The sequence below is a fragment of the Agelaius phoeniceus genome, chromosome 1 (assembly GCF_051311805.1).
Source record: "Agelaius phoeniceus isolate bAgePho1 chromosome 1, bAgePho1.hap1, whole genome shotgun sequence".
NCBI lineage: Eukaryota > Metazoa > Chordata > Aves > Passeriformes > Icteridae > Agelaius > Agelaius phoeniceus.
Window position 1 is genome coordinate 148,081,810 of NC_135265.1, and position 144,179 is coordinate 148,225,988.

At 38.2% G+C, this 144,179-nt stretch overlaps 1 protein-coding gene across 3 annotated transcripts; it reads left to right on the forward strand.

Moving 5' to 3' along the window:
• The first annotated feature begins 28,737 nt into the window (after positions 1–28,737).
• Positions 28,738–119,169, forward strand: KHDRBS3 (KH RNA binding domain containing, signal transduction associated 3). Of its 3 annotated transcripts, none has more exons than XM_054634983.2 (11): positions 28,738–29,259; positions 55,347–55,465; positions 64,629–64,745; positions 66,817–66,963; positions 73,190–73,329; positions 83,759–83,951; positions 96,090–96,172; positions 111,479–111,537; positions 114,822–115,932; positions 116,351–116,407; positions 118,427–119,169. In XM_054634983.2, the coding sequence occupies exons 1-9, from the start codon at positions 29,172–29,174 to the stop codon at positions 114,911–114,913; spliced, it is 1,038 nt and encodes a 345-aa protein (XP_054490958.1). In that variant the 5' UTR covers positions 28,738–29,171; the 3' UTR covers positions 114,914–115,932; positions 116,351–116,407; positions 118,427–119,169. The 3 variants fall into 3 exon arrangements, with proteins under 3 accessions (XP_054490958.1, XP_077045409.1, XP_077045412.1); XM_077189294.1 differs by having other exon boundaries at positions 114,822–114,971; XM_077189297.1 differs by having other exon boundaries at positions 114,822–114,915.
• Positions 119,170–144,179: the final 25,010 nt, after the last annotated feature.

The following is a 144,179-nucleotide window of genomic DNA, read 5'->3' on the forward strand; positions in this document are numbered from 1 at the left end:
CACTAATGCTGTCCATTGTAATTTCAGTTCACTTTCAAATCATGGACTTGATTGTCAATTGCTGGAGTTAATGGCTGTCTTGCCATTCATCCCACATGGGCAAGAGAGAGATGCATGCAAAGCATAACAGAGATTTATTTTGCATTATTTTATTGAGTATTCTGTAAGAGAACTAAGGAATAGTAGAACAAATTTTATACAAAAGTCATAAAATTAATTTGCCAATAGCATGGGGCTGCACTTCATGTTCAGCTCCCAGTGAGTCAGAAAAACTCATGGTAAGATTTGGTTAGGCTTTGCCCCAAGGTCAAGGATCCAGGTAAACAACAATGTATTCATTTACCAACAAAACAAAATTAAATAATTCTGTAATAATTAGTTGGATTATTCAGTAAAACTACCCATTAAAAAAATCACATAAAAATCAGATTAAAATCTGAAAAGAGATAAATATATAAAGAAATTTTTCCAGTGCTCACATATGGCCATGTTTCTGTGCCTAGAGACTAGATGGTGTTTTGGAGAGGGTCACATGAATTTCAAATATTTATCTCTAGGGTGTACAGTATTTCTAATAAGTATTTTTTAGGCAAAAATACAGAGTTGCACTGACGTTTCAGCAAGGGTAAGATCTGATGCACCACTGTTTCCCAGCTGATCTATGCAAACAGATCACACAGCAGTTCTGAAACTCCCCAAATGGGCTGACCACCCAATGAGTGCAGTCTGTGAGTGCCCCTGTGAATGAAGAGCCACTGAACACATTGTGGTTGCACAGAATTGCACAAAATCTTCTAGCTCCACTGAAACTGAAGTTTCATGCAAAAAAAAAAAGATGTGACACAGAAAATGCTGACATCTGGTAGCCATAAACCACTGTGCTCTGCAAAGCAGAGATATGAAGCAGAAGGAGAAAGGTAAATTAAATGTCTTGCATGATGTTACAAATGAAAAATAGTTCCATTAAAAGTTGAGCATTAAAGAAATCTCAGCGCTGAGGTGACAGTGTACTACTGTCAAGACCACTGCAAGTTCACAGCTCTCTATTTATTGTATTTTTGGAAGGATTTTGATCTTGAGAGATCTTCATCACTTATAAATGAACTAGTCATTAGTAGCCTTTTATGTATCTCCAGAGAGCTATCACAGCTCTCATTAACCGCTGTATCTAAACAACTGAAATCTCCTGTTGCAGTAGCACGTGTTCTCAAGTCTGAATCTTTACCCACTACCATGTCCTATCTCACAGAAGCAGAATAAAGCCTGAATAAATTAGGGTAAACCACAAAACTTTCAGCACTGCCTCAGTGAGTGTTTAGGATGTATACAAGATATATCGAACTTAACAGTTCAGGCTTAAGGATTCCTTCAAGAAAATAAAGCAAAAAGTAAAGGACCAACACAAATTTTTCTACTGAACTGACAGAACTGGGTTTTTTCACCAGTTGCTGGTGATCTAGTTTATATCAGTCATTTGCTAGCTATGAATGTGATCATTTAGGTCAGAAAAGTTTTATACAAAACTAGTGTGGACAACTATGGAATTCTATCAAAAAAATCAGCTGTGTTTCTTGTTTGCTCTTTGCCATGGTTTCCTAGATGAAAAAAAAAATCCAGAAACGAGTTTTCACCTAATTCTCATTTTCCACACTGCCCTTTGCATGATTCTTTGTCCTAGAGCATGTGAAAATACTATATTTGCTTAAACAATGAAATGATTTTGCTTCTCTCAGTCTTACCATTATCCTTTATTTTAGTTAGAAATTTAAACCATATCCACACTGAGTTAGAGAACAGATCCAGCCTGCTGAGTCCTGTCTGCAACAGTGGCCAGTAGCTGCTGTTTATAGAGAGGTATAAAATCAGACTAAGATCCAGCAGTGTTTTCCCTCACACACATTCCCAGTTTCCAGAAAAATATAATGTGTTGCTTCATACTCATCTTTTTGCCCAATTTCTTCCCTTCCTGCTAACTTGAAGGATTTTATGAAACCCTATAACTGCACAATCACTGTCCTCTTTTATGGGCACAGACAACATTTCCCCCCACCCCCCTCTTTTATTACATTTATAGTCTTTGCCTGCCAAGATACTTTTATGGTGGTGGAAATGATTGCCTCACTCTTGATAAAGCCTGGAGTGTCCCTTGGTGCTCCATATAACCTGTCACAGGCTCTCAACAGCAGCTCCTGCTGTGTTCCTGAGCCGCTGACTCTTGTCACAGCTGCCCTGATGTGCTTCCTGACGTGGCAGAGAATATTCTGCTTTACAGCATCTCCCACACAGGGCTCTGCACTGCTTCTTTCCAGGGTCTGCTCTTGCTTTCCTCACTTGTCTCAACTCCTGGGCTTTTGCCTTTGGAGACAATGAAAATTTATAGCTTTGCTTTGCACAGTAGCTACACAAACAATTTGAAGAAATACATTGCCTTTGCTGCCTCACATTTCTGTTGAGAGTGTTGTGTGCAGGGTATATCCCCAACCCTTTTATTTAATGTAACTGGAAACCAGGCAAGCTCACCTCACAGTATCTTGTACAGAGCAGCTTGCATTGTTGCAAACTCTTGGCTTTCCATCCAGCACAGCCTTGTTGCCTGGTTCATCTGCATTTCCAGCTCACAGAGGATTACAAGTGTACTTTCTGTACTGAAATGTGGGACCTAAAGGCAATAAAAGACCAGGCAATGGTATAAAATTGATTCTTCTTCAGAGATCTAAATGGGAAAGAATTATTGAAGATACTTTTAGGGCCCCTTGCTGAATCATCAAACTCTTTTGCAGTGGTAATTGAGACAGCATATAAATACTGCATAGATATCTCTTCAGGCCATCTTCATAGAGCAGTTGTATTCCATTAAAGTGCTTTTCTTGTACAGGTTAATCTCTCAAAATAAAAGTGGAAAATACAGCAACAAAACAAGATGATATTTTCACTACTCAATAAACCTCTCTTCCCTTGTCTGTAAATAAATGATTCCCAGAGGCACCCTCTCCAGGGCTCCTGAAAACTCAAAAGGGCAAGGAAAGGAATTAAAAAATATCACACACTGCTGCTCATAGTGTTTATTAAAACAAACAAACAAACCAACCAGCACATCAAAGGCTGTCCTGCTTTATCCTGCATTTACATGGTATGAAAGTTAAATCAGATTTGGATCCAGTCTGCCTGTGAGAGAGAGCTCCTTGTACCCCCATTGATTGACATAAAGGTGAAAACAAACTCCCCACTGATGTGAAGCAGGAAAGCTGAGGTTTTTTGCAAATGAGAATGACGAATCAGGCTTAATGATCAGGACAAATCCTAAGTGTGAAGAAGGCATAGAATAAGTGCATTATCACCCATTGTAATTTTTTGCACATCCCTAATTTTCTTTTTTTTCTTGTCCTGTGATTTTTTTTTCCCCAGTTCCAGAACTATATCTACAGCAACTGAACAGCATCTGATTTATTTTGGATACTAAGACAGTGTAACTACCAGTGACAAAAATACATTCTCATTGCAGCTGCACACATAGGAAAGTATTTCAACGCTCAGAGTTGGATTGATTTTACATTATATGTAAAAAAATACAAACGTCTCTCCTAAAGGAAGTGAAATCCTGAAGTTTAACAGCTAGATTCCAGTAACTGGGTGCTTAGACAAATTGCTTTTATTCATAATATATCTAATTATATATAATATCTGTCATTCTGTTTTGACATCTTTGTCCTTCTCTTCCTGTCCCAAACTGGTGTACTGCATATTTTTCCAGACAACTGTTTCCTGCTCAAGAAGTTCTCCATGGGCCTTGTATTTCCTCTCAAAAACGGTGTTTGAAGGAGTTCATAAAATACTTTGGGATATTTGAGGGATGAGAGGAACTATATAAATCTTAGTTCTTATTAAAAGAGCACTGAATGAGTTGTCTAGAGTATGTGGTTTGGATCTTTATTGTAAATCATAGAAACCTGCATTACTGGTCTGCTTTACTGTAGATGAAACAAGTGTTGGATGACACCTTGTATTTCACCAGCTGCTTTCCTGCAATTTTTAGAAGAAAGTAACACAATATATGGTCCACCTGCTGTGAGAACATCTGAAATACCACAGACAGTAAAAAGCCTCTGAGTAAAGCTCTTCAGAGAGTGTTTTGTTGACATGCTTTATGGCATATACATATACCTTACATATAACATATACATAACACATACCTTATTCAGTTTTCAGACAGTATGTCAAGTTTCCCATGAAAAAGAACTATGCTTATAACACTATTAATTTTTTTATGTGAATGAGAATTCAATGAGTATTATTTTTAAATGTTGTTTTCTTTTTTTAGGCTTCTGGATTTTTTAAAATTTTCTTTTAAGTTTCCACAAAGGATCAGTCAGACCATTATTAACTCATTGCTATCAAATACAAATTTAGATCCTGCAAGAGTCCTAACAAAGGACTAATTTTGTATCCTTGACCTATGTAAATAAATTTTCAGATGTTGGTGGAACTAATTACAAGAGCATTGCTTTCTGCTTTCATCAGGACTTCAAGGCCTGATTGAAGCATGGTCGATACACACCACTGTCTTCCAATAATATTCTTATTTCAGATCTTGATTTAAAAAGTAGTGTCCTCTTTGAAGAGTGTGAAGGAACTTTATAAGAATTAATTCCTGTAGTGACCTGGAAGGGGGCTGCAGCCAGTTGCAGCAAGGCTTGGTGACTCATCTGATAGATCCTCATCAGCCACATTTTTCATAACCCACACAATTCTCATCATTAAATTCAGCTCAATTCCCTACAAGCACTCTCTGCCTTTGATTTATACCCACAAAGCAGACACTAATTGTGCTGTATGTACACAGTGGAATGGGACTTTAAGGGATAGGTTTTTAGTAACTCTTATGACACCTTTCTAGTTAGTGCAGTGTAGCAGGATCCTTTTTAAGATTGCTTTGTTTAATTATTTAAGAGCCATTATGGTAACTGGATATATTCTAACTGTAATTTATTAACTCATACACTTGAATTATCCAAGTCTCTACATCCAGCTCACAGAATTACAGAGGAACTAGAATAAGATAATGGTATTGAAATGCTACAGAATATTCCCTCTGCTGAGAAGTAGAGAAGCTCTCTTATCTCTCATAGCAAAGGGGTTCATAAGCTTTTTCTAACTATGCACTAAGAGTAAAAGGATCATTTTATACTAGCAGCAGATGCTCGTATAGACGCTATTAAGAAACTGTATGCATTTTCAATATGTGTATGTGTATGTATAAGTAAATACACACATGAATGTATACATAGATAAGTCTTCAATCTAGTACTGTGATTAGCTTCCTTTTTTTGTGTAAAAATGATAGTATGTCAATCTGTTCATTCTCCTTTCTCTGCTCTTCTGAATATGCTTCTTCATGCTCTGATCCTTGTATTTTTCCACCTTTTGCTTTCTTCTTGTCTCCACATTTTATCTATGTTTGGATGTTGTGTTAGAAGTTTCCTTACTCACTGTAAGGTGAGTGGAATCACCATCCCTGGATATGTTAAAAAAAAAGCATTTGGTGCCATGGTTTAGTTGAGGTGTTGGGGCATGGGTTGGACTTGATGATCTTTAAGGTCTCTTCCGACCCAGTCATTCTGTGAATTCTATGAATTCTGTGTAAACACTGGCCATTCACCTGCAACTTCTTCACCACTATCCTCTGTCCACACTGCTTGTCTGCCTTCTGCCTGCCTGTGTGGGACATTTTCCTTTTCCTCTGGAAAATGACAGCTCTGGGAGCAGCACCTTGAGAGTTCTCCGATAGAGTGTCTGCTCTTGCCATCAGCAGCTGCATTCTCTTCCTGCCATTTGGGCACTTTTGAGCAGAGCTGTCATTTGCAGAAAGAATGGAGCACATGGAGCAGCAGCCCAAGGAAAGAACGTCTAGACTAAATCATGTTATCAACCAGCCCCTGAAAGCCATAGCAGCTACTCACAGACCAGCTCAGTGTCATAAATTCATTGGGAACTGCTTAGAAAGGAAAATTTTCAGCACTCTGGATTCTTATTTACATCAGTCTCTTCAACAGAATATTGCTTTAGTTTCAGCATGAATCTTTCCTAAGCTGAGATGTTTCCCACAATTCTGCTGTGCTCCAGACAACAGGTCATAAACATCAGGAATGTGAAGGAGAGCAATTATTAGCCCTGTATGCCGGGCTGCAGCATCCCTGCTGCTCAAATATACTGGCATAGGACAGAAAACTGATAGCAGTAATTCTACAGAGCTTTTGAGCCAGAGAAGAAGAGGATTGCGAACAATTACTGCCTTGGAGGCTCAGATGTTCTAAAGCAAAAAGGGGGAAAACTCATATTTTACCTGGACTGACCACTTTTGCAATAAAAAAGTAATTTTCTCTAAATGAAGAGCCTGCCAAAACAGAAAAGTTAAGACAAGCATGCCTGAGAAAGATGATTAACAGATACAGAATGCTTTCCTGTGTAATCACTAATACACAATATCCCTCTTACACTTAACCTTTATGTGCTACCAAAGGACAGCACCAAGATTGTCCTTCAAGCACATGCCTGTTACTGAAAGCTTTTAATATCCTCCTTCCATCTCCATCAAAGCCAAGATATCAGGAACATAGAAAGATTTAACCACTTATTAAACAGAGATACCATGTCAGGCAATATGTTCTTCTCTACAGGGCACTACTGAATTGAATGTGCAAGAGAGACAAAGTGTCTAACAAAGAGAAAGCTGCTGCAGGACAAAAATTTTCTCTCCTCTCCCAAGAAACTCAACTAGCAAGGAAATCTCACAGAGTACAAACCAGAGCAAGCCGATGACAGCAGATCAGGCAATGGAAAATCACAGAAATAAAAGTGTGGAAAGAGACTTGTGGACATGAACCATTTTGTTCTGGTTTTTGTTTGTTTGTTTAATTGCTTTTTTTTAGAGGGTTTTTTAAGGTTTTTTAAGGTTTTTTTTGGTTTTTTTTTTGTTTTGTTTTGTTTTTGTTTTTTTTTTGTTTTTTTCTAATATTACATCAATAGCAAACAAAAACTTCAAAGAATCATAGCTTCATAGAACAGTTTGGGTTGGAAGAGACCTTAAAGACCATCCACTTCCAACCCCTCTCCCATGGGTAGGGATGCCACACACTAAATCAGGTTGCTTAGGGCTCCATCCAAACAGGCTTGAACCTCATACAAAGTTGCTTGTTGGATCCAGCTTGGGATTTAATTGCTTTGATTACCTGGCTCAAGATGAAGTTGACTCTCCTTTCCTCTTTTTCTGCAATGTGGACTTGGAAACCCAGGTCTCACTGTCATGTTTCACACAACCATTACCCAAACACGGCGCACACCAGACCAGGTGCAGAGCACAGCTGGAAACACCAGACCAGGTGCAGAGCACAGCTGGAAACCAGGCCCTGAGGCAGTCTCTGCTATCACACAACCACAGAATATCCTGAGCTGGAGGGGACCAACAAGGATTATTGAGTCCAACTCCTGGCCTTGCACAGGACACTCCAAGAGTCACACCATGTGCTTGAGAACATTTTCCAAATGCTTCCTGAACTCTGTCAGGTTGGTGCTGTGACCACTTCCCTGGGGAGCCTGTTCCAGTGCCCTGCCACCCTTGGGGGAAGAACCTCTTCCTAATATCCAACCTAAACCTTCCCTGGCACAGCTTCAGGCCATTCCCTTGGCTTCTGTCACTGTTCACCTGAGAGATCTGTCTCTGCCCTTCCTTTTCCCCTCGTGAGGAATTTGTGACTGCAATGAGGTCTCCCCTCAGTCTCCTCAAGGCTGAACAAACCAAGTGACTTCAGTCACTGCTTGTATGGATTCCCCTCAAGGCCCTTTGCCATCTTTGCAGCTCTCCTCTGGACACTCTCCAACAGCTTTATATCCTTTTATTATGCTGAAGAAAATGAAATAAATATCATTCTATAACAACAGGTATTTAACACTGTGGGGAAGCTGCCATCAGGGATGGTTCCAGTGAAAGAAAACACAACAAAGAGCTCTCCCCTGGCAATATTCACACATCTTATTGCACAGCATAGATGCATCACACATACTGACACAGAGAGGTCAGAATGAGTCTGTATCCAGCTTAACTACCCCACAGCCTCAGCATATTGACACCTGCACTCTCTGGAAACACCAAACAGTGCAAACAGTTCAGGACTCCTACATTCCTATGCTGAAAACCTCTGAAACTGCTGCTGGTACAGATCCACACTACCTCACATTTGTTTCCTGTCTTTAAAGATGTGTCTAAATCTATAATTACCAGTTGATGCATAGTCATGAGTCATACAGACAAAAGCCACCAGCAATTCCAGGCTCTTCAGGTTCTGAAAACCAACCTGATACATGCTTCAGCCTACAACATATCTCCTCACCTCTGCAAACTTCTGCTAATTGGAGGACATAGGGGCTTGGCCATAATTTTGGACAGAGTTTGACTCAGAATAAAAAAAACAGCCAATAATGGATGGGTGCATGGCAGCCATGAGTTTTAGACTTCCATGTCCAAAATGATTACCTAAAATGTCTCCTGTAACTTTTATAGGGCCTGGAGCATTCAGAGGTACCTTCTCACAGTCATATGAGATCTCAGGTACAGTATTAAGGTGAGAAAGTAAACAACAAAGAAACCCCCAAAGCTACACCCCCAAAGTGAAATACAACTTCATTTCAATGGAAAACTACAATATTAATATAAAAAAAAAAATCAGAATAAATGATCTTGTTTGTTTCACTTTCAAAAAAAAGGGATTTTTTTTCAGTCAGCAAAACAGCCATTTAATTAGGCTTTGCAATTCACATGCAATTGAATAAAATCATGTAAAAAAAGGCATAACTGCCTCAACTCATTATACACTATTGTTTGAATGAATGCAGCTTGCCCCCATAGCCCCTTCACAGTGACTTTCCACGAATCATCTCTGAGGGCTGAGGGACTGAGTGGGCTTTGTGCAGACAGGTCAAGTGGACCTTTGTGCTCTTGGAGAGCCATAAACAACACAAAAATCTAGTGCATGTAATTAAGCTGAAGGATACAGACTCATTAAATCATTTCCACCAAATGATGAGAAGTTTCCAGCAATCAGATTGCTCAGGATGCTGCTAAAGGAATTGCTCTGGATGCAAATTTGACTTGAGGAATAGAATGCTTTGTGCATCTTCTTTCAGAATCTTGCCAAGAATGAGAAGAAAACAGTGTATTGAAGTTTCCAGTCTGAGCCTCAATTACTGCAACTGTAGTAAAATAATCCTATGAAAAATTCAGAAAAAAGCATCCTGCAAACGCAGGTAGGGAGGTGCCTGCACCTTGTTGAACACAATAAAAGGAGGATACTTGTGTGCATTTTGCATTCAAAATACAAAATACAAAAAAAAAAAAAAATTATAGCCGAAAATCGGCTGTAAAATGTAAAAGCATTGGGGATGAATGAGGGACGAAGCCACCGGGAGGCACTATTGCCACTCAGCAAGTGCGTGATCAGTGATCAGAGCCGCTCCGGCTGCCTCGGCAGCAGCGAAGCCGCCTCGTGTGCAGGTCACCGTAGGAACCACAGCACCGCTGCACTCAAAAGACACTTACTGAGAGCTGCATTTGTACCTACCTGGAACGGTGCTGACAATCTTTGCAATAAAAATGACGTGCGACTTCTGCTAGTTACCAGAGACTAAAGCGGTTGTGGGGTTTTTTTTTGTTTGTTTGTTTTATTTTACAGCATCATCTAACTTAATCCTGAATAAAAAAGAGGACTGTCATGAACAAGATGAAATCTCAAGGGATTATGAACGAACTTCCTTGTAAATTAGAAATCTAGGAATGTCTGCAGAATGAATGCTTACCTTTCAAAACTGCAAATTGCTATGGAAAAAAGGAAAATGAAAGTAATGATAACATGACTCTCCTTGCAGTTGAAAAAACCCTTTAATTTTGCATTTTATTAATTTTATACTGTATCAGCCACTTTGATTTTAATCTCAGAAGAAAAAAACAAATCCGAGTGCAGTGCAGATGAAAGAATCAAAAACCACAGAAGCCTGAGACATCCTGTTCTTATATTGACACTCATCAGAATAAAAGTCCACAAAATCCAACTTCTTTTTCCTTCCAGCTACAACTAAATAAAATCTTATTTTTCATGAAATTAACAATTCTTTGGCAATTTGAAGACTACTGCACATCTTTTAAAACTCTGCATTCAAATATTTTGAAGTAACTCAATAAAAAGATTTGACTCTCACTTATGACGCATCACAGTCAGAGAAGGGTTTACCTAGTATTCTTCTTATGCATTTACTGTACTTTTAAATGGTGCCATAATCTAGATAAATAAAGTTTATTTAGGATTTTTGTCATTTTATAATGAAAATAGCATATGAAAAATTCAATTTAAAACAACACTTTATGATCTCTATTGACTCATCTGCACAAGAGCTTAATTCCTGAGCAGATCACACATATAACATTTTCCTTTTCTGCTGTTATCCACAATAATTCAGATACAAGATATTTCCCCATTTTCATCTCAAGGAAGAAACACACCTTTAATTATTGATAAATGCGGTATCAGCTGCCTTGACCACCCAACAACAATTAACACAGAAAGATCAGCTGAAAGCATTAAGTATAGGAATACAATGCAAAGAACCCAAAATGAACAATTTTAAGGCACATTATACTTTGAATTATTTAATTCACCACACAGAACTCATTCAGAGAAACACAATGCACATCTCAATTGAAACTCCTCCTTAGTGCAGAAGTTTAATGTCAAAGTGAGTCTGGTAGGTTAATCCATGGCAATTTCAGATCTTGTCTGGCAAATTTGCCTGTACCAAGAGCGTGTGCTCAGGCAGATGGAAACAGCTGGTTTAAATTTGCTTCTACTCAAAGCTAGAAGAATGAAAATCAGCTCCAGGTTTGATAGCCGTGCCCCTGCAAGATTTTTCACCTGAGATGATGGTTGTAAGCAGAAACTGGAGTCAATGACCCTAAATGGTTTTGGTTTTATGGCACAGCCACACACCTGGCTTGTGCTCTGCTGTGTGACAACGCAGCAGAGTCAGCCCAGGTCAGACAATGATGGACACCAGAGGAAAGGGGTTTGCTCCATGGGTGCCAACCCAAAGCTGATTGCTGCTCTGTCATAGCTTACCTTTGGACAATTTTCTCTGCCTTGGATCTTCATCTCCAAAAGATTAATTCTGTCATTATCACAGTATTGTACAGATAATTCAATTTATGACTGCCATGCTCTTAAATACTGTTGTAATGAGGTTCGTATAAAAAACTTCAGAGAGGTCCTTCGAGCTATCCTCTACATAAGCTGGACAAGCAGAATTTACATGCCTCAGACTCAAGATAACCAGCAGCTTCAAGAAGAGCTAAAATATCTGCTTATTTCAGGTACTTATTTAGTTCTTATTGCTGGACAAAGGAAACAAAGAGTAATCATTTAGTTCTACTCCAGAGAGAGAGAAAGAAATTGCTCAGTTCAACAATGTATTCACTGAAGAATGGTCAGGCATTGGAACAGGCTGCCCAGGGAAATGGTGGAATCATCATCCCTGGAAGTGTTAAGAAAACATTTAGATGTGGCACCTGGGGACATGGTTTAGTGCTGGACCTGGCAGTGCTGGGTTAATTGTTGAACTTGATGATCTCAGAGGACTTTTCCAACCTTCAGAATTCTATGAATCTATGGTAATATTCTGCCTGTTTTCTTCTACCTTTATTAAAAAACTTGTGCAATTATAGTCAAGTTAAATGTGGGATTCAGACCCACTTGTCTTTATGGGAGATTTCAACTTCCCAGACAAAACTGAGAATATCATCCTGCTGTGACAAACTGACAGATCCTGAAAATTCTTGAAGTTTGCAGGAGGTAACTTCTTGTCACAGGTACTCAGTGAGCCAGCCAGGAAAGATGCCCTCCTAGATCTGCTGTTTGTGAAAAGAGAAGAATTCATGTGGGATGTGATGGTGAGTGGCTGCCTTGGCCACAGGGATGACAATGTGGTTGTGTTTAAAATTTTCAATGCAATGAGAAAAAGGAACAGGAGACTTGCTACCCTGGACTTCAGGAGAGCAAACTTAAAGCAATTCATGAGCTACTTAACCTGGGATTATCCTGGGAATCTGCTTTTGAGGACTTGGAAACCCTCAAGAACTGATCAGTCTTTAAGAAAACCTTTTGGAAGCAGAGGATCAGGCAATTCAACTGTGTCTTAAATGGGATAGAAATCAAGCTTGGCTGAACAGGGGACTCCTTGTGGGGCTCTGGAGGGAAAATAAACTGTATAACCTGGTGAGCTCAGGCTTTTCAGGAAGAATACACGGTTTGGATACTGTCCATCACAGCATCTTCTGGAGAAGTTGTCCAGCTATGGAAAGATCAGGCACACAGAGCACTGGGTGAAGAATTGGCTGAAGGACAGAGCTCCAAAGGTTGTCACCAATGGTGTTCCTCTGGGGTTATTTCTAGGGCCAGTCCTGTTCAATATATTTATCAACAATCTGGATGCAGGAGTTGGATGCACCATTAGCAATTTAGCTGAGGATACAAAAATGGGAGGTGTGGTTTGCTTTTTTGAGACACAAAAGGTCTTATAGAGGAAACTAGGCAGGTAGGGTAATTGAGTGATGATTAACTGGATGAAATTTAAAAGCTGAAACTGTGGATTCTGCACCTAGGATGGAGTAATGCCCAGCAAAAGCCTAAATAGGGAGAGCAGTGGCTGTAGATCAGCCCTGCAGACAAGGATCAGCTCTCCAGGAGCCAGCAGTGAGCCCTGGCAGCCCAGAGGGCAAATCCCATCCTGGGCTGCATTAAACCATTAAACACAGCATGAGCAGCAGGGAAAAGAGAGGATTGTCCTGCTGTGCTCAGGGCTGGGATCACCAGGTGAGGATGTGAAGGCTCATGACTGTGTCCAGAGGGTAACAAAGATGGTGGTGGGGCTGGGAGCCCTGTCCTGTGAGGGGCACCTGAGGGCTCTGGGCTTGTCTGGCTTGGAGGAGGCTCAGGGGTGACCTCATTGCTCTCTGACAGCTTCCTGAGGAGGGGAGGGGGAGAGGGAGGTGCTGAGCTCTTCTCCTTGGGATCCAGGGATGGAACTTGTTGGAATGGTTCAAAACTGTGCCTGGGAGGCTTAGACTGGACATTAGGAAGCATTTCTTACTGAGAGGGTGCTCAAGCAGTGGAAGAGGCTTAGATGTGGTCGTTGCTCCAGACCTGTCAGTGTTTAAGGGGTATTTGGGCAATGCCCTTAAAACACTTTAATTTTTGGTCATCTCTGAACTGGTCAGACAGTTGGATTAGATGGTCTTGTAAGTCACCTCCAACTGAATTAGTCTATTTTGTTTAGTTCTATTCTTGTGATTCACAGACAGTGATTAAAAATCAGCTCTGTCCCCTCATTGTGCTGAGAGTCCCCACGAGTTTGCTTAGGAACCTGTGATGACCTCTGTGTGTGTTTTCATTCCTGTGCTAATGAGAGTTAACAATATTACAGAATCCATTTTAAAAGCTGCCATTTCCAACACTGATGTCAGAGGTAACCTGCAGGTAGAAAATAGTTTCATTTGTTTTATTAAACAATTTATTTGTTCACTTAGCCTAAGCCTTCTGGGGTTAGAAGTAACCAGAACAGCAGCAGTTTCTTGAACCTGTTGCACCCAGAACATCATCAGAGGGCATTTAGAAGGTTATATTTCTAATGTTGTTATTACAAATCAAGCCATTCCAGGCAGATAGTTCCAGAAAAATCTGAAATTTGACCAAATGAAATTCACCTACCTTCATTATTTGGAAGATTAATTTGTACAGGACTGAGGATTCTTTGTCCTTTTTCTTTTTCCCTAAATGATAATATTGTTTCTACAAGCTGGTGGGAGTAGAAAGCTATAAACAGCTGCTGATGGGTTGTGAACTGAATAGAATAGTCATAATAATTAATAACTTAGTAATATCCACTACAATGTCATGACCTGGCAGAAACTTTCATCTATAATTAATTATAGTCCTCATTTTGGATAGGCTTTTTTTTTTTTTGGTAGAAAAAGGAATGACAGTATTTCTGCTTATCTATTTAACTGCTAACATGAGTCTAATTTCATTAACAGTAAAATTTTGGGTTTGATTTGCAACAATAAAAATACAGTTGCATAAGCCCTGAAAATTCCATTAAACTAAAGATTTTAAAGATTCCCTTAACTAAAGATTTTCTTGCTTTTACCAAGGTAGAAAATTAGAGTTTTTTCATATAAAAATAAGTTAGGAAAATATGCCCTTGCATACACTTATTGTCTGGAAATTGCTGTTGATTTTTTCCAAGTAGATAATGTAGCTGTTAGAGCTAAAAGACAGGCTAGGAGGACATTTGTTTTAAAATTTACTCCATGGAGACTTCCAGGATTTATATACTTTTATATGGGAAAGGGCAAAACAAAAACAATGTTGAAAACTAGGTTATATAAATAGAACATGCACCTAGTTATGTACTATAAATCATGCAGATGAGTATTTTTAACTGGGGGAAGGAGACACAAGAACAATGAAGAAATATAGATGTTCCTAAACTCTGAGGTGATGATTCTCTCTTCTGAACACACCAGAAATGCTCACAGACATTGAGCTTGCTTCTCAAAGAGAACTGATAAATAAGGGAAGGCCTCTCAAGGTGTTCCCTTAGGTTCCCTAAGTTTAACAAAATCAAAAGTACTCTTCAGTAAATGCTTTTTCCTCTCATCTTTCCTCAAATGATATGAATTATGCACGAAGATTGTTTATTTCAATTTGGATGCTTTGGAATTTCTGTTGTAATAAAGAGGGCTCTGAGGACTTTTCTGTAAATGCTTTTCCTGTTTATTTATGTCATTTTTATCAACAAAACCACTTCTCTCAACCCCAATATCTTATGTCCCCCCAAAAAAAACCCCACAAACCCAAATATTATTAGGTTGGAGACACTGAGATGTGTTTAAGTTGCTGCCTCTCTGCATCTTTCCATCCACAGAAAAATTGAACATGATAGTTTACCTTCCTGCAGGATTGATAGTGAGATTTTTTACATTCATTATATACTTAGAAAATGGATTCTCTAGCTGTTTAAGTTAATTTTATAACTAAATTAGCTGTTGGATTTAGGAATAATCATGCACAATTAAAGAGAAAAGTGCAAATAAAAAAAAACAATCTGGGGATATTTCTTTATGGTAAATATGGCTTTTTTTTTTTTTTTTTCAAACAGATGTAATCCTGTCTTCTTTCCCTCACAGCCCAAAGCATGAGCTCTGTCAGGATCCAGAAAATATGTAGAGTAGTGCCTAAGATTCAGACACCCAGTCTGGAAGATGTCTTCTGAGATCAGCCAGGAGACATACTCAGAAGGGACAAAAGCTGCCAATATAGACTTGTAACTTTTTTCTTTATAAAACCTGAGCTGCAGCAGTATCTGCCATTATATTAGCCCAGTAGCCACAATATTTACCCAGAAACTGTTGAGAACTAACTTGTATGCTTTGGGAAGATTTTCCTCTCTCGGAAAGCTACCCTAGTCAGCAATGCACTCTTTCACATCCATTCTCCCCTTGCCATAGGAATCTTTCCTCCTTTTCAACACAGGTAAACACTTTGAATGTACCCACAGGCTCCTGTGTTTTGCATTCAGTAGACATTGGATTTAAACAAGAAATAATCTTGAGGGCGAGTTGAGACTCCGGGACTCCACACTCTAAATTCAAGGCATTAAGCACTGGTGTCAAAGGATTTCTGATTGAGTGTTAAGCCCAGCAGGATATTTTGCACAAGAGCATCACAATGATTTTAGCACAATTTTTTTTTCCATTTTTTAGATTAGACATCATCCCTCGCAACTGGCTTTGACTCTGGACTCTCAGAAGGTTATCTAGGATGTCCTTAACAGAACTCTGTATGGTGCCTAAATTGCAAAAAGGACAGAAAAAATGACTTCTCCCACACTCAGAGTTTTCCACTGGAAACTGCTGAGGTACCAGCAGTGCCCTAGTGAATTTGATTGTCTCCTCAAGGGAAGTAGTTCTTCCTCGAGCATTGCAGAGGAGGCATATGGTAGGTTCTGGCTTCCATTTCTTGGGACCAGGCACCTAAAAAAAAAAAAACATTGCAAAAAATCCCAGCAGTCCTTTATCCATCTGTCTTTAGTGTGCTGGTGTGAGACAATTTCACTCCAAGTTCTTCATATTGATGGAGTCCTTAACTGAAGTACTGCCATAGAAAATAGCTGAGCAGATCAGCTCTTCCTGGATAACTTTGCTCACTGAAGCAGATGATAGTCATCCACAGACTTCCGCAATCTTGAGAAAAGCAGGAAGACACAGAAGGTTCATTTCAGCTAAAATTTTGGTGGCTCTCTGTTCCCATTATAACTGTGCTCATTAGAGTCCATCATAAGAGGCCATCAAATATGTTTGAAGTTAAACACCTACACAACCTTTTGCACAACAAGGTCATAGCTATAACCAGTTATGCTGGTATTTATTTTTTATCTGCTCTCATCCTAGTTTGTTTATAAGAGGCTACCAAAGAACTGTAATGTCCTTAAACACCATCCAGACATGAAAAGCTTGCTGGAGAACTTCAATCCCCAAAGAAAAAAGTATGGCTAAGCCATAGAGGAAGAAGTATTTACATTTTTTAAACATTTTTGAAATCACTAGCCTTACAGAGTAGACTTAATCTGTGAGAAAAAATCATCTTATGATAGATTTCTTTGGGGTTAACATCAAGGAAACAATGTGTTGACATTGGAAACACCTCAGCCATTTAGAGGAGAATAATTATTGTCTGAAATCAATATATTTGTGTCCTTCCCTAAGATGAGAAAGCCCAATCATTCCAACCATTTTTGTCTGTAAAAGGAGATGGTGTTTTTCAGGGACTTTCCATAAGCTACAAACAAATTCCCCATGGATGGGAAAGGGCTCAATTCAGTTGTGTAAGCACAAGCACCAAGTGCTACTAAATGCTATGTATGGTGTGGATAGATAGATAGATAGATAGATAGATAGATAGATAGATAGATAGATAATGTGTGTGTGTGTGTATATATATATATATATATATATGCACCTTAGGGAGCACATATAAATTATATGTATATATTCTATAAAGCTGGAGGTCAGGTGTGCAATTCCAGATTTGTCATGTTACATCAGACACGTGTTTGGTCCCTGCCTCCCTGCCAAGTGAATACTCTGTCACCTTTATGCTGAAAGAGAGCTCAGTCCTTGCTGTGCACTCAGTGCTGAAGCACAGGTGGTGACCTCGCTGCCCACCTTTACTGATGGTCAGTAATTTAAACAAAGAAGCCAGAACTACACCCATGATTGCCAGCAATTCTTACTCGCCCTCTATTCTCCCTCCTTCACCTCTTTAAGATGTCAGCTAGAGTTAATTTTTTTTCATAGACAAAATTTAAGCTATACATTTTTATTTCTCAGCCACAGTTCATGCAAAACCTAGTTTAGAAATGAGTGTTATGATTTAAACATCCATTACTAGACTCAGATTGACAGCAAAAAGAATTCACTGAGAATTTCTTTAAAAAAATGTCACACAGTTCTGGTGACCCTGATAGAAAATGTAAGAGATCACTGTTTCACAAAGTAAATAGCAAGTCTCATCTTCCTAGAAATTCTCCTCTGTTCAGATTCAACAGACTAAAATTGTTCTTCAGTGCTAGAGCAACACCTGCCTGCAGGGGAGCATTCCTGGAAACTGACTTACACATTGTACTAAAACCACACCCTGCAGACAACAGAGGGGTAAAAACAAAAGCTGGATCACCTCACTGAATATTGAAATAATGGCATAAAACTGTCGATTCCAACTACTACTACAAAAAAAAAAAAAAAAAAGCAAAACCCAAACCCACCAAACCCCCCAAAAAGCCACCTATCTTAACAGGAGCTCAATAGATGATTTATTGTGTGTTGCTCTCAGATCCTATTATGAAGGAAAGAATGAAACCCAAACCAAATGGTCCTACATGATGTTAATAAAATCTTCTTTGCAGAAAGAAATCAAAATATAGGCTTTAAACCCACCAGATAACCCTGACCAAATGGACCACAAACAAGGCTATGGACCCTTGTTGCACTCTAAGGCTCCCTTGCTCGTGCCACCGTTGTTAACTGTAAGACACAGTTTAACCACACACTACCAACTCTTCATCTCCTTTTTCCCAAGGTGTTAATAAGGCTTAATTAGCAAAATAATCATTTACAGTAGAACTACATTTCCCAGAGTGGTCTTCTTTTTGCAAAGCAGTTATTTTTCAATATCTGTCAAGATCCATATAACAGAGAACTTTCTTCTTAAACATTTGTCAGGGAATGGATTTTAAGACCCAATTGAATCAGTCAATACAATTGGTATTGTAAAGCTGCTCTCAATTCAGGGTTTTCAGGTATTTGTAAATGAAGACAAAAGATTAGGTTCTTACAGGGACCCTATCTTGTCCCAGCTTACTCCACTGTTGCATCTGTACAATTTTTTATATTATAACTGATTACTTCATAACAAAATTTAAAAGAGGAATAAAATTTTCTAAGAATTTCCTCAGCTCAGGAAGTGTTAAATGACATGTAGCACAGGAAACATCTAGGGCTACATTGTGTGCTTTTTGGGGCTGCCTTATAATTTTTTTAAATACACAAAGGGTTGTTTAATATGAGATAGTATTATTTTAATATGCATTATTAGTATGCATTAACATAATATGCATTATGTTAATGCATGTTAACATTTATTTCTTCCAAAATTTCTTATATTGGTACTAATGTCCTTTTTTGGTGGGTTGGTTCTAAGACACTGGAGAAGCAGAAATTAATTCAAAACTTCAGGGCTTCTTTTTTCTCAATTTGGATAAAGAAACATATTATAAAAAGCAATAGCTGTGTGTGAGGCCTTAGGGTTTTGTGGGTTTTAAGGGTGGATGTTGATAGCTTTTTTTAAACCAGGTTAGAAATAGTTCCAGTAAAACTCCTGCTGTGTCAGCAGATCTGGATAAAAGTAATCAGTACAAAATGATGTATAGGTTTTTTTCTTTAATAAAAAACCCATACCAAACCAAACAAAGCCCCAAAAGAAAACAGAAGTTGAGAGCTCAATGTAAATAAGGAAAAGCTAGCTGCTGCTGCCACAAATGAGTGGTTTAGGTTGCTTAAAGAATCACCAGCAAGGGATCAGCAAAAGCAGGTTTGATATAAATTTGCAAAAGCATGACAAAGTTTGATGGCAAGGTTCACTCTACTACCTACTATATAAATAAAGCCCACAAATAAAAAATGGTTGAGGAGTAACCTATGCAGACTTTTGCTGAGACCAGGGACACAGATGGGTAAGGAGGGAAAAGAGTAAGGAATGCAATGGATAACAGAGATCCTCCTGCTGATTCTCAAAGTTCAGAGTGGATGCCCTTGCCAAACTTAGCCTGAGACTGGATCAGCAGTTCAGGTCTAAAGGATTTAGCATAATGAGACTACAGAAAATATTTTCCATATATAGTGAGGGGTACTATAGTGGCAGGTAAATTTAGGCTTTTATCTATAGTTTGATATAAGAAAGGTTAACTGGGCACCTCTAGGTTTGAAAAATATCACATAATTGTTCACAATCTTTAGGTTGGGTGAATATTACTTGATTTAGTGCACTACAACAAAGCAGGATGCATAAAATCACCCTGCATAACCTGAACAAGGGGGATAAACTTTGTCTTACAGCTTTAGGTCCTGCAGTGAGCTCTGTCCTGGTGCACTTGCAGCCCCCAATGCTTTACATAAAAGGAGGTGTGAAAGTGCAAGGCAAGGTTGTTACTGGGGGCATTGTATCCAAATTTTGGCCAGACAATTCAGCAGGTATTAGTGTTCCCTGGACTGTTTCCTTGGGCAAACTGTGGGATCAGGTCACCTTGTGGGGTCTTTTTCACTCTCCTTTTCTTTGGTTCTGTATCATGCAGCTCCCTCTAAGATTGTGCTGTTTGTGCTGTCAAGAAAAAAATATTCATGTTGATATTTTTCCTGCATGTAAAAGACAACAACATCTGGCAAAGCAATGTTTTATAAAGCTGTACTTGACCACTAACCTGTTGTGTTAAGGACATTTGAATAGTCTTCCATATTGAAAAACCAGCAAGACTTTTAACACCGCTGTAGATAAATACCATAATCTTGAAATGAAAGCATATGTTTCCTTCACACATTCCCACTTCTATGCTTTAATTTGTCCCAGCCTACCTGAAGTGTTTTTACTGAAATTAGATCTGTTACTAGTATAAAATTATAGCTGTTCTATTTCTGTGATATAAAAAAAAAAAATAGAAATGTATCTGGTTATACTTAGCATAGGATATTTTTAGTATTGTTTCCTAATCTTGCTGTGGAAATCTAATGCAATACAGAACATAAGAGATCACATTATTATACTTATAGCTACAATATAAGCAATCAGAAATAAAAAAAACCTCACAAACTCAAACAATAATGGATATTAAAAATCTAATTATTTGTGTCGTTTAGAGAATAGTATTTGTTTTATAATACAACCATGAATATGGCACATTTGTGTAACACATTCTGTTTATTGAAAAACAAATCCAAGATGAGATAATTTTAACTGCATATGGTATCATGGGAACAGGAGATTTGTGGCAAAACACCAGGAAAAAAAATCACAGTAATGAATGAAAAAATCAGTGGCTGAGAAACTTACAGCAAGGGACCCATTTGTTCTTTAGGATTGTTATGCTAATTTCTGGGACTTGCTGGAGCAGCAAAGTAGAGATTTTAGGATGAAGGCATCAATTACCAAATACTAATGCTATAAAGATATCATTCCCTTCTCAAGTTAATTTCATACACCCATTCACAGCCTACTTTTCAAGCACTGCACTTTTACTTGAACTCTGTAAGAAGTAAAACTCTTCAAAAGTCAATAAAACTTAACAGTTTCCTTATGAAAACAAAAGTGGTTTCCTTGGGAAATATTATGTTCTAATCCTCCACTAATTTGAAAAAAGATGATAAAATATCTAGAGGCCCCTAATAAGACCAGGATTGAGATATTAGACTACTGAGATATTATTTTTAAGGAAGTGTGTGCTTGGATACATTTTAAGCCTTACTAAGCACTTCTTACCTGAGTTTACATTTGCAGCTGTTCACTGCCAAAATAAGGCAGTGCATGAATAAAATTCAAACTATGGATTTTTAGTAACTTATTTTGACAAAAATTTATTTCTCAATATAAGTCACATAACTGCATTAAGTCAGAATCCCAAATTAATAGGGGAAATGATGGGGAGGGAAATGAGGGAAGGACACTGCATCTAATGAAAATATTCCAGCAGGAAAGCAAAGATATATTTTTGCCTTAACATTTCACTTTATACATTGATCTATAATGAAATAGTCCTGCTATAATGAAATTGTCCTGCTTCTTACTTTCCCTCATTTTGCAAAAACTTAATAAATAGATGGAAGTGCTGCGATACTTGTGACTGTATGGTCAGGACTATTTTCTTTCCATTTGAGTTCTAAATTAAAAATCTGAAATCAGGCCATTATCATCCATTGAATTTTCAGGCACAGTTTATAGAAACAGGTGTTTGGGGGTTTTGTAGGGTTTCTGTTTGTTCTGTTTTGCTTTGTTTTCCAAGTGACTCCTATTTTTCTTCTCACAGCCATGTTTCCTTTAACATCCCCCAAAGCAACAGCTCTCCCAGCTCCTCTTGCTGTATCTTGCAGTGCCAACTCTTCTTGGGGTGTCCTGTGTAGGGCCAGGATTTGGGCTCAATGATCCCTTTGGGTCCCTTCCAACTCTGAATATTCTGTGATTCTATGATTCTGTCTATCTACTATCTTAAGCTAAAGAACTACTAACATAAATACATAGTTTGCTTACTGCAAAAATTTAAAGTAATTTAAGTAAGTAAATATTTGATTTCAAAATATAGGACCAAAACACAATGATTAGAAGTTTCAACAGAAATTAATCTAAACTTATGTGACAGATTTAAGGAACAGATTTCTTGTGAGATAAAATTCATAAATATAGCAGGTGACAAAACTCTGCCTTGCTATCCAAGGTATTTTTTAAAATTATTAGCATTTACCACTGCATACACAGCTGACATATTTTCAAAAACAATTGTTTTGCATATATCTTCTACCTGGCTTTGTGATATTAAAAAAATTAAGCAATGAGATACATATGCAACAGTCAGATCAACATTGTGGTATTGATGGGTAGTTTGAAAGAATTTACTTTAGAAAACATCAGACCTATTTACTAACATCTAGACCTATTTTGTGTTATAAGTGCAAATTACACTATTTGGCGTTGGATATAAAACACATCCTTCTCAGGAACTGCTGGTGAGCTGAGAAAAACTCTGATGGCAAAGACTGATGACTCTCTCTGTTCCTTAACCCTTTGCATGACAAAGATACCAAGAACAGGATGCTGAGAACATTTTGCATTGTTTGATCCTTCCACTGTATCCTGGCAGAGTGGGTGCATGCATAAAATCCTCGTTTCACCGACTGATCTGCATGTGTGCTTTGAGTAGGAGCTGAGTCTTACTGTCTAATATGGTGAGTTCCTCTGTCACATGTTGCCTTGTAGAAGGTACAGAAGGAGAAGTTCCATTTCCAAACAGAAAATGTTTATGCCTTTTTTTTGTTTGTTTTCTGCCCCCCAAAATTGCTTATTTTGCTGCTTTGCTTCATAATCTCACTTCAAGTATGCAAGGCCACTTAAAAGCAGCATTACTTTTGTACCCACTTGGTCTCAACATAGTCTGCAAAGTTTTCATGAACTATGTTCTGGCTCACCCTCCAGCTTTTTAAATAAGATTTTTTATTCCAAGAGAAAAATGGACATTTTACTGCCAACCCTCCTCCCACTTAAGAGAAGCTTAAGAAATGCTTTTTCTAAGACTGCTTTACTATTACTGTGTAGAGTTAAAGTTTAAAAGTAAATACAATAAACCACCATCACCAAATGGCCTCTATTATATAATAACTTTAGTTTACTTTGACTCTCTGAGGATCTGAGAGGTCTGAACAGTGTTATTTTCTGATATATTATCAGAAGAAAAGAAACTGTGGTTTTCATGCACAGTAATGAAAGAAATAGGCTATGGGTAAATCAGAAATGAAATATTGCAGAAAATAGTGGTATATAGAAGATATTAAGGCAGCAGATTTATTTCAGGATTGGAGTAGCTAATATTCTTCACCTTGGTTCCAGTCAGTAACAAGGAAAAAGGCACTGATATTTTCAAAGCTCAGGTATCCAGTAAACTCATGCAAGCAGACAGGAAAACACAGATTGTAATTTTGAATTGAGTTCTGTTTCTTTTTCAAGAAAACATCACCATACAAAGATAAATATTGGGAGCCACATCATGGTCTTACCAAGACAACAGATAACTTATGGCTGATGAAACCTGGGTAGTTAGGAAAGGCAATGTGTGAGAGACAAGCTTTTAATGGATTGAATATAAGAAGAAAAAATTAGCCACAAACAATTTCACCCTGTAAAAAGCTGTCCTAAGAACAAAAGAGAACATTCATTAGCACACAACACAATGTGCTAAAAGATGTGAAAGCAGGAAGAGGACAGGTATAACAGAGATAAGGGTGTACTGGGTTTGGCATCACCCACGTTCAGAGCAATAAAAGAGGTATGTGGGAGGACCAGATGCATCCAGGTTTGTAATACACGTTGATTGTCCCAGCACCAGAGAAGGCAGTCACAAAGTGCTCAAAGCAAACCACTTTTGTAAGTGTACTAGGCAGGAATATAGGGAATTAAAGAGTGTACAATTTTGCAAAAGCTCCTAGCAGAGGAATTTAGCAATGGTACAACATTCCTTTATAGCTACAGTGTAAGATCAAGAAAGGATTACTAAAAATGTATTTATATTCAAATATGACACAAGAGAAAAAGACTATCTAGAAAAAGTTTTCTTGCCATGATAATGTTGATATCTTTTGCATCATTGGAACTATAGGAAATGTGTATTAGCATTATGTAGGTAATAGAAAATTACAAAAATCTAGATTTTTTTAACAAATACCTGTACAAAAAAAATAATGGGCTGTAAAATCATTGCACCTTATTCAAAACAAGATTAGGAAAGACCCTTTTAATAGTACAAAATGCTTCAGAGCAGACAATACAAAGTTCATAAAGATGCCTACAGGCACATCATATGACCAAGACATACATGTCTGCAGCTCCAGGACTACAGTGCTCCTACAGGACTACACTGCAGCTCCACTGCTGCAGCTGCCATTAGCAAAATATCTAGAGGAAAGAAAAAAATCCTTCAGATCATGGCATAATTGAATATAATGACAAAGGTGGTGAACTCACTGCAATGTATTGACTCAATTACTGCACTAGAAATCAGAGAGACTGCTCTGATACAGCGTGTTAGACCTAGAGAGAAAGTAAAGTAGAATGATAAAATTTATCTCCTCTAGATGATGTAATTGTTTTTCTCTACAGGTCTCATACATTCTATGTATTGTGTTCTACCTTAACTTGGCTGATTACCTTGATTAGGTCTAAAAAAAAAGCCTAAACTTTGAATTAGGAGACAAAAGGTATAAAAGAGAAAGATGTAAATTTTTAGAGAAAAGCTTTTGAAAACAATTTGTCATGGGCATTTTGATATGACAGCACACTCTTATTGATTTTTTCATATTTTGAAACACATGCAAGTTGAAAAAAAAAAAAAAAAGAGAAAAAAGCCACAGGAATATTGGAGAAAGGAGTGCAATGGTACTTTCATCACCCCTAATAGAAATTGGCAAGTAACAGACTGCAATATTAAGGAAGCCAGAACCCACTTAGCAACATGCTAGTCAGAACTGCGGTGAGTCACATCAATCACTAAATATGGTATTTGTGACAAACCATTTATCCAAACAGACCCTGCTTGTACAGGTCTTCAGCTGTGTGCACTTTAGAGAGTTGAAGTCTCAAATAAATAATGCTTCTGTAACAGTCTGTTGTGGTCTGAGATTTAAATCAGGAACCCAGGAGTTAATCAGAGGCAAGCAAGGACTACATTAGTGGCATGTAAAGTCTGCCACAGAATTGGAAATTCTGTCCTCCCAGCAGGGTGACAGCCTGTGGATGCAGTGCCTTCTGTACCTCAGTGAGGGTGCTGCAACAGGCCCCCCTTGATCAAGTGCATTGTAGTAGATCCCAACCACAAGGTTGATTTTGCCTAAATTACTGCCCACTCTGTTTGGTTCCTCTCCTGTGACAAACAGTGTTCCATCTATTCAATGACCACACCAAGCTGCCACTGACTGCTGTGCTCAAATCCTGCAACGCCAACCCTGTCCTGGGCTGCATCCACAGCCCTGTGGGGAGCACAGTGAGAGAGGTGATTCTGCCCCTCTGGTGAGACCCCTCCTGCAGTGCTGCATCCAGCTCTGGGGCTCTCGGGACAGGAAAGATATGGATCTATTGCAGCAGGTCCAGAGGAGGCCACCAAGATGGTCAGAGGTCTGGAACACCCTTGCTGTGAAGACAAGGCTGAGTGAGTTGGGACAGTTCAGCCTGCAGGAGAGATGGCTCTGGGGAGACCTTATAGCATTTCAGCACTTAAAGGGGGCTTATAAGAAAGATCAGAACAAACATTTTAGCAGGAGCTGTTCTGAGAGGACAAGGGGTAAGGTAATGGTTTTTAAGTAAAAGATAGTAAATTCAGACTAGATATAAAGAAATTCTTTACAATGAGCATGGTGAAACACTAGACCAGGCTGCCCAGAGAGGTGATAGATGCCCCATCCCTGAAAACATTCAAGGTCGGTTTTGATGGGGCTCTGAGCAACCTCATCTAGTTGAAGATGTCTCTGCTCATTGCAGGAGCGGAGTTGGACTGGATGACCTTTCCAACCCAGAGCATTCAATGATTCCAAGGAAATGACAAATATTTAGTTGTACTTGAAATATTTAGAACAAAGACTTTGGCGAAATTACTGCTTGTAATCACTGCTTGTTACGTTGATCCAACAAATAAAGAAAATCTAAGTGCATTAATTTGTACAGAATCTGTATTTCAGAGAGAGGACACAGCTCAGTTTCTGCCTCTTTACACCTGGTCCCCTCACATCTTGCTGGTACAAGAAAGTGAATCTCACTCCTGAGAGTGAAGATACCAACACATCCTAATGCTTCTAGCACATATGAGCATTAATGTTGGCACCTACAATTTTATCTTATAGATAGACACATTGTCAGGTCAGATAACTGGTGCTAAAAAGGGAGCAATGGATATTAGTCTGACATGGCTCCTGACTGATGTCCACCTACCAAACTAACTTCCTGAGACTACCACATGCATTAAACAGAAAAGTAGATGTGTACTGTTAGAGAGAAAACACATTTAAGTCATGAGTTTTAGAAGTTTGGACACATGGCTTTTCAATTTTCATGAATCCTACAGCTAATACTTACTGGGCAGCTCCTTGAGCAAGGCTGCTTTTCAAGCTCTGCATAGATTTCAGCAGTAGGAAAGCAATCATTCCTTAAGAAGATGGTGTTTCCTGCCTTTCCTGGACAGTAAAAGTGATGCTCAGCAGGCTTTTCCCAGCTAACCACATCCTGGGCTGCTTTCTAGGGCCCAAGGCTTGTAATTTCCCATCCTTTCTGCCCTCATCTTACTTTATTGCATCCTAGTGAATTTCATTGGAGAAAACAATATCCTGCATTTGTTACATGCAGGTTTCAGTTTGAACAATAGGGTACAATGTGGATAATTTTATAATTCCTATATTATTACAGACCTGGAGAGAACCAAGTCTTCAGACTTCCAGTAAGTCTTTCTTTGTTGAAAGCCAGAGGGAATTGGTATAATATGGGAAGAAATACTGTGGTTTCTTGAAAAACCAAATGTTTGTTTAATCAGTTACCGGGGAGAATATGACTCTTTCCAAGAAAAGTGCATTGTTTTTTACACAATTTGTAATAACTATCTTTCTGTCTGAGGTCCTGCATGCTTTAGTACAACTTTAAGTACATTTAGGCTTAACTGGAAAAATAAGGATTTTTTTTTGCTCCAGGTCACTCAATAAAGATTACACTCCTACATATTGTTCTGTGTCAAGAGTTGTATGTGCCTGCCTGCTTCACAACAGATGGCTGCATTTCAGTACTTTTATATAGAAGACGTATATGGAAGGTTGAAAAAAACATTCATTTTAATTCAAATTCTTCCAGCTGCTTGTATGCTTTAATTCTATCCATTGAGCTTGATGTCATGCAAAAGAATTTTTTAAATAGAACTTTGCAAATTTGTTTCTGTTCATTTTGGATCAAGATTTATTTGGAATGGTTGTACAGAGAGTATAAATCAAGTATGCTTCATGTTGTAACATACCAGACATTGTTTCATGGGGCATTGCAATCTCTGAAATGCAACAAGGAATAAGACACCTTAAAATATAAGCTTTTGGTTTTCAGGGTGAAAGAGCACTTGCAGTTCTGAGAAGGGAGCCTTAACCTCTGCTTCCAAGCTTTGAGTGAGCATTTCTCATGCTGGTTTACTTTTACAGTTTCTTCCTCCCTGTATTGCAAGGATATGAGTAAGATATATCACAGATTTTTTTTTTCCATGAAATACAGAAGTACACATATGGTTATTCAATTCACAGATATAAGAGTATTTTTTCGTGGTCTTTTAAGTCTAGATCATCAAAGTCTCTTATTGGCTTACCCAATAAACACTGATTTAAAATGCTACTTTATGGATTTGGCTTCAGTGATTTAGTAATTTTCCTCTGCTTTGCCCTTGTGCTCTGTGACAGAGAAGAGCTGGTCTGGCTTCCTCCGGGCTTTTGTCACCCAAGATTCATTGATGAGACACCTAAGGACTAATAAGGAAGCGATGTAAAGCCTCAAAGCTAAAGAACAGAGCCAATCATGACCTAGTACAACAAATGCATCCTCTACAAAAGGTCTTTTTAAGGTCTTAAAGGTCTTTTAAACTTTGCTTCTCTTTCCTGGTTTAGAACAGGGTGAATCCCAAACCCACTTAGAGCCGCACATCTGGGCAACTCATCAGAAATACGGGGTTTTGGCTGGTATTTATGAAGTGGTTTGTATTACTAGAGGCAAAAGCACAAAACACTGGATAGAAAATACGCTGTTTGTGAGAGGGAAAAAGAAAATAAAATAGCGTTTGCACGACTTTAAACACATAGATCTGCCTTTCTCCGTAAGATCTAACAAGGACTGAAAGGACGCCGTCCTGGATCCCCGACCTCTCTCACAGATCCTACGGCCCCGGAGTGGAATCGTGTGTGGGAAGGGTCGCTCTGGGGTCTGAGGAGCGCTGTGAGTCTCGATGGTGCAGACACCACCCCTCTCCCGCCCCGCTCCCGCTCGGCTCGCGGTGCGGAGCCGCTGTGGGAGCGCCCCTCAGCACCGGCCCCTCACCGACCGCGGGGAGGCGGGGCCAGAAGCAGCGACCAATGAGAAGCGACGGGTCTTCTCTGATTGACAATCCACGCCATCCAATAGGAGCCTTCACTTGAGCAAGGAGGGGACACTTGTGGGGCTCTGCTATCCCCGCCCATTGGAAGGAGCCGGGGCGGGGCACTTCTCCTGGGCGGGGCTAAAGGCTGCCGGGGGGCGTGGTCTGAGGTGGTATATAAAGCTGGTGCGGCGCGTTTTCCGCGCTCAGTGGGCGCAGTGTGGCCGGCAGTGGTGTTTGTGGCATTGGTCTGTGCGCAGCACCTGCCGCCGCCTAGCAGTCTCTTTTGTTGTGTGCGCGGCTCCCGTCTTGCCTGGGTCAGCGGCTCCCGGGGCGCGTCTCTTTCCCGTCTTACCTCCTTGTGCGCTTCCGCAGAGCGATTTGTCCGCGCCCCTTGTCCGCTGAGGGGGAGCGTCCCCCCAACCCGCGCCCCTTTTCTCCCCCCTCCTGGCCGGGGGCTTGCGGCGCTTCCTTCTGGATGCGTCCCCGCAGCCCCGGGCGGGAGGCGGCCAGGGGGAAGCGCTGCCTCCGAGGATTTACCGCTGCCTGGGACTCGGACCCGCTCATTCCCCGAGGGCGCACCCGGCGCCCCGGCTCCGCTGCCGCTCCGGGCCGCCGCCGCTGCCATGGACGAGAAGTACCTGCCCGAGCTGATGGCGGAGAAGGACTCGCTGGACCCGTCCTTCACCCACGCCTTGCGGCTGGTCAACCAAGGTGAGGGGCGGCGGGGCGGAGCGGGGCTCCTTGTCCCGCCGTGGGGACGGCCCGGAGTGAGCGGCGGCTGCCGCGGATGCTCAGCCCGAGGTTCTCCTTTCCTTATTGCACCGCCTGGAGGGGTTTGTTGTGTGGAGGTTCTCGGTGCGGGGTTCACCCTTGCCTGGCACCGCCTGGGGGGTTTTGTTGTGTTCGGGCTGTCGGTGTTTGCCGGCTCCGGGCGCCTTCCCCTTCCCGTGCTGGGCAGCATCGCCCGGGCAGCCGCGCACGCTGGGTGCCCGCCCGCACTGCCCCTCTTCCCTCCGTGTTTTCTCTGCCGTCGCTCGCTACTCGAGTTAGAGATTATTCCGAGTTGAATGGCTGTGTCTGCCGTGCTCTGCTCGGGCTGCATGTCAATTAAAACCCCAGAAGGTTTTCCTATTTTACCCCGTTTGTGAACAATGAACATTCAATTGTTTACATGTGTGTGAGCCTTCGTAAGAACGAACCTGCTGCCGATGGCCTTTCTTAGAAACTTTGGGCTCTGCTACATTTTAGTAAACCTTCATAAAAACATAAAGCATATTTTGTTTTGCAATTATATAACTCCTGATAATAAATTACTCCCACCCCTTCTGCATCTGTCAAGTCAGATGTGCTTTAAAGTGCTAGCTTTTTGTTTCAGTGATGCAGTACTGACTAGAAAAGTCATTCTGTGTGAATTAAAGTACGATTTAATGTGCATTTGGATATACTATATAATTGGCAGGCGACTTTCAAGAACAGCTCTGGAGAGACAAATGCTTGCTCTAGTGCTTAGGATGCTCAAGTGAAATAAGCTATGAATTGGTCCTCTAACACACCAAACATAGTGATAGCCAAAATCATTTTGGCTTCAATTGCAGTGATTGCAAAGCCGTGCTTGGTGTGCTTTTCATCCTGTAACAGAAACAAGTTAAGTTGATGTGGGTTCTTCTAATATGTTGTGGGTTTTGCTGTGTAGTAGATGCAAATGGCTGTCTCAGAATCAGAAGGAGAATTACTGTTGTCTGAAGTACTCTGGAGTTAGGGGAAGCTGTCAGTTTCAACTGTGGAATGCATATGCTAAGTGAATTGAAGGTCCATGTACATGGGTGGTTGGTATATTGCATATTTTTCCAAACTTTGAAACTGTAAAAATGTCCCTGATCATTGTGGGAAAAGGAGAATTATGTTAAATAAGCAGTTATTTCCTGTAAATGAAAAAGCTTGTAAAAATTAAACTTGATGGCTATAAATTATTGAGGTTCCTCTCCAGGTAGTGAAAAATCTTTTTGCATGTGTAAATTAATCCAGGGAGTTACAGAACCATGTGATTTACTATTTTGTAAACAGTGTTAAAGAAAGTAGATCTGTTCTTTTGGCTGAGTTGATGATATTTTTTGAGGTTCTCATTGAAATGATAAATGGGAGGACTGAAACTTTTGCCTTTCATCGCAGTATCTGCATGCATATATTCAGCTCCAGCAAAAGAGCCTGTATGTGCATCCAACCTCTGTAATCTAGTAGGTGTCTTGATTTTTTCGTTTACTTTGAAAGTGAAGTCTTGGATTATATCTGAAGTGTTTCACATGTTAGAGGTGGAGAAAAAAAAGATTGAGGGTGACTAATCAACTGGCAACTACAGTTTAAAATAGAAATTTGTGTAATATCTATGTATAATAGTTTAATTGTAGAATCACCAAAGAGCCAGATCAGATGAAGTCCCTGTATAATACAGGTGGGAAATATGACTTCAGGAGGGGATGTTTTACTAACCCATCCTGCCATGACACTAACTTTATCAGGGATTGTTTTTTCCTCAATTGTAATAATTCCATGCACTTAAATGAGTGACAATTATTAGTGCAAATGTATATGTAATGGTTCTGGCTTGGATTTTGTATGCCAGGTCTACTGAGTATTTTCTGTATTAGTTCATGAGGAGGCAAATGAAATAGCTTGTCTAATTTTTTTAACTGGGTTTGTTTATCTTTTAAGTTTAGAATGAAATAGGTTTCTAAGTTTGGCTTCTTTTGGGTATCTGTGAGAGAATGTCTTAGCAAAGGTTTTAAGTGCTTTAAATAACCAGCTTAATTATGTAATAGCATTTTGGTGTCTTAGTGGCATTAAATTTGCTATCTGTATTTACTTAAACTGAAATACTGTACATCAGCTGCCTTTCTTCAGAAACTCAAGAGTAATTTGTAAGAGTTGTATGGATGAAGTAGAATCCTTTTGAGATGCTGAAGTAATTGAGGTGTGTTTGCTGCTTACACAAAAGAGCCAAATGGCTAAAAAATTTCCAATCGTGTTGAAATTTGGTTTCTAGGGAAAATCCTGGGTCTAGACTTCTGAAATGTGGTAATTATAGTTTTCAAATGGAAGTGGATGAATTTGCATATTATACTTATAATTACACATTATAATTTGTGTACACACAAATTACATAATTTTAAATTTAAAAAGTGAAGCTTGACCTGCTTCAAGTTCCTGGGTAACATTTCAGTTAAAAAAGAACAATGTGGAAATAACTAAGATGCTGTAAGAATATTTTTGGGGGCAGTATTATTAATCGGTCTTTCTGAATTAAGATATGAGAGGAGTTTCTCTGCCTTGAAATACTGTTTTGAAAGCACTAAAATCAAATATTAGTATCCTTCAATGTTCCTGCATAGTAAGTCCTGATTTTTCTTGTTGAGAACTCTGTTCAAGGATTTGATGCCCTGTTTCCTTGGGACACAAATACAATACTTAGTGCTTAAATTTTGTTTTAAACAGTCACTGAAACATTTAACTGCTGCTTAAATTGTAGAACAGTGGGAATCTTTTCCAGGAGACTAGACTTTATCCCTTGTTCTAATTAAAAAGATGTATTTGTGTACTTGAACATTAAACCATCCTAAAAAGGGGATTTTTTTTTTTTTGCCTATAAACCCTTAAGCATGTTATAGATTGGAAATGGACTTATTTGCATGTGTGATGACCATGCTAATAGGATTAATTTGCAGCTGGTATCAGACAGTGGGAACTGGAATTTTGTCCAGTTATTAGTTTATAGTAAACTCTGTAAATGAGGAACCTGGGGAAAGATGAGCTTCTATGAAGAAACACGAGCTTAGTACATTTGTGTTTTCCTATTTTCAACTCTCATGGGCTCATCTTTATGTGAAATCTGAAAAATATTTGTCTGTGCGAGTGATGGTAGTTCTGAAACCCACCCTTATTTTGAAGGCTGTTTTTGCAGTTGATGTTGTTTGTAAATGTTGGTAAATGTGCAAGTGTAGTGTTGATCCTCATAACTTGGTTCATGAGCGATGCTCTAAAAGTACTGAAAGATCCGTGACAGAAAAGTTACTTTACCTTCTTTCACGTTTATTTATAGTAGTGATTCAAGATGAGCAGTTAGTGAATGTTGAATGAAGTATGTGAAACTGCAGATGGAAGAAGCAAACTGTAAATAAAACATGGTGATACCAGACACATTTCCAACAGGGGAGATGTGAAAATGGGTGCTTGGCAGTTGTTTGGTTTGTGTGGATAATTAAATGTGTACATAATGAAAGTTAGAGTTGCTTCCATTGCTGAAGGACAGCTCTCTTGTGCAGACTGGACCTCTGCAATAATTCCCTATAAGCTCATTTTAGCTGTTTTGAGACTTGTAGCATCTGAATTTGGCAAGGCTTCCTTTAGAATGTCGATGAGATGATGTACAGGAGTACCAAGCCTTCCTATCAGAAGATGGCTGTATGTGCTGACTGTGTTGAATGGCTTCCCTGAGCCTGTGGCTAGTGGTGATCAGCAGGGGCTTGCTGTTTCTTGTGTCACATTTTGCTTGGGACTTCAGTAATCAGAGCTGTACCTCCCTAAATATCAGGGAGAATGGAGTCTGAGGGAGTGTACTCACTTTCTGCTTTGTGAAGGATATTAGCGGTCTAATTTTTTTTTTTCAGCAGAGTTGGCTTTGTAAAAATGGTTGAAGTAGGAGCTAAGCAATAAATTAAGGTTCCATATATATTACTGATTTTTGTTGTGGTTTGAGCTCAGCTTGGTTGGTAGGTACTGTGCAGCCACTCATTGCTTTTCCCCCTGTGGAATCTGGGGAGAATGGAAAAAAAAGGTACAACTTGTGGGTTTAATTACTGAAATAAAGTACAATATTATACTGGAAATTAAAAAGAAGACTAAAACCCAAGAGAAACAAGTGATGCACAATACAGTTGTTCCCATCTGCTGACTGATGCCCAGGCTGTCCCTGAGCAGCAATCAGTGGCTCTGAGTCAACTCCCCCCAGTTTATGTACTGGACATCCATCCTGTGCTGTGGAATATTCCTTTGTCCAGTTCAGGTCACCTGTCCTGGCTGTGCTCCCTCTGGGCTTCTTGTGCACCTACTGCCCAGCAGAGCATGAGACACTGCAAAGTCCTTGATTTAGAGTAAGCACTACTTAGCAACAACCAAAACATCACTGTGTTGTCAGCTCATACTGAATCACAGCACTGCACCAGGCACTAGGAAGAAAATGAACTCTATCCCAGCCAACCAGGACAACTTTCAATAAATCTGTGTAAGCTTGCAGGGAGTTTTGTGCTTTTCTTTAATTTATCAAAAATAAATGTGATTGTGGAGTGACATAGCTGTGTTGTAATGTAAGTAATCAGTTTGCCACTGTAGCATCCACTTTCCTGTTTTGTGGCATGGCACAGACACATGGTACTGCTCATTCAGTCACTAATGGTGTTGAATCACCATCTGTGTAAGGCCCAAACTCTCCTTTTTTGTTGTTATATTACCAATCACAGAAACAATACTTGTTTCAAGTGTCCTACTCTGAGGATTTCAGAGCACTTCATGAAGGTTATAGGTGTTTTGAAAATGAGATATGGCTGTAGAAAGCTGTGTTTTAAAATTACTCAGAGCATCGTATGAAATGTAGTAAGTTTTGGGTTCCTCAGGTTTTTTTCAGACTGCTGGTCACTTTTAGTTGCTATTCTTAGAAGCTAACCAGAAATAAACTCTTCTGGGTTTAGTCTGATTACTAGAAGACAGCACTGTAAGCAAAATGTTTAGGTGGAATTGGATATTTCCCAGGCCAAGTGTGATGAGAAATTCAAATGGCAGTAATGGGAATGGATATGATGTAATGGTTGCACCATCAAACTAGGGAAGGCTGACTTGGCTTCTATTTCTGTTTTCTTAAAGCAGCATGAAGAGTAGTAACTCTTGGAGGGCAGAAGGGATATTTCTGGGTCTGTCTCTCATCTCAGCCATCTGTATTTGGTAAAACTTCAGTTCACATTTTTGTTATGATTGCTCTTTGCTTTTACTTCAGTGAAACTATATTGGGGCAGTCAAAGGGCTTCCTAAAAGTTAGATCTCAATTTTGCTCTCTTAAAAGGCTGTGGAAGTAGTTTATCAGATATTCCAGTCATGTTAACAGGGCTTCTGCAAAATGCAGCTGAAGATAATCATACTTTCTTCACCCCTGGGCTCATCTGTTCTGAAGCCTGACGGAGCCTAGAGCCACTCACTGCAATCACAGTTAGTGTAAAGCTGACTCCTAATTCACTTGCACACTCACTTTGGCAGTCAATGAGAGAGATTGAATTTAAAGGTTTCAAATGCAGGCTGACATGGTTTGTCACTTTCAATCCTTTTTGACACCAGCCATGCAAATTAAAGCTGTAACCTTCTGAGTACTTATTTACTGGGGGAATCAGAAAGAAGGTCACAGCACTGTTCCTCTGGCCTGTGGCTTGTTGGACTTTTCTTGTGTATATTTAAAATTTATGTATGTGACCTTTCTGCCCCCTGACTTCAAGTATAATTAAGAAACAAAAGAATTTAGGATGCACTTCTCTTTGAAAGAATCAGGTATCAGAGTTGAGAAGAGTCTGTAAAGTATTCAGTGTGGTACTGCATGACTTTTTAATTAGTATTTAGCAGGGTTCAGTAAAAAGCATGTTTAGATAGATTAACTGGTAAGTGACACACCTAATATTTTATGGTGAATTAACTGACTGTTCTAAGCTGAGCTCTGCAGGAATCTTGCAAACTTAATGTTTACATTACTAATACTGTTTTTCAAATAGAAGATAACAAAGAACAGGGCTTCTATACTGGGCATGTGGAATATCTTGATAAAGTGGTGTAGTCTACCCCTGAGTCCTGGGAAGGCAAGTCTCACCCATGCCATGGAAGCTGTTTGATAGGGGTGGTGATAGTTCTGGGAATTATTTTAGAGCCATATATTTCTAGCCAAGTGTGATTTTTTTTTTTTTTTCCAAGTGTAACAGTAGCTAGAAAATTAAGATCTTTATGGCCTTAAGCTAAGGCCATAAGGGCATATGGACTTGGGAATTTAATTTTCTTGTGGCATTCTACTTACAGAAGTCCATATGTCTTAATCTTTGAGGAAATCATGGGAAAATACAGTGCTTTGCAAGTTTGAGAAGGTCTGTAGGCCTCTTGCTAGTCTGATTGGTATGTGAAAAGGATCTTTGACTTGTGTTTTGAGAGCCTGACTGCCTTCAGGAGTGAATAAAGATGCAAAGAGGCCCTGAACACCAGTGGTGAAATGTCTGGCCAAGAAGTGAAATGAAAAAATGCACAATGCTTTAGCAATAGATGATTAACTCTTAAACCAGATATAAGAACCAGTAGATTTTGTGTGTCTTGACATCTTTGCCTCAGAATTAGTTGCATTTATGGATATTTTATTCCTGCTAAATTGTTAAGCTCTTTGAACTGTCGATGACTTGGGCTGTACAGTAGCTGTAGGTTGGCTGTTTATGCCAAGGAACAAATTAAAGAGCAGTAACTGGAGAGGTAGCATGAGGAAGCATTGTTAGACTGACTGATGTATTTTGTACCTCCACAGCTGAGCAGTGCATGTTTTATTCTTGTGTGTTTATCCTATCTTAAATTTTTCCTTTGCTTAAACTTGCCTTTGTCATATTTATCACTTACGGTTCTTTTATGCTGTGTTGTTGTTTTTCAGCATTTTTCCTTATTGTCAAGGCAAACTTATTAAGAAACTAGGCAGTTAAATGGATTTCCTTTCTATTCTCCATCTCTAGTTACTATTTGCTGGATGCCTTTCATTTCTTATTTTGATGTGTTTTTCAGACTTTTGGCTGCAGGTAGCAACTCAACTTCAACGAAGTTGCAAGGCAGCAAAAAAATGTCAGTTTAATTCTTGTAGATGGTAAATCTTTCACTTTCTTGGCTTGTATGGGTGTTCTTTTATAGATCTTTATTTTCTAGGAAGAATTTGTTGACAAAGTAATTGGAAACCTAAAATATTAGAAATCATTTCAGTAAACCCATTGTACTTGAGCCAACAGAAAATTTTTTATAACAACTGCTGCTGTGCTGATCTTGGTATAATATAGTGACAGTGAAAACCTGAAGTTGCAAATCCTTTGAGGATTTACAGATTTTCTTTGACTTTAATAATCCATCAGGATTGTTCAAAAGGAACATTCTGAGTAAGATGCCTTTATGTGGACAAGACAAAGAGCATAGGAAAATGTCTTAAGTACTGTGTGCAGTTTCAGACCCCACAATATAAATCACAATATAGCAAAGATATAACACTATTAAAGGGTGTTCAGAGGAGGAATATGAAGATGAATGGTTTGGAGGAGAAGCCATATGAGATGTGACTGAGGTCACCTGGTCTGTTCAGCCTGGGGAAGAAGGGACTGAGGGGAGACCTCATTGCAGTCTGCAACATCCTCATGAGGGGAAAAGGAGAGGCTTGCACTGATCTCTTCTCTCTGCGGGCAGTGACAGGACCTGAGGAAAAGGCCTGAAACTCTGTCAGGGGAGGTTTAGGTTGGATGTTGAGGAAATGTTCTTCACCCAGAGGAAGGCTGGGCACTGGAACAGGTTCCCCAGAGAAGTGGTCACAGCACCAAGCCTGACAGAGCTCAAGAAATATTTGAACAATGCTTTCAGCCATATGGTGGGATTCTTGAGCTGGTCTTGTGCAGGGCCAGGAGTTGGACTTCAGGCCTTGTGGGTCCCTTCCAAGTCAGGATATTCCATGATTCTATAAATTGCTACTGCTCTCACTGCTGCTGCATTTGTTGAATGCTTAGAGAAGAAATGTGTCTGTAGCCTTTTATTGCCTCAAACCATTCAGTGACAGTACTCTGGGAAGCAGATGTGTTTGAAAGCAAAAGGTTTTAGATGTTGTCAGCCAATTTTTCCTACTGCTTTGGGATAAAAATGATGATTTTCAGATGTACAAATGGAAGGACTGCTTCTAATGTGGTCATTCTTCCTTTCATGTGTCCTTCTCTGTTTGCTGGTAGTGGACAAAGGTTTTTGTTACTGGTTCATTTTGATCCATGTCCTAATTAACTAGAGGTGGTCAATACCAATCCTGATGTGTCCATGGTAAGAAGCCCAGTTTCTGCTCCCTGCAGTATTTGAGGGTTAAGGTGATTTTTGTTGCCTTTCTTCTGCTGTTAAGCAGAAATGTTGCGATGCCCTCCATGCTGACTTCAGTGATACAGCTCCATGGGGTAAAACAATGGAGTAAAAAAATCACCCTTTCCTTCCCTGTCCACCTCCAGGCTAGTGCTAAATGATAAATTTCACTTCTGTTAAAGTGAAAGGCACTATGGTTTTCATGTCTCTTTGGTTATTTGACATTTTATGGTGTTTAACTGTACCCCATCTCCCCTCCTGAGCTTGAAGGAAAACAGATTTTTCTCAGCTGTAGAAGCACAGTTTGAGTATGATGTTCTTGATCCATTTGTAGAGTTGTAAAAGCTCAGAAGGCACTTTTTCACTTTATTAAGTATCCAACTGCTTCATGACCACTTCCAACCTATTATTTTAGGCTCAAGAAGTCCTAATTTTGAAGAAACTTGGTCACAGATCAGTTTTCTGCCTTCCTTTAAAAGATTCCCCAAAATCTTTGTGGTAGTTGGAGATGTTTCTCAGAGGAAAAGTGTTTGTTCTTAATGATTGGTTGAGTTTCTCCATTTAAAGCCTGGTGTGTCTGGAGGAGCTAAGCTGTTTCACAGCAGATGGGCTGCAGTGATACCTTTAGCCCTTGTTAACACTTGCTCCCTATGTAGAGTTATCCCAGTAATATCCTAGGCTGGATTGTCTGCAAGGTGAAATGCAGCACCTTGGTACTGGATCTTAAAGACTGGAAAAGGCTCTTGTGATCCAATTTGTCTTGTGTTACACAGATTAGTCTTAAAGATTCTTTTTGCTTATCATATACCCTTGACCTTTTTATTACACCATGCATCCACAGTCTGGAAAAATGATTGGGTTTTTATTGGCCTACTGTATAAAAGCATACAATGAAAGACTTATATTTTTAAGGCTTGCTGTTCTTTAGACCTTTTAGTTTCTGCAGGCACCTGAGTCTTCACAGAAGCCTGTTAATACCATGTGAAACAAATGCTGGGGATGATGTAAGTGTAGTCATAAACTGCTTGTGAGGGATGTGGTGTTTTTGGCTGGGGTTAATTTATTTTTTTTCCCAGTAGCCAGTGTAGGGTTGTTTTAGATTTGTGGTGAAAATGGTGTTGATAACACAGGGATGTTTTCATTACTGCTTAGCAGAGCTTACACAGAGGCCTTTTCTGCTCATTCAGGCCTTTTCTGCTCATTCAAGCCTTTTCTGCTCCTCACCCCACCAGTGAGGAGGCTGTGGGGGAACAAGGAATGGGGTGAGACACAGCTGGGACAGCTGGCCCCAGCTGACCCAAGAGATGTTCTGAACTATATGGCATTGTGCCCACCAAATAGAGCTGGGGGGAAGAAGGAAGAGAGGAAATTTGGAGTGATGGTGTTTGTTTTTCCAAGTCACCATTATGTGTGATGGAGCCCTGCTTTCCTGGGAATGGCTGAGCACCTGCCTGGCCGTGGCAAGGGGTGGACGAGTTGTTTTGCTTTGCCTATGTGCATGGATTTTGATTTACCTACTATTAAACTGTCTTTATCTCGACCCACAAAGTCTATTAATTTTACCTTTGCAGTTTTCTCCCCCATCCTCCTGGGGGGGAAGGGAGCTTCTGTGTGGGGCTTAGCTGCTAGCTGGGGCTAAACCATGACAGAGGATTAATGACCTCTGAAGAAGTTTTCCAGCCTTATATCGTCTGTGAATTTTAGGATTTGGGGTGATTACAAGCTATTAATATGAGCACACTTTGTAAAGATTAGAAGCATTCCACAGTGAGTTTTCTGACAAGATTCTAATACAACATCTTACATGTAGTGATGCAGAGCTATTGACGATGCAGCTTTTGCAGAACGATTTTTGAATGCATCTGTTCCAGACAACTCTATTATGATTAGGGCACTAGTTACTAGAGAAGGCATTCTGTATGTTTCATTTTTGGGGGACCCGTTTCGGGAGGGTTTTAGTGTTTCGGGAATTATTTCTGGAGCGGTGCCAGGAGGGGGCGACAGCGGCCCGGCCCTGCCTCTCCCGGGATCGGGTGTGATCCCCCGGGAGAGGCGGGATCGGGGCTGTGGGATCGGGTGTGATTTGCTCTGGGTCGGGGCTGTGGGATCGGGTGTGATCCCCTGGGAGAGGCGGGATCGGGGCTGTAGGATCGGGTGTGATCCCCGGGAGAGCCGGGATCGGGGCTGTGGGATCGGGTGTGATTTGCTCTGGGTCGGGGCTGTGGGATCGGGTGTGATCTCCTGGGAGAGGCGGGATCGGGGCTGTAGGATGGGTGTGATCCCCGGGAGAGCGGGAATCGGGGCTGTAGGAACACATGTGATCCCCTGAGAGAGCCGGGATCGGGGCTGTACATACGGGTGTGATCCCCAGGAGAGCCGGGATCGGGGCTGTAGGATCGGATGTGATTTCCTCTGGGTCGGGGCTGTGGGATCGGATGTGATTCCCCGGGAGAGCCGGGATCGGGGCTGTGGGATCGGATGTGATTCCCCGGGAGAGCCGGGATCGGATGTGATTCCCCGGGAGAGCCGGGATCGGGGCTGTACATACGGGTGTGATCCCCGGGAGAGCCGCGATCGGGGCTGTGGGATCGGATGTGATTCCCCGGGAGAGCCGGGATCGGAAGTCCCGGGGTCGGGCGTCAGCCCACCGGGAGAGGCGGGACTGGGGCTCCCGGGCTCGGGTGTCGTCCCCCCGGGGGAGCTGCGCTCGGGGCTGTAGGAATGGGTGCGATTCCCGGGAGAGGCGGGATTGGGATCGGGTGCCAGCCCCTCCGGAGAGCGGGGTCGGGGCCAGGCGGTGCCATCGCTGTTCGCTGCCGCAGCAGCTCCCGCAGCCAGATGTGTCCTGTCTGTCCCCGAGGCGCAGGTGTGTCCCTGTCCTTCTGTAACCCCAGCCTCCGCGAGGGAACGGGTGCGGGAATCGGAAGAGTAAAAACTACAAAACTCTGGGTGAATAGAGGGTACTTGGATAAGCAAGGTACAAGCTGCACACACACAAGCAAATGAAAAACAAGGAATCCATTCTCTGCTTCCCGTGAGCTGGGAGGTGTTCAGCCATCTCTGGGAAGGCAGGATTCCATCACACCTGACTGTGGCTCGAGGAGACAAACGCTTCCACCTGGAACATCCTCCTCCTTCCTTATTCCTCCCACTCCAAATGTCCACCTCTTCCTTCTGCCCCTCTCTTTATATATTGAGGATGACACCATATCATACACGGGGATGGTTTTAAACTAAAGGGGGAGAAATATGGATTATATATTAGGAAGAAAATTCTTCTCTGTGTGCTGAGGCTCTGGCACAGGTTGCCCAGAGAAGCTGTGGAAGCCCCATCCCTTGGAGTCTGTTCCAGGTCAGGTTGGATGGGGCTCTGAGCAGCCTGGCCTAGGGGAAGGCAGCCCTGCCCATGGCAGGGGGTATGGAACTAGATGAAATTTAAGGTCACTTCCACCCCAAACCCTTCTATGACCTGAAGTAGCTTTGACTTGTGTTGTTTTCTTCATGAATGCTTGAACTATTAAGACTGCTGTCAGTCCAATTTGAAAAATCTTGAATAAAATTTTAAAAGCAACTTTCCAAGACTTCTAAATTTTAAGCTCTTAAAATATTCCTTTATTTTCAGCTGATTAAATGGAGAGTACAGGGAAATTACCATGATGGTATTTATAAATTATTTATTTATAGATGCACTTATATAGTTTGCAGACCTGAAATAATAGGCCTTGTTTGAAACCCTAAGTAATAGTTCACATAGTTCAGTATAACATTAATTAAAAATGCTGGTGTGTATTTCATTACCACATAAGTGGCAAGTAGCTGGCTGTGGGATCAGGTCTATAAAGAACTCTAAGTGAATTATCCTTTAGATTAATGCCCTGATAGTGGAAAATGGATGTGATTTGCTCTCTTAACTTTTAGGTTATAGTTTAGATTTCACTGGTGTGCTGAGCATTGTGCTAACATAATGTATTTTCTGTTTCTGAGTACGCTGTAGGTCCTGAAGGTACCAATCCCTTATTCCTGTTCCTGTGTTCAAAGCAATGACCAAAGCTTCCAATGACTGCCTGGGCTAGGAGGCTGCTTGCTCTGATGCCTTGCAGGAGGCTGATGCTGATTATTTAGTTACTCTACACAATAACTAAAGTACTCAACTTGCTGGATAGCCTCCTGCTTGGTCATTTTTCTGGGGAATGCAGTGAAATGGATAGAAAATAACTGAATCAAGAGTACTTTTTCTCCCACTTGGATAAAGTATAAGGTAAAACTGTAGTTTTTATTCTTTACTGTTCTTTCAGACTATTTTGCTGAACTTTGTATTATTGCACTGGAGTAGTAGTAACTGGCTGGAGCTCTACCTTGTATTTCAGTAAGTGTTTTAGCAGTGACTTCATTATTTCTAAGTCTGTGCAAATGATGCTATGGTATGTCTTGTCAGCATCTCTATGAGGCATTTTTCAGCTTCTCACTTGGAAAGGTTTCATTGCTGCTATCAAAGCAGAGATTTGAAGCTTTTCTCCAGAGTCATTGGAAAAGAGCTGAGTGGAGGGAATGCAGAAAGCAAACGTAGTTCCTTTATTCAGGTTTGGTGCCTTAAACATGGCTATGCATACTGTTAGTAATGGATGTCAAGCTGTGCTGTAATAAAACCAATTTTTTGCATTATTTTTCTTTAATTTTATTGATCATTAATCAGCTGTTTGAGCTGTATCAATAATATCAATAATATTTCTGTAATAACACCTTTTCCCCTTACAGTACTTCATCCTCAAAACAGCCATCCTGACGTGGGAGAAATTTTACATGTACCTAATTGAAATCCTAACAGAATAGTGAATGCAATTTCAATTTAAGCCACAAAATGAAGAAATAAGAGCAGATGGCCCCTTCAGAAAAATAGATTAAACAGAACAGATATTCCTGGCCAGCTACATAGTTAATCTCATGCTTCTTGTCAAGGGGTACTGCCAATATATAGTTATTATACAAGGATAAAGTATAAGCTATATGAATTTAGTGATAAAAGCTTTCCTTCATTCCCAGCTCTTTTTGATAATTTAGTGTTATATTCGTATTTTTAAAGTTACAGTTATAGCAAGTATTAGTAGTAGTCTATTAAATTAGTTGTGTCTTGCTTTAGAAAGGGATCCTGCAAAAAGAGCAGGTCTGGGAATGTAGTTCCATTTATGATCTATGAAAATTCATGGTAGCATTTCTGGTATTCTCTGGCTCTATGACACACTGATGATTGAGTCTTTAAACCTACATGTCAGATTTGGTAGAGGGATTTGTGAGTGTGTCTCTCCTGTTGGCACGAGAAAGAGTTTCTATTCCCTGTGGTTAAATGTCCTTTTCAGACCTATTAGTGGACAGTCAGACTTTTCAGTTCAGTGAAGCACCTTTATTTCTTGGGTGTATGCAAAATAACACATCCAGCCTCTTCAGGTGGTTATTCTGTATGTGACTGGACATGTCATTCCTGCACTTGCTCTAAGTCAATGAATGGAGAGGGGGAAGTGAGATTTGAGACTTAGTAACACATGACCTTTTCTCTAGGAAGACTTCAGGGGTGCACAAATACCCATTGCAACTGTTTGAGTTTCTTCCCAAATGCTCTTTTTTTCCATTGTTTCTCTCAAGTAGCAAGGAGCAATAGAAAAGTCTACCCCTTAACTGGTTATTGCTGTCTCAGCTGTCCTTCATCTTTTAGGTACCCAGACTCTAAATTTTTTAAGCAGCTGTATTTTTTTAAAATTCATTCCCTTTGTCCTCTGCCACATCTAGAAGATAACTTCATTCTGTACTTTTGGAAAATGGAGCATCAACATTTTCTTTTCCATATAAAAGCAATTTAAGCATCACTGAATCAAGAAGTAATGGCACCTCAGGTAGTTTGCGTTGGCACTTTTCTTATTGTTTCTTGGCAGACAGAAGTGATGAAGGAGCAGAAACTTGAATATATGGGGCTGTGAAGGCAGGTGGGGGACAGGCAGGGCAGGTGTCTGGTTAGAAGCAGCTTCTGCAGGTTCCCAGCATGACTGTTAAAAATATGACTGGTTTTGTTTTTGCTGTCTCACCTTGAATGTAGGTGAACTTCCCTGTGAATTGTTCTACTGCTCTTAAAGGTGTTAGCTGTTTTGTGCCTGTGACACTTCGTAGTAGTTGATTTTCAGTGTATAATCTGTAGAAATGTACTGAAATATGCTATTTAAACTACTGAATATAGGAATTACTCCCCTAAGAACCCACGTGCTCATCACTGGGAAAAAGTATTCAGTGAAAGTTTGCATTCTGAAATTAGCTGGATGAAAACTAAAACAGTAACATGTCTAAAGTAAATTTATCAAATAACTTCATGACATAATTTGGCTGCAGTAAAACTCAGGCATCACATTTTAGATTTCTATATAAGCATTTGATTTTAAACTGTCTTCAAAACAAACCATTAAGACAAATGAATTTGTAATGTCTTGACTGCTGAGTTGCACAGAACATGCAGTTTTCCTGATTCTTACAGTTATACCATAACCACGTCTGTTGGAAAGAAACTTAGACCTTTAAAAATACTTTTTACTGAAGAAATATGCTTTTTGTAAACAAATTTACTAGTTCAAAATATAACTTAACCAGAACTAACTGCTTAGTTACATTTAAGGTAAACATGAAGATAATTTCTTTAGAGAAAGATTTTGAGTCAGAACTGTTTCTTACCACACCATAGTAAACCCACACCATAAATACTACTAAAACTGTAGTGTATTTTAGCATTGTAAGGTGTGTTTCTGCAAAAGCTTGCTGGCATAAGTTGGTAGTTACTTCAGATATTTAGGCAGGTATAAAACATGGTTTGTTGCAGTTTTTCTTAAATTTGGAAAGATGCATAATGTTCTACTAGGTCAATGCTAGAAATACTAGTTTAAGAAAAAAAAAAACTCTTCATAGATGCCATGAAAGTTGGAAGATGGCCTTTTTCAGGGAAGGTGCTGCATGGATAGGCACATGGTCCTACAGAGGCAGAGATTTATCTAGAGCTGTAGATGTGGCTGCTTTCCTGCAAAAACTGGTCTGTTGAAAGATCTTTGGTCCTTTCCTTAAGATTTACAGCTGGATTGAGTCCCTAAGATGGACTTTCAAGTTTTATAACACTTCTAGGGGAGTCTGATCTTGTTCTACAATTCTGCAAAGTGGTTCAACTAATTTCATAGAAATAAGTTTAATAGCATTATGTTTCGGGAAAAAAAATTGAATGTGGTAGCAATATGCATTATTCTGTGTAATATATGTCTTCATACACAGAAAATAATTTGGATTTGCCTGCTATTGAGCATGTGAAAGGGATTGTAATTAATGTTATCCCTCTGCTAGTTAATTTTTAACTTGGATGTTTGAAGTTTTTAACATCCAATTTATGTTGAAGCTCATACAAAAAATTACCGCACAAATTTCTTTAAGCTGCACTTTCCCATAGGACAGTAAATGTGCAAGCTGCCTTTTCCTGCCAAGTTGCATTACTGCAGCCCAGGACTGTAATGGGTGACAAAAAATCAAGGTACTGCCTACATTAATTTTGTCAAAAGTGGTGCTTTACCTCTTTTATCTGCTGGTAGTGGAAGTCATGGCCTTCTGAAGGAATCTTGAGGTGGTTTGGGTTGGAAGGACCTTAAAGGTCATCTGGTTACAATCCCCCCTGCCATGGGCAAGGACACCTTCCACAAACAATGACCAGCTTGCTTAAAGCCCATCCAACCTGGCTTTGAGGTTAGAGGATTAGGGTTGTGTTAACCTAATCCAGGATGGTGTGTTGGAATTAGCCCCTTTTCTTTTACATGTGCCAACCACAGTCCACAGTTTTGTTTCCTACATCTGTGGGTCAGAATGCACAAATGCCTTTTAGGTTGTTACCTTTTTCATAAATATTATGAAAGCATTTTTAAAATTTGTGATTTTTTTGGTTGTTTTGCAGAGTAAAATATGCAATTCATCCATTTTATGACCCATGACATACACCTGTTTTGTGGTTTTGTGTTCTTTCTGTACAAGATTACTTTTTTCATAGCACACTTGCAGATCAGTAGTTTGTGCTTTAGTAAACAAAGTTTCAGACACAGAATTTCTCAGATTCTGAGAAATTTATATCAAAGGAGCAGGAAGCTTGTGTTAAAAATCAGCAAAATGAGAAGATTACAAACAGTAGGTTGAAACAAGAGATTATGCATGAAGATTACTCCAGCCTATACTGTTTTCAATGGTTCATCTTTTAGAGCCTCTAAGCAGTGATTGCATTCACTTTGAGTTCACTCAATCACTGCAATGCCACAGAATATATAGATGTTTTTTATCAATTCTGTAGTAAGATTGAGGTTATACTGGTTGGTAGAGCTTGTGTAGGATCAGGGGGTGTGAGTTTAAGTCATAGCAGTGTCTGGTGCTAACTCTGAATTTCACTGAATTAAACATAAGAATTTAGAAGCACTATAGATACTTCCAATAGCTTTATCTCTGTTCCTTTCCCTAACCTTGTGTGAAATGTGGACAGTGACAAGTTCTTATTGGACAGAAAATGCGTTTTGGACAATATTGCATTCTGGGAAGCAGTGGGAAGAGCTGCATGCTGTGTGCATTTTCAGCCTTGCACAATGGAGAGGGAAAACAATGGACTGCTGTACCCTGTGTCTGTCCATATCTGTTTCTCTGGACTGTTCTAGCATTTCTATGATGAATGAATAACATTGATTTCTACCATGCTTTCAGGTAACAAATCATGGCTTTCTATGTTCCAGTACATAATGAGGAATAAATATTGGGCTGGAGTAAGGATTTATTAGAAATAGTATTTTTTTTAAATACCAAAGATGGAACAAATCTTTCCTCCAAAAAATAATTTCAAAACTCTTCAAGAAAGCAGCAGAAATCTTGCTAAAACTTGCATGAGAGGAAGGATCACCACTTCCACAGTGCTGGCAGTGCTGTTCTGGTGCAGCCCAGGTGCTGGTGGCCTTTGCAAGTGCATCTTCCTGGCTGGTGCTCAGCTTGTTTGAGCTTCAGGTCCTCTTCTGCAAAGCTGCTTTCTGGCTGTTTGCTTTCCAGGCATGAGGTTCTCTTGTATGAGGTTATTCCTCCACAGGCACAGGACTTTGCACTTCCCTTTGAAGTGCACAGGACTGCTGCCCATTCCTCCACCTCTTCCAGGCACTCTGAGTGTCATCACATCCCTCTGGTGTTTGGATCACTCCTGGTTTTCTGCTGTGTAAAGCTGCTGGAACTGCACTCTGTGCCCTCAGCCAGGTCACTGATGAACATGTTAAATATCATTGACCCTCAGAGCTCACCACTGCAGTCTGGCCCCTGGCTGGCCTGGTTGTGGTGCCCCTGACAGAGTCCTTTGAGCCAGGCAGGTCAGTTTTCAGTTTTCAGTCTGCCTCATGTCTCTGTCCCGTGCCTCATCAGTCCACATGAGGATGGGGTGTGGGAAACTTATCAAAAGCCCTACTACAGATGGGGTGGACACATCAGCTCTTGTCTCATCTCACATTGTTCATAGTGCTGTTTAGTGTGTGTGGCTTCCCTGCCATAAATTTGTGCCAACTGCTCTCATCTTGACCTTCTGTGCTTGGAAATGGTTTTCAAGAGCTGTTTACTACATCACCTTCCAAGAGATCGAGGTGTCTTTGTCCCAGATCCTCCTCCCTGCTCTTGAAGATAGGACTGCTTTGCCTCAGGCATCAGGGACATTCCCTGATGACCATGGCCTTACAAAAACAGTGTTGCCTGTTGATGGCATCAGCCAGCTCCCTCAGTATTTGGGCATGTTTCCTGAAACTTCTGCTGTAGTGATGGTTTCAAGTAAATTGTGACTTACAGAAGCTGTAAGTTGTGTTTTACTGGTATTTATCAGTGGGTTATGACACATTCCTGAATTAAGGATTGCCAGAGTGTGAGGCTCTACCCTGGCCTTTTGTCATTGGGATGGAGGCCCCTGGCAAAACTCTAGCTGGCTAAAAATGATTTTTAGAGAAGTAGAAGATAACACTTCTTGGTCTTGCTGATGGCTACATAAATCTTGCATAATGTAAGTAAACAGCTGTGCACTTATTTATGGAAATATCAGTTATACAAAACACAGGGATGTGTTTTGTTAGCATAGTTATCTTCTAGTATTAAGTATGGTTTGTTTGAATCTGCTGGCAAATTTTTAGACTGCAGTCTTTGCCAGTGCCCTAAAGTCTTAATAGTGCTCAAGTCTATCTGTTGTAAGGGTCAAAACCGGATGTTCTATGGCTACTACCTCACCTTGGCAATAGTTTAAAATGTGATATTTGCACATGGAGAGCTGCAAGTTGCGTCCATTTATCAGCTGAGATCTGATTTACACCTTTTCTTGTGGAAGTTGTCAGAGGAGTCACAGAAAGTTTGTAGTACTTTGCAGTGCTATGTACATGATAAGGAAGGAAGACTTTAGACCCTTCTTGGTCTCTCACCAAAATGTCAAGTGAAATCTTGTGCAAGAGCTACCTGGCTGTGTTCATATGCTGAAATGAATAAGGTGGAACAGCTGCTTGTAAGGACTCTTGATACAGAATATTAATTTCATTTTGCCTGGGTCCTATGCACCAAGTAGTGTTAAGATGCTCTGTATATTGGATTTTATTTTTAAGTTAAAGAACAAATGAGTTGACTTTTTGTAGTTAGTGAATGCCTGATCTTGCTAATTTACAAATATTCATGCTTAAAGAAAGATCTGCAGTAGGTAAATGTACAGTAGGTAGAGTGGGTAAATAATAGAGCTGATTTTAGCATTTTGTTATAAGTTATCTTCACACTGAGATAAATAATTTTCAGTGGAGTAGGTTGAGGATATGGGACTGATGTCTATGTCTACATCTTGTTTTCTTCCTGAGCAAGACTGATTAAATACCTGTTAATACCTTATACATGATTTTGACAGTTCCTACTATGGTACTTCCTCCCTTGCTGCTAATATTAATCAGCTCAAACAGATTTTAGTGGAGTCATTTTTGATGTGAAGGTAATAGGTGTTCATTTAGTTTTGAATTGCTTAAATAAAAAAGCACATTCAAAATATTTGTCATATTGGTGACTGAAATGTATTTTCAGATCAGTGCAGATAGTAGTACCTAGACTGTAAAATAGAACTTATAATGCCTGTGAATGCAATTTAAATAAAGATTGGTTTGAGTCCTTCAACAGGGATGTTATTATTAATTTGAGGGTTCTGAATGCTGTAGACATCATTCTGGCATGAACTGCTTATTTTATTGTAAATTGAAATTAGATTCATTGTCAGTTGCTTTTACAAAATTAAGGTGGTATATGAAAGACAGTTATTTGGAATTCAACTATTGTAATAATAAGCATTAGTTGAAACAAATTAGTGTGGTTTTTTAAGCACAATTCACACTCTTAATGCATTACTTTCTCTACCAGTTCAGAATCAGGACCTATTATGGATGCATAACTTGCAATTTTTGAAAGGACTTTTTAAAGGATTAAAATGTTGGCTGAGGAGAATAGGTGAAGTTTTCTGAGGCTCTTAAAGGAATGGGGGTGGGTACATTAATAGAAAAACAGCATTAAAAATTGAAAATTCTGTTGCATTTTTTATTTGTGTTTTAGACACATTCAGGATGAGTCTAAATTTTGCTATACCACATATATTTAGTTTCCTTATTTTAAATATTTTGAGGCTATTTTTGTTTGATTTTCCCTCTTTCCCTAATTTTCTCTTTTTTTTTTTTATGAAGACACACTAATTAGTATTTTCTTTGGAAACATCTTAGAGGGTAGAAAAAGGGATATTTGTCCAAGCATTTACTCATATCAGAAAATGTTTAGTTGCTGAACTTAACTGTGTGTTTTTCTGGGGTATTGGGATGCCATATACAGTTGAAATTGGGAAATTCTGCTTTTTTGTTGTGTGTGTTTCTACACAGAGAAACTGCTTTGAAGCAAAGTAGGCTATACTAGACATGTTTTAAGATACTCAAAAGTAGCAGGCTAAAGTTGCATCTTCTGTTTAGTGCAGAAATTGGGAAGGTTGTGCAGCTTCATGCTGGTCAAGAGGACAGGGAATGAGTAGTAGGTCTTTTAGAGTCTGTTGCAAAGAAGTCTAAGGTTGATTTCAGCAAGCCTTTTGGAATGTATTAAAGCCTTGGTGTGGTGATTCTGGTTCAAGCTGGTGCTGTGCAGTGCTGTTTTCAGCTCAAAAGATGAGAAATACTGGTTGGAGAGGTGCTGATTCAAAGAACTTTGAATCATCCCCTACTAGGACAGGGAATAAAGGAGTCCAGGGTAAAAGATGTATAATCTAAAGCACAACCAGGACCATTTTACTACAACAATAATGAGATTAAGCTCTCATCAATTTAATTAAACTTAGAATTGTAATTGAGTTCACCGTCTTGTGTACTCTGGATTTACAGAACTCCTGGAAGGTCTGTGGGCAATTAGCATCCAGCACAGCAGAATTATATGACTTGGCTTCATTGGGAAAATTTAAATATATTTTTTTAAGAATAGGTATTAAGATGTGTCTTCTTGGGTATAATTATGGGTTTTGCCACACTGAAAAATTCCAAATAAACAGTATGGAATGCTGATGATATTGTCAGTTTTTGGCAATTAAGGAAAAACTTTTTTTTTTTTCCTGAAATTCCTCTACAACTGACTTGGAGCCTCCTTTTCCTCTGGGAGCTTGTCTCTTACCAAAGCTTGACTGTGTTCCTTAAAGGGGGGTCTTCATGAAATGCAAACTACTAAGTTAAGGTCAGTTTTTTGTAGTACCATCTCTTTGATTTGTTTCTGATGTGAAAGCAAAAGGAATCATGCTGCCAGGGGAAATGGCCATCGAGCTCAGCGTTCTGTCTCCATCAATGGGCAAAAGCCGTGAGTTTTCAAGAGCTAAAAGGACAGAGAAAATATGTAAAGATACTTAGCCTTCAGTTTGACTAAAGAGCTTTCTGAATTGAGGAGGGTGTGACTTTTCTAAGTCAACTGTGAAGTTGTGAGAATTCACTGAGAAATTTATTGCTGTTGGGCTATGCTTCAGTAGTTGTACAACATGCTTGATTGAGTCAGTCTAAATTTTTGATGTTTCCTTTTCTTAGATACAAGGCAATAAAATTGCCCAAATAAAGCAAAATCTAGTTGCTTCTATTGTATAATGTTAGTAATTTTCAAACCCACTTGATTTAGGAGTATTTTTATAGGATAATGTAATTCTTAGAATATTTTCACTTTCAAAGTGACTGTAGAAACTACTTCTAGTGCAATTGAAGTGCAGTTCCATCAATGCCCTGTTCTCTTAAGCTGTGATCATGTGGCTGTCCTTGAATGAGCCTTGCATTTTTCACTTTTTCTTCCATCCAAAGCAGGAAAAAGTTAGTACAAAATAATTTGGATACAATGGTGTGTTTGGTAAGACGTCTGAACCTCAGAAAATAAAGTAGAAACTTTCTTAAGGATTTCCAGGCAAATTGACCTGGTTTCTGTTTCTCCTGATCTTGTTTAAAGGAAATATTGCCTTAAGGACAAATGCAGTAAACATTTCTGTTTACTTTGAGGTTGACATTAGTTCTTATATCTATTATATTGATTTACTACAGATAAATAGGGCATCACTTTGCTCAGCATTAAACACAAGTATTTATATTGGCTTAGCTGAGGGAGCTGGAATCCTGGATTGTACTTCTGCCCCAGGAGGATTGATTCTAATTGAAGAATAAAATGAAACAATTCTACTCTGTCCTTATCTGATGTATCTACCACTATTATTTGGTGAATTAACTGAGGACTAATCATTGCTTAGATCTCTGCTATGATTAAATCTAAAGAAAAAAATCCATCCATGCAGTTATTACTGCATGCAGGTAAATTCCTGTTGCATTAGCTGCATCCTTGGTCTGAGAACATGAGATTTTAATCTCTAGCATTATGGGAAGTTTAATCACATGTTTATTTACTGTTTGTGATCTAGGAAATGGCATTGCTTCATATGGCAAAGCAGTGCAGCATGTAATCTAAGGATTAAGAAAAGGCAAATCTTCCTATCCATTTGACCTTGAAAATCTGATTGGATTTCCTGTGTGATCTGGCATGATTTTTCCCTAATTATCTAAAGCTTGATGTATGTGAATGATATTTCAAGAGCTGTGCAGATATGGATCAAATTCTAATGCTTAGCTGTATTTCATGTTCATTTGAGATTTCAAGTGCAAAGAAATAAAAAAAGAGCAAAATCTGAGATTAAATGTGATCAGTGGACTGGACTTTGTTCATACAAACCCAAGTCTTTTACAACAGCAATGAAGAGGCAGAAAGTCTTAAATCAGTTTGATTAACATTAGACCATAGCAGGAAGAAATTACTTAATCTTGCTTTGAACTGCTTTGGCAATGGGCTATGGCTGTTTGTTAGTAAAGTAATTTGTCTTTAAAACAAATGGGGAAAATTGTGATCCATTTTGCTGAGAGCTGATTTGCAGCCTGTTAATGGGTTTCAGTAGCTTCTTCAAGAAAAAAAACGTTGTTTAAACAGTGCAAGTAAAAGAATAAAGGGGTTTTGCTTAAAATGGTCAATAAAGTGTGTAGATACTTGAGGTAGAAAAACTGATTTAAGGAGTAAGTAATGTCTTTCTTTTAATAATTACTTTAGTGACTTGAAGTTCAGTATCTACTAGAGCAAGAAGAGAATGGTCTTTTTATGTTTTTTATCAGCTCAAAGTAGTCCCATATTATGAGCATATTTAGCATTAATCACATTGTTGCAACCAAGTCCTTCAAATACCAATTCAAATAACTTTTCTGAGCTAAAGTATTTAGGAAATACAATTAGCACTGTATTGATCTCTTAAGGGATTTATGCAGCTGGCTCAGCTGAAGAGTGTTACTGAAGTTGAACTCTGTGCTCAACTCTTCAACTGCATTTTAAGTGCATCTGAGGTGTCTGAAACAACTCATTTCCAGGTGTAATATTTTTTTTGGTAATTTCTAGGAAGTTCCTTAAGCCACTGCTGATTCATCAAGTTGTGATTCTCACTTCCAGGCGGGCAGGGGGTTTGCAGTGTATGCCATGCTGTGCCTTTGGGGATAACAGCATATGACTCAACATGAGCAAACAAATTTTTAGCTTTACCAGTTCATAAAAACTTGGTGGGCTTTGATGTTGAAGGTGCTTTTATTTTGTAAGTTTAGATTCTTCAGGAAAAAGTCCTTTACTGTAACAGTAATTACAGTGACTGAGAACTCATAAATGTCTTGCATCAGGCTGGGTTCAGTTGAACTACTTGGGAGGTCTTGGTGCATTGCTCTGTCACAAAAAAAATGCAGCAAAATGTATTAATTGAATTTAATATTTAATGGAGTTTAACTGTGCTTTTCTGACTTAGAAAAAATTTTAGTCCTAACATTTAAAATCAATACTGAATCAAACAATATCAAGTTTTGTTGAAACTGCATTTGCTTCAGTCATTAAAAATGGATGTATTTTTATTACAGTTTTAATAATCAGCATTTCATGGTGTAAAATATTGCTAACGATTAGCAAATTTCTGGTCAGTTTTAAGCTTTGAATGTTTATACTAACAGTGTAATACCAACAGCAGCCTTAAAATTTAGTGTTGTGTTTCTACTTGTATAACATAAAAGCCTCTAAGTACCTAATCTTGTTTTTCAAGAGAAATCAAAGAGCTTTGTCACTGCTGCCCTTGTTATATGAGGAAAGAGCAGTTTTAGAGGTATATCTGTATTTGAATGCTGTGACAGTATTATGCTTTTACACCTGAATCTGATATTTGGAAACTTTGACTTCTAAATGGTACCAGTCACCTGATTCCTGAGTGGGAACATCAAACCCTCTGAAATTTTAGTCTCAATTTCACCTGGAATTGAGTTCCAAATTAAATTGATGTAACTTTACATTTGTTTAATTGCCCATAATTCCCTAGTCTGTAATGTGGCATTTCCGAATTTCCATTTTGACATAGATTTTGAATATTGAAATATTCTTGAATATTGAATATTCTTCAGTTGTTGTTAGCTGGTGGGATAATGGGGCTGGAGAGACTTTTTTTTTTAACTGAGCATGATGAAACAAAGGACATGCTGGAGCAAGGTTGATTTGATAGGGGTTCTCCAGAATTTTTACATTGCTACAATCCATAGGAATCAAAAACTTCAGAGAGACTTGACAAGAAGTTTTGAGAGTACAGCTGGGGAATTCTTTTCCTTCAAGAAGCCTTCAGATAGTCTGAGGCTGGTTTGACTTTCTTATTTTTCAGGGACTGAACAGTAACTTGGATAAATTGTTTATTTCCTGTTTTATGTTAGTGAAGTTAAAACTTGAATGGAAGTTAAGTTTCAGTTGTGAAAAAAGACACTGGCATCTTAATTTCTGTAGTGGTAAATTGAAATGGACTGGTATTCATTAAACAAATATCCCTATAATGCATGGATTTTTTTTTTTTTTTTGTAGTTAGAGATTTTTTTTGTTTATTCTGTTTTTAAGAATATAAAATAATTTCAATTATTGGACATAATTGAATATGGATAATGTGTCCATAATAGAATATGGACATAATCTCAATATGGACCTAATTTCAAACCAGACTGTCTTTGAAAGTGTACTAAAGGCTGGTTTCTCCTATATTTTTGATTGGTTTCTTTGTGTTCAAATTTTCATTACAGTCTCCTCTCAGCCTAGGATCACATTCCCATTAAAGACACTGCAGGGTCTTGATGAATGTCCTTAATTTCTAGTGGTCCAGTAGAGTAGAAGGGTGTTTCTTGTTGTAACAGATGAACAAGATATATGGAGGTACTTGTGGAGGACAAGTGCTAGATTCCCACAGGAGAACTTCTCTGGCACTTGTGCAATGGGTTGGGTTTTGGTGTGTTCTAACATCTTTAAAGCTGCAGCATGGTGGACCCAACCCAGCAGAACTGCTTCACTTCATCTCCCTGCATGCTCCTCATGAGTCCTCTCTAATGAAATGAAATCTGCAGTTTTTCATTAGCACACTGGAGAGTCAATATTTGGAGAAAAGTATAATCAAGAGTCAGTTTTGTGTGTACCTCTGGAATGAATTGAGCCATGCAAGCCAGGGTTTGAACTTCTAAATCCCATTCCTAATAATGTCATTGTTGGTATAACACTAATCTCGGATTTTTGGGTATGATCTATGTGCCTCAATTACATTTCTGACATTCCAAAAGATTAACTTGACAATTGTTCCTAAGTCCACTGTAGAAAGCCACCATTAAAACTGATACTTTATTTATAGAAGAGGAAGAAAATTGTTGAATATTAAACTATGCTATGTTTTTTAATTTATACATGCTCAAAGGTATCTAGGAATAGTTTTCACAAATTGAGCCATATTAAAAAAAATGTATCCTAAGTGTTAAGTGAGCACAGTGTTTGTAGTGCTAATTCAAGGTGCTGGTATAAACATGAATATACAAAAAAGAGAAACATGTTTTATCCTATTGGCCTTGTATAACCAATTACATGTGTTGATTAGACAATATGTCATAAGTATGCCCTACAGTATTAGCTTTGAAATTTATTTATACTGAATTTGAAGATTCTTGGCTTTTAGATTGTTGCATTAAACTAAAAAATAACTTTTTCTTTAACAGAAATTGAAAAATTCCAAAAAGGGGAAGGAAAGGAAGAAGAAAAGTATATTGATGTAGTCATCAATAAGAATATGAAGTTGGGACAAAAAGTTCTGATTCCAGTAAAACAATTCCCAAAGGTAAGCCCAGTTTTCATGTTTGATAAATTTAAGTTCTTATAAAAGATATTTCACTAGTATCTTAACTATTCTTTAATGGAACATTTGAAACTATTATCTTACTTTTACTAAGGTAGAAGTTCTACCTTAGAGCTCCTACATTCTGCATTTGTTGGAATAAATGTGCAGGAAAGGGGTGCTGGTCACACAAAACAGTATGTTGAGAGCAATAACTGAACCATATTTTTGGGATAGCAGGATCCTCCTCTTCTGAATATCAAAAGGAAAAACAAATTTTGACGCTGAATCTGATGCCAGACTTTGAAACTTTCTTATTGTAGCTGGAAGTGCAGCTTAAAATGCACCATTAAGGAACTAATTGTGAAAATTTTCTTCTCATCCTCTTAAGTTTCAGCCATTGTTATTCTTGAATGAATTATAGCTTGACTGCTAAATTATGCAGTCTGTTCTGGAGGGGTAGAGACTGCTTCATTAATATCTTTGCCCACCATGAATTCTTAACACTTCTTTACTGCCAAGTATTATCCTGCACTAAAATATTGCTGCCTGGAAGCATTTATGCAACATTCAGTAGGCTGTGGAACTTTATTATTTTGGTGCTGCTTAAAATTTTAAGGTTAATGTTATGACAATCAGATTAGCATTTTTTAATTTGTTTGAAATGGCTTTTTCTACCTACTAGAAATTTCAAGACTATCTGTTCATGGAGGAAAAAAAGTCACCATTCCTCCCTCTTATTTAGGAAAACCTTTTATAATTGTTTTTTTTTCTGCACAGTATCAGTTTTTTTTTCTCACAGGCCTGTGCAGGATAACTTGCAGGGATTTCTTTGCTGCTGTTCAAAGTTTCATTAAATATTCCTTGAGTGAGTGCAAGGCTGCATATCATGTGGACACCTCTTGGGAACTCTGACTTAAGTCATCTTTATGGCTAAGTAGAGCTATATACAAGCATGCAGAAACACAAAGATGGGAAGGTAAAATACAGGAGCCCCTTATTCCATGGTCAGTGTTTGCAAACAGGATGTTTTTCTTCTGAATGTTGAGATGTAGGTACTTGAGCTCAGGGGCAAGAAAGGCAAACTGGCTATTAAAAAGGGAAACACTGCCTTCTGAAAGATACTTCTGCTTCTTTATCCAGTGTCAACTTTCCTTATAGGCCTAAAGCCTGAAATTATTTAGGATAGCTAGTAGGAAAGTCCTTGCCATATTTTGAGTGGCTGGAGTTGCTCTGCTGTTTGATTCTGACCCATAAAGACACTGAGCTGGAATAAAGCCTGGTGTGTGCTATGGAGGGAAGCCTGAACTTATGTCCAGGCAGGGTCCAGGGGTGCAAAATAAAACAGCTGTGCAGAACAGACATGTCATGTGAGTTCTGCATCTCTACTAGGACTGCTCCACAGAAAGAGAAATATCTCTATTTGCATAAATCTCTCTTCTGCCTGAATGAATAAAATCCTAGATTCTTAATATTTAAGAATATTTTTACCCCAATATCTGGGGGCTCAACTTCTCTCAGAAATTTCCATTTTATTGCATATAGATGGATTTTTGATAGAGGTTGCTCATTAAAGGTTCTGTAAAGTCAAAATGAACAAAAAATTTCTCACTGTATAGGGAGTATCAGTGCAGAATTATGATAGGTACTCCTGATACCTCTGAAAAGCACCTGCCCTAAACCACAAAAAATCACTGCAATTTTGTATCATTTGGTATTAGAACCAGGCTTGTGGTTTTATTTTTGAGATTTAATAAATTATGATACAATGTATGAAGTGACATAGCTTCAACATGGCAAACAAAGAACCTTGTCCTGGGATACTCTAGTCTGCAGTAAGTGACATGAGTTTTAGATGCCTGAACATGGGAGAGCAAAGTCTTTTTGCATCAATACATTTTTGAGGTGCTAATCCTATTTCTATTTCATATGTTCAGAGGGGGGATCAGGAGTTAGAGATGCTTTGTCAAGATTTGTGGAATAGATACGGGTTTGTTCCAATCATCTTGGTTCCCCTGAACTGTATGCAAGAGTGCATGTATTGGATATTTATCCATGTTGGCTGATTGGTGACAGCCAAGGTGGCTTCACTAAGGACAAACTGTGCATGACAAAACTGGTGAACTCCCTTGACAGGGTTGGTAGATAATTATTCCTTGGTTTATATTTGCCAGGGATGACTCTGGAAAAGAAAGATGCCTCTGCTGTTTATGTATATTGATATTTAATTAATCCTATCCTAATTTTTGTTATAAAATACATCTGTGAACCAAAAGAACCCCTCAGTGCACTACCCCCAAACAAGACAGCTTGCTAGACCTGAAATGTATATTACACTGCCTTTTCCTTCTTAAAAACTTTTCTGTAACTCTGATTCCTTGAATAAATCATAATAGCCTCAACACAGGTCAGGCAGTGCAGGCTCTGATCAGATCAGCCTGGCATGGTAATGCTTGCTCACATTTCCTGTCCTGTCAGATCCATTCTCATGAGCCCATGGCTGGGTCCTGTGCAATTACCTCTGACAGCCCTGCAAGGTGACAGGTTAAGTGCAGCTCTTCAACTCAAGTGCAGAGCAGCTGGGTTTCTGTTGGAAAAGAAACCTGTAGACCTCACATTCAAAAGTGTGTATTGCACTTTTTTGGGCATCTTTGCTCACCCTGAAAAATGATGAGTTTTTGGCCTTTTGCTTAGTGCACAAGTGGTTGAATGTTCCTGGTGATGTACTTAACTGGGCTCCTGCCTAAGAGCTCTTGGTTCTTTTTGTGATACTCTGTAATTAAGTCCTTTAATTGGAACCTTTTTCTTACTCAACCCTTGGCAGTTTTTAGTTAACATGCTTAATCTTATGCTATAGATAGTTGGTCTAAAGGGGTTTTTTTCATCTCTGGGCCTTGATGGAAGGTGATGGAATAACCAAGACAACCTGAATTTTGTCTGTGCTATGCAATAACTCAAGATGGTTAGTCCCAGGAGCTATGTTCAGTTTCTCCTTGAAGCTGGTTGTGCATTTGAATAAATTTCTTTGTGTTATTTACAAACTCCTGTAAAAAAAGTCCCTGATTTACTATGTCTTGATATGATGACATATAGTCTTACCTGGTAAGACAAAACCTTGTGGAAACTCCTTTATAGATTGCAGGCCCAGTCATATCTTTTCAAAATATGGTTGTGCAGGGTCTTAGAGTTTTTTGGTTTAGTCCAGCTCTGCAGATGCCTCCAAGAGGCCTGAAGAGCTGTGATACAGAAATTAATCTGAGGTATTTAGGTGAAGCTTGAATAAGTTTTGGTAATGCTGTCTGCAATCCTGTTCTGACTGGGGCATCTACTACAAGTAAGGATTAGTGAGGTTGGGCTTATGCAACCTTATAGGAAAAGGGCCAATTTTTTGAGGTAGAACTGATTTCTAAATCAAGTTACCTGTAGAAAGGAGTCCATGTGCATGCTGGGTGTTGAAACTGCAGGTAGTGGAATGAGATCTTGTCAGCTTAGGGCACTGAGGTTAGAGTGACTTACTCTTTGATCTGCTGAATACCTCAACTGACTCTGGGTTGTTTGTGAGAATGTGGTGCTTAATACCTGTGTTTCTTTTGTGTTTCATGCTTGAAAATAATCTTCAAACTTGCACAGACTTAGAGGCATAAAAAGTGAGCTGGCCACTCAAGAAAGGTCCTGATGTGGTTGTGAAGGGATTCTCGATCTGTCCCAGCTCTGCTATGAAGAGCCATCATGTAGGAAAGGTGTTTTAGAGCTTTGTTGTGTGCTTGTGAGGCAGGAAGGTGTTATCCTCTCCCATACATTTAATGAATGTGCATTGTGAAGTAGTTTAGTCTCAGAACCCTGATTTTGCTTTGACAGTTTGCTGAACTTGGGTGTTCTGAATTAGGTGAAAAAAATAGCTTCCATGGGTGGTAAATGGAATCATGATGGCTTTCCATGAGATGGATCAAAACTGTGGGGAATAATTATTTCCATTTTGACAGGCTACCATTTTAAAAATTGCTCATAGATCTACAGTTAAATACTGGGTAGATCTCAGAAGTTAGGAAGAAATGGTCTGTTGTTCCCCAAAGTGATACTTTAAATATATTTCCTCAAAAGTTACTGACCTGTGGAACTGGTATCCATTTAAGCCTTTTAGCTCAACTTTTAAAGTGAAAATACCTGTTCTAAAATATCATTGTCATATACAATATATCTGTCATTGTTATGTAAAGTCATGGAGAGATTAATATTTTAATCACATGACTAGTTAGAAAGCAATTTTTCATAATATCTCATTTCTTAAAGCAGAAATGAGAAAATGTCATTGCATAACCAGAAGTAATGTGGAGGAACAAACATCAAGAGTAATAGCAGAGATAACTTTTGAGCAACTTTATAGCAAAATTGACCAAGCTTTCTGCTATGAATAAATGTTTAAAGACCTATTACCATGTTACATGAAGGAGAGTAGTTTGTGGTGTAACATTGATGCTTGAAGCACTTAGCTTTCTATAAAAACTTTATCTTTCTGAGATGAATAGGAAAAACCTTGAAGCTTGCCTTGTTTCAGGTCATTCTAGGGGAAAGTGCTCTGAATCTTAACTTTTTTTTTTTCTAGTGACCCTGTCACATTGAAACCATTGCAGAAAACTAATATGTGAAGAAAGCTTTCCATGGCTTTAATAACAATGGAGTGCTTAAAGCTTTGCAGGAAAGCATTTGGTCAAGCATTTATACTTTCACTAAGTGTTTTAAGCTGGATGAACCATTCTTAGCAGACTTGCCTTGGTTGGGGATAAACAAGGATTACTTCTTCTATTATATCCCCTTTTCTGTAATATATACATTTAAAAATGCAGTAGCACTGGCATTAGATTTTTTTTTGTTATAATTCATATAGTAGGTCAAATGGTTCTGAAGAGAATATCATGTTCTTTGGATGTTCTTTGTAACTGTGTTTCTCCAGAAATGTTTTCAGGGAATAGTTTCAAGCAGTGCTGTGGTAAGGAGGCAGATCTCTAAACAACTGTTCTACTCATGTTTTGATTTGGTGATTCTGAGGAAATGGGTGCTACAAAGTGATGCCCATAAACTCCATTCTATGATAACTGAAAAAATGCTTCTTAAAATGAGTATTTATGAACAGCTAAGAAAGGAGATAATTTTGAAGCAAAAACCTTATAATAATTTTTTGTTGCTTCTATTGTGAAAGATGTTTTATATTTAAAATGTATTTTAAATTGGAGATTTTTGTTACAGACTTCAGGATAATTTGTAAAAGGGAAACAGATACATTCCTTCAGTACAGTATTTGCCAGCTAATGGACACCATGGTCAAGAGAAAAATCCCATGTCCCAGGAATCTGAGGAAGGGCTGTTGCACTGCCTGTTGTATCTTTACCCACAAAGTAAACCAGAGGTACAGGTTTCAGTGATCTCAGATTTTAGGAATAAGAACATCTCTCAAATCTTGCATCCTTTTGCTCAAACAAATGTATTATTGGATGATATTTTGTTCAGAGGGTACCATTTATCAACAGCAGTACCATTTATCAACAGCAGAATATTATTTGGTTAGAAGTGTAACTGAGGTGCTAATTTTTCCCATTTTGTCTAATTGTTTCCTCCCTGGTCTGTTAATCTGAGTCTTGATATTGTTTTTGCAAAGATGTCTGTAATTTTGCTTGAGATACGATATTTGCCAAATCCTTCAGAGCTGCTCTAGAAGCAAATTTGAGTTGGGGATTTCATCTCTCCTTTTGTATGCCATTGTCCATAGTTTACTGGTACTTACCTTATACATTAGAAGCTGTCTTGGTGCACAGACAATTCTTGATTTGGCAAAGGTCCAGTGTAGAGTGACATTTTATGGTTGACTCTTAAGAGTTCATCTGTCCTGTAGAACTGAAAGCTTCTCCAGCTTGCACTGGAGTACAGTGTGACTGCTTTAATACAATGTTAAGCTGAAGTTGGTGAAGATGAGGACAATTTTTGGTATTTAGAGCAGTTTGGAGGTGATTGTGCTGTTTGAGGGGGGTGAGTAAAGAGGGCAATCTGCCATGTCTGATTCTGATCCAGCACTAGTGAATGTGACTGGTGTGACTCAGGCAGAGCAGCTCAGATGTCTGTTTGTTACTATCCACTGTATCTAATTCAGAGATAGTTTATAAGCTTGAGTTCCATAGTAAACCTGAATTTATTCTTTGTTCTTGTGATCTTGGGGCAAACAAACCCTAAATGTGGAACATGGGAAGCACCCATGCAGCTTGTATGTGAGCAATCGTGTGTAAGAGCTAACCTGAATCTGCCAGGCTTACTTGCTGCTGTAACACCAGCAGATAAACAGGATTTGTTAATTTTGTAAATAACATTTCTTTCACTGTGCGCTGGATTTGTACCTTTAGGTTTGAGATATTCTATTATTTGATTGAAAGCAGTGTATAAATAATAATAGTAACTTAGTGACTGATACTTTGAGTGTTTCTGTATCTATGAAATATCTCAAAATAAACCTTTCATCAGATGTTTCCAATTTGATGTAAAAGGGAGATAAACCAATAGTTTGAACAAAATGCATTACCTGTTCAAAGTAAATGATCTGTTTTCTACTGAATGGATTCCTTCAATATCATAAATGGATTTTATTTATGGAATAATCAACTGAAATGTTCCAAAGCCTCTCAGTTTGTTATTTGGGAGCAAAAATTTGTGAGTGCGTTTCAAGCCGTATTTTACTAACCTTTGTGTTTTTAAGCTCCACCTAGAAGCATTGTGCTTTTAAATCAGCAAAATTTCAGACTTGCAACACAAGTTTCTTATGCTTCAGACTTGTCAAATCAAATATTTGGAGCCTCAGTGCACAGAAAAGAATATTTCAGTGGATCTCAGGATGCAGACAATACATTTTTATGTTCATTAAATGTGTCTAGAACATGTCATCTGTGCAGTCCTTGTATAGCTTCTGTAGTGTCTGACTTTGGCACTAGAGATTTCATGGTTTTTAAAAATGACAACTTTTGGAGGTATTTAAGTTTGGTACATCAAGTTTTAGATTTACACAACATTAAACTACTTGCTTTTAACTGAAAGAATATAGCTGCAGTAAAGAGTAAATGTTTATTTTTGTTCCCAGTAGCTTAAAAGGCTGTTATAAGTAGACATAAGTAATCTTAAGTAATGCTTGAAAAACTGAGATGGTGTTCCTCTACATGAAAGCTTTTCTTTGAGCTGAACTATGAGCTTCCTTTAAGGAAACTCTCGCTAAGGAGTAATTGACATCTCGAGGTTCAAATTTGTTACAAATTGTTTCAATTTGTTTGCTCTCCTTAGTTATATCTTCAGAAACAATAAAATCAGAAGTCCAAGATAAAGGAATCTCTAGAGAACATCTGTGCCTTCAGATGTTCAACTTTCTGTTGAAATAATGATTGTAAATTCAATTGCACAGGACCCTATCAGTGGCCTTGAGTCCTGAATATTCTCAGTAAGGGAAATTTCTGCCTGTATCTGTTCAATCTTTCTGATTAATATTTTTATTGACTGTATCTTAGGAGCTATATAAAAAAATGGACAACTCTAATAAAAAAAAAAAATTCCCTGAGAATTTTTTATGTGACCTGATAATTTCAGAAAAGACTGGCTCATACAAGGCCTTAAATTTAATAAGCCTTGTGGACTTTAGTAATCTGTAAGCCATTTTCTCAATAGTATTGTGTCAGGTCTACATTGAGAATTGAATTTTCAACTAATAAGGAGAAAAAACTTACATTTCCATATTTAGTTGACCTTTAATGCTTGTTTTTGTCTAAAGCTGAAAGAAATAAACTGGAGCTTAGACTTTCTGCATTGTAGGGTGAGTGCAGCTGGGCCTTTGTTCCATCAGCACTTCCAGTGGAGCAGCAAGAGATTTGGGACTGCCATTGCTCCATTTTTAGGTCCTTTTAAGTAACTCCAGATGAACAGGGAGATCAGTGCAGCCCATCTTGGCTCTTCAGTGACATAGTAGTAGAGGGACAAACAAAGAACTTATGAACTGTTTCATGAATTTGAGGCCATAAGGCTTAAGCTCATTTGCTGTTCAGCATCAGTATATTTTATTTCTGCCTAAAACTATCTTTTTAATGTGATTGCATCACTTCACTTGTTGAGTACCTCAACCTTCTCTGTTGTAACCAGTTTTTGAGCATGGTCTATCAGAGCAAAGGGGGAACAATACCTTCTTTACCCTTCCTTTTCTGGTTGGGACATCTGGAGAGGCCCTTTCTGTTGCTTTTTGTGTCTTTTGGCAGATTCAGTTTCAGCTGTGCTTTGACCTTCTTCACCCCAGCTCTACACAACCAGACTTCATCTCTGTACTCTTCCCAGGTCACCTGTCTTAACTTCCCACTGTCTGTATATTTATTTCTTGCCCTTTAGTTTGACCAGCCTGTCCCTGCTCAGCCATGCAGGTCTCTTGCCTGAATTCTTGCTGCTGGGAATCACCAACTCTTGTGTTCAATAGAAGACTTCCTTTAAGATCTGTCAGCTCTCTTCCACTCCCTCATCCCTGAGGGCACTCTCTCAGGGGATCCCACTGACTATCTCCCCAAAGAGCTGGAAGTCCGCTTCCCTAAAATTCATGAGCCCAACTTTACTCCTAACCTCATCCACATCCAATGCATGATCGCTTCCTCCAATCCTGATGTCCCCATTTGCTTTGGTGACCAGCAGATCCCAAAATGCCTCCCCTCTGGTAGGTCTGTCTGTTACCTGGGTCAGGAAATGGTCCCACATGCATTTCAGGAGTCTCCAGGGCTGCCTGCAGCTCACCATGCCACGTTTCCAGCAGTTGTTGGGGTGATTGGAGTCCCTCAGAAGGACAGAAGCCTTGGGCACGATGCCTCCTGTTAGCTGGAGCAAGAGGGCTTTGTCAAGGCTCCTCTTGACCTGGTAGCCTGTATTGGACACCAAGTTATCCTTGAGTTCAGATACTTCTATGTTGCTGGAGCCACTGACATTCTATTAATTGTACTATGTGATTGTACTGAATATTTTTTCATTTATGATCTAATCATTTGCACCTATGACCAAAAGCTGTTTCAGCAAAATATCCCTTTTAATTTACTCATTGCTCACTAACTTACAGTTAAAAATCCAACAAGGTTAATGTATTGTTTTGTTGATTTTTTCTGTTTTCTTACAGTTCAACTTTGTGGGAAAACTTTTGGGTCCACGTGGTAATTCTCTAAAGCGTTTACAGGAAGAAACACTGACAAAAATGTCTATTTTGGGAAAAGGTTCCATGAGGGACAAGACAAAGGTAAGGCCTGACTATGCCAGAGGAGTTTTGATACTTACCTTAAATTTCTGAGGAGGGGGACAAACCTTGTAATGAAAATTGGAACAAATCAAAAGCATAGGAGATCCTAATATGGATTATTGGTTAATGTCTCTCTTCAGCCAGTCAAGCCAAGATTCCACATGCAGTGGAATCAAGCCAATACATGTCACATAATGGAAGGCAGAGAATTTTATTGAGCTAAATTGCTGTTAAAGAGGGATACTTGAATGGGAACAAGTTGTGATTTTTGTGTTGGTCTTCATGAGAAATGAAAAAAACCTGAAATGCATAATGTGTTCCCAAGGTTGTGAGATGTAGCCAGTGAGTGAATGAGCTTATTTTCATTCGTTTGCTGTTATAAGAGTTTTAGTGTGTAGTATTTTCATAGAACCACAGAATATCCCGAGCTAGAAGGTACCCACATGGATCATCAAAGTCCGATTTCTGGCCTTGCAAGTAATGGAGAAAATAATGGAAGCATTGCTAAGTCATGTTACAGAACTAAAATAAAATACAATAATAAAGTGAACTTAGCAAAAAAAAAAAACAGAGTTACCTTAAAAGTTTGGTTATGGGAATGATCTTAAAAAAAACCTGCATTGAAATTCTGTATGTTTTGTTGAAGGTGCTGATTGAAATGTTTTTTTTACCAGATCCTATGCAGAAAATGGTGGCTCTTATATTGCCAACTTGATTGATAAACACAGAAAGGAAGTTTCTTAGCACTCTGCTTTCTGCACAAACTAACTGCACAGTGATTTTTTTTTTTTTCACTTTAGGAGAAAAGGACAGGGAACATGTGGTGCAAGTATATACTAAAAACCAGTATATGGAGAGCTCAACTAGCTTCCAGGGCTGGTGACTCATATGTTTTGAGTAACTGTGCCTAAAGTATTTAACTGAGAAGCAGTTCCTATTAAAACTAAATACTTGAGCTGTGATGTTTATATTAGGTTACTTTCTATTTTTATGATCTCTTATTTTTATTGACAAAATAATGATTTTACTGACAGAGTCTAATCCTGCTGACTGACCTCTTAATATTCTCAGTCTGGGTGCTCTGACAGTGATTTAGACTGTGTTTTTTCGGTTATTTTTCCTGTTTTAAACATCTTCATAGTTAAATACAAATCATGTTGATAAGAATGTTATTCATGTGGAGCAGAAATGGATTGTCACATATAAACCTCAACCCAAAATTAGGTTTGTGCAGGGAAGATTTCAACTATCATTGCAATTTACAATTTTAGTAATCTTAAGGGTGAAGTGTTTACCTGGTGCTTGCCAAATACAGGAAGCTGCAGGGGTGTGTTAGTTTTTTAGACAACAGAACTGCTAATTATTTGATATAATATTATCTGGTAAAGCAATGAAATTATTTTTAGTGCTGGTTTCATCCCTTTGGACCAGTCAAGTACACACAGGCGAGGGGCAGTCTGAAAAAAGCAAGTGCTGCCCTTTTGGTCTGTGAATATTTTGCACGTGAATGTCAGTATTTGAGAACTGAGCTCTGCTTTACTCCATTGAACTCAGCTTTGCAGTCATTGAAGTGGGTTGGGTGAAGAAAGATGAAAGAAATAACCTTGCTACTGAAATAGCTAGTGAACTCTTTTTGCTAATATTCTCCTCCCTCATTTCATATGCTGTTAGCTTTATCTCCAAATAGCACAGTTCTGTGAAGGATGCACTCATTGGATAAAAACTTCAGTGAGAACAGCACAGTAATACTGAGATTGAAATAATATTGGTAAAAGAAGCTTGCTCTTGTGGAATATTAGATCAAACCTGTTTCTGTAGACTTCACTTTCAAGGAAAAAAGTGTCTTCTTCATGAAACTGATGCAACTGGGAAAACTCTTGGGGGCATTCCTCTTTGTGCTACAGTTTCTGAATGTGAGCAGAAGCTGTTGGCTCTTACTTCATGTTACTTTTTTATTTGCAGACATTTGAACATGAGTGAACAGTGTCTGCAAATTCCTCTGGAGAAACTTCAACACTTGCATTGTTTCAAACAAGAATGTGTAAAAACAATCTTTTTTTTTATCTCCTAGGAGGAAGAGTTGAGAAAAAGTGGAGAGGCAAAGTATTTCCACCTAAATGATGATCTACATGTTTTAATTGAAGTATTTGCTCCACCTGCAGAAGCATATGCCAGAATGGGACATGCATTGGAAGAAATCAAGAAGTTCCTCATCCCTGTTAGTATTTTTTTTTTAATGAGAATTCTGGTAGTCTTGAGTGAGAATTGTTATTTCTAAAGTTGAGTAAGCTGGTCTAGCAAAGGTGTCTCTGCCCATTGCAGAGGGTTGGAACTAAATGATGTTTAAGGTCCCTTCCAACCCAAACTGTTCTATGGCTCTGAACACACACAACATTGGTCAGGTCATGTTGCTTGATTTCCTTTATGAAAGAGCTGATGATTGTCAAAATACTTTGTGTTTTGATAGAGGCAGTTACTGGGTGAATCTGTAACTGTCCACACAAATCTCATGACTTGATGTACAGTAAAAGAGAAACTTACTCTTGCTTAACTAGTTACATGCAAAGTATCAAAGACTACAAATAATTGTAAAAATCTATAAAATGCATGCCTTTAATGTTTTCTTGGTACATGAGAAGCATCAGTTCTGTTTAAGAATTAATACATTTGAAGCTTTAGTATTTCTCTCACCTGTAATCCTGGTTTAGTGTTGAGTGCTGAGAATCAATACAGGTTTATCTTGCATCTTCATTTTTATCACAATACTAGTAATACATGAGCTATACTTGTTCTCTGGTGCATACTTCAGCTTCCATTGTATGGGTGTATAAAATGAGATCTGGTTTCCAGTACAATTTTGTACTCCAGGTTTGGGATATATCTAGTTAATGGATTTCTAATGTCTTCTATAAGATGATAACTTCATCTGCCTCTCATGTAAGAAGCAACCTTACTTCTTTTTAATATTAAACTGCTTGAAAAAATCCAGCCTCTCTTAGGAAGTTCTGGAGCACTTGAGGTGATGTTTCTCTGTGTGAAGTTCCCAACTGTTTTAGCTCTTAAGAGAACATTTCTTCAGTCTCTATTGGTGATCAAAGGAATAGTATAGAGAGCAAAGCATTCTCAAGGTGCATTGACTTCTGTTTATTTTTTACTGCTGAAAATGTTACCCAAGTGTAAGTGTGTATTTGTGTCAGATCTGGGAAGTGTGGGGACCTGGCCAAGGAAAGCTTCCTCAGGCATTTTTCTGAGTGACAGCAGCTTGGAAATGTCTGAGTGGGGCCAGAGTGGCTGTATTGGGGACCCGCTGGGGTTGTCTCTTGTGCAGTTGGTGCTGGTGACTAAACAGTGCTGCTGTGTGTATTTTGGGAATTACAGTTTGTACCAAACCTAGTCCACATCTGTGTAACCACCCAGAGAGTGGTTGGACACCAGAACAGGCTCCCCAGGGAAATGGTCACAGCACCAAGCCTGAGAGAGTTCAAGAAATGGACAGTGCTCTCAGGCAATGGTGGGATTCTAGCAGTGTCCTAGGGCCAGGATTTGGACTTAAATGATCCTTCTTGGTCCTTTCCAACCTAAGCTTTTTTATGAAACTAGGGCTCCAGGTGACTGGAGCTGTGTGCTCCTTGAGTATTTCTTCTGACTTGTTTTTGTCTGAAGTGAGTTCATGTGCCCCAGTACTACACTGTGGTATGAACCAAAGGATGCTAAATGACAATTGTCAGCAAGTTCTGTAGGAATATGTCCTGATGTGAAATAACCCTAATGTAGATGCACTTTAGGACAGTTAAAAAGCAAAGATGTCCTGGGTGTTATGTTCTCATCTTATAAAAAAATCAAGCTTCACATTGTACATTTGTCTGCGGGTTCCAAATTTCTTTTTTCTTGGTGCATGTGAAAAGAGCTGAATGAGCATACTGCTGTTCAGACATCCTAACACATCAGACAGGGGATACTCAACAGGATATTTGTAGGAGTGCTGGGCTGTCGTAATGTCAAAGGTTTCTCTATTTACACGATTCATGATTTAATGGTGTGGAGAGATAAGGAGAATTAAATTCTTGGCTATTCTAGACAGCAAACAGCTGCCTTTTTTAGATAGAAATATGTTTAATTTGATAAATGCTTCTTGCACGTGCTGATAGGAAGGATATGCCTGATTCTCATGCCCCCCTTCATCAGAGGTCTTATTTTTCTTCATTGAGCTTGATTTCCCTAATGTTGCCATAAATGAAGTAAGCTTATCAAAACCTGGTCATTAGTGTGTTAAGCCAGTAGAATTACAGACTGATAATGAGCAGTTCATTGACTGGTGCTTATACACTTTTCCATCTTTATTTTTTGATCATTGCATCTTTATTATACCGAGCTGAACTGATGCTACATAATCTCTCCTGAACTGTGGGATCAAGCCAACACTGTCTTAATTTCCCTTTGGCTTTTCAAATGTAAGCTTATCAGAATTGCTCTAAATGCCTTAATCTCTTTCGCCTGCCCCCCCTTGCAGCAGCCACTGAAGGAATAAGGAGCAGCTTTTTCTTCTCTAGAACAACTGTTTAGTTCACTGCTGCCAAATGAAACTTGGGTTTTAATTCTTTTTTTTCTCCAAGGTCTGTTGTACCTTTCTTAAGAAATTACCTGTTTTATTTCAGGAAAGATGTCCTGCTATGAGTATATATGATTATGATCATAATTTGCATTCTCCTTACAATGTAGGGTCACTCTGACTTCCTACAGTTTTAGATGCTAGACCCAGTTTATGAATATGGTTACTGTTCATTTTGCAGATCAATGCTGAACATAACATCATGTTTGGTGCTAGAATGCAGAATACAGAATATCCCTGTGGTAGCTGACTATAGCAAAAATGCCTCATCCTCTCTTATTGGATCCTTGGATCCATGGGCAAGCATCCTTGCATTGAAATTTAACCTCAAGCAGCTGCAGTGGTGTAATTTCATTTAAACTATTGACATGACTCAACCCAAAACATAAAAACTGATTTTGAGGGCATTTTTGGCTGTGCTTATGTTGCCTTGAGTCTTGCCTTTCTACTGCAGTTGGAATTGTGGCTTCTTTTAGTATATGCTTTTACCTTCCTTTAAATTAGCCAGACTCTTTAGTTCTTCCACTTATTCTGGCCAGACTCTTTGGTCAGCACTCTTGTTTGAGTATTAGATTGGTGGGTATTGTCCTTGATACTGGATATCTCAGAATTACTTCTGTCAGGTCAAAAGGCCAGGTACTTTCAACCTCAGCTGCCCCTGTATTATACCAGCGTTTCAAGGCCAGGCTGGATGGAATCCTGAGCATCCTGGTCTCCTGGAAGGTATCCCTGCCCATGGCTGGAGAGTTGGAATGAAATTATCTTTAAGGCCCTTTCCATCCCAAACCATTCTGTGTTTCTATGGCTATGGCAGTTTTGGCCATTAGAACTTAGCCTGTTTTGCTTAATTTTTGAGCAGTGGCAGTCATTTGTTTTCTGAGAGAGCACTAATTACCCTTTGCCTTTGGTCACCAGAGATTCTTGTTTTCCTTGTCTTTAAAGCCAAGTATAGAAATGTCTTTGAGAGAACAATCTATACCAGTTATATGACAATGTGAGCAGGACTCACAACCTTTTACTGTAGCCTGTCCTACCATTTGCATATTTGGTTTGTAAATGTGGTGATGAAATAGCTTTTAATTGCATTTTGAAGAGCCTGTGACCTTTGGAAGCTCTCACAGACTGTTCCTTAAGTAAGCTGGCAAGTAACTGTAAGGTGTAAAAAGGTGGCTGGAAACCTGATAATTATTGATTGCTCACTGTCAGGATAAAGATCTACTTGAGTGCTTTGCAAAGCTACAAAGGGTTTTGTAGGGATCTGTCCTAACATGATATAAATAAATAGCTTTGCTAATGGTTTGAGTGATAAATTGAAATAAAGTCTTAAGCTAGAGTGATCCCAAAGAGCTGCTGCCAATGTGTTGATCTGGCTGGGTGAAAATCATAGATACAATTTGAACTATGGTTTAGTTAGATCCTGTAATTGTGGGGAATTGTGGGATGAAAATCTCCTGCGTGGATCTTGATGAAAATGCACCCTCCATGGTTGGATAAGACTGTAGTTAGTCAGGGTAGTCAGTTTATTCATAAAGTGAGAGTACATCTGTTCAATTGACATTCAGCAGCAACATTTGACTGAAATTCAAGTGCTGCCACTGCCTAAGCTGTTCAGAGGAGGGATGCATTCTAAAGGGTTTCCATGTCTATCTTCTAGGTGAGGAAAAGATTATTGTCTGCTTAATTTGACTTGAAGTGCACTGTTTCCAGCAGTGAGTATTCATAAATTGACCGTCTGCTACTTTTAATTGAGGAATCCATTTCAGAGTCTAATGGATTAACACTGCAGCTTATCGTGGCTGCCTTGTACTGCCCCTTCACTCTGCATCCTCCTGCTGCCTCTGTGATAAGGGCCATGTTTTCTGTTCTGTGCTGTGCACAGTGGAGCCCTGCTCTGTCACCTAAGGCTGCTGCTGTGTCTGGTAATGTGCTGCAGGAAAGTGAGAAAGCATCAGGGAGAAAAGAAAAAGGGACCCAACACACACAGTGGCAACCTGAGCACATCTTTGCTAGGAGATTAAATTAATCGAGTAAAAAATGATCAAAGGTGTTTTTCCAGGGGCACAGTTCTGATAAAGATGTTTTGTGAAGAAATTATAAAGGGCATCTGATACAGGCTGTCAGAACTTTGATATTGTGTGTTGGTGGTACAGTGTCTTGCTGTTTTGTTCTATACAGGACACAGAATTTTGCATTTGCAGCCAGCTCTGATCCAGCAACAAACAAAAAATACAAAGTGGATTTCTGTACTGTAGCTGGCCAGAATAGTGTTCAGTATCCTGTCTTTAGTCTTCTCCCTGTGATGGATTGGTTATGTATTGGGTCCTGGCCATTTAATAATGGACTCTGTTTCTGAAAAGCTTCAATTATGCCATTTGAAACAGTTATTTCAGTCTTTTAGACCTTTTTCATATTTGCTATTTTGTTTCTGCTGCTAAATTGAGGATGATCTCAGGTGGGCAGTTGGGAGTTAAATTTCAGAACCTATTTAAGGTTATTTGGACAAAAAATGCTGTTATGGTACTTCTTCTTTTAACCCCAGTAAGTTCCTTCAGCAATGGTGTATAAAGGACAGCTTTTTTATTTCCACTTATAGAAGTCTAGGAGAAGCAGAATGTTTCAAGGATAATTGAGAGATTTGAATTCATGGAAGTTTTAATCTCCTTTCAATGCAGGGTTATGTTTCAGAGTCTCTAAGACTCCCTGACAATCTTTTGGTCCTTGTCTAGTGAATAAGTGTAATAAACTCAGATTTGCAGTGAGATGCAGATTCTTTGTTTTTTCATTGAATTGCAAAATGGGTGGTGTTAGAACAAGCCTTCCTTCTTGAAATGGTAGGATTTGCAGAAGAGCTATTGTATCAGAAGTATCCCTTTGTTCCTATGGAAGCACCTATTAATATTTTGATTCTCAGTTAGTACAGATGCACCTTGGGTAAAATGGTTATCTTTAATTCACCTTTATGGCTGCATTCTGCTTGGCTCCCTTTAAGTGGAGGAGAAATGATAGAAAAATACTTGTATCTCCAGAGTTCAGTGCTGGGTCTGTTTTATTCCTGTGTGCTCTGCTTGTTTTGGAGGTTGACTCAAGGTCCCTGAAAACTGTGCTTGAGAAGTACCATATTAATTCTGTCTGTAAAAGCATGAGCTTTCCTTTTACTAGACCTTGAGAGTAGAGGATTTTTGCAGACAGAAATAAGCCCTATGTCCTTGGCATTTTTACCATTGCACGTTATAGAATTTAATTTTTTGAGCTCTTCTTATTAGATAACAGTGTGTGTGTGTATTGAATGAATTCCTGTGTTCATTCTATAACACCTGACTTTAAAAGTGTGGATTCCTAATCTATTCCTTCATTTTCATGTGCTCTTCTCAACAGTTTGTTTATTCCCTACTCTTTTGCAACTCTCTCTCTCTCTCTCTCTCTCTCTCTCTCTCTTCTCTTTTTCCCGCTTTTAGCACACAGTCATTCTAAAGCTGGAGCTACAAACTAGATCTCAGTTCAGAATATGGGATCTTGATTTTTTTCTTTTCTGGTTTCCTCCTATCTCTGCAGCATTTTAACTTTGCCATTTTAATTGGTAAAGCTACATAAAAATATATGCAAAGACAAGAAAAACATGCCTGAGTGAAAAATGGAAGAATTATGTAGAATTATTACGTAGAATTTTCTAATAATGTTTGGACTGAATATTATTCCTATCTTATAATGTATATTAAACTTTTTCAATGGAATGTTCAACTTTTTAAGAGGAGACTTTCAGGAGCAGTGTTTGCTGAGAGTAGTGAGTAAACAATTAATTAATTTTTTTTCTCACTCTGCCTCCCCCTTGTTTTAGGACTACAATGATGAAATCAGACAGGCACAGCTTCAAGAATTAACATACTTAAATGGTGGCTCAGAAACTGCAGAAGTTCCAGTTGTCCGTGGAAAAGCATCGATTCGAGCAAGAGGAGTGCCTGTTCCTGCCTTGTCCAGGTATGTGGAATTTCATTGCAATCCATGCATTTCAAGCTTTTCCCTTCAAACACAATTTCTCCCCCAAGTATGACACGAAGGATTCCCAAAAGAAGAGCAAAAGATTGAGGAAACAACCTTCATTTATTGATGGAAGTTTAGTTCATTTTGACTGAATTAACAATGCCCTTGTGGAACTGGAATGCTGCCTTTGGAAAGAAGCAGTGCACAGCACAGGAGATGTTCAGTCCTACTGTGAGCAACTTGATTTCTAGTCTTGAGTTGCTCCTTAGGTGCAGTCTGTGTTTGGGCCCTATGGAATTGACAGCAGTAAATCTCTTGCCTTTAATGATGTGAATTTCAGGCAGTATCTACAACTTACACTGTATGCTTTTCTTTTTTTATGGTACTACCAAGTTTTCATAGTCACGATGAAATGATATAGAAGTGCTCTGGAGGTAGAATTTGGATTTTCTTGTTTGAGTGGCACTTTGTGAAAAGTGGATTTTGTTTGATTTGGGAGTAGGCAAAGTCCACTGCTCTTGCTGTTTTTCTTTGTCACAGGAGATGTATTGTTTTTACTCTAGCATCCCCCATCTTCACTGCAGTACTGAGATGACAGTTGAAACTCCTTCAAGTTCAGAAGTGTGAAAACAAAACTTTATTTAAGTTCATAACTGTTTATGTTACAGAATACAGGGATTGTGGCTGCAGCACCTGAGTGTGACTGTTAATTGTGGTGATGTTCTCTTCTGTTTTGTGTACAGTTCTTGCCAATGCAACTTGAAACTTGCCTTTCTGAATGCAAGTTGTAAACTAGTTTCTTGTTTCAATGCATTTCTCGTGAACTAATTTCTTAATAATACCCTGAAGCATTTTACCTCAGATGATGAAGCATCTTAGAAGAAGCAGCACTAAGGAAATAGTCCATTTATATAGATCTGCTTAGTTACATATATCCTGAAAATGATTCAAATGTAATGCAGAGTGAATCTTAATTTAAAGAAATTATTCTTACTGTGGGTTGTGTGCTGGGAGAAAAAAATTCTCTCAATTATCAAATTGTTGTTCTTGTATTTTGTAATATTGTGTAAATATATATACTGCTTTTCTTGATTTTCATGTTCTGAGTAGTGTTAATTATATATTGAGATTCACCTTTTGGGTTTTTAATCTTGTAATCATCAGCCATACAAGAGTTCTTTCAGTTTAGAGACCTCATTTGGTCTTGGAGGTTTTTTTTGGGGTTTTTTTTTTGGTTTGTTTTTGTTTTTTTGTGTTGTTGTTTTTGTGGGGGGTTTTTTGTTTTGTTTTTGTTTGTTTGGTTTGGTTTTTTTGGGGTTTTTTTGCAAATATTTTTTTTGTTCTTTTAAATAGCTGTCTGTAACTTTGCCACAGTTGCCTGTAATGATTCTGCTACAGACTCAGAGTATGGATAAATTTTCAGTATTATTTAAAGTTCATTTCATTTTCCATGCCCTTCAGGTAATATTTGTGGGATACAGAAGCTATTGTTTGGTCATTTCCTATCACCAAAGCTTGATAACTAATTTACACTGTTAATACCTAGTATGTGCATATGTCAATAGTTTTTTAGAGTACTACATTTCTAACGTCACGAGTTCTGTCCACTGGATTTTGGTAAATGATTTTTTCAAATCTGCATTTTATGCAAGAGATAAACTGTTACAGAGCTTACAAAATCCTTCAGGGAAGTATCTTCAATGTAAATTAAAATTCCATTAGTGTTTGATTTGGAGATGACAGTAAAAGATTGTGTTTTTTTCATCACCATTTTTCACATATATTCTAAAGGAAAGTTAAAGTGTGTCTGTTTGACTTGTCCTTATTCAAGGCTTGTCTTAAACTCCAAGACACTTTTCTCTCAAATTGAAGTGCTCTGTTAGCATATTCCTTAAGTGAAGTTCAATTCTGTTGCTACTGAGATTCTACAGCCATTGAGCTGAAGATCTCAAACATGGTTATAAAGCTCTGATTCTTTTTTAGCAGAAATGGATTTCAATGAATAATACTTTTGTTGAAGCAAAGCTTTAAAGGCTTTGTCTCAGAGTTGGATAAAACAGTTTCAATAGGCAGCATCCCTGAGATATCCAGGAGAAGTTGAAGCAAAGCCTCAGAAGACTTGCAAAATGAAGTTTAAAACCTTGATCCTAACCTTTCTTTGTAATCTGCAGAATGGTGTTATGATACTAGCCTTTGTACATGAAACATCCTGTTGAGTGTGTTTAAGTTCCCACTTTTGAAACCTTTATTACTCCTGAATAGTTTCAGTTAAAAAAAAAATACTAATTTATGCCTTTTTTGCTCCTTATCAGACATGTGAGAACTGGATATAATGCATCTTATTAAATCTGTTTTTGGCTCGATAACAATTTTGTTTTGTGGAAAACAGTACATTTGTGTTTGCATGCAAAAATTGTAGTTCATATGCAGACATTCCTGTGTGTGGTAAGTAATTTCCTAATGGTTGTGGTTTGGAAACTCTGTATTCTTTTTTCTGCATTGTTCCTGATTTTCTTGACTAAATTTTTATGACTCTAGAGCCAAGTAAGGTTTTGTGGATGAAATTTGTTCTGAAAGAACTGTGTGTGCATTGCAGGCTTTACATTCAGGAATGTTCTTTTCTCATCATTGATCTCAGAGGATACAGCTGCTTTCTATAGATATTTCCTTTTCCCCCACCTTGCCCCAAGTTTTTGTCCCTAATACTGTTAAAGATGACCTTCAGATGTAATCACAGCACTTCTATTTTCTGTAGTGTTCATGCTGAGCACTTTAACTATGTTGACATAACTCTTCTTCCGTACAACAGGAAGGGAAAGTGGTGAAAGTCTGGTTTTGATTCCTTTGTTTTTATTATGATCTTAAATTCTTTTCTGGAGGCAACTGTATAAAATGATCGTACCAGTTGCTTTTTAATTTTTTGTGATAGCAAGCTTAGAAAGACCCATGGTGTTTAGTGTGAAGGTGTGAAACCAGAAAATGTAACTCTTTAGGAATCCGTGATTCTTTAGTGCATGTGTGTTGCCATCCTGAATCAGGGCTTTATAAATGATAGCAACCAAAATGTAAATTTTGATTTCTGATTAACCAAAGACTTAAAATACACATACTAACATTCTAGTGGAAGGTGTCCCTGCCCATGGAAACAGAGTTGGCATTTGATGATTAAAGTCTCTTCTAACCCAAACCTTTCTGTGACTGTATACATGTTAATGTACACCTCTAAGGAGGTTTTACGACTAAAGCAGCATTTCTCCCTAAAACTTCGCACTATTTTAAGAATAACAATAAGATTCAAGGATCACTCATTTGTGACTCCAACTGAGGTGTTTTAGAAAAGCTAAATTCTAGAGGATGATAGTAATAAGTAAGAATTTGGCTAAAAGTTCCTTGATACCTTGGGGTGGCATGGAGGGAATGATTTCATGTCACTTATGGATAGAAAACAGTGCTACAATCACAGAATGGTTTGGGTTGGATGGGACCCTTACTGACCATCTCAACTTCCCCTAGACCAGGTTGCTCCAAGTCCCACCCTGGCCTTGAACACTTGCAGAATTGGGGCATCTGCAACTTCTGTGGGCAACCTCTTCTGTATTGTCTCACCACCCTCATCATAAATTTCTTCTTTATTTCAAATCTCATCCTGCCTTTTTCAATTGAAAGCTGTTGTTCCTCATCCTATCAATAGGGACCCTGATAAAATTACTCTCTTTTTCTTATAAGCAGCTCCACTTAGTTATTGAAAGGCCACAATAAGGTAGAGCTGGCTGAGTTCACACCCCAGATTAAGAAAGATTGTATTTGAACACAGTAGTCTCATTAAAGAAATGGTAGATTTCTGGTTTATGCTTTCAAGAGGGTGTGGAGGGGTTTTTTCTTTTCAATTTATTATTCACATTTCAGTCTGTGCATGGCTGGGTCCTAATGGTTGAATGACTGTCACTGTCTGGGGAAAAATAAAACTTCTACAGAAGTTGTGAGTCAGAACTTGCTGTCTTATATGTTAGAAGTAAGATGAGCTGATGTGTTTCACTGCTGCAGTGTGTTCACAACTTCCAGCTGCTTTCCTGCCATGTGTGGAATGAACTGGTTTCTTTTTTTAAGAATCACTTTTTCTTGAGAACATGTAGGTAGTGAAGTGCAAAATATTCTGTAGCACAAAATATATATTTGACAAAGCCAGCTCAGAATCTATTCCAAGGCAAATTATTAATAATGTTCACTGTTTTGTTTTAGTTTTTGATCTCCCATTTTCCACAAAATTAAAACATGAACATATGTATTACTGTTTTGAAATATAAATAAATATGAAATAAAACTTGTGTAAGAGTGTTAACTCAATGGTGGCTCTTTTTTTTGTTTGTTTCTTTATTCAGGAAGGATGAAAAGTCAGAAATCTGAGTTGTATCTGGATATCAGTGTTTTAGTATTTTAAAATGCCAGCACCAAATAACCAGTCTGTTATTTTTCAGATATCTAATATAAAACAAAAATATTTACAGTTTGAGGAACACTGAATGTAGCTGTCTGTGCTCAAATTAAGATAATATATCCACATCTGGTAACCAAATTTGTTAGAGTGTATTGAAGAGTGTAAATCCCTGAAGAAATATAGAACTATGAATGCTAAAATTAAAGAACTTCAAGTGTTTGCTCATTGAATAATGTAGTGTTCAAGAACTAGTCCTAAATTTTGTAAGTATTGTTATTTTAAAGCTATTCTTCCATTTAATGTTTCTGGGGGGAGATAGTGAAAAGGATCGTCATACCATTAACTGTTCCAATTTTTTGTTTCACTAAAAGTGAAGGAAAACTGTGAACTGACTCTAGTTGGGGTTTCATGATCAGAATAATTTTACTAACTCAGCCATCCAGTGATAGGCGAAACTGGAAATAAAACTCAGTGTGATTCTGGAGCAGACAAAATGCCAAATGAAATGATGGAAGTGGCTGTTGCTGAGGGCAGCTGGAGATGAGTGTGAGATGCCGTGCCTGCTACCGTGGGCAAGGGCAGTGAGTTAGTGTGCTGGAAACAAATCCTAGAAACACTGTGGGACTACTAGAAAGTAGAAATGTCAAATATTATTGCTAATAAAGTCCAAAGAGGAAGTGTGTAAGTTGGTAAAATACTATTTCAGTGGGAATCAGTGATTAGATCAGTACTTGTAAATTCCTTCTGAGCATTCACAAATGTTTTGAGTCTAACATTGTGTAGCATAGTTCTAAGTGGCATTAGATTTTGGTGTTAGATTTTCTTGAAAATATTTTTACTTAAACAATAAATTCAGGATTCAACCAATGAAATGTTAATCACAAAATTCAATACTTTAGTAATGCTGTAAGTGGACACAGTAAGGTAGACTTTGCATTTGCACATTTTTAGACATTAACCATCATCTATCATTACTCCACAGTGTTTACAAATCACTTCAGCACCTTCTGACACTTTTGTTTGAGGTTTTTTCTCCCCTTCTCTAGTGTGTTTATGGTTTTATAGAAATTGTGCTTCACTTTGTATTTTCTTGTATTTTTTTTTCCTCATACACTGAATTGCAAGTGTAAGTAGTGAAATAATGTCATGAGAGGAGAGTTAGGTTCCAACAAAAACAACTTTCATAACAGTCTCTTGAAGGGATGATGTGGTATGTGAGTTAGATTAGATTATTCCTCCCATTTTGTCATGAAATAAAAGATATTAAATGAGTTACTGAGATTTGCTTTACTTAGTCTAGTCCATGGTACCCAGATATCAAAGCCTTTTTTTAATGCTGAGCCTACAAGATAATTACCCAGCTTTGGGAGTAAAATTATTCAGAATTTAACAATCTAAATTGTTAACTTGTGTGTTTAATGGAGAAGGGTTAACTTTTTCACTGGATTCACCACTGCCAGATTAATAAATTCAGGAAAGTCAAACCCAAAGTGATTCTGAAGGTGAAACAAATACTTTAAATTTTCTTGAAGCAGTAATAATCTGGCAATAAAATGTTTCTTTGAGAGCAGGGCACAATGGACTCAAGTGCATAGGTGAGCATTTTGTTGCTGAAGCCTTTTTGGAAGTGACAATAACAGTACCTGGCTAGGCAACAGGATTTGCTGAGTGTGTTTACTGCCAATAACCAAATACTAGAGTGTGTTTGATAGAAATTGCAGTTAATAGGTACTTTAAGTTTTTCTCAAAAACAAAGCAAAAAGAAATTCAAATACTAGAGTCCCCTGTAATGCTCCAGTACTTGTTTACTGCAGTATCATACTCTGAGGTGTTATTGGCAAGAACCTTTTTATTTCACCTTTTCTGAAAATAAGACACTTTAACCTTGTCCCAAAGTATTGCACAATCAAAGTTCTCAAAAAGTTTGGAGACAGGTCTGTGGTGTTCCAGTGCTTATTTGTGCATGCAATAAATCAGCCTGGATATATGGACTCAGCATTGTAAGAAGTTTTTATGGGTTGTTACTCAAAAGATGTTCTTATTGAGGACACTCAGAAGATTTCTTACAGGGACAAAGGTGACACCATGGTAGAGAGGAGAGAAAATAAAGACAAAAAAATACCTTTCTTTGTTTTAGAAAGTGAACTGGTAATCAAGGCTGACAATGGGCTGACAAACCAGCTTTGATAATGTGTAACTTGTTACAAAGGTTTTATAAAAGAAATAAAACTAATAAGCAGTCTGATAGAAAAGACAAGGGGAGTTGGTGACACCTGAAATTTGGCATCCTGAAAGGATATCCTTGGACTAAGAAGCAAGCAGTGGAAGTGATCTAAGAGCCATAAGAAGTTTGATTTAATGATAAGGTATCTCTTAATGTGATAAAACAGAGCTGAAATAAAATATGTAAAATAATTGTTGTAATTATTAGCAGTCGTGCAACGATTCTTTCAATTCTGGGTGAGATAGTTGTAGAGGGGCAAGGGTGGAGAACAGACCCTCTGTGCAGTTTCTTCAGATGCTTTGGGAGCAGATGGATACCCCTCAAAAGTAGTTGATTAGGAGATGAAAAGTCCAGGAAAGAAGGAAATTTCAAAATCAGCTTCATTCAGTTTTGCTCAGTCCTGTGTCTGGAGGAGCTCAGCACCTCCTGTTGCACTGCTCACCTTGAGGGAGGTGCAGATTGTGCTGGGGGCACCCCTCAGCCTTCTCCATTCCTCTGATGTTTCTGTTGGACCCATCAGATGAGCCTCAGTTGTCATTGGTGGTATGAAGTGTCTTAATCTACTTAATTGTTCTTGATATGTGAGGAGTTCTAGACTGCTCGTCATCTTTGACACAGTTTCTGATGCACTTCCAGTTATTTTATGTTTGTTTGTTTTTTTTTTTTAATTAGGAAATAAGCTGATTTAGGAAACTAGTCTGTGAATACACACAGTTGAGTAATGAAGTTTTGTGTGTACTCTTATATTTTCTAAAATTGTATTTTTTAGTGTCCTGACCTCTGGACCAATCTTAGTTCTAGATGTTCTGTAGGCAGCTACAGTGCAGAACCTATTGGTTTGTATAATGGTAGGATATATAAATTTATATGTGTGTAGTTATTAACTCCTAAGTGTCCCCTCCTGTAACTTCAATTTTTTTAGCAATTTTCTTTTCTAAAACATTTAGGTTGGGATTCAACTAGAATTTGGAGTAGGCATCTGAACCTCTGTTGCAATTTATTGAAAAATAGTGCATGTATTTTTATTAGTTCCTTTTGTTTCTAAGCCATTGGCAGCACTATCCAGTGGATTACTGTAAGAACAACTCTACCATGAGGAACTTGTTCAGTTATTCTTGATTGTGTAGCAAAACCTTAATGTGCATGTGCATGTAGACATTCATATATGTGAATTGATCTGCTCTGGTGATTGAGGCTTGCTCTGAGAGGTTTCCTGATTCTGGGACAATTGAAGGACTTTGGTTATCTTGGACCTGCTTTTCTGAGTATTTTGTTTTGTTAGGATTCTTCCTTTGAGGTTAGAGCTGGGGTCAGCCTTGCAAGTGATACCTCTTTTAAAACCTGTTCTAGCCTTACTGAGCTCCTGTTGCCCTTTCTCAGGCACTCTTTTTTGATAATTGTTGTGTATTTGCTCTGACTTCCCACAGAATTGCTGTCTCCCAATATCATATATGCACATTTTACTCTTTTAAGCATTTTTAAACATAATTTGTGTAGCTGCCCTTTTCAAATTAAGCAATACCTGAACAGATCTGTTGTTTTTGCAAAGGTGTGCAAAGGTTCCTGTTCAAGTGGTTCCTCTGTATTTTGAGTCTGTTCATTGTAAATGTCTGTCAAGCTTCTTTGGTTCCCCTATAGCTTCTTTGAAAATAACAATTCTTAAATTAAAAGGATTTACAATTTACAAACTTTTATACAAGTAAAAGAAATAACAATTTACAGTTTCTAAAAATTTCCTCTTAGCATCATAACCTGATACAACTCAGATCTCTGTGGTGCTGATTGAACTCTCCTGTCATTGTGTTTTCTGTCTTGGTGCTTTTCCAGTCTCCTCCAGCCTGGTGCAGTAACATGAGAACCATACAACTCAGATTAAGAGTTGTAGGAGGAATGAACAAAGTTATGAAAAGTTAAGATCATAAATGATCTCATAATACAAAATAAATATTATTTCCTACCCATCACCATTCCAAACCTATTAATTGTTTTTTGAAATGCAGAAAACACCTCATCATATGGATCTGGTTTTCTAATTACTTCTCAAGAATAAATCTATGCTAGCTTGAAAAACTGTAGCTTTTTTCTTCCCTTAAATGTTTTTCCATGTTTTCCAGCATTTCCTGCTTTCACATCCTTCACCCTGCCTGAAGGATGCTGTCATGATTATGCCTAATGATTCTTGAATCTTTTTAGTGACCTTTTACTTTTTTTTTGACTTGGTATTAACTATATTCTATGCCACTAGGTTCATTTCCCTTTCTCTGGCTTCTCCTGGAAAGTATCACATTTGCTATTTCTTTCTATTACTTCAGCAGGCTGTGTCTGGAAACTTCACTGCTCACCCCTGCCCCCACTACAATGAAGTCAAATAAGCAGCTGTACCCTGTCCTGAGGAGGCATTCTAGAAATTAGCTAAAACCAATTAATAAGGACAGTTTTAAATCATTTACTCTCTAGGCTTGTTTAAAATACTTTGTGACTGTGTTTTGATCAGTAATAAAATTAATAAAATCTATCCTGGTTGTATCTTTACATTTTTTGCATTCCTCATTCAGTGATGCATTTTTTGAAATACTGCTTATTTGTGGTAAAATGATTGTCTTGTTTTGTGATTTGTTTATTGATGTGAAATTATACAATTTGTATGAAATGGGATAGGAAATCATAAGGCCAAACCTGGATCTTTATCATGCTGTTCATGTTGGAAATTTCTACTGAAATTAGGACATTTTTACTCAATTACTGGTCTTGAGATTGATTAGGTAATAGCTTGGTAGGTAGAAAGATAGGGTAGAGCTTGTGCCTTGTTTCCTTCTATGTATCTGTTAGAGTGTATGATAAGGGTCTGACTTCTTTGGAACAATTCTATTTGCCAACAGCAGTCCTTCAGACTCAATTATAGCTCATGGGTTGAAATTATCTCCTTAAAAAGGAGATGTCTTTTAGCAATGTTTTAGATTTCTTGTTTGAAAGAGTAATTGATGAAAATTTCTCTCTTTAAGTCTCTGCCTTTACTACAGGGAGGTAGGAGGAAAAGCCACTTCTAAATGGATCTAATGTTCTTTGAAAACTGGTTCAACTGAAGTCTTATATTTTTCATCCAAATGTTAAGTGTCCAAAGTAATGGATTGCAAGTTAGTGCCAATCATGCTTTCAGAATTTTTAGACCAAATATACTGTTATGTAATATTCTTAAATACATACAGGACATCAGGTTATATCCTATAATCACCTGCACGTTTTATTATGTTTGGATGTTTTCTGAAATAGATGGAAATCTCTTCAGGAGCAGAAGAAAATGTACTTTTTGTGATGCACTCAGTGTCTCACAACCAGTGTGATTTTTGGGTTGTGTTCAGAAGCTTTCATGGGATCAGAAGGGAGTGGCACAGATTCCTCTGTGCAGGGTTTGAGTATGATATTGCCTGACACCTTCCAATGAAGCTGCTACTCTGTGCTCGTGAATTCACATACTAGACGTCAAATTCCAGTGAAGCTGACTGATTCCAGCAGATTGTTTTGGGTGTGCCCAAGTGTGTGAGAATGACTCAAGTCAGTGCATTGTTCATCACTGAATCCCATGTCTAGTTTGTATCTTCCAGCATTTTTTGCATAGCGCATGTAATCGGATTTAAGCCTACAGAGAAAGGATGAACTCTCAATCTCTTCTCGACTTTTTGTGGCAGCCCTGCCATGAAGTGGGGGAGGTTGGTGTTGGAAGGGAGGCCCTGGGCCGTGTCTAATGGTCAGTGATGGTGTGTTCGCAGGGGCCGTGGGGGAGTGCCTCCGCCACCAGCAGGAGTGCCCAGAGGGGCACCAGCTCCCCGGGGAGTCCCTCCCAGCAGAGGACCAGTCAGTCGGAGCCGGGGACTTCTGGCACCCAGAGCACGAGGAGTTCCTCCCCCGGCAGGGTACCGGCCCCTGCCGCCGCCCCCGGCACAGGAGACCTACGGGGAATACGTAAGTGGAGCTGTGGGTGTGCTGTGCTTGGAGCTTGGGTGGTTCTGGAGAGGGCAGAGCCCTTCAGAACTCTGTGCAATAGCACCTTAGTGCTAACCCAACATCCCTGACAAATGTGATCATCTCTCTTTATCATTCCAGGCTTGAACTGCTTAATTAAAAATTAAAAAAAAAAATCGCGTTATATGTATATACCATCATAAAGACATACACAGTGCATTTGGCAAAATAGTTATGTGCCTCTTGAATGTTTAATATTAGGTTTCTGCTTTCCAAAAAATCTGAAAAATCATGATTGTTGTAGGCTTTTAATTCTCAACTAAAACAGAATAATATTCTAATCTTCCTTCCTAAGCCTATCTTTGTGGTCATATAGTGGTTTAATGATCGGACTTGTAAAGTATTTTTATGAAAGCTTCAGAACTAATCTTAAAATTTTAACAATGCACCTCAATAAGCCATACATATTCATCTTGATTTTATTGTATTAAACATTAGAATCATATCAAAATACTTTTTATGTTGTATATGACAAAATTATGCAGTTATGAATTAAGGAAAATTTAAATTGAACTTACAGAGCAGTAAGATAGAGAAAAAAGATCATTAAGTCAAAACTATAGTGATAAAAATGAATTTAGTCTTATAGAAAAATAATACCTTCAAGGACAATGCTTTTAATACTAAAGGTTTTAATGTGCCCTCTTTACAGCCAAGTGTGTCTGGACTTCATTGTTTAGACTAGGAAAAAAGGAGATTCTGTGTTCCCAAAAATTTGCTATTTAGATATTTTTTGCTTTACTCTAAACCTTTCTTTCACCTACCTTCACCTCTTTTCTTCCAAAGATCCCCACCAAAACCATATAAATAAAATACCAGTTTTTTTCCCTTTGGGCAGAAAACCAGTTTTCTATATAACACTTGTAGCTCTATATGGGAAGAAGTTCAATGTTGTTAATATAAACATTTATGCATATAATTGAAAAATTCAGAAGTTAATGTAGCTCATTAATTTTGAGGAAGAATACTTTAACAACATGCCTAAATTCCCCCTGGCTATACTTGACTAGTCAAAGTGGGTACTGCAAATAAGTGGTTCTCTCACAATGCCTTCCAAGGAATCAATCCTCATTGTACACCTATTTCCCGGACATACATTCTAGAACACATAGAGAGATGGTAGAATAGAAACCTCTTTGAGTAACTTCATATTTCTTTATCATCTGCTATTTATGGAATGTGTCTGTAGAAGGGGTGTGGAACTAACAGCTGCTTGCCTCAGTATCCTGAAGTATGCTTCACTTCAGAGAATAATTAGAAAATAGCACTGTACGGAAAAATAGTGCTGTGCTAAATAACTTCTAAAAAGAATTTCCTTTAGAACTGGATCACTTATCTTCCAAAAAAGATACCTTAGCAGGGATAGATATAGTTAGATGGATATAGTACTTAAAGCTGTAGTTGAAAAAGCAGTCCTAGATGGTCTATTTTTTCTTTAGAAGAATGTTTAGCAGGAACATAAGCCATTGGTATGTTGCATATTCAGTGTTAAATTTGATGCTTGGTATTTTTTTACCTGTCCATTTGCAGTACATTATCTAAGTGCCTCATCTCTGTCTTTTACAGGTTAAGGGAGCATGGTATGAGTCTTTAGTAGTATTTCTGTGCCTTCTTTACTAATTCCTGCTTAGTTATATCTAATACTAAAGCATTAGTTTGCCAACCTGAGCAGAAGAAGGTCTTGTTGATTGGGAAGTGTCTGTAGAATAACATCAGAAACACTGGGGGGTACCAAAAGCTATTTTAATCACCATCAAAGCTTTGGAGACTGAGATATCCAGAGAGGTTACAGAGAAATCTTTAGAAGTGTACTGGGTTTTTGTGGTCAGCTTTTGGCAGCAGAGGGGTGCAGGGTGGAAGCTTCTGGAAGCTTCTGCTGTGCCCAGCAGAGCCAGTGCCAGCCAGCTCCAAGGCGGTCCTGCTGATGGCCAAGCCAAAGCCCAGCAATGGTGCTGCTACCTCTGGGATCTTGTATTTAAGGGAGGGAAAAAATCCCAGTCTGGAGCAGTCTGTTCCTAAAGGACTTCACCCCGTGCAAGGTTCCTACACTGGAACAGTTCATGACGAGCTGCAGCCCAGGGGAAGGGCTCACATTGAAGTTTGTGTTGGACTGTCCCTGTGGGAGGGATCTGATGCTGGAGCTGGTGAAGAGTGGGAGATGTCCTCTCCCTGAGGAGGAACAAGCAGGGACAAGGTGTGGTGAGTTCTCCATAGCCCCCATTCCCATCCCCTGCATTGCTGTAAGGGAACCAGTAGAGAATTTTGGAGTCAAGTTGAGACTGGGAAAGAAGGGAAGAGTGCAAGGGAATGTGTTGCTCAATTGAGTTTTTATTTCCCATCATCCTACTCTGATTTCATTGGTAATAAGCTAATTTATCCCAGTTGGGTCTGTTTTGCCTGTGACAGGAACTGGTGAGTGATCTTGAGCCATGAGACTTTTATGTCCACCTGAGGAGGGGAGTGACAGAGTGGCTTTGGTGGTCACCTGGTGTCCAGTCAGTGTCAACCCGCCACAAGAAGATTTTCTATTGAGGATTGCAAAGTCCTGAGGATTCATGAAGTCTTTCATTCCTTAGGCTTACAAGCCTTTGCTTTGTACTCATTAAACTAATGTGAAACTGTGCAAGTCCAAGAGGAAGCAAACTGTGTGTGGATGGAAGCTTTGAACCACTCACTCCTGTAACTGAATATCTCAAAGGTGATTTAGGGCTTTCAGTATGTAAAGTCCTTGTCCATTTCCTCTGTTGAATGCTATTAAATCTACCTTGTTACAGACAATGAATTACAGCTTCCTTTTTCCTTCACTCCTTTTGCTAATTTTGTGTAGTCCTTGAAACCAATGAATTTGTAATATCTATGAGGAACTCAATTCTGCCTCCTGCTTATCCTGATATCTTTCCTTCCTCTGCTTGATTAATTGATTGGTTTTTTATAAATAGTTGTCTTCAAAATGGGAAAGAGAATGCCTATTTCATTCTGAAAAAATTGGAAGGGTTACTTCTGGAGGCAGTATTTCACATAGGAAAAATATCAAAGGCAAAAAGTCGTTAATTTGAGATGCATTTTAATGTAAGATCAAGAAAACTGTGAATATTGCTGTCCTTTGTTTAGAGCCCACAGGGAAGTGTTCCAGAATCTTGCCCATTACAGAAAGCTCTGCTCAGAGTGAGCTGCCTCTGTCTTCTGTCAGCTCTCTGGGCTCTGTGCATTGGTGGCCTTTGAATGCTTTGGCTTTCTCTGCAGAAGTCACACAATGTACTGGGCTAGCAGCAATAGTGGCACGTCTTTCCAGTTCAATATAAGCAGTTTTCCCACTCCACTGTTGCCAGTCTCACTTACATATGAGTCTCAGCTGCAGGACTCATTCCTCCTGAGACCCCACCACACTGTTAGTACCATGATGAAGCTCTTGAAGCCACTAAATGACAGTTCCTTATCATTTTCTCTGAAGACTGACTCTTTAATAGCTGTAGCATCAGCTTATATAGGAAAAATTCCAGCCTCTACAGCCAGCCAGCTTTATAACTCACTGCTCTGGTTGCTGTGATAAACTTTCTCTGAAGACTAGCAGGACTCTCATTTTTCTTTCCTCAGCTGTTTAGGTCAGGAGAAAGCACGTTGTGACGTGTGAAGCATGGCCAGGATTATTTTTGTAACAGTTGGATGAGGGAAACCATACTAGGGGGTGCTACATTTGTTGAAGAACTTACAGATGGTTTCAGGAACATTTTTCTCTTAATTAAATGGGATTTTTCTCTACTCATTAAACTATGCCGTACAATAGAGAAAAAAATATTTTTATGGATTTTTAAGCTGACAACTTATTCCATTACGATAAGAAATAGAAGCTGTATTTAAATACTAGCTGAAAATTTTAAGCTTTTCTACAATTTTCCAAGAAGCAGGAAATTTGTAGCAGTGTAAGGTCAATTCCTTAGCAAATGTTGAGTCAAACATGGGTTAGAACAGAACTGCTCAGTCTCAGTTACTGCCTCATCACATTTGTTGCTCTTGGCCTCGTCCTGCTGTTGTCTTCTTCTCAGCTTCCAACCTCTGAGGCTTTTTTCCAAATTAGCAACACAGCAGTGGGACTGAAGGTTTTTAAGACTAGATTTTTATTTGATGCTGTTTTCATTTTATAAAGGCAAATATTTTGCAAATATTCTACCAGTCTTTCACTTCTGTACTTTGCATGAATATAGTTGTGATGATGCTCTGTCAAGTCCTGTTTTGGCTGCTTAATTGTGTTAAATGCAAAGTGAGTTTTATCTGAGTTCATAATCACATTTTTATGCATTAATAACTTTAAACATGAATTTAAATTTAAAACCTGTTGCTCTGGCAGTATGGAATGTCTACACTAAAAAAGTAACTCATCAGTCCAGCATGTTGTGGCCAAGACTTGCTTCAACACTACTTTGGAAGACTGTCAGATCTGAATATTCCTCCCTGTTCTGGGGAAAATTTGTGTCAGAGCTTTATTTCTGGTTTTGGCCAATTTATTTATGTTTTCTGGTGTTCAGAAAAGGGTTAACTCAGGGGCAGAATTTTCTAATGCACTGACCACATGTGTAATTTCTAGCAGCTAAAGCTCCAATGACATTGCTTTGTGTATTAAGAAATGGAACCAAGATAGAATGTCTACAAATAGGAGACCAAGGGAGGCTTTCTGATGTTAAGTAAATTGTAACTTAAAAAAGAGCACTGTGCATTATTTCTATTTAGATTTCAAAATTACTTGAACTTGGATACAGATACAGGCCACTCAAAAGGGTGTACAGAACAGTTGGATAGAAAAAAGTTACTGATAGCAAGAAACTTCAAAACCTATTCTTTAAAGTCTGCATTAGTTATTTCTTCTTTCTGCAAAACCATAAAAGTTAGGGATTTTTTTATAAGATTTATAGTTCCTGAAGCATTCATATGTGGATGTTTCCAGAAAAACATGGCTTTAACTGATAAACAAAGCCCACCTCAGACTCAAGATTATAGTTCTTACACTGGGTCTGTGTTGTAAGACTGTAATTAGCACTGTAAGTGTACTGTGAACTACATGTGTATTACAGATATTACAATACTTTGAGACTGTGCTTGTCCTGTTTCCCATGAAAAATGGGGAAGACCCAAATCTTACCGTAACCTGCTGTCTAATGAAATCTCACCCAAAATAATGAGCAGATGGCGTGTTGCTCTGTCTCTCTTTGTAAGTGAAATCTCAGTGTTTTTCTGGTACTGGAAGGCCTGTGGTTCAAATTCCTGTTGCAGGTATTCATATTCCCATCTCTCTGGAGATGATGTGCTGACCACCAGGATACTGTCCCAGCATACACAGCACTTTTCTGTCCTTTTGGTTTTGCAGGAAATCTTACAAATTTGGTAAGCCTTAGGAAAACTTGATTCACAAATAGTGTTTGTCTGGATGGCTAAGAAATTAATTTCATGATCCAGTCAGTATTACAAAATATGAATGTAGGTGTCCATTAGATAAAAGAATAATTGCAGTCTTACTGTTTACAGGGGAGAGCCCATTCCATTGAAAAACGTATATCCTGTTATTTAGTTCACTTCCTTAGAAAACCAGTGCAAATTCTGTTTTAATCTCCAGCCTTAAGCTTGAATTCCCTGTCTCCCTATTGAGATCATAATTAATTTAGGTTTTGAAAAACTGAAAATTTGGATTAATGTGGAAGCAATTTCTTGGAGCTATTAATACACTGCTGATTTTGAGTGGTGAACTGTTTTTAAAGTGAAGTTTTCTCATTAACATTCACTTGCTGTTTGGGGTTGAAGAAGGTAAGATCTGTAGGAAAAAAAAAGGAGAAAAATCTCTGTATGCCATATAAAAAACCCCATTTTTTTATTTACAAATAAAGGCTTCTTGAAGTTGAGGTAGTAAAATAGTAGTGAAAGTAAGGGCTAGTCCAGATGGCATAAGATTTTGAAAAGAATTTAAATTCTTGAATGAAGTTCAAGTATAATTTCAGTGTCACTTTGCAAGATTTACACCGTGTTTAATTTATCTTGGTCTTGTGAATGTTGATAGCTTCCTGATGATGTGCAGCATTTTAAATCAGTGAGTTTATCTGCTTAGTTGTTTGAATGTGAAGCTTTTTGTTTGGGTTCCTGGAAAGGGCTTGAATTTGCTTCAATCTCTGAGAAGCAGAGAAATTATCTTTTGTCCATGCTGTCCCTCTTCCCGTTTGCGGATAATGTTGTGGTTTCCATTTAGGTATTGTGCCATTTTCTAAGCAGTTTGTTCTCTGAGTTCTGGCTTTTTACAAGTGCTAACACTGTTCTTAAATTCAGGGGGAATTTGTGTAAGACTTTTGGAAAGCAAGTTCATAACATGAAAACATTATTTCTTGGCTTTTTCTTCCCAATACAATGTTCTTTTTCATAGTAAATAAGACAAGCAAGAATAAATAAATTGGGGGGGGGGGTGGGAAGGTTTTATATTTTAAGCCCCTCAAATAATTGCTTTGTTTAATTTCAAATCTTTTATCTGCTCTGGGGGTTTTCAGGATGAGATGGAGAGAGAATGCAAAATGTTTCCATTTTCCCAGGAACTGGGGTGACATTAGCTGTGGAAAAAGTGGAGTGCTTTGGAGAAAAGGCTGGACAGCTTTTCCCCTTGCCTAACTCAATGTTCAACCTATAAAGTTCCCATAAAATTCCTTTCTAAGTATTTTAGTTTAAGCTGCTTATCTGAAACTTGGTATTATTGAATGAGTCCTCCTGATTCTGGCACTGCTCCCTGCTGTTGTGTATAGAAAACCAGACTTGTTTTGGTCTGATAGTAATTTGGTTTAAATGTTGCTGTCTATATTCATTAGCAACTCCTCGGGGTTTTTTTGAGGTGCATGAAAAACAATCCACTCCTGCATCTCTCATTCTATGAAAACCTTATTTGTTCTGGTTGGATATGCACTAGGCTCCTTCTGGATGAAAACAGATGAAAATCTCCAAAACAAGAGCTTACAGTCTGTGCATGTTTGCTGCTAATGTCCTTGATGATGGTGCTCAGACTTAAGATGGTTGTAGCTGCCCATATTTGTTCTGATTGCCTCATATTCCCTGTTGATTAAATGAGGGGGGGATGTTATTACCATGTAACAAAATGCCTGTTCCTTCCCTTTACAGTTCTAATTTGCCAAAAGGAGTTCATTGCACCGATGTTGTTTTGTGTTGTCTCCTTCATGTCAATCTCTGCGTAAACTTTTTTTTTCTTCTAATTTGATAGTTTTTATCTAAAATAAAGATGTGAATGTGCTCCTCATGTTCTGGGATAGTATAGTAGTGTAAGTATTAATTTCAGAGAATGATGAGGAAAAGAAGCAATGTAAAAAGAAAACATTTTGGCTGTAGTGGTAGTGTCCTTATTTTTTTCCCTTGGATGGATTTCCTTAGATGGGAACAGCTGGAAAATTGATTTCTTATTGATTTCATGATCTTTTTTCCCAGCTCTGCAAATGGCCTTTCTGTTAAAAGCCACTTTTACCCTCTTCTTTCTTTCTGTTTCTCTGTCTTGTTCTTTGAAACATTGTTCATTTTCCTTAAAGAGGTTCCAAACAGTAGTCTGTCATTGTCACTGCCAACAGATTCCAATTTAAAACCACCATTTCCTATTCTCCACTTGCAAGGGTTTGTTCAGAGTACTATTTTAATTAAAAAGCACTGATGAGCAAGGCTTAGCATGATTTATAATGTTTTGGGGAGCGCAGAAGTTGTGGCAGAGATTGCTTTTATCATTTTTTGACCCATGATAATAACTTAATATATTCAAATGGTGCATATTTACACATTGCCTTTGATTCTATTAATGAATAATGTCTGTTCTTTACATGGAGCAATTACACCTACCAGTGCTGCTCTTTGGATTTATTTCACCTGTGGGCACCATCAGTGAGACCACTGCAGGCAGAAGCTCTCTTTAAGTAGAACCACTTATAGGTTGGCTTAATAAGGGACTTTATTATTAAGCTATGAGATTTTACAGAGTAATTTCATATTCTTTTCAGATGATCTTTGTTGTAACTCCAGCTTTTCTGTTACTTTGGGGGAAGATTCTTAAGCCTGAAGTCAAGACAGTTGCTCTTAATACCTTCCTGGTGGATACTTCAAATGTTGGGTGATAAATACCTGTAGTTTAAAAGGGCTTCAGCATTTTCAGCTCTTTTTTCCCCACATTTCTGTTGTAAGCACAATGTTCAGCACACTTGCTGCCTTTTGATCAGACTAATCTGATAAGAGTTTTCTGGGTTATCCTGAAAAGCAGAATAATGAATAACAGTGGAGAGGCTTCTCTTCATGGCATGAAGACCTGATCTGGTGTGGGCTTTTGGGTTTTGAAGTGGGAGATGGAATATGGGTTCACCAGTAAACTCTCTGATATCTGAATACATTTAGGAAAAGCTATTCATAGACAGATGCAGTATGAATAGAGAGGGAAGTCCATTGTATTACATTTCATAGATTGAAGGAATACAGACACTGTCATCCATGTGAAGAAGAATAATGGCTTTAAATACGAAAGTGAATGCTTTTATAAGTACCTGAAAGATGCCCAAAAATCAGCAGGAAAAATGTAATGAGAGGGTTCTTAGGAAAGTATAATTCTTTTGTTATTACATAGAAAGATATCTGTATAGCAATGCTTGGGCTTAGTGGAATGTACTTAGTACAAAGATGTACTTCAGTACAGGTTTTCTGTGTGTGTAAGTTCAGTTCTGTCCATTTTCATTATATATGTGTAAAAATTACAGTTATTTTCATTTAAGTTAGCATGGTATTTTATAGCACTGAAATGTGCCAGATGGCCAGGGATATTTCACCTAAATACTAAATAAAGTTAAAGAAAACATTCACTGAAGCCACTAGAGGTCTGATTCAGAAAGAAAATACCCAAGTAGCATGAATTTAATTTAAAATTATAAAAATTCTGTCTTGGTTGACCTTGTTTGTAACCTCCTGAAAGAGAAAGTTTTCAAATACTGCATGACTAAGAGCAAATACTGTCAGACCTAGTTCAGGGAAAGCTCTGAAACATATTTCAGCTGCTCCTGCCTAATTGCTACTTCAAAGGAATTGTGCAGAGCAAACACATATTTTGGAATTTGAATATCTTATTTATTAACAAAACAAGCTATTGAGAGCAAACCTATTTTATTTTTGGATCATGTTGCACATATTTATCTTGTTTTTAGTGTAAACTTCGAGGTTTATAACTGTAAATATTAGGAAAAAATTCTTTCCCGTGAGGGTGGTCAGGCTCTGGCACAGACTGCCCAGAGAAGCTGTGGCTGCCCCATCCCTGGAAGTGTTCAGGGTTGGATGGGACTCTGAGCAACCTGGTCAATTCTGGACACATGGAAGGTGTCCCTTTCCATGACAGGGGGTGGAACAAGATGATCATTAATGTCCCATCCAAACCATTCTGTGATTCTATGAAATGCATCAATAAAAGATAATAGATCTATTTAAGTAGAATATAGTAATCTCAAAAGCCCAGGCTGACAATTTTAATTCCGACAGGAGTCCCACATATAAACCACAAATCAGATATCTTTCCATACAAGGCTTCTAAGAACCACCATCAGCAATATCATAATGCAGGGCTTAATTTCAGCAGTTATCAGCTTATTAACACATGGAGTGGTGAACAGTGATGAATCCTGGGCAAAACTTCTCTGGAAACTTCTCTGGAACACAAGTGCTAATAAATGAATTTGTTCAGTCTGATACAGAATGGACCTCATCCAAATTTTCCTTTTGTTCTGCTGAACATCTTATGAAGGATCTTCTCTTTTCAAATTTATTTTGTTCCTCTGTTTTCAAGAAGTCATAGAAACACCATAACTTCAGAGCAGTCTCTTACCATCTTTCTTTCATGATCCATTTTTTCAGTGAAATATTTAACATAAATGTGAAAGAGTGGACTGATTGCTCAAGAGGTCTCTAATGATTCTTCAGGGACAAAGCTTTCCTAACACATTAAAAGGTTAATTTCAGTCCTCCACTTTTATTTCTTGCCACTGCTGGATGTCCACAGTTTGAATTTTGGAAGGGATGTGGAAGGGATTTGGAAGTTTTAGGGATGGCTAGTTCACATTTGGGAGAGGAGACCAAATGTCATGTCAATGTTCTGGAGCAGAGCAAAGAAATTGGCTCAGGCAGCTTCTGCTGTTGGTCAGGGTCTGTATTGCATCAATAAATAATAAAATGCCTGTTTGGAATAACTGCCAGGAGGCACTGGGGTCGGGGTTTAGTCTGTGGCTTATCAAGAAAAGCCTTATCTGATGGGCAAGAAAATCCTAAGAATCTGTTTTATTTTTTAGTTTCAGGGCAGTGAATTACTGAAGGACAAAATGCATTTCCTTTTTTGAGTGACTATTTATTCATGGATCCCCATGCAACTGACAGTTGAAAGAATCCTAGTTTCTTCTTCCAAACCACTAAAAAAACTTAGTCAACTGTGCTGGCAAATGTTCACAGATACCTTTCTCCTAATGACTGCTGGGAAACAATTATGTGCAGTGATCTAGCAGTGGTGAAGCCCTATTGATAGGCAGGTTGCCTGTTTTCCATAGAAGCAATTTCAAATGACTGGAAAATTTGCTAAAAACTCATAGGAAATTAGGTTTTCTGTCAGTTGTTTTGAGGATGTCACTGCATTCTGCTATAGCAAGCTGTCAGATTCCCATCATTGGAGATGTTTTCTACTAGAGTTAGACAATCCATCATTTGTTGTTCCTTCCTAAATTGATTGATACTGATTGTTGGTTTTGTTCTCTGTCACTGCTGAAAGATCCTTAAACATTCCATTTGTTAAAATGTTGGCTCTTTCATGAGGCTTTATCCTTTAATTGCTAGAGCTAGATACACACTTATTCAGAAAACACCATTTATATATATGTATGTGTGTATATATATGTATATGTATGTATAAATATATACATATATATACATATATATAAATATATATATGGGTGTGTATGTATATTTATATATATGTATGTGTATATATGTATATGTATGTATATATATGTATATGGGTGTATAAATATATACACATATATACATATATATAAATATATGTATGTATATGGGTGTGTATGTATATATATGTATATGAAGGATGATTTTCCAGTCTTCAAAGTGTCTTCTCATTAGGTCATTCTTGTCTGGCAACATACTCCTAAATATCCACTGAGGTCTTTGGCATATTTAGACAGGATTTAGGTACTAGGATATCCTAGGAATCAATGTGACATTTCTGCTTTTCCTGTGTTTATCTCACTTAGGTTTATTACTGGACAAAACAGTAAATTGATGACAGTTCTTCAGATTTGTATAGCTCATCCTTCTCTGTGAAAAGACATAATCACTGTCACTTGTTTTTATCTTAAACTTCTATATGGCTGGGGTCAGTAGTTTCTTCAAATTGGTGTTCAAATACAGCACTGCTTTGAGAAGAGTGTTACTTTGTATACTTAAATAGTGTGACTAATGTGGAGAGAAGTAAGAAATCCTTACTCATAGTTTCTTCTCCTGTGCTAAACTCCCACAAGTTGAAGCGTATTCAGAGGGCATTCAGAGTAGTAAAATTACCATTCTTGCTAGTCTTATCTCTAGGGAAGTCCTTTCCTATCCAGTGTTACATAGAATTGAATTTATTGTCCAGAAATAAATCAGCTACCTGAGTCAGTTGTAAAATATTTATTCACATGTTTTGACTCCTGAGATGCTTCCCAGAGCTTTTTTTGAAGATCAGTGGCTCACTCAAACTCAAGAACATGGAGACATGAAATGCTTGTACTGTCATCTGCACAAGCCAGTGTTAACTAAAAAAAAAAAATCTTTCCAAAGCACATTGCCAATTGCTTAAAGTATCTTTAAAGAAATTATGGTCCAAGATGTATAGGTAGGAGGAATCTCAAAATTCATATTTTTCCATTTCATGGTGTACATATGTTATACATACATTTCAGGAGAGTGCTGTCTTTGACATGTAGAACTGGGTTACTGCTCTGTTTCTGGAGTGTGCTTGAAGTTCATATTGCATCTTTTGTATCATTTCAGGAGTATGATGATGGATATGGAGCTGCTTATGATGAACAAAGCTATGATTCCTATGATAACAGCTATAGCACTCAAGCACAAAGGTAAGCCTCCAAATCAACTGTAAATGCATTTGAAAAATTCTGTGGTTGGCCAGTTAATTTTACTCAGAGTTTTTCAATTTCATCATAAACAGCAAAAACTTTATGAGAGGATTTTAGAAATAACCCCCAAGTCACTTGTCTTTAATATTACATAAGTATGAAAGTTAAATTTCTGAGAGGCTGAAAAACAGAACTGAAAACTTGTACTGGTTTTAGTGATGCCAAATCCTAAATCAAAGTTTTCAAAAGTTCAGAAAATTCAGGGAAATTTAGTTCAGATTTGTAGTGGGAGGGACAAATGGGTAAGGAGGGGAGAGGAGGAAAAAAACAACTTTATGGAAGTTATTAAATTTTCTGAAACACAACTGATTAAATTTTCTTACTACTTTTACAAAGTTATATTCAAGTATTTTACCTGTATTTGACTGGAAAAAAATACACCTGTCAGTTTGCTTTACTCCTCTGGAACTCCTTGTGACAAATTTGAATCTCTTGCCATTTATTTTCCTTCTCACAGTTCATTTTCAGAGGTATTTTTAAGCACTTTTGATTTTTTTTTAATTTTGATTTCTTAAAGGAGTCATTATTTTGCAACTCCATGAATAACAATATGATCCAATGATGGGAAACATGCTGTGAAGTAAAACTACTTCTTTTATGTGGTTTGAACTTCATGGCAAAAATCTCATTACAAATATAGCAGCTTGGATGAGCATCTCCACTTCTGGAAACAGAACTTCTGTCCACCTTTTACTGAGCTGTAATTTATTTTCATTCTTTTTCTCTCAGACCAAGCATTCATAATTTGCTCAGTAGTAGATGTTTTAATGTCTTCTACAATGTCCTGAAATTCTATGGCAAAGTTATGACTTGCCTCTGAGGTAGGGTTACTGAGGTTTCTGTTGATAAATCCCTTGTAGTGAATTAAACTGAAAAGTGTATTTGATGCAGATTTCTTTTACCTTCTGCTAAATATGTAAGATTTACAATGCAGCTTTATCTGAAATAGTACAGAATTGTTCTTAGCAAAGTTGAGAACAAAGCTGTTTACACCTGGCATCTGCTCTGCTGTAGTGTTATCACACCCAACTTCAGTTTTGTTGTGTAAATGAATATTTTTCTGTGCTCGACAGCTTAGTCAATGTGAAAAAGCATAGTGGAAAGTTCAAGTGTCATTACTGTTGAGAACTAAAATAATGAAATTAACTTTGTGTCTGATACTTGGCTCCTACAGACACTAAGCTTGATAAAAATATGACTTAAGAAATCTGCAGTGTAGAAACTTCAAAATATGAGACTCTGTAGAGTGTTACATTTTGAGAACAGTTGCTGGTAATGGATTTGTTTTCCCCCCAAAAGACAATTTCCAAAGTAGTCCTCAGCTTTTATGCTTGCAATTCTGTTCTGCCTTCTTGCTTGTGCTGTAGGTAAATGGGTTTATTGCACACAAACATTTGGACTTCATTACAGAGTCATTTGCCTGATTCAAAATTAAACATTACTTGGATTTGATTTTTTTTTCCCCACATTAAGGTTTTCACTGAGATTTTCTTCCTTTGAACTAAAATTAGGAAAAAAGCAAATCTCCCCAGGAATGAAATTGCTCTTGTGAAGGATTAATACATAAGAATATGTAAAAATTTCTTAGATACATTTGCACATGCTTAGCTGTCTAGAAGGAGATATTTCATAAAATGATTGCTTTACTTTATATTTTACCCATAGTTTCACAAAATATGTATTGTTAGATTATAACAAATTTGTTACCATCTTGATGATTATTTGACATTTTCCCCCGAATTTTATTTAGTGCTCTGTGAAAAAAGAAAACAAGAAATTTTTCACTTGCACTTTCCTCACAGGACATCAACACTCATTTTCTGGCATATTCTCTGGCTTGGCAGAAAGATTTTTAGGATAGTATTGGCAGGCAAAAAATAATAACTATAAACAGCCATCTGAGCTACCTAGACCAGAATTCCTGTCTTTAATCTGAATATCTCAAGTAGTAGCCCATATTGCAAAATATCATTCTGTAACCAAAATGAGATACTTATCATATTTAAGAGCATTACAGTGCCTTTACTATGAAGGAAATTAGGCAAAGTGCATTGTTTTCATAGTTTAGCCTTATTTATTCTTGTTTTTTTGCCCTCATAAAAAATTGAAAGAAACTGCATTTGCATATGGAAAGCAGTGTTGTGTTTAAAATTCATAATTTGGTGACCAGCATGTGGAAATAACTTACTCTTTCCTTTTCTAATTTGAAAATAGAAATCTTGAAGTAATAGTGTTTCTAGTATGTCTTCTGATACTGATTCCTCTAGAAATACTGTGATATTATTGATATTGTGTATTAAAGAGGAAATATGAGAAATAGGTAGTCAACTGAAAATGAGTTGTCTCTTTAAATTACTTGCAGTAGTTCTTAGTACATGACAAAGTTTGAGTGCAGGAACAGGGCTTAATGCTCATAAGTGTACAATTATGATATTTGATATGGCAGAAACAGCTAAAATTTTCATTTTTGTTTTGAATATTTGGCTTATTTAGTGATTCCTCTGTTAAAGATAGAAACTTGGAATAGAACCTAAAATATCTTTAGGAATTTTGGAGATTTCTAAGAGGTTGCATGACAGCAAATCTGTTGCTGCAGGTGCACAGGAGTGCATTCTCCAAATTCAGTCTCCAGCACCACACAGTGTGACTCTCTTTTATCTCTCTTTTAATCTGGACATTTCAAGTGTATTTCCCATCAATGGCCAAATGTGAGTTGGATTAGGATGAGTGGCATGTTTAGATATGAAGAGTAGGAAACTGTGTATTTCTGTGCGCATTAAGGTAGTTGAGACTTTGTTCTGCAAATAAAGTATTCCATTCTATGTACTAACTTCTTGCTGACACCAAATCATGAGCAATTACAAGTTTAATGGTATTTTATTTAACACTGTGTGAATCCTTCCTTGTGCGTGGCAAGCTGAAGTTTGAGTTAAAACCTGCCACAGCACTAACAAGAGAGAGAAACATGAGAATTTTGAGTTATCTATTTTAATGCCCTGTAATCCTATAAAAAATGTTGTTTTCCTTTAGAACATTTTATTATCCACTGTTGCTTGTTCATGGAACAAAGCCCCAAATAGTGCTTCAGGATGTCCTTTAACAGAATTATTTTTTTATTGTGGAAAAGACTTAAAACATCCCTTGAAGCTGTACTGTGCTTTACTAGATATCTAATTGATTTTTAGAAGATTAAATTACATGTATAGTTTTTTGCAGAGGGATTTTATCAGTATTTTTTTTATCAGTATAAACTGGGATGTTTAATAAACTGGATTGTTTAGTCTTGTTATAAAAAGCTGAAACAATCTAAAATTTTTTTCTGAAAATTGCACTTTCTGAAAATCAGAGTAACAAATTCTTCATAGAATCATAGAATGGTTTGGTTGGAAAGGACCTCAAAGATCTTTTAGTTCCAACCCTCTGCCATGGGCAGGGACAATTTCAGTAGACCAGGGTGCTCCGAGCTCCATCCAGCCTGGTCTTGAACACTTCTAGGGGTGAAGCATTCACAAATTCTCCAGACAGCCTCTGCCAGTGCCTCACCACCCTCACAGTAAAGAATTTCTTTATAATATTTAATCAAAATCTCTCTTCTTTTAGTTTAAAGCCATATCCTCTTCTATCACTTCATGCACCAACACGCAATGAGTCTTTAGGGTTACATGATGTGCAGTCAAGGGCACGTTATGTAATCAGGAATTCCTTCATAAAATTTCTCCTACATACATATTTATTAATTTCATGTGTGCAGTTGTGTGCCAAAAGCCTTGTCAGGATCTTATGGTAAAATATGAATTAGAGTTGTGAAAGCCAAACTTGTGACTCCTGGTGCTGATATTTGCCTATGTCAGACCCATGTAGTCTTGTCACCAGCATGTATGCATGCTTACACAACTTAGCTCACTCTTAAAGGACTTCTCAAGCCTGTCTAAAATTTTAATTATTTACTTGGATTATTTCAGAAAGTTGGGGGTGCTTTAGTGGCCTGGTGTTAATGCTAGAACAATTTTCTTATGAAAATTCAGCCAATAGTATTGTGGAGGAATCAAGAGGATTTAGTTGAATCTTCATTTAAAACTGTAGCTTAAACATTTTCAGCATGAAAAAACCCTAGTTATTTTAAATCTCTGAAATAGGCTTCAAATTGAGCCAAAGTGCTTTTGGTCCCTTGGTGACTCCGTACATGATCTACACAAGTGTTTGCCAGGACAATAAGGAAATGCGAGGCAAAGGGAAATGGATGCTAATAAATCAATTGTCTCTGTCAGCTCCCAGTTTAATGTTCTCTAGAATACATAAGATTTATCACTGAGGAATTGTAGAATAATGGTGGTGTATGGAAACAAAGTCCACCAGGGAGATGTACTACATCATTTGGATTTAGCGCTGCCATCTGCTTAATGGCATTGAGATGACTACAGAGGTACTTATGATCAACCATTCATAGCAGTGACAGATGCTGCAGAGAGTTAACATGCCAGGGAATGAGGTTTGGTGCTGAAATCCAGATTATGTGGCAAGGTTGCTGAGAAAGGGGGGCTGGGTTTCTTACCTCTCCAGTAGCATTAGAGAGTTTACTGTGTGCTTTTAGGTTTACTGTCGAGAGAGGATGGCTAATACAGTTACTGTAGTGCAGAAAAGAATGTGGACAAACCCCATCTGTCTGCTTCATGCACTCAGAAGTTTCAAAGAATTTCTTTAGGCTTGTCTTGCTAGCATTTAAAGTGGGATACTTTGCCTAGGAAAAAAAGAAAAGGTTTTTCTAGATTTATTTTCAGCCTACAACAGAGATCAAAAGCGTAAACTATAAGAGGAACACTCTGTGTACCTCTATGCCACTGCCTGGTCAGGGACCAGAATGAGTCATTTATGTAGCAATGTCATTTTGTGTTTAATTATAGTTCATAATTTTAAAAGTATTTTAGATCTTCAGTCGAGGTGATCTCACCTTCACTCTGTTGCAGAATTTAATCTAAACACACACATAAAAATGGGAGAATTTGGACTTGGAAAAATGGCTGGATTTGTTTACAGTTTTCTGCATTGTTCTGTGGTTTCCACATTTACCTAATACTGCTATAGATTTCTCTTGGCAGCAACCATTTTGCCACTGACTTAAACAGTGCTTCTCAACTGCTCTTTGTGCATATCTAGCAGTAATTACTATCACTTCCAATCATACCAAAATGTGATAAATTCAAATCCCTGCAAGTTGCTTGTGAGCCTTGGAGCCAGACAGTTAACCTAATCTGAGCTGAGGGAGCTGGCAAGTTCTTTTTAGTATACCTAAGTTTATTCAGTGCCACTAAATCATTCTGTGGTTATTGCTGATGTGTTGGGAAGTAAGAATTACACACTGCAGCTTTGTTAGATCATTTACTTAAATGTATAAAAACATAACTGCCCTTGTGGTAAGTCCTAGGCATGTTAAAAATACGGTGTTATGAATTATATAATTGTTCAGGTTGGAAAAGACTTCCAAGATCAAATAAAATTGTCAACCCAGCACCACCATGCTCACCACCAAACCATGTCCCAGGTGCCACATCCACACTTCTTTTAAGATTTTCAGTCTCTTGGGCAGCCTTTTTCAGTGCCTGACCACCCTTTCAGGAAGGAATTTTTCCCAATATCCAGTGTTTCTCACATGGCAGACCTTTGCACAGCCTCCTTGCAGGGAGTTGTAGGGAGTTATAAGGTTCCCCCTGAGCCTCCTTTTATCATCCATTACCTTATTTACCATTTATTTCCAAAGTGACTGATTCAAGACAGAAAATTTCTCTGTAATGGGGAAGACTATGCACAAAAACCCTGTGGTGTGAAAGGTTTGAGGAATTTTGTGTTTGGTAGCTTATGGTAGTTATCTAACAATGGAGAAACTGGATGTTGGGTTGAAAAGGACTTAGAAAAACACCTTGAAATCCAGCAGTGGCCATTGTTCAACTGATGCTTGAAGAATACAACTAAATTGATTTGCTAAAATCCTTCAGATCCTTAAGTACTGCTTTTTATATTATTCCAGAGGCACTTTAGTTACAAGAGAAGTTGATTCCTGGTATGTAGCTCTTGGAAATACCCTCCTCATTTCCCACTAGGAGCTCAAATTTTGAGGTGTTTTTTGAAACTATGCTTAGTAGTCATACAAAAGATTATGACATTCCTGTTTAATAGGAGGATTTTCATGAGGAGCTGAGCATATGGATTTGAAATTAGCTTATGGAGATGTTGCTATTGGTATTTGAAAGTTAATTACTAACAGTTTGTTTGTGATGCTCATTGTTTTAAATTTACATTGTTGAGTTTGTCAGCAATCATGCATTTCCAGGATGTATAAATATGCATTATATGCAAATGAGTGTCTGTTACTGTAGTTTTCCAAGATGTAGTTCTCTCCATTTTAATGCTTGTAGCTGTTTGTATTTCATGCTTTGACTTATAAATCAAATCAGTCTGCAGGAGTTTGATTTCTGGGGATTGTGCAAAGGGTTGGCATTCTGTGTTGCTATTGTTTATGAACACCTGGTATGTACCAGAGTGTACTGGAGGTTATAATTCTGTAAAATAAAGCCTTGAAGCATTAGCATAAATAAGCTAATGTAGCTTTTGAATGAAAATCCTGGCATGTAGGATCCTGCTTAATTTTTGCCCTTACATTATTGAAAGAGATTATTTACTGCAGTTTTTCAGATCTAATTTTTCAGATTTAGATAGATGTTTTCCTTTTCCTTCACATGTTAAGATGTGACAAGGTAAACTATTCAGAAGTGCCTTAGTAGCATAAATAGGTTTAAATGTGAATCTAGTGTACTTTAATTTTTCTTAAATTGATTTACAGAAATCTGGTCTGAAATGTCAGTCAAAAGGAATATGACTAAGATGATTCCACTGCAGTGATGGAAAAAACACAAGCATATTTCATGGTGCACTCATAAAACTGGAAAAGGTTTTTGGAATCCTCATAGTGATATTGGTAGATGGCTTCACTGTTTAATAAATGTTAGGATTACTCTTCATCTTTACTAATTATAAAAAATAAAATTCATTTGTTTTTTTCCTAATTTTGCCATTAAATTTAAATGTGTCTGTGCCTCCTTATTTAGGAAACAAGTAAAAATGCATTTGGAAATAAACTTAGAAAACTGCTAGAAAAACTAATATGCAGGAGTTAAAATAGTAAAAAAACCCAGTAACATCAAATTAAAAGTATTGAGGAATCAAGAAAAGTCATTATTTAATAAAACTGTATTAATTTTGCATGATTGGTTTAAATTTACTTTGGTGATTTTACAGCATCTTAAACCTGGTGGTTGAATTCCACAATACAATTAAATAGGATTAGTAGTTGGTAGGATTTTGAATTTTTTTCCTTGACTGATTGCAGAAGTGAAAACATGAGGAAGGGAAGGGTCCAAGTGGATAATCCAAAATAGAAAAAAAAATCATTTACAGGGAATATTTTGTAAACCTGAAGTGCTGTGTTGTACCCATTAGTGTAACTAGTGGAATCAGTCATAGCTAAAAAAAAATCTTAATTAAAGAAAGGCTTCAAATTAACTACCGTTTGTTTTAAAAATAAGGTTCTTTAAGCTTGGAGGATGGAGGTAACAAAGAGAAAAGGAGAATACCCAGTTGCCAGGCATCAGCAGGATGCTGTAGAAATGTGCTGGATATATGGGCTTTGGAGACAGAGCACGGATAATCAATCTTACAAATTAAAGTTATTCATTTAGAAAGGACTTCTCAAACATCTCACATTATAATTAACTTTCCAGCAGTTTGGTTAAGAGATACAAAGATGAGGAAAAGAGACTACCTATTCTCTCCAGACTAGAGAAAGGACATCTTAAATTTTCATTTGCAGACTAGAGAATGGCATATAGATCTATATAGGGAAGACTTTCTTTTTTCCCTGGTGTGGGGTGAAGAAGGAGCTTCCCTGGAAACTCACACTTGGAAGCCAGTGCCTATTAGCTGAATGAGAATTCAGGCTGCATCAGCTCAGAACGTATTTTCGTCACAGAACATGTTTTTGTAGAGGAAGATTTGACACTGTTTTGCTGGTTGACAGTCAACACACTTTGGCTGCTTACTAGCAGTAATTGAAAGTTGCAGTTTTCTCTATGAGTACCCTGTTGTATTCAGTTTGCTTTTCAAGGGAAGAAAAATCTTCCTTCTTTCTGTTGGTAAGGAAATACCTACTTTAATCGGGCAACTAAAAATTGGAGATGGTTGCAGGAAAACTTTATAATGGTCTTAATCGTATTTTATTTCAGTAGAAATATTGAGGGCTGTAAATTGTGCTTTTAAGCATGATTTTGATATAGTTCAGGTATAGATGGTGAAAAATAATGTATTACTAACAATCACAACCCCATTTATCTTGGTGTAATTGTATCATGAGTGCTGTATGTAAAGCACCTGAAACATGAGTATGGATAGAAGTAGTGGAGCTCACGTGAGGCCAGGAAATGAGTCCTTGCACTTAAATGGATTGAATTGTCCTTAGGAAGACAAGTCCTGCCTTGCCGTACTTGGAGAGGCAAGGTTTGGACCCTGCTGGTGCAAAGGATATTAGGGAAGTACTGGAAAGATCATGAACATGGTAAAGCTTATTATTATGCAGCCCTGAAAACAATTAAACCTAAACATTCTTTTACCAAATGTATTCCTTGGTGGTACTTTCATTATTTTTGAATTTTACAAAACCATCATGGAATGATACCTTTTCTCTCAAATGTTCTTCAATTTCAACTTGTAAGGCCCCAAATTTTTAGAAAAGTCTTGAAGGTTGTACTGTTCCTTCAGTAAATTAAAAGCACAAGAATGTATGATGTGTATCTTCTGGAGCAGTATTTGTGCTGATGGAATTGTGACAAACCACCTGTGCCCTTTTTGAGGGCAGTGTGTTAGAGGCAGTGTTGTCTCATACTCCAGTCTGTGACAAGTGACATCATTTTGGATCTCTGACAACAACATATGCAGAACTTGGGGGATAACCAAGAATTACCTGGAATAACACCCCAGATCTTTCTAGTATTACAGTGAATACTCTAAGGAATTTTTGGCTGGTATCTCTCAGTTCTTCACTGGGCTGCTTGCACTGCCCAGAGTAATTTGTCTTTTTGGAGAGAGAGGGGAGAAAACATCTTTTTCTGATGTTAATGTCGTGTCATGTCTTTTTTCTCCATTTAGCAGCTGAAATATGATTGGTACACCCCCAGACAGTTAAAAACATCAAGTTTAGCTTCCTATGGTAGCAGTTCAAAATCTGCTTTGCAAAGCAGACAGATGAGGTGTAGGGTGCCTGGGGCTTGGCTCTACTTCACCAGCCAAACCAAAATGCTGAATTTATGCAACCTGAGTTTTTAGTTTTTTTTGCTGGTACTTTCTTATTTAATGAACTTTTGACATTAATTTGGTTAGTAGTGAACTTTTGACATTAATTTGGTTAACATTTCTCTTGTTGAGGGATGTTTTGTTGCTTTGTTCTGTTCATAGTTTCAAGGTAAAGCTGTAGCTCTTGCTGCTGCTGTTCCTGAGAAACCTTATTTGTACCATGTGCTTCAGTCACCTCTTTTAATTTCCATTTTCCTTTCCTCTCTTGAGAGGTGGCATGAGAATGCAGCGAGGAAAGACTGAGTTGAGACAGAAATAAGTGGACATTTCACATGGTAAAACTGCCCATGGCAACTGTGTAGAGTTCTGTTAGAAATACCTAATAGATCTGTGCCTGGTAGCTAACACCAGAATGCAGATGCCTCTGAGGACATTTCACAATTCAGAAGTGACATTGCTCATTTCTGCCATAAAAAGTAATTCCTAAATAGTGATAGCTAAGGGGATCTTTGAGAGGGCACTCTGGTCACCTTTTAGGATTACAGGTAACAGATCTGCTGTTTGTATGATCCATTTGAGAGTGTACAGTAGGCTGTAATTCAAAGAAGATTGTGTCATTTTTCTGTATTTTACAAAGCATTCTTTTAGGGGTCTCAGTTGTTTTCTGAGATCATTATCTGTTTGACAGATATAAACTGAGCTGCAGGGATAAAAATATGTACTACTAAGTAGCAGCAGAACTGGGGATTAACTAAAAATTTATCTACAAGATGCAAGAAAAGATGTGGGTCTCCTCTTGATACTCTGGATTTCTGCTGTCCTGCTGTAAGCTGGTTTCCAGAATAGGATATTCTAGTGATCCACAGAAGCATTGAGAACAGGTACCCAATGTTCAAGACATTACAGAGTTATGAGAAGCTTCACTGCATTGTTGTCTTGGGTGCTCTTCCTGTTTGCTGTTGGAAGATGCTTTTTGCAATCAGAAGTAGCTGGGCCTGAAGATCTGACAGGAATGATGGAAAGAGGCTTATCCTTATGGAAGAGTTCTCTTCAGATGTGATCATATCAATCAGGGTCTATCATATAAGAGCTCCTGCTAGAGAGATCCTCATTTGCTTTTTATGTTTTGTTGTTCTGTGCAACTCTGGGTGGAAGCACAAAGGATGGTGCTTGTTGGATCTTCCCTTGGCACAAAAGGAAACCTTGGTGTTTGCAAGGGTTTTATTCTCACTTTCTGAAACTGTCCTGGTTTCTACCTAAAGGAATCAAAATTACTCCTGATACTCATGTGAAAAAGCCAAAATTTTGGTCAGGTTTTCCCTAATAAGCATTACTGGAAGCTGAACTGTTGGCAAAGGCTGTTTTTCATCAGAAGCCAAAGACAGTTTCAGATCACTTGGTGCTTAAACTGGGCTTGTCAGTGCTGAAGTCTGGGATTTTCCAATAAGCAAGGAGCTTTCAGTCAGAGACCTTTTAATCTTCCCTTAGCAAGCAGGCTCCCTGCCATACTGCTTCTATTTCAAACACAGAAATGTCATAATGCCCATTCTAAAAGATGCCTGTATCAAATGTAAAGAGCTGTGGCAATCACGTGAATTAAATGCAATATATTTTTACTACCTTTGTGCATTTTTGGAAGTACACTTGGACTGTGTGGTTGATCTGCCTGTTTTAGGCTTGTCCCAAAAATAGCCTGGTGACCTCTTCTGATATGGAATCATAGGATCATGAAGGTTGCAAAAGACCTCCCAGATGAGTCCAGTCTTTGATCAAACACCATCATGTCAACTAAACCACAGCACTCAGTGCCACATGCAGACATTTCTTGAGCACTTAAAGGGATGGTGGCTCTACCACCTCCCACAGCAGTTCATTCCAATGCCTGACCACCCTTTCAGTGAAGAAATTCTAACTGATGTCCAGTCTGAGTCTCCCTGGTACATCTTGAGGCCATTTCCTCTCATCCTGTCTCCAGTTGCCTGGAAGAAAAGACTGACCCCCCCCTCCCAGGAAACAATCTCTTTTCAGGACCAATAAGGTCTCCCCTGAGCCTCCTTTTCTCCAGGCCTGTGGCTAAACACACCCATCTCCCTCAGCTGCCCCTCACAGGAATGACTTTGCAGACCCTTCCCAGCTCTGCTGTCCTTCTCTGGACACACTCTGGTGTCCCAATGTCTGTCTTGTACTGAGGCACCCATGAGAGAGGTGGGTTGAACCTATTGCTGGTATCTGTCCTAGGAGAATATTCCAGTGTCTCTAGGCAAAATAACCCAAGAGTTAATAAAGTATAAAAGGTAAAGTTCCTTAAGACTTCACCATCATGTTGAGAGCAGTTATTCCTATTTGGTTTTTGTAAACATTTATTCTATTATGGTTCATCAAGATATTTTCAGAAACAAATCAGCTTAGTAGAAAAGCCTGAGAAATTGAGGTCATTTTTCATAGGGCCTTTGAAGGCTTATGTTGAATACCTCTAAATTAAAGTATTTTAAGATGCTTCTCACAGTGATTCTAGAGAAATGGCAGGAAGCTTCCCAGTCCTCTTTACTAAATAAAGCCATAGAGAAGCATTTCTGTTTCATCAGCACTGCTGTGCTAGGATCTGAGCTTGCTCTTTTCTGTCTGAAGCTTTTTCTCTTAACACAGAAAACAGGCTCTTCCCCTGGCCTTACTTACACTCTTTAAGCCTCATTTCACACTTCCTCTGAACGTTGTAGGATTACTGCCCAGCCCTCAGCAATTAGAAACAACATACTTACATTTATTGTTGTTTTTTGATCCTTCCATAGCATTAAGTGGTTTCGAGTTTTTATGCTGACATAGAAAATCAAAGCAATTTTTCTTTGCCATCTCTGTCTTCTCTCTTGTCAGCCCAAAGCCATTATGCTGGAATGGGAATACAAAAGAAGCTAAAAAGAAGGGATATAAGCAAAAGGTCTCTGTGTACAAAAGATCTGAATCACAGCTGATACTCCAGTGCTAATTGCACTTGTACCATTTACTTGATGATTAGGAAGATGCTTGATGACTGAGCTGGATATAGCATGTAATCCAATTTTTTTATCTAAAAAAGTAGATGCATAGGAAATGAGGAAAAATAAAGTGGTTTCATGAGGACAATTCATGTATGAAAACAAAAGAACTCCAAGCAGAGTCCATATCTAGTTGTGTTGAGTTCAAAAGGGAATAATCCATGTCATGTTTTCTCCTTTTTTTTTTGTGAAAAGAGAGAGTCACTTGAGATAAAGAAGAAAATGAACTGAGTTTGTGGATTTTTTTTTTTTTTTTTACATTTCTATGAGACAAAATGAAAGGAAGAGCAGCAACCTGACCTACCTGGTAGTGGAAGGTGTCCCTGCCAATAGAATTAGGTGATGTTTGTGGTCCCTTCCAACCCAAGCCTTTCTGTGAAAAGACCTTTCCTTGCAGAATAAATCAGTTAAGGGAAGTAAAAAGCTTAATATTCTTCAGTCAGACTGCTAAGATGTCAGAGAATATATATAAAAAGTCTAAATGTAAAGGATGATTTTAAAGCAAAAATGTATATCATATCTTCTGTCCACAGGAAGAATTATTTAATGTGGCTACTGAAGTCTTTGTAGCAGAAATTACCTTAACAGTCTCAGTTATCTCAGTTAATGAGTTAAAATGTACAATTTAGAAGTTTAGTATTGCTTTAGGGTGCTTTGAATAACCTTGCTTTTTGAAGGCAAATGCTCGGAGACAAAATACAGTTCTATAAGCTGTGAGTTCATACACAGGACTAGAATTCTCTGTAATTCTAAAAAAACTCAAAAAAACCCATTATCATCAGTCTTAGTTGTGAACATCATGGAATATTTGTTCAGACTCTTTAACAAATTAAATTTTTTTTCTGTTTTTTTTCTTTTTTTTCTTTCCCCACCTAGACCTCCTTACAACCATCTCTATGTACCCTTTTCTTTGGGTCTTGAGGTTTTCTCATCTGAAGCTTTGGGCTGGTTTAACACAGAGCTGACTGGAGAATGTTGGCATTATTCATAGAACATGAATGAAGTAGAGCAGGGAGTACTGAATTGCACTGGACAAGTTTCCTTCCCATTGTACCTTGTACTTCTCAAACAGATTATTAATTTTGAAGGGTTTGTCTGTTAATAAAGATGAGTTGTATATATACTTTCAGTATAAGTGAAAGGTTCCTTCCTTTTTGATGTTTATTTGTTTTGCAGTTTGTGTGCTGTAAAGTGAGTCATTTTTTTGTTTAATAGATGTATTAGATCTATGACATGAGACTCCACAAAATCATTCTGACAGGATTGACAGATACAGGGATGGAGCTCAGCTGCTTTAGACTTCTAAACTCGATCACAGTCTTAGAATAAATAAGTTCAACGTGGAAGGATAGTGAATGTCAGTTTTCAGTTCATTGTCAGAATAAAGATTTTTATTACTGGCTGCTGCAGGGAAAAAATGCTTCTTATTCAAACTTTACCATTATTCTGGGGTCCTCCTTACCTGAGAATCCATAAAGAAATGGATTTGTAGGGTTAACTCTTTGTGGATCTTCAAAGTTCAGTTGGTTAAGTTTTTGTTTAGGAAGCATTATACCAGCAATAAAAAATACTCATCCAGGCTTTTTAGATATGCATTTGCACACATCAAAACTGTATTTTTTTTTTCTGTCCTGGTTATTTTTTTTTTCTGTCCTGGTTTAAAATGTTTAGTTTAAGGGGAAAAAAAACAACAAAAAAACCCAAAAAATAAACACAAACTCAAGCACAATAAAGTCTTTTGTCAGTTCAGAAGTAATTGTGATGTGTTGTTTGTTTTATATAAATGCTTTACCTACTAATTCATGTTAAGGCTATAAATTGTTTATTTTCACTCTGGTGTTTATTTTGTTAGCAATCAATCTAATGTTAGGAACATTTTGTCAATATTAGTAATTACTTGCTAGTGATCATATATTAGTGATTTCCTTCTCACTCAGGAGGTGATTCTATGAAAAGGTCTTTCCTTGCAGAATAAATCCATTAAGGGAAATAAAAAGTTTAAGAGTCTACTGATCTGGTAGCATCATCTCATAGAGTATTTTCCAAATATTGTCAGCCCTGAGTCTGGCTGTGGTTAGAAATAAAAGGAAAATAACTATTTAGGCTCTTGTTTTTCATATCCTACAGACTGTGTTAAAGACTACACGTAGGTAGACTTGGATGAAATACAAGAGCATCATGGAATGATGTGTAATATGGGCTGTTCTTCAGTTTCCATTCAGGGGTCTTAATACAAATATAAAAACCCTTATGAAAGGGAGGACTGTTTTAGTCCATGATTATGGCATTCATCCACACTTTTGAATCCTAACAACTACAGATTTCATCTTGGAACATAGTTCCTATTGTCATTTCTTCCTGTTAGAATGACAGCCTTTATATTTGTGTTCTGCTGTCTTGTTTTGAAGACACTGGAACTTGTACACACAGCAGATGTATAACCTTCCAATCACCAAATATTTGCCTTTTATTGCATTCTTATCAGATATATATCTTTGAAGATATAAAAGCAAAATACTAGTAAGTGATGAGAAGGAATGTATAGATGAATAACTGGTTCAGTACCTACATCTCCATTTTTTTCATTAACATTTGTAAGATGTTTCCTTTCCCGACTATAATTTTAAATAAAAAATTTCCACATCCACATTTACCATGTGGATGAGTAACCAAGTGATGGAAAAAAAATCCTGAATGAAATTAAATACAGTTTCTAATCCATAAACAAGCAGGACCTCAGTTGTCACTGCCACATGGATACTTACTTTTCTTAGGGCATGTGCTATATCCCTCAAGCTCTCTTTTCAGAGGTAGAATGTGTAATTATTTCTTCTCATGTTTTCTTCCCTGCTCTCTCCATGCCCCTCTTGCCCTGCAGTGGAGCAGATTACTACGACTACGGCCACGGACTGAGTGAAGACACCTACGACTCCTACGGTGAGTGGCCTCATCAGCTCAATCACTGCAGCAACAGACTCTTGGAAAAAAAAATAACATAATGAAAGGATAATTTCTGTCAAGCAAGGCTTAGTCCTGCAGCAGGCAATGGCTGCTCAGGGATTCCTGAGATGTCAGAGCTTCTCGTGTGTTTATTGAGAAAAATGCCCTCTGTGGTCTGTTAGCTAAAGCAGTCATGGGAAACTAAAACCAAAGATGTAGAGAAAATAAAACTTAAATCATGATGCATGCTGTCTTTTCATGTCTCATTCAGTAAGATTTAAGAAAAAAAAAAGGGGGTGGAGGACCTTTTTCCAGGAACTTTTGGCTGCCAAAAGCAAATGCCTGTGGTGTGGCACAGCTTGCATTGAGACTTGGTACAAGGTAGGAATCTGCTGAAGCTCCCAGCTGAGCTAGGGCCTAATTGAGTGTGGTTTAGCTTTGTATGGTCCTTTTGTTTTAATTCATTTTCATGCATCAGTCCTGGGAAATCAAGCAGGGAGTCATTATGTAAAGGTTAGGGAAGTACTTTAGGTAGCTAATAGACATGAGGGCAGGGGGTTACTCTGTATAGAGACAAAACAATGCATAATGAAGCAAAAAAACATATGCCAGTTGTAAAGATCACTTTTTTTTTCTTTTCTTTTTTTTTAATATACAAGTGTGATAGTGACAGGTTTAATTAAAGAAATCTGTTACCGGTTAGAAGCATAAAGCATTTTAAAATGCACCTTTGATTAAGGAAGAAATGTTAAGTCTCTGGCTAGAGATCAGAGAAATACAATTTAGGTCTCTCAAATCTCAAACATTTCAGGGTTGTTAGTAACCTGTGTAAAAGATGTGATTCTGAGTAATGAAAACTTCAATAACTTCAGAGCTCTACTTGAAATTTTCTGAGGTCTGTTTCTTTAACTCCATGTGGAAGTGCTTCCTGCTTGAAACTAAAATGACCTTAACTAAGCTGTGATAAATGCACCTAATGCAGTAGTTTGCCCAATATACCTGCTTAAACTAATTCTTTTGCTTAAGGAGAAAGTTCATCAAAAGAAGAGGTCACTTGAAATTCCCCTGTCCCCCAGCACTTTCAGTTGCTGTTGGATAGATATATGTCTTAAATCTTAATTTCAGCATTAAAATAAACTGTTTGCCATTATAAACCTGATATTTTAAGACTATTTCAGTAATGCAAAATTGATGAGGGAAAAATGTGTGAAACTGCTTAATGTAGATAGACTGATGGGGAGAGATATTGATTGCAATATTTAGGGTTGAAAATATGGATTTTACATTTCTTTTGCATTTAAAATTGGTTTTCTATTTATCAAAGTACAGCCACTCAGAATATTAAGTGATGTATTTATTCAAGTTGAAAGAAAAACTATAAATACCTTGAAGAATGATTATGGGTTGAAGCCACTGTAGTTTTAGCACATATAAATAGTTACACACTTTATTTCTTAAGTATATCCCTTAAAAGCAGAGTTAGAGATTAATAACCATCTTCACTGTATGTAAAGAACAAAATAAGTAACACTGCCTAGTGAGCAGGTAGTTGTCTAGTGGTGGCTGGGAGGAAATTCAGATTCCCAGGAGGTATCTCAACTTTTCCTTTGAGAAACTGAGGTGACAATCCAGAGGATGTAGGGAGAATATCAGTGGTTTTAGGATTTGGAGCCCTGAACAGCACCAAAATGAAAACTGAGAGACAGTAAGATAACTCTTTACCCTGCTGATTTGTTCAACGGCTTGAGGAAGAGCAAGTATTCCCCTTAAACTGTAACCAAGACTTTTAATTTAATCAGTTCTTGCAGCAGTGTTTAAAACCTAGGATATTTTTAATTCCTTCCTCTCAGTCAGCTAACAGTGCTATTATGCTCAGGGTCTTTTTTAATGTAAATCTTTCTTTCTGTGTGATGAAGAAGCACAAGAGGTTGTTACCAGATGCCCCTGGAAATTGCCTGAGGTGAAAGTTTAATTCTTTCAGTCTTACACCAAATTTGAGCTTGTTCCTTTTACCTCCTAGGCAAATGTCCTGACCACCTGGGTATGATTTATAGCCTGGACTCTGCAGGCAGCCACCTACCACCTACATTATTAAAAATTAGTTAGGATGAGGCTTCTGCGAAGGGATTGTGAAACTGAACCCTTGACATATGGGATCCTTGTCATCTAATTTCAGATATCTAATGTCAGAGCAAGTTACCTCAGCCTTCAAATTGCAGGGGTTCTTTTGAGTTTGTTGTTTTGTTTTTTTTTTAAGACAAAGTGATGTCTACATTTATTCTGCCATACATTTGGATTCCACCTTTAGTTTCTGGATTGCACTGGGCTCACTGGAGCACCTGTCTGTTTAGGGCAAGGCAGTTTAGCAAAAATAAATAGGGAAACACATACACTGTTTTAATGTGTGTTTTCTTTTGGGCTTTTTCTTTAGTGCTGCTTTTTTATTTTTGTTCTCACAGATGTGGCATAGTACTCTGATTTGATTACATCATTAAAGTGTAGCTAAGTACTGTTTCCTTATACTCTGCCTTTAATTCTATGTTTTCCCTTTTGCAACTGCCTGGCATAGTAGGTCTGACCTTCATTTAAGATCATAATTATTGCTACTTTTAAAAATATTTATTACCATTAAAAGTTGGTAGGGTTATGAATCATTAAATACAGCACAAGCTTTTTTTATAGACTTATTTTATAGCCAAAATTCAAGCAACCAATGTTACTTGTTCTTTTAATATATTTTTTTTAATAGCTCCTATTTCTTGCATTTCAGAGGAGGTGTGTGTTTACCTCCAGAGAAATGGAATATTGGCCCTAGCATGTTAAAAGCCACAGGTGTTTGTAGTGATACTTGAGGCTTGGTTTGCATGTTTGAATTAGGCCTAAATTGGCACTGATGCAGAGAAACTTATTTCTGAGGGCAGCTTATTTCCTCATACATAATTCATGCCTTCCATTCATTTCATCCCATTGCAATTATTGCTGTGTCTGCTACAGGAGCTGACATTTCTGTGCATTTGCAACAAGCAGGTCCAGCTGAATTTCCACAGCTGTAGATATTTTGGCCATTATCCTCTCATGTTCCCTGCTCCTGTGTGCTGAGAAATCACTGTGGGATAGCTCAGATAGATGTGCTGTACCCAGATTTCTTGTTTCAAGTGTTAGACTTGTACACCTTGGTTTCTGTCAACAGAATGTGGCTGTTTGATTCACAGTTAAGAAAAATTACATTCAGCATCTGAGAATGTTGGAAGGGCTCTGACCATATTTTCTTTTCCTTGTAGGGCAAGAAGAATGGACCAACTCACGACACAAGACACCTTCTGCAAGGACAACAAAAGGAGTCTACAGAGACCAGCCATATGCCAGATACTGATTGTACTGTCTGATGTTGTGAAATATCCAATCTCCACCAGTCCTGTATACTGTTCAAAGTAATTTTTTCTATGAACAAACCCTTTTTATTAACTCAAAGTGCATAAAATTCTGAATGGATGGACTGAACTTTAAACATTTTGTTGAAAGAACAACCTGGACAGAAAGATATGTAAAACAAGGAACTTTGTTATTTCCAAACTGTGTTTGAAAAAATAGGTGATCAAAAAAATAACCTTTGATTAACTAGTGTTAAACAAAAAATAGGTTTACTAAATACGTTAGTCCATTCTTTTTAACATAAGTGTAACCTTTTATTTTAAAGGTTTTCAACAATTTAGTTTTTAGCTTTTATTTTCAGCCATTTGCTAGATTTTCTCTTTGCAAACATGCGTAAAAAGGGAAGCAAACTACAAATGCGAATAATGTGGTATTTTGTAACTCAAGTCTTGAAATGTTCTGTAGTGTTAAGCAAAGTTTTACCCTTGCTTGATACTAAATAAACTTTTGAAAGAAAATCAGTGTGTGTGAGATTAATTTTATGCTTTATCTTACAATAAAACTTCATAAATAGTAGTAAACAGGGAGAAGTGTTTAACAGTGATCAGCATAAAAGGCTCATATTAAACATTGTGCAATTTCTTTTAAAACAAAATGGTTTAAACCTAAATGTATCTCTCTATATACTCACATTAGATATAAATGCTGTTTAAAATATCCAAATGGTATGGATCTGCTTGAGTGCCACATTAAATCAAAATACTTTTGTTTAAAAATGGTTTAAAATAGCTAATGAATTTTCTGGAAAAAGATGTGACTAGTTTTCACCTTGTTGAGCATTTTTTCACTAGTGCAACTTTGGAATTTTTATGAGAATTTTGGTACCTTAATGACCCACCTCGCTCCGTGCTGGAAGCAATAAACACAAAGCTTTTAAAGACTTTCTGACTTGACTAATTGAGGTCGCTTTCGTCAGAGGCAGAGGATGTGTAACCCTTAAAACGGTCTTCATTTCCAAAGGTAAATAAATCAAATAAGATTTTAATCTCACTTAAGTTATCTTAATATAACCAATAAAAACAGGGAGGCTACAACTTAGAAAGTTTCATTTTAGAATGTAGGAAAGACTTGTGAGGACACCTAAATTCTCATTTTAAAACGTTTAGTTTGTGTTAGTCATCTAAAAAGCCTTAGCTTAGCTAGTTAAATTTGGACAAACTATTCCCTATTAAACAACTGTAAAACCTCATAACCAATAGTTTGTAATATATTCTTTTTCCATAAATTCTAGTAACTTAAACATTGCAAATGTTATCTAAAGCCTTTTTTTAAGCATTGCTTCTATTAATTACAGTTTGATTTACATTGTTTTCTTTAGTTTTTATTTTAAATTCTTTGAAATTTAGTTAAAACATCTTTTTTTTTTTTCTCTTGTCAGGAAACTCACCTCCTTGGACAGCCAAGAGAACAAAAACCCTAATCTTCTGATGCTTTGGTAGGTATCTTTACTCCTCTCCGAAATTATTAGATAGATAATGGAACTTTAGATCAGGTGCTTAATTCTGCAGAAAGCTTTAAGTTATGTGTCACTGTCTGAGTTCAATTCTGGTAGGAAAAGTAATAGTTTTAAACTTTCATTAATCAGGACCTTAAGCTGTCACAGTGTGTGGACACTCCCCTGGCAGTTTATTGAAGGGTGTGCATAGCTTTGGCAACATCTCGAACAACTAAGTCTTCGATTGGACAAGGGAAGATGAAGAAACCAAATGTAATTTGATGCTCGTAGTTTTCAAATAGGAATTTAAAACTCTAATCTGGTCAACAAACATGCCTAAAATATGAAAAATACATTTTGTAAACTGATTTTCAAAGCAGGCATTTCTGCACAAGTAGCAGACTGATTTCTGGCTTTAATTGAAGGAGAACAAATCCATTAAGAAACATTAGCTGAAGAATAGCTGGCTCTACTGTTTCTGGTCAATTCAATATACAAAGTAAGAAATAATTTAACTGTATTTATGCTCAGATGGTGTATATTTTAAATAAAACAGATTTTTTTCTACTTGGACTGGTAATTCTTCCTGCTAACCTCATGATCTCAGTGTTTTTAGTTGACAAGGCTCAGATAAATAGAGCTTTATACTGTGAAATATTGCATAAGTTGCCCTGCCTCTGTGTACTGCAGTAAATTTAAGAGGCTGCTGTCACAGGCTAAAGGAACCTTTTGTACATACAAAATGGCTTTAGAACTGTTTTGAGTGTTTTAAGGGCTTAAATCAAAGGACTCTGAGAGTAGCAGAGCTTGAAGAAGATTTCTCCCCTTTGGGGCTCAGAGGGGAAAGATTTAATACTAGCTGCTAGAATTGCTATGGCAAAACTGAATATATAAACATCTTTTAAAAATATTTATAAACATTGGCACAATCTCTCCTGGTCACATCTTAAATCACATAACATGATGAATTACATAGGAAGTGTTCATCTACAAACATCATGTATTATTTTAAATAAACAGAATGAAACTTCAGGGGTTGAAAGTAAAATACCTAGTAGCAATGGTGGCTAGTAGATAAATAAGTGAATCAGAAGTGGATTCACTTACAGTGTTCTGTATTGTTTATCCAACTCTCTTTTATTTAATGCAATATTTTCTTATTGCCTCCAGTATGGAGGATGAATGTGTGATCAGCATGTGTGATTTCTTCCACTTCGCTGCTACTCTGCCCTGAAGTCCTAGAGAACCTTAAATTGTTTTAGGTTCCCTTCAGGGTGGAAAAAAGTGTCTCCCTGAAAATAGAGGCTCTAAGTGCACCACTGAATGATTACCATATGAATGAAGTCTTCCTTCTTCCAATGCTCTACATCTTATTTCTCCTAAGAAAATGGGTTTCCATGCCTCTTCAAAAAAAGAAAGTATCAATTCTCATGTCCTATGTGTGCACAATAAACTACATCAGTTCAAACAAATGGTATTGGATATTCTTCAAAACTATATTTTTGCAGTGCAAAACTTATCTTGGCCTTTCCTCAAATAGCATGCACTAACATTGTTCTGCTATTGCATTTCTCTTGTGGGCATTTTTTTTTTCCTATGGAGTAATCTCTTAAATTAAATCAATTTGATCTTGAGCAGAGGGAAAAATAATCTAAAAGGTCTCTACATGAAAGAAAAGCAATGTAGAAGGCAGCCTTTTTTCCATTGTGACAAACTTAAAGGTGTGGTTTTATTCTAGTAGAGTTTTGCATTCTGACACTGGCCTGTTACTGTATGTTAGTGGTCAAAAAAGTCATGTAAATGGTCAAAATATCAATAATTTGCCTTTATTGAATCTTCTTATAAAATTTCCACTGAATTTCAATGATAGCAGTTTCTGCAATGCTTGCCTAGATCCACATACATTTATTATATGCAGAATGGTCTGATTCCTCTAGTTGCAGTCTGTCAGGCTTCAGAGAATTCATGATCTCTAGTCTCAAGATATATACAAATAAAGTGTATTTTGCTCTTTTTCAGGAACTTCTGCCATGTTAATTATGGACTGCTTAGAGCACTGTACTTATCTGTATGCTCAGACACTGACGAGACCGAGTATGAAAATCCTGCTCAGCATTTCTTGTATGAAAGCCTTAAAGTGTATAACAGCATACACTTTTTAAAAATAATTGTATATTGAAACTCTTAACTGTATAGTGATGCAACAATGTTTTATTTGGAGCTCAATAAAGAATTTCCATCTAAGTTCCTCTTACAAAGCAATAATGCGACCTCCTTTCCTTTAGTGACTCTTTTTAGCCTTATGCAGCAAGTGTGAGAGAGTGTGTGAAGTCTCATGACTAGAACTTAAATGCTTCTGGAAATAGCTTGTCTAATGTATGAACCACATGGATAAGTTAAAATGAAGATTGGTGTTTTCTGCTGAAGCTTTTTTTAATAGCTCATTGTAAACAAGTCTGCTCCAGACAAGATTCTTGAGTAGAAATAATGCTCCAACTTCCATTTCCTTCAAAAACTTGTATAAAAAGGTGTTTAATCCCTGTCAATTATACTATGCTGCTTATTCTCTTTCACTTGGTGTTTGATGCATAGAAATCTTTTCTCTAATACACAGTCCCAGGTTTTCTAGTAGTAGAGTCTTGGATGAGGCTTTTACACCTTGATAAATCTTGTATCCAACAGTCATGTTTCCTCAGTGCTTTCTGTTTTATATAACTTGTGATTGTGATAATTTGTAACAGAAATAAAGTTCTGATAATTTATTTTCTTCTGTTCTTTTTCATAAATACTGCTTGCAGAACATGTGTGCCTCATTCATCAATTATGGTTCCATCAGATGCATTTTTCTTCACTGAATCTCAATTTATTGCCAACAAAAGTATAATTTTGTTCTGTGCTGTTGCTGTTTTGAGCATAAACAATACCATTTGACAGTTTCACACCAAAATGCTGCCTCTTCAACAGGTTTTCATAACTTCTAATTCCATATACTGGTTACTGAAAAATAGCTTTGAAGATGTGGGGGTGTGGATAAAAATAAGATTTCCTATTAACTGTGGCACCAACCAAATTATCTTGAGTAAGGCAGTTTTTAATAGACTAGTAAACTGACCATTAAAAAGTATGTATGTTTAAACTCTGAATATTTAAGGTGATTTTGTCAGTTAATCTCACCATCTGGAGAGGTTTTCCCTGCCTTCATCTCTCACTGTGCTAAAACTGCGTTTCTAAAATATTTTCTCCAGCCAGGAATAGTAATTATTTAAATAAGTGAAAGCAAAATCAAGGAAAAAAACTTCTTTGAATGAGCACAAGAGATGTATAATAATGATTCTTTCAGACTGACAGGCAGGAGCCCCTGGTGTGGAACAGCACCTGACATTTTAAATGCAGGCCAACTATAAAAACTGTATATAGATACTGTGTGGGGAATTTAGATAAGCAGAATGCAATTTCACTTTCTGTAATTTGGACACCAGGATTGCCAGCACAAGCTCATTTGAGGAGTGCTGTGAACTACTCAAGGAGTGAAGTATCACCTTCCACTCTGGAGTCATGGGCTGTTTAAGGGCAATACTAAAATATTTTTGGCTAGTATGACTTAGGTGACTGTCAAGGCTATCTAGAAAATGTGGCTTTCCTGGGGTCTTTTCTGATTGCTGAGTGGCCTAAGAGGAGCCTCTGGGGTCTGGTCCAAGTGGGCTGCCTGTGGCCATCCAGCTGTGGGGGTTACAGGTAATTTGCTTTGCTTCACTGAGAGTTTAAGGACTGACTGTCCCTGGCCTGGACTTTCCACCCAAACCATTCTCTGACTCTGTGGCTCCATTTCTGCTGGGTATTATCATCACTGGGTAAAAATATAAGCTTTTGTGATTGTGTTCTGAGTGAAATGTGGGTCTCATTTGTCACTCACTTGAGGAGCACACCTGCAGCCTTGTGCTGCCTCAGTGATGCTGCGCTGTGGGACACTCCTGATGCTCTGTTCCCAGAGGGGACATCAATTTACTCCAAAGGCTTTGAGGAAGGAGGTGAACCTGCTACTTCAAATGAGTTGTCCAGTCTGCATCACAGCCTGTCCCACTGTGTCTGCTCTTTTGGGGATGACCCCACCTATGAGGTACAATAAATCTATGAAAAGATCTTTGTTCCATGACTATGAATTAGAACATAGTTTGAGGTCAGACATCTTTCTAAAGATATATAATAATATATAAAATAAATATATAAAATATAATATATTAAAATATAATATATAAAAATAAATATAAAAAGATATATAATAATATATAAAATAAATAAAAAATAAATTTCATACTGGAACTTCATCCTTCTGGTAACAAAGGAACTGAAAATTTAAAGATCAGAATGCAAAGCTCAACTTAAAAATGCATATATAATTATTTGGTGTGAATAAAATCAAATCTGTTCTTGAGTGGTTCTGCTCGAATTTCCCCACAAAGAATTTTGCAATCTCTTTAAAACTACTTTAGCTATTATAATTGGATTTCTGTAGTAAGTTCACAAATGTGTTCTAAAAGGCCAAATTTGTAGAAGAATTTCCAGGTTGACAACATCCAAGAACACCAGCATTGTAGTCAGCTGAAGTAAATACACACCAAGAATCCAAATATCTTTGACTTTATAACTTTATGAAAAAGACTAATTGGATGAAGGGGCTGAGACTTTCTTTCACAAGCTCAGCAGTTTTGTCTGAGACAGCTGCATTTGTTTAATGGGGAGAAAAACCCTGTTGGTAATGGAAATTATTGAAGGTATTTAGTATTAAAGCAGACATTGTGAAGATAAATGTTTGTGCAGCCTCAGATACTTCATTGTGCATTGACCCTTGTCTTCAGGCAGGCTTTCCACATGACTGCAAGTCAAGAGAACATCTCTGGCAAACCTGGGTTTTAAGGATGTTTAAGCTGTAGCCAGGGGCCAAAATAAAGCAGCTTTGCTGCATAGTTCTTTTTTTTAGGTCTTTTTTCCCATCAGTGGGAAGGTATTAAAAAAGTGTGAGATGTCAACACTCCTAAAAATAGGGCATTAGGAAATAAGCTTAATGGACACTTTCACTTTTTGGTCAAAGGTGTACTTGACAAATAGGAAATTAAAATAATTTATATTTAGTAAAGGTTTATGGCAAAATTTATCAGGAATCTATATATCCAGTAATCAAGGAAACTCATTTTCTTTCAAGATAGCCACTGAGCCAGAAATCCTGACTAAACAAGATTCTGATCTTATTATGCAGAGAAAAATCAAATATAAATCAGTCCTTGGAGTATAGTTTCTGCTTTTGCAAAGCTAAATACTAAACCCCTTCTTTATGCTTAGAACCATTTGGCATGAAATAGCATAAATAATTTTATCTTTATGTTCCTACAGAAATTTAGAATAAAAAAACAGTTTTCAACCAAAGTGAAATTCCAGCCCCTTTGTGAAGATAATGGGAAGTTGTGGGTTATTTCCTGATGTCCAGAGAGTGATTTTTTTCTCCCTTAGACAAAGCATAGTAAATTGTTCCAAATGCTTACTCAAGCAGTAACCCAGGAACTCAATTTTTTTTTGTCTTCGGTGGCAAAAGAGTTGGTGGTAACTTGTGCTCTTGCTGTTGATCTGTTTGTGAGGATCAACACAAAGGTCCTGATGTCCTAAACATCTCAGGAAGATGAAACACTTTTTATTCATTTGAATACTTGCCTTGGTTTTTTTGTTCTTCTGTTAAAAGTTGAAGTTTCATGGTGTGGAGATAGCTGTTTGTTGTCTTTCTTACTGAAGAAGATATGTAGACTCTATCTCAGAATTAACTACTATTATTATGATATTAAAAAAAAAAAAGGAAAATACATTTTTCCATTAATTAATTCTTCTGATAGTGCTATTACCAGCTCAGAAATCCGTGGATGAAGATGCTCTTGCCTCAGATAGTGAGACTGCTAAGCCTGCATACACAGACTCTGGGCTTTTGCTAAACCATTTTGCAACATTTATGTTACAATATAAATATTTACTGTTTAAAAATTTGATAGATCTTTCAGGATAGTTAATTACAGTTGGAAATCAAGTGAGAAGACTGTGTAGACTTCTGCCTGCCTGCATGCTGGAAATCATCTGACTAGTGTTGATTATCTGAACTATCCACATGTGAAAGTTGGCCTTAATCTTTTTAGTAGAAGTTTACAGATTCACAAAAAGAGAGTTGGAAGGGACCCACAAGGATCATCAGATCCAGCAGTTACAGGGCCTGACCCCACACCCTTGGGGGGTTACCAGCACCAAGGTGCTCTGGCCAACTGAACCAATCTCAATTATAAGCAACGAATAAGACAGAACAAACCTGCTTTCAAAATTCAAAATTAGAGCATATACCATGCATAGTTTCATTATTTTACAGCACTTGAGGCTCTAACTTCAAATGGTTTGAATAGAAAATTCCCTTAGATATTTAAAATACTCCAGTGATGATTTTCTCATACAGCTTACTAATAAGAAAAGTGTGTGTGGTTTTTACATTATTCATTGTAAGACTATATTTTTTTTTCACATCAGAAATAGGACCAGTCTAAGACTGACAGAATTAATAAGTCAGGAAAGCAGAGCTGATCCTCAGGCAATTTTCCTGAACAAGCTACAGGATGAATGCATAAGGGATAGTGGCAAAGTTTTGTGATGTGTTTGATGGTGGTGACCATGAAATGCATTTACCTTATTAGACTCATTACAGGCTTGAGGAAATGAAAATGTAAAAAATAGTACAAACATATGACACAAAAGGAAACTGAGAAGTGGTTGTTAAAAAGAAGCCTAAATACTAAAAGACAATTTGGATTTCAAAATCTGGAATTGAAGAGGAAAACCACCATGTTCCAGAACATATCTTCCCTAAGCTAGCTTGGGAAGCCATGTAATAGCTGCTAATCTTCTTTTTTTCTGTTTAGATTATGCCATCTATTTTTCCCTGAAGCTCACTCTCAGTTTAAAGGTATTTGATGTTAGGAAGTTGAAGTGATATATCATAGTCCAGATGGGCAAGATAAACACAGTCACAGTTATGGCCAGTGATAACCAACGTTTTTTAAATTTTTCTGCCTATATGTAACTGGTCTGGCATTGAAATTCCTCACCAGCAGCTGTGGGAACAGCAGCACAAATTTTTGGTAATACACTTCAAAAATATAAGCATATAACTTTTGTAAATGCCACAATCAATATTCCTTTGAAAGGTCACTTTGTGTACTGAATAATATTTATAGGCATGTGTACATAATTTAACGGTTTTGGTAAGGGCCCTTCAGAAGAATAATTCAAAGGACAGAAGGTGATATCTTACTGTGAGAGACTTAAAAAGCTTGATTATGGCTTATAATTGCTCACACAGGGAGAAAATAACAAGTACTAAATTACTCTAATCTAGTAGTGAAAAAAGTAAGAACTAATGCTGAGTAATAACCCTGCAGTCTTAAATAGGAAATTAGGCTCAAATGAGAGTGATTAAGCATAGCAGCAAGCTACATGAAAGGAATGGGCTTCTCTTTGTTTTCCTGCGTAGCAGCGAGATTGGGTGATCTCATAACTGTGTCTGAGCTTGAGAGTCATGGATCAATGATTTTTGTACAATGATTCTCACTGTTACTTTCTTTAACTGATTTTCAGATTGTGAGAGTTAAGATGATCAAAATTCCTTTTATTCACAGGGGTGAATTTTCCCTTTCTGTCTGTGTGATCTGTGTGCTGCACATCCTACTGTCTTTGCAAACTGAAGGGGAGATCAGTTGGTATTTCCTGGTGTGACACACCAACACAACTCTTGCTCCTTGTGCAGGCTGCAACCTAGAAGTTCTGGGTATTGCTGTGCAAACCTCACAAATTACACTTTTTAAATGAAACTATCTACTTTTTGAATTAACAGAAGGCTCTTAATTTTGTTAAAGAAATAGGCTGGATTTTTTTAGTTCTGACTTATGTATGTACAATTCAGATGACAAACTCTTGACTGTTTGCCCCCTTATCATTGACCAAGAGAAACAATTTCAAAGGATAAATCAACTTTTTTGAGAGAGAAATGGATTGAGCTTAGGGGACTGACTCACCCTCTGAAAGCACCTGGCTCTTCCCCCTTGACTCATGTGGGTGATTAAACTTATCTGGATGTTTAAACCTTAGATGTCTGAAGTAAAGAATGATGAATCTCACTCATATCTCTGTTCCAAAATCACCTTTGCTGATACCTTTAAAACAACAGCAAGGAGCAAAGAAAGGCAGACTCTTTTTTGATGGCTTCCGCTCCAAATATTTCTCAATCAGCCTTCTTAGTTTATGCATTGATCAGGAGGTTTTCACACTCAGTATTTGTTTCCAGTGCCTTCTGTTAAGCACAGCCACAGGTTTTTGGTTGTCAGCATCTTAAATCTCAGGACTAGGTTGAATATTTGCTGAGAGGACTTGTACAAGAGGGAATTTCCCTTCCAGTTCAGAATATTCTCTAAATCTGTATTCTTGGGGCTAGCCTGTGCAGGGACAGGAGTTGGATTTCGGTGATCCTTGTGATTCTCTTCCAGCTGTGGATATTCAGTGATTCTACGAATTTATGGTTATGCTGTAAATGTTAGTCACTGTTTAAGAGAAAGCTTTAAAATCTGACAGAAAGCCTAGAGACCAGAAAAAGTGTATGAATTTCTGTGCATAAATACTTGGAACAATGTGAAAGTAAAAGTTTTCTTCTTTCAGTCTAGTGTTTGAAATATTAGTATCCAGTCCACACTAATAACCATTAGATGTTACACAGAAGGAAAATAAAAACCTCCAGTGTACTTATCCAGTTATCCAGAGCAGTTTAAATAACATTATCCATCCTTTGGAATATGTGCAGGGTATCTTTTAACTAGGAAACAGAAAATATGCAGCACTTCTGCTAATGAAAATCTAACACTTCATACCTCTGTGGCTCATAACACTTAAGGAATTCACTAACTTTCAAACACTGTTCTGTTAAGGGAGTGGTGATGCAGGTAGATAATTTTTGCACTATACAGAAAAAGAGCTGAAGCAAGCCTGAAGTTTAGCATTAGTAAAATATTCCTTGGAAGTTGAAATTTTCCCAGAAAAACATGGGTCTGCAGAAGAAAAAGGATCAGGAACAGAGTTACTGTTTAAAATAACTTATTTCAAAATTTCTTTTTAAAAAATGTATCTTTTTAAAGGATGACTTTCTTTCAGGACAGTGTACTAGTCAGCATTTACCCAACACCCAAATGTAGGTACTTGAGAGGAGCCCAAACTGACACAGATTCTTCCTTCTTCCACTTCCGTAAAAAAATGCATGAGAAGGAGGTTAAAAGTACTCTGCATGCTTTCCTGCTGTTACTTTTTCTTCTCAAATCCATCAAGGTAAAATAGAGATGTTTGCAAATCTTTACTTCTCCCTCAGCCAGCAGGCCTTAGGGCCATTACAGCTTTTATTCAATAGTTTGGAAGCCTCTGCACAGCGTCGGTGTCTGTTGAGGTTTATGTGTTCAGGTGTGTCAGACCCAGATAATGTGACCCTAAGGCTGGCCTGTAGCTGTTCTAGGCTCCTTTATAGACAGTTGTGGTATAAAGCCATTGAGGAGAGGGGGGAACAGTGCTAGGTGGGATTTGGTTACCCTGGGGAACATCAGGAACTCTGCTCCTAGGCTGAGAGCCTCACTTGTTTGCCTCAGGTTATCTCACACCTCCTTACTGACTGAGGGAAATGGCTTTTGAAATAATTGCAGCTGTTAATAAAGTTAAAAAATAATTTAATAATGAGTAAACACACTAAATATGAAGTTGGTGCTCCCTGCTCTGTCTTCTGTACTGTGCAAACACAGACTTTAAGTGAGCTGATTAGAAATAAGTTTACAGTGATCAGCATATCTAAGCTTACATATCTAAGTTTACATATGTCAGCAGGAAAGTGTTTATTTCCTTGTGCTACTTCTCCACCAGGCCTGTTATTGTCCTTCACTGCTGAAACCTTGTTCTGCTCATTCCAGTGAAGGACTGTGCAAGTGGAAATACTGTTAATCAGACGGTGCTTGAGGAACAGTGCTACAGATTAATTATCCCTACAGATATTTTGTTCTACTACAGGTACATCAAGAGAACAAGGCAAAATTTTCATAATATATGCAGGCAATTATTTTTCAGGGAGCTTCTCAGTATTAAAGCATCAGAATATCTAGCAGACTTCAATATATTATTTATTTTCTTCTCAGCACCTAGTGAGTATTTCAGGTCTAGTGAGCAGAACACAACTCTGCATTAGTACATTGATCTGTGAATGTCTTTTTCCTACTAGCTTCATGTAAGAGGCATTAAAATTTAAAAAGCCCAAAATTAAAAATTAGGGTATGCTTCATGATGTATCAGTATATTTCAAAAGAAAAATCAGAATTTTAATTCCCTGGCCACACTATATTTAGTTAGAATGGAGACAGGCTGGAAAGATTTACAGCTTTGATTTAGACAGCTAATCATCAGAGCACAACTCGCTGACCTTTAGGCAAATTTCAAAATTTTTTAATAAGGTACATATTTGCAAATCAGGGCTGAAAGGAGTAGAAATCTTGAAAAAAAAAAAGAAAAGAAAAGTAGAATAAACACTCTGGAAAAAAGATCTGATCAAAGCAAATGCAATTGAGAAAAAAAGAAAGCAAATGGAGTGACTACAACCAAATGGACTGAGACAAAATGAAAAGCAGTGGAAAGGACAGAAACTTGCCAAAATTATTACCATTGAATTCCCAAAGTCAGGCAAGAAAGGTAAACAAAAAGACAGGTGTAATAATGGAAGAAATTAAATTCTCCAAAATGACAAGAGAAAATTCTGAAAAAAAAGCAAAAACAAGAAAAGTGAATGAGGTGACATGAAATGCACAGAAATGGCCCAAACCTTGTCCAGCTAATCTTCATTGAAATCACAAGATTTCATTTCCTTTCCTGCCCATTAAGCTACTCTTTTAGTCTTCTTCCTAAACGGTCAGGGAAGAAAATATGAAAGTCTCATTTGTGTGTGGAGATGTGGGTAGGGAGTGGTCACTCAGCAATCACCATGACAGTGTTAATTGAGGTTGATAAGCATTGCTTGCCATGGAAGTTTCCAGCCTGATGGTTTGAATGTCTCATTTGTTTGGGTGTGTCCATATGCAGTGAATGGGAAGAGCAGAACTGAATCACAAATTACTGGACGTGGCTGGCAATTTTTGGGTATACAGATCAGGTCCCCAGTGGGACTTGGCAACATCTGCTCAGCTGTGTCTCCATCTTTTACTCAAACCTTAAGTGGACATTAGGAAAATTTTCTTCCCTGGTGGTGAAGCATTGGAACAGTCTGCGCAGGGAAGTGATGGAATCCCCGTCCTTGGAGGTGCTCAGAAAATGTGTGACTGTGGGGACATGGTTTGGTTCTGGACCTGGCAGTGCTGGGTGAATGTTTTCTGCCTCAATTTTCCAACCTTCCAGTGATTCCTACTGCCCTGCCCAGGCCTGTAGGTTAGCTCAGTGTGCCACCCTCCTCCCACCCAGGCTGCTCAGGCTATTTGTGCCAAACCCTGGGGACTGTCAGATCACCTCCCCTCCTCCTGGTCAGAGCACTGATTTGTGAGCCCCACAAGAACTGCCTCAGTGCTCCTTCTCTGGGTGCCTTTTGCATTTACAAATGCTTTAATTAGATGTAGCTAAGTCCTTTTATGGGGAAATCCATCTCCACCTCCTAAGCCTCTGGTGAAGCTTGTTATTTGTCTCTTCGATATCCAGCAAAAGTGTTAATTTTCATCCTGCACTTTCCTCTTTAATAAGTGAGTAAAGCACATTGATGCACATCTAATATTCATCCAGAGCCAGGTATTTATTATCTCATTTCAGTTTCCTGTTGACTCAGTAGGTGGTACAGCTTTTGATTTGTATTTGGATTGCTGCCTTTCCATTTTTTTCAGGGTTTTTTTTTTCTGTATTTTTTCTTCCTTTTTTCTTTTCCTTGTTTTCCACCACCCCCTTTTGAAAGCAGCCAAAGACATTTGCTCCAGCAAACTCTGTCTGTAACCAAGAGATTGCTTGTGAGTGAATTTGTTTATGCTGTTGTGACATCAGAACAGCACTTGCAGCAGCAGCAGCAGCATCAGAGCAAAGGGCCCTGTGAGGTGGTGGTTGCCAGGCTTCAAATAAGATATCAGACTTCAGACTTTGCCACAGAGGAGTGTTTAAAGGCCCTGTGCTACAGGAAGCCTAATTTCCATCTCTGTCCCAAAAATCTGAAAGGGTAATGACTGCACTGTTTGTCTAGAGAAGTTCCTAGTGCTGCTGTGCTTTCACGTGCAATTTTTCCTTTCCTGTCAAGTTCCTGTGTGGCATCACTATGTGTTATTACACAGCTGCTTCTCTTTACCCCAGAGAGAGTGGCATTTCAGCAGAAGACAAAGCAATTGCTGTTCTTCAAGCATGTGAAATTCCCTGGGAGTAAAGAGCTCCTAATCTTCTACCTTATTTGACTTTAAAATCTTTTTCAAACATCTGCAGATTTAAAATCCCATATTGGTAAGGATGCAACCTTAAATTATTATATCCTTGCAGATGATTACTTCTTTTCACCTCCCCCCACACAAAAAAGAAACAGAAAGTCTTTTAGGCTTACCAAATCAGACTAAATAGTTGTAATTAAATATCAGTGTGCTAGAGGTCATTTGTGTTTGAAACAAAAAAAATAGCCTTAAAATCCTACCAGATGTGCTCCTTCTGCCTGTTCTTGGGATGAGTTATATTTAATTTGAGTTTGTGTTTATTCCTACTGTAGTTTTTCAGCTGACTTCCTCCATTTATACCAGAAGATCTGACATAAGTGTTTTGGTAAAATTAGATAATAAGTAAACAATCTATTATGCAAAAAAGATGTTAAAAACCCAACCAACCAACCATCCAAAGAAACAAACAAACCACAAAACACATCCATACACCAAGTACATATTTTTCTTTAAAGAAGGAAGATGTATCATCTTGGCAAATTCACATAACACAGAATGGGGACTGTGAAGTGACCTCAATGCAGCTCGTTCAGATTAGCCATGTGTGGTGTGCAAGCTCCTTCCTGTCACAGAGAAAAGTCTAGTCATGAGCTGTTTCTGGTTTTCAGGACTAGCCAAGCTAAGCTTAGAAATAGCTCCTGCAAAATTCAAGGATGCTAATTTTTCCAAACCCTCAGGATTGGTCTTTGTGTACAGCTCACCTAAAAATAGTCTTCACACAAAGATTCTCTGTGCATATATGAAATTCACTTTCCTGCTGTGCAAGCTCCATAGCTTGCCTTCATTTCAGCGATTTTACCTTTTTTAAAGTAGAGGGTTGAAAGAATTTCCACAATGTATAATAAGAATTTGACATGGTAGAAGGGTTGTGTCTCATGAATGGGACAAGTCATGGTCACGACTGGGTTGGATGATGAGTTGGAGTGCTTCCCTAAATGATGGATGTCAGATAACAAATCCAAATGAAGCAAAGACATACATTTAAATAGGTTAATTGAAAGTAATTCAGTTTAATGTGAGATTCTCTGATTCATAGAATCATAGAAATGTTTGGATTGCAAGGTACCTTAAACACCATCTCATTCCACCCCCCCTGCCATGGCCAGGGACACTTTCCACTATCCCAGGTTGCTCCAAGCCCCATCCACCCTGGCCTTGGACATTTCCAGGGATGGGGCATGCACAACTTCTCTGGGCAAAAGGGCTGAACAGGCTGTAAGAAGTAGGTGAATGGAGGCAGGAGTTTCCCATGTAGGTATCTAAAAAAGTTTCCTTTGATTCTTGTTCACAATGGTGGATTCCACAAATATCAGTTTCATATCTGGAAATCAGCTGCTAAAACTCAGTGAGGCGGTGCCTGGTTTGGACACTGAGCTTGGCCTGGGGTATTTTATCTGGGATGATTTAACAGTGACAAACAAAGCCAATTGCTTTTATCCCTCAGCACTTCCATCCTATTTCCCACCTCTCACTATACCTATGTTGCTATGGGACATGCTAATGAATGTGTATTCCTGCCATATGTACAGAGAGACACATCCTGCATTTATTTCCTCTGCAACAAAAGTTGAAAAGGTCATTCTTACTCCCATTTGAACCAACACTAATTGCAGTTTGCTCATCAAGCAAACTGGAGGGAAGGGCCACACCAAGTGGGGCACAGATTACCTGAATTTGATGTGCTTTTCCTTCGTATTTTACGAATGTAATGAAATCCTTCTGGAAATTATAAGTGCTAATCTGATAACATTAACTCAAACTGCAAGAAATTATTAAGCCTTAGCTAAATTACTGTGCTATGATTGCACTGAGTGCAGCACAAGGAATCCCAGTCCTGCTGCTGGTGCTTGTATTCATCCAGTAGAATAGGCTCAAATTTCTTTTCCCCCTCAAAAAATGCAAATTCAACAATTCTTTCCAAAGCTGGATAAAAGGATCTCAAACCTTGTTTAAAAAAAACACAGAAGACATGTCCTTCTTTTCCTTGTGTAAGTATTGTGCTTATTCCAGCTTTTAAGAATATTATTTCTAGGGTATCATCACTGATTTTAAGGTTGAATTTTTTTAGTCTCTAGCTTCCAGCTCTTGTTAACAATGCCAAAATAAATATTAGGGTGTTTGCATGCTTTCACTCCTATGGAGTGAATTAGCCCAGAACTGCTGCCAAGTATTTTTATTTTACACTTTTGTAGGTGTGGGTGATGAGAATATTACATTCTGTTTGACTAGGAGATGCAACTCTAGAAGGTGACACAGTGACATCTTTTCTAAAATTTCATAGCATGTCACTTCACAAGTGCCAGAACTGACACAGCAGAGAAGGTCTGAGGAAGTCAAGTAGAATCTGTCCCCAACAACACAAACACCACAGGGAGGATAGCTATTAGGAGAATAAACTGTTGGGATAATACATAGGAAGGCTTCAGGGGGAAAAAAAAACCAAACAAGGTCAAAACCTCCAAACAAAAAACTATCAAAAACCAGAGGGTGATATTCAGATAAAAGATGTCTTGGAGTGTAAAATTCCCTGCCCTGTTCATTAGCCAGCATGTTCACAGCGTTGCATGTGCAGACAGATGCAAATGCTGTGCTCCATCACAGTCAACAGCACAGGGAAAGAGGGAGCAGCTCCACTGCTCTGGTGGGACTGGGAGCTCTGCTTAGCAAAGCCAGAGCTTTTGGTCTTTTTAATAAAATGACAGTAATTTGATCGTAATAAACATTAGGCTGTCACCGTAACATAGCAGCTTGCGAATAATGTTGACGTTATCTTATGCTGCATGTCAGGATGTGGGTCTGCTTCATCAGCTGATTAATGGGGAAATTGGATGAAATTCTTTAAATCTGACAAAAGGAGCTCGGATTGCACTGGGAATAAATTTTGTTTTCACCTGTTCCTTTTAAGCCCTGGTAGGGCTTTTTCATCTGCTTTTGTTGTTTGGGTTTTTTCTTTTGTTGTTGTTTTTTCTTTTTCCTAATTTTGAGCATTTGTGCAAAGCTGTGACAAGGTCTGCACAAACGATAATGTTGGCTTAATTACTTGAGGTGCCATTTAAAGAGGTTCTGGAGCTGTTTTTTCTAGAAATACACAGTTATGAAATAGGGAAGTTTTGTTTTTTGTAGTGAGGTCATTTTTCTGGGGTTAGTTGGGGTTGGTTGGTTGGATTTTGTTGGTTGGTTTCTGTGGTTTGTTTTTTTGTTAAAGTGGTTTCATCATTAACTTCTGTCTCCCTGCTGTCACAGATTGTTGTTGCTCCTACATAGCAGTGATCTAATACAAATGATGGTCAGCCTTCCAGAATTCATTTTGGAACTGAAGAAATTTCAGAAGGCAAAGTATTACCATGTAGTATCCCCTTTCAGAGGTGTTTGAGCTTTGTGCTGAAAGATCACCTGGCTCATACTGGTTGCTGTGTGTGCTGAGTGTGGAGAATGAAGAATATTCCCGCCTGTCCATTCTCCCAGGTGTCTCACACAAACGGAGTATCCAGCACAATGTGCCCATTTTATGGGCTCAACAGGGGTTCAGGTTTAATGGGACCCAAGAGACCTCTTTTGAAACTTCCTTCTCTAAACAAGGTCAGCTATGGGATCCTGTAACATGGCTCTGTTTAATCAATTTGGGCTTGAAAAGCTCTAAAGAGGAGAAGGCACGATGTAGCTGGGCAATCTGCTCCACTGCCTGGCCATCATCATAGGGGAAAAAACCTCTTTCCATTCAGTGTGAGACTCTGATATCCTCCCACCATGCACCACAGGGAAAGGCCTGGCTCCATCTTCCTGAGGACCTTGCCATGGCAGCTGCTGTGAGGTCCCCCAAGGCCACCTCCTCTCCATGCTGAGCCCATCCCTCAGCCTCTCCTCTGGGGCATTTCAGCCCTGATCACCTCAGAGTCCTCCTCAGGACTTGTTCTGGATTGGTGATATATTTTCAGTATTGATTCTGTATTTAACTCTTAATTAAGTCCGTTGAAATACAAATTAATCACTTAAGCCCCTGTAGACCTGGTACCAAGACCTGTTCTGTGAATGGTGATAACCTGCCCTTTCCATCTCCAAATCCCATGGGCAAGAGGACAGGATTATCTTTCTTTCAGGATGAGAGATTCAAACATATTACCCAAGTTGGACAGAGGTGTTTTAGTCATTCAGGGACAGAGTGTCCTGGTTTGAAACCATGACACAGAGTCACCCTGTCCTTTCCCAGCTTTGCTGGACTGGACCTCAAAAATCCATTTGTTTTTGCTGGCATGGGATGACAATGATGATTGAATTTGCAATGAGTGTCAGTAAGTACTCCCAAGAGGCACTTGACACCCTCTACAGGAAAGTCAGCAGCCAGTATTAAAAATCAATTAGCATTTTCACAGCACAACCTTTGCTATACAATGTACAATGACCTTTATAGGCCAGAGAAGAGTCAGTTTAATGTACTTACTATATAATGCCAGGTGGTAATGTCTTCCCTCACTTAGGTGGCTCATGATTATACTCAATTATCTCAGCTACCAATTGACCTTTATCCATCTCCCACTATTTAGTGGATGGAAGTTGGTAAAAGCTAGCAGGGTGGATACATCATGTTATGACAATGTCTTCTTACAAGTGGGAATGAGGCCTTTCTGATATGCAGTTGTATCAAGAAAATTTTGTATTTTTCCAGATAAAAGACAACTTATTGAGATGCAACCAGGTTAGTTTTTTGTGCTACGTGTACATTTTCCTTTCCTCTTTTCACTGACATGCTTAGTTGGAGGTGTTCAGTAGATAAATATTTTCCATTTAACAAGAGTAGGAAGAGGCATTTATCATACCCAGCTGGTGGTCCAGTAAACAAGGAGGGATTTTACTCTCCTTATTCACCTTTGGAGGCTTTATTCAAAGTACATCCAGTAGCTGATACTGTGCAGAGCCACAGTGCAAGAAATGGCCTTTGCAGTAGTAGTTTATCTCCTTGCTGATGCAATAGCTTCCCATGATCCAAATATTTGCTAGCCCTGGAGGTCTGACAAAAAGTGTTCTGAGGTCAGTAGTAAAATGAAGTATCACAGTGCAGTCTCCTCTCATGTACAACTAGATTACTTCATCTCACTTACCCCATTTTTAAATCTGTGCCAGGGGAAGACTAGTTGATATTTCTAAAACACATATAATTTTTCAACCTCTTCAGTCCAACTCGAGGAGGAAATTATCATTTAAAATTGTATTTTCATTGGGAAAGTTTGAATTTTACAAGGCTCCAGCATGTACATGGCATGCTTGCTCATCCTAGGACTTGACAAAGTGCTTTTGTTTCTTGTAAATGTTCCTCACATCACTGTGTCCAGGATACCAGAGTTTGAAATCTGGTTTAAATGAAAGCTGATTTGGGCTCTCCCTGTGGAACAGGCTGTGGTTAACTCTTCCCTACAGTAAAGCAAACACAGCATTTATAGAGTATTTTTATAAATGAAACAGCACAACTTTGTAAATAATTGAGTATTTTGCTTCTTTTGTTCTTCACCATGTTTCCTTTCTATTGAAATACTCTGGAAGCAAAGGGAGGGCAGTTTTATCATGCCCTATTTCTATGGGCTCATCTGTTCTTCTCTTGTTGATTTTCACTCTGCTCACACTTTGTCGATGCCTAATATTTTTTCCCCTATTGCAATTGTCATCTGGAGCTCTCATTTGGCAAAGCTCTCCTTAAGGTGTTTTCGTTTCCTCCCCAGGCTCCAAAGATGCCAGCATATGGCCATGGAACACCGTCACTGAATTGCTGTCTCTTTTCATGGTAATTAGTTTAGACTTTTGGACCACATCTATCCTGGTTAATTGAATGGCACCAGGGAACGTTCCCAGCAATGGGAGCTTGATAGAATGTCCTGTTAAATGGCTCCTGCTATGATTTTGGCCCCATCCAGCTGGCACTCTCCCAAACGAATCCTGGACACAGCCAGGGAGTCAGCACAGACCCAGGACCATTCCCAGAAACCAGTTTGGATGCCCACCCTGTTTCCAAGGCTGGGAGAGTTTAACAGTACAGATAGAGGAAAATCTATGCCAAGGAATGATCCCAGACACATGTAGTATAATTATCTAGCCATATTGTAACTCAAAAGCAGGTTTGGATTCTCCCTTTTCCTCTTTATCTGGAAAGAATCACAATTACTGACTTAAAAAAAAAAAACAAAAAAAACCCCAAAAAAAAACCAAACTATGTGTTTTTTATAGATGTATAACATATATATTGGGAATCACTATAACTTTCTGTGACAGCTGAATTGGTGCTGTTCATTCCAGCCATTGATTGTACAAATAAGTGCACATATTGCATCTGTGTATGGGACCTGCTCCACAGATGAATCAGGACTAAGCAGTGAAAGGGCTCCACTGCCCAGGAACGTGGCTTGTGGCAGCAATGATGTGTTATGTGATGGATAAGAAAGAGCATATGGGGATGGAAATGAGGAATTCTTGCTGAGCATGGCTGAGTACTGAACTGAAGAACTAGATACTATCCCTCCACCCAGTGCAGAGCTCTAACAGATGCTCTGTGAGAGGCTCAGAGCCAGTAGTACAGCCCAAGGTAGAAACTTTTACTTTTGACACCTCAGAAAAGTAGCCATTGTCTGTATCTGCTGGTTGTAGAAAAATTCAGAGTGGGCTACAAAGAGGCAACCATGACTCATTGTCTTCCTTAATCAAAAGCTGTGGAGGAAAGAGAGGCAGGAATTATGTCTTTGTTAAACAGTCATATGTGGCTGTATCTAGGTTGATTTTTTGGGGTATTCAAATAGTTCCTTGGGGATTTTCTAACTAATCAGAGGGCAGATGTTTTCATGCCAAGTCCTTTCCTTCTCTCAGAAGGCCTGGAGGTAGCTCCTTTCCCATGGTTACAGCTCCATATATCACTTTTTCAGGTGACCACGTACTCCCTTGAATAGGGGTTTTGTGCAGTGAAAGCCTTCCTGTGGTGTGCATCAACTACACATTTATACAGATGTTGTGGCCTTGACACCACAAGTTGGTGATGGCTTGGAATGATCTTAACCTGATTGTAAATATCCCAGCTGCAGTGGTTGACAGGAAACTTGCAGCAAAACCTAGAATTTCACATCAGAATTAGAAAGATCCTGCAAATAATTTTCTTTTCATGGAATGTGCAGTTCTCTTTTACATCAAATGAGGAGAAATTATTCTCTCATTAAAATGGAACAAAAATAGTTTTTAAATTCAACCCTCTATTAATATTAAAACATTGTAAAAGCAACCCTGTGCTCCAGAGATGTACAATTCAATGTCCCTAGAATGTAATATCAAGGATAGCAGGTATTATTGATTAATTTCATTATACAGGGTACAGTATTCACTTTGGAGAGCCACTCAATACTAGTTATCAAAATATATGCAGAGGACAGGGAAAGGTTATGAAACTGCCTGGAGAACAAAGCTAACAAAGTGAACTCTCAGCTGTGAGTCCTGTACGTGACTTAGTACTGCTAATAGTGTGAGTTTGTGCATATTAGAAGCCCTATTGATCATCAGGAGCTACACTTCAAGTCAGAAATAACAAAGGTAATGAGACAAACACAGAAAATGATGGCCCATTAATCTGGGTAACAGAAGCAAACTGTGAAGTTTGAAAGTCCTTGGTAGAACAGTTTTATTCTACTCAGGAAGTAGCTAAAGAGTGGAGGACAATGAAAAGTGGTGTCTTTCCTCTGTCTGAGATTGGTACTGCAACAGGTAGAAATGCAAAGCCACATATTTACTTTTTAATGCTGTTATTATTGTTTCCAGTGTCCTTAACATCTCTACATATATAGGTTTGTTTTCACCAATTGGCAGTAGCTTCCACTAAAAGCAATTTACTATCTAGAGGTCAAACATAAGGGTCCTTTCCCTGAAACAAAACTGCTCTAAAACCACGGGCCTTTTGATTAATCCTTCTCTGCTTTTACCACCTTTCCTTTGCATTAGAAACATTTATCTGTAGTGGCTACTTACCTCATCTTTTTCCAGATGATCCTCCCACTACAGCTGCAAGATCTAATGCTTTATGGTAATACAAATGAATAATAGCTCTTACATACCAAACAAGAATTTAACTTCCACTTTGGAAGTAACAAAACCCCTCCTTAACAAAGAACAAATAAATAAACAACAAAAAAATCCCTTCCCTAAAAAATCTTACTGTCAGTTCTTAATTTTACAGTTTCACACTTTTGAAACTGCACAGAAAAATCAGACTATCTGGAAACTTTTTTTATTCATGATAATTTTAATCTAAACTATAGCAATTTCACTCACTCTACATGGCCATTTCCAGTTATTTGAGGTGACAGGGACAGTGAGGGAAGTCAACTGTGTCACCTGGCTGACGAATGTGTTGGACATCATTCAAGTTTCCTCTTGCCAGCTGAAATGAGGATCCTCTCCACTCCTCTCCCCATATGGATGTGGTCAGCCAGCCACCTGCAGCTGGGGGCTGCTACACCCACCCAATCACACCAACCTGAATTGCCCATGAAGAATTAGAGTTCCATTTTTTATTGCTAAAGAGGAAAGTTAAGGAAAGATGGCTTAGGAAATGGAAATCAGCACACTGAGCTCTGTGGCCACCTGTGTCTGACAGGCTTGCAGGTTCATTTAGCTGGTGGAAACACATGATTCACTGGATTACAGGGAGAAGATGGAAACTTGAACCCACCTGAATCCTGTAAAATTACTTTTCCTGATGATGTGGCAGCTTTGTCATCTTTTACTGTGACTTATGGGAGATAACAAACACCCTCTACAGGGAGGCTACTCTAACTCTCCTATTGATTTTTGCCAGTCCTGTGTGCTTGTTTAATAAGAAAAATGTTGCTCAAAACTGAGTCTGATAATCTTAAATATGTTATTTACTTTTTGAAAGGTGAGCTGGATTATGATTAATATGGTAAATAGCTCAAACCTAATAGAGTCAATGCTTCTTTATATCTCACAGTGGTCCAGTCCTGGTGTAGAGAAGAAAGTTACAGCCAAGCCTGAATTAAACACTCCCAGCTTTCATGTTTGTGGTTTTGATTTATTTATTGATATCTATGTAGAGGCCTCCATTCAATCACAGGAGCTAATGTTATCCTGCTACATAGCTGGGGATGAAAAACTCAGCTATCTGCCAGGTACAACCTCCTTTCACACTTCCCCTGCCCTTTTCTGGGGTCAGTCAGCACTGGAACCTCTCCCTTTTGATGATCAGCTGAGAAACTTGGTACATGTTTTCCTGAGAGTGTATCAGACACACCTTTTAGAGGAAATATGTGACAGTTCCTGTCTGTTGTTTGCACTGTGACAGGCACCTCATGGCACCAGCATAGCTCAGGAGGAAGGGGACAGGTGACCCACACCAACCTGTACTGATCCCTGCCCCTCTCTCCTCTTCACTCCATCTCACTGCCCTTTTTAACTGAAATCACATCCTACCCATGTGTCAGACCCTCAGCAAGTCCCTTAGGAGTCACCCTATGATGGAACCAGGCCCCCCTCAAATACTCCTTTCCCACTGGAAATGGGGTTGTTTGCCATGAGACTGCAGGAGATGCAGACTCTCCTTGGCAGGGAAGGCACCATGGATGATCCCAGGCTGGCAGTCCTGCCCTTCCTTGCTGGCTCTCAGAAGGGTCTCCAAGGCCCCTGTCAGCCATGAACCTGTCATAGGAGGCCTTTGTGCTGTCTTTCCTGTGGAATACACAGCAACAGGAGTTCTCCTTGCTATTGATTAGCAACAGCTCAATATAAAAATGTTTTAGGCAGCAGAGCTTTACTGGAACCGCAGTTGCTCCTGGTGCTGCTGACTCCCAAAGACAGAGCACTGCTCATTACACTCTTCCTGAGCTCATCCTCCTTTCTCCTGAGAGCACTGTGTACATTTGTCATCTTGTGCAGGACCCTACAGACACCAGTGCTTGCTTTGATTTTCCTCTTGGCATCCCAGCTGGGCACTGATAAGTTGTCTTGTCATGCTGAACTACTGCTTTGTTCTGATATTTATTTGCACAGTGATACAATGTTTCCCGACTTCTTACCTTGAAACTGGAGCTGGGCCTGAATGGATGGAAAAAAGCCCCCACTGGCAAAACTTTCCGGTTAAAATAGAAAAATAAATAAAAATAAGGTATTGCATAAGACTTTATGTGCTAATTCTCACAATGGAATATATCTACAATGAGGTGTGGTTTACAGTTACAATTTTAAACTAGTGGTAACTTTTTACACTGTCAAAATGTAAGAAGTTACCTCCTGACTTCAATAAACCATCTGCTCAGAATAGCAAAATTTCTCCCATGTTCAAAATAGGATTGGAAAGAAACTCAGTCCTAAAGACCAATCAGTATTATTTTTTCTTATTGATGCTGGGAAGAAATTCTGATGTGTTTTGTAAATTTGTACCAGGAACATTGACTCTTCAGTCAGGATTCATTCTGCATAAGGAAACAAGCACAATTCGGTTAGTAAGACATCAATGACACTGTGTTGAAGTCATGAAGAATAATGAAAACCCTGAATAACTCATGATTACTGGTCAGCATTCCCAGAAAACTGTGATTAAAAACATCAGCTGCAGGGTTTTTTTTGTGTGCTTCAGTTAGCTCTCTTCTCTGATTTAAAAGGAATAAAATATACATCAGAAAGGAACCAACACAAAAATGAAATTGAGGAATATTTTAAGGAGTTGAGTATTGGTCTAGTAAGTGCTGATGTGAACAGTGAAATGTGTGTGGTGAAACATCCGCTCTGGCTCTCATGACAACATAATTTTTCTAATTAAGTGTGTTTCTATGGATGGAGAATCCATACCATGCCCCCTCCATATGGATCATTTGGTCCCTAATGTATAGCTGAAGTTGAGGTTCCTTGGGGATTACACTAACTTGGGTCTTCCTCTATGTATTTCATCACAGCATAAAGAAATTTGGTAATTTAAATTTAGGTTCCTTCCACCAACAGAAAAGTTTAATCCACTTCCCTACTCTGTCTTTTCTTGCCTCAGTGACTCTCCCATCTTGCAAGTGTTTACCTATTTACCTTGACCTATCTGCTCTTTTATCTCACATATCTTCAAATAAAAAAGGAAAAGAAAACATAAACAAACATTTTAAAAAGTTATTTTCCTTCTCAATTTCTGCTCCTTGTCCATCTCCTGCTCTTATTAATGTTGCTGCCTAAAATCATAATCTGAAATTATTTCCTGCAGATAATCCCAAGGTTCTGTTGAACTTTCAGTTCCTTAGCAGTGTTCAAATTTAAGCCTCACTCTTTCCCAAATTAAAGGCTTTTGTAGCCACTCTGACATTCCTGCCCAGTTTTGATCAGCTCTTGTTTTCACAAGCAAGAAGCGTGCCTGTCACCCTGCCCTGTACAAGCTGAGCTTCCTCTTCTCCGTGTAAGTCAGGAGTGATCTCCCAGCCTCCTGAGCCCACATTGTCCCACCATGACGTCGCTCTGTGCTTCCCTCAGGAGTCTCTTTTCTTATTACAAGAAAACCAAAACAAAGCACCTATTTGCCTGAACTGAACCAAATGAACTGAACTGAACTATCTCCCCAGCCTCTTTCAATCAGTATCACAGAGTCAGCTCCTGCCTCTGCTCCACCCACAATCTGCCAGCTTCCACTAGTTGCCCTCTCCCTTAATGCCATTTGTTTCCCATAACAAATGGCAAAATTCATGGCCTTATCCTCCTTAAATACCCTCAAAGTCCATCCTCATCATGATCCCTACAAAGAATTTGACGCTATGAAGCCACCCCCTCTGCAACCTGGATTTTTGTCTTTGTTTTCTTGGTTTTCCACTTCTACCCAGGTGTTCAGTTTCGACTTCACTGGAAGCAGTTTTGGGGTAGAGCCTTCACTGGTTGCCTGGTTGGAAAGCAGCCTTGACTTATCAATGTGAGAATTTGTTCCCCAAGTGTCCCAAGTCTAACTTGATGTGGTTTTGCATTTTATATTTTGCAATTCTTGCTGTATGATTTTAATCTCAGAACACTTTGCTTCAAACTAGATAGACTCTAAAACTTACAGTCATCCAAAAGACTGTTGTAGGTGTGTAACAGAAGCAGCCCCACATTCATGTTTGTCTTGGACTCTTCCTCAAGCTCACTGGTGCTTTCCCATAACTCCCACCGTTGTGAGAAACTGCCCTGTCAAGACTCACAAGCCTTTTTCTTTTGGCCTTCATTCTTTTTGTTATCAGATCCATTTAGCCAGTGCCTTTTCTTCTTATCCCTCCCTCTCTGCCCGAATGACTCATCTGTTGTATCCCTTCTGGCATTTAACTTCAGAGTTGTCTGGCAGGGACTCTGTTGCTGTGATTTAACTTTATAGCATCCAGTCCTGAGGGACTCAGATCCCCAGTGCTGGTCTCACAGCACTCCTGACTTCCCAGTGATTCTGTTCCCTACAGCAGGCTGCTCAAGAAGTACCTGAAAATATATTAAAGATATAACACAATGACATATCCCAAAATAATCTGATTTAAGGCCAAATCTTTGTTTTTACTGTACACTTTCTTGTTGAACAGTCCAAGTTAAGGACAAAGCGTCAGCCTAAATTTACCATCTTTGGTTATCTCCTGTCACAGTCTTAATCTTATTTTAATGCAGCTCACTTAGACATGCAAAAAACAAAGGTCATTTCCTTCTACTAAAAAGAATTTGTATTTCTTTATTTTTAAGAATGACCTTATTGCTACTGAAGAGACAGACAGACAGGCAGTTGAGGAGTCTGGAATAGTTTATTCCAGAGTTTATCAAGCATGGAGAGTGTGCTGTTGACAGCACTCAAGCAAATGCAGAAGGAGAAAGGCAGCTGCACCTGGGGGTTTCTTTAGAGATGTGTCTGAGCTGAGGACATGTGTGCCTCTGTCTAAGGTCCTTAATGTTGATAAGGCACAGGTTGGTGATGCAGGTGCAGATGGAGAAAGCTTTGGGTTAGGAGTGATGGCTGCATGGTGTTCATGAAGACACAGCTTTGTGTTCTTGATGGTGGAGGCTTGGACAAGGGCATGGAGTTTTGCTTTAAGGAATGGGAATGAGGGAACAGAAGTGATGGGTTGACTCAATTTACATGTGTAAATTGTCCAGAACAGAGCTCAGAATGGACCTACAGCTGTGCTGCTATCCTGACAAGCCAATGCTGGCAAAACCTTGTTTAGTGCAATGCTCTTTCAGACTACCCCACAAACTGACTGCAAAGTTTCAGATAATTTATTCCCCAGCCTCCGTGTGCTGGTTTCACCAAGGTCCTGTTCTCTAGCTTGCTCAAGAGATGATGCCCATACACAAGAATTTAGGGGAAGGCTGCTATCTGCCCCTGCACCATGATGGTGGCATTACATAAATTCCAGGAAGGTAAACAAGCAGAGGGGGAGCTGTCACTGGGGAATTTTAAGGCAATCTAGAGTGAAAGCTGCCTCTGACTCCTGCAGGAAGTAGTTCTTCCAAAGTGCCAGGAGAATTTAAATAAGGGTGAGACAGTACAGCTAAAATATTTAATAGTAGACAGATTTTAAAATTAAAAATAAGGGAAAAGGTATACTGAAAGAAATGCTGCGAAGGCACACAAAAAGACAGCTATTTTAAAATATCCTTAGGAGTATGAGAGACAGTGGGTTTTATACCATGGTATTTTTCAGTGTCAAAACCAAAATGGAATGAAATAACTATGCAATATCAGGAATTACCCCTTCCATCTTAGGTTTTATTGTCTTTGAAAGCCTTTTTTAAATAACATTTTTGAGACTATAGTCTTTCCTCCCTCTAAATCAGAGTTACATGTAAAAGTTTGTTCTGCAATTGTTCCTTTAAGCCTCAGCACTGTGTCTGTATCCTGGGTCATTGTGTAATATCTGAACCATATTGAAATAAAAGTAAACCTAAGGGTGGATTTGAGAAATTTGCATCAAGGTTCTCATGTCCCCTGGGTCACCATCTGTGTGCTTGGTGACAATTTCAATGATTGCACCAGAAATGCGTCACTTGCTACTTAATACCTTCATTATTGGCAGGGAAATTTCCTCTTTGTCTTTAGGGATTAGCCAGAATAATGGAATTACTATAATAGGATGAATCTTCACAAGACAAAGTAAGGAGCTGTTTCCCAAGTTATTAGTTTTATGAGTGGAAAATAGAAGTAGCAGTAATAATAATAATAATAACAACAATAATAATTTTTATTAGACTAACAATAAGACTCCAGTAAATTCTACAAGATGCGCCTCCTTTATAAAAAGGCTCATACAAATATTAAAAAAAAAAACCAAAAATCCCAAACAAAAAACACCAAAACCCCCAAAAACCCAAACCCAAACAGAAATAAAGAAAAAAACCCAATGTATTTCAAACTAATTATTCTGCCATCAAGTGACATAGCCTGTTGAACTGAAGCCTGGAGAAGTCAGTGTAGTATGAAAAGTGAGACAACCTATAAAAACAAATGTCACAATCAAATTTCTCTGCTCTGGTCATAGGCATATTCAGATTTGTTCTACAAGATACAGTACAGGAGGTCCTGAAAAGCAGAACTTCTTTCTAATTTCCATGGTATTGAACCCAGCAGACTGACAATTGAAACAAGCTATCTAGATTTCCATCTAGGTATGCAATCAGAATGTAAATGCATTGGAATTTTTTTTTATTCATGCTACACTGAATTTATCTCACCATGAAGACACTTTGCAATGTCCTTTTCTCAGGATTGGTGCTGAAATGTCATTCTTGCTAATGCTTTGCATAAAAGAGGGATATTCTACAAAATGTGAAGCTGGCTCTCCTAGCAGGTAAAAGAATCAGCCCTGATGGAGGATAAAGTAATAAAGGATACAACACTGGAAATATCAATAATGTCTTCTGCTTTGTGTGTGTGAAAAGGAGTGGGAGAAGCTATTTTAAATTACTTAATTAAACATAAAGAAAATGGACATGCTGGCAGCAGCTGTGAGGCAAGGATGTCATGTATGGGATTGCCTACTAATCTCAGCTCCTGCCCATACTGCATTTTGAGAACTATTGCCTTATAATGGCTAAGAAGATCATAGTATCCCAGAATGGTTTGGGTTGGAAGGAACCTTAAAACATCACCAAGTTCCAAGCCCATTACCGTGGGCAAGGACCTTCCACTAGAGCAGATTGCTGAAAGATAGCACCTTGTAATTGCTGCTACTGGTTGGAGAAAGATTGCAACTGAAAAATATGCTAATATTACAGCAACA

Excerpts from the sequence above, each read along its gene's own strand:
- KHDRBS3 (XM_054634983.2), top strand. The coding sequence starts at position 29,172 with ATGGACGAGAAGTACCTGCCCGAGCTGATGGCGGAGAAGGACTCGCTG. Across the intron at positions 29,260-55,346 it reads CTTGCGGCTGGTCAACCAAG|AAATTGAAAAATTCCAAAAA; the intron begins GTGAGGGGCGGC and ends TTTCTTTAACAG. Across the intron at positions 66,964-73,189 it reads TCAAGAAGTTCCTCATCCCT|GACTACAATGATGAAATCAG; the intron begins GTTAGTATTTTT and ends CCCTTGTTTTAG.